This window comes from Solanum verrucosum, unplaced genomic scaffold (genome assembly GCF_900185275.1).
Source record: "Solanum verrucosum unplaced genomic scaffold, falcon-dt-bn FXZP01000093.1, whole genome shotgun sequence".
Classification (NCBI taxonomy): Eukaryota; Viridiplantae; Streptophyta; class Magnoliopsida; order Solanales; family Solanaceae; genus Solanum; species Solanum verrucosum.
In genome coordinates, this window is record NW_026020065.1 from 2,760,683 (window position 1) to 2,904,861 (window position 144,179).

At 32.2% G+C, this 144,179-nt stretch overlaps 8 protein-coding genes, 2 non-coding genes and 1 pseudogene across 11 annotated transcripts; 8 read left to right on the forward strand and 3 right to left on the reverse strand.

Annotated features, from left to right (window-relative positions):
- Positions 1 to 7,501: 7,501 nt before the first annotated feature.
- LOC125823626 (protein phosphatase 2C 70) lies at positions 7,502 to 21,130 on the forward strand. Its single transcript, XM_049502970.1, has 13 exons — positions 7,502 to 7,900; positions 11,810 to 11,999; positions 12,073 to 12,270; positions 12,374 to 12,549; positions 12,679 to 12,837; positions 16,178 to 16,318; positions 16,396 to 16,457; positions 16,843 to 16,978; positions 17,296 to 17,390; positions 19,547 to 19,662; positions 19,747 to 19,876; positions 20,600 to 20,654; positions 20,734 to 21,130. Exons 1-13 carry the CDS (start codon positions 7,670 to 7,672, stop codon positions 20,893 to 20,895), a joined length of 1,851 nt encoding a protein of 616 aa, XP_049358927.1. The 5' UTR covers positions 7,502 to 7,669; the 3' UTR covers positions 20,896 to 21,130.
- Positions 21,131 to 23,506: 2,376 nt separating this feature from the next.
- Positions 23,507 to 31,135, forward strand: LOC125823697 (uncharacterized). The gene is made up of 11 exons (XM_049503065.1): positions 23,507 to 23,823; positions 24,470 to 24,517; positions 24,737 to 24,913; positions 25,334 to 25,400; positions 26,746 to 26,810; positions 28,065 to 28,143; positions 28,658 to 28,776; positions 28,856 to 28,935; positions 30,053 to 30,122; positions 30,493 to 30,570; positions 30,695 to 31,135. The coding sequence occupies exons 1-11, from the start codon at positions 23,590 to 23,592 to the stop codon at positions 30,758 to 30,760; spliced, it is 1,083 nt and encodes a 360-aa protein (XP_049359022.1). The 5' UTR covers positions 23,507 to 23,589; the 3' UTR covers positions 30,761 to 31,135.
- Positions 26,065 to 26,125, forward strand: LOC125823788 (small nucleolar RNA snoR101). Its single transcript, XR_007442728.1, has one exon. It is a non-coding gene; the product is annotated as a small nucleolar RNA snoR101 (small nucleolar RNA).
- LOC125823787 (small nucleolar RNA snoR101) lies at positions 26,358 to 26,419 on the forward strand. Its single transcript, XR_007442727.1, has one exon. It is a non-coding gene; the product is annotated as a small nucleolar RNA snoR101 (small nucleolar RNA).
- Positions 31,136 to 34,215: 3,080 nt separating the features above from the next.
- On the forward strand, positions 34,216 to 35,736 carry LOC125823625 (peroxisome biogenesis protein 7-like). The gene is made up of 2 exons (XM_049502969.1): positions 34,216 to 34,812; positions 35,137 to 35,736. The coding sequence occupies exons 1-2, from the start codon at positions 34,275 to 34,277 to the stop codon at positions 35,541 to 35,543; spliced, it is 945 nt and encodes a 314-aa protein (XP_049358926.1). The 5' UTR covers positions 34,216 to 34,274; the 3' UTR covers positions 35,544 to 35,736.
- Positions 35,737 to 40,699: 4,963 nt separating this feature from the next.
- On the forward strand, positions 40,700 to 55,492 carry LOC125823622 (probable ATP-dependent DNA helicase CHR12). The gene is made up of 12 exons (XM_049502965.1): positions 40,700 to 41,143; positions 41,990 to 42,146; positions 48,297 to 48,361; positions 49,665 to 49,853; positions 50,197 to 50,346; positions 50,542 to 50,931; positions 51,861 to 52,120; positions 52,231 to 52,449; positions 52,781 to 52,988; positions 53,107 to 53,260; positions 53,585 to 54,187; positions 54,558 to 55,492. The coding sequence occupies exons 1-12, from the start codon at positions 40,865 to 40,867 to the stop codon at positions 55,202 to 55,204; spliced, it is 3,321 nt and encodes a 1,106-aa protein (XP_049358922.1). The 5' UTR covers positions 40,700 to 40,864; the 3' UTR covers positions 55,205 to 55,492.
- Positions 55,493 to 56,055: 563 nt separating this feature from the next.
- Positions 56,056 to 59,069, reverse strand: LOC125823564 (RAN GTPase-activating protein 2). The gene is made up of 2 exons (XM_049502922.1): positions 58,952 to 59,069; positions 56,056 to 58,032 (listed from the first exon to the last, which is right to left on the reverse strand). Exon 2 carries the CDS (start codon positions 58,019 to 58,021, stop codon positions 56,360 to 56,362), a length of 1,662 nt encoding a protein of 553 aa, XP_049358879.1. The 5' UTR covers positions 58,022 to 58,032; positions 58,952 to 59,069; the 3' UTR covers positions 56,056 to 56,359.
- A 3,723-nt stretch (positions 59,070 to 62,792) lies between these two features.
- On the reverse strand, positions 62,793 to 63,908 carry LOC125823616 (uncharacterized; annotated as a pseudogene).
- A 5,175-nt stretch (positions 63,909 to 69,083) lies between these two features.
- Positions 69,084 to 69,614, forward strand: LOC125823630 (uncharacterized). Its single transcript, XM_049502975.1, has one exon. The coding sequence runs from the start codon at positions 69,084 to 69,086 to the stop codon at positions 69,612 to 69,614; it is 531 nt and encodes a 176-aa protein (XP_049358932.1).
- Positions 69,615 to 77,749: 8,135 nt separating this feature from the next.
- On the forward strand, positions 77,750 to 78,624 carry LOC125823629 (uncharacterized). The gene has a single exon (XM_049502974.1). It carries the CDS (start codon positions 77,861 to 77,863, stop codon positions 78,422 to 78,424), a length of 564 nt encoding a protein of 187 aa, XP_049358931.1. The 5' UTR covers positions 77,750 to 77,860; the 3' UTR covers positions 78,425 to 78,624.
- A 187-nt stretch (positions 78,625 to 78,811) lies between these two features.
- On the reverse strand, positions 78,812 to 88,740 carry LOC125823628 (uncharacterized). Of its 2 annotated transcripts, XM_049502972.1 has the most exons (23): positions 88,478 to 88,740; positions 86,673 to 86,752; positions 85,770 to 85,856; positions 85,598 to 85,648; positions 85,371 to 85,488; positions 85,180 to 85,236; positions 84,984 to 85,048; positions 84,801 to 84,884; positions 84,002 to 84,052; positions 83,847 to 83,909; positions 83,720 to 83,766; positions 83,368 to 83,437; positions 83,227 to 83,289; positions 82,793 to 82,882; positions 82,675 to 82,713; positions 81,878 to 82,027; positions 81,715 to 81,792; positions 81,523 to 81,608; positions 80,770 to 80,818; positions 80,597 to 80,677; positions 80,309 to 80,402; positions 79,388 to 79,500; positions 78,812 to 79,184 (listed from the first exon to the last, which is right to left on the reverse strand). In XM_049502972.1, exons 1-22 carry the CDS (start codon positions 88,593 to 88,595, stop codon positions 79,433 to 79,435), a joined length of 1,689 nt encoding a protein of 562 aa, XP_049358929.1. In that variant the 5' UTR covers positions 88,596 to 88,740; the 3' UTR covers positions 78,812 to 79,184; positions 79,388 to 79,432. The 2 variants fall into 2 exon arrangements, with proteins under 2 accessions (XP_049358929.1, XP_049358930.1); XM_049502973.1 differs by lacking the exons at positions 86,673 to 86,752; positions 88,478 to 88,740 and adding an exon at positions 86,340 to 86,610.
- Between the last annotated feature and the right edge of the window lie 55,439 nt (positions 88,741 to 144,179).

A 144,179-nucleotide genomic window follows, 5' to 3' on the forward strand; every position in this document is an offset into this window, starting at 1 on the left:
TGGATTACTTTTTCATTTTTTTTTAATCTCAATTTTTTTTAAATTTTTTTTAACTTCTATTATTTTAATTTCTTTTATTTTTATTTTTATTATTCTAAAATTTTGTAAAAGTCTATTTTTTATTTTATATTATTATATTTCATTTTATTCTTGTTCTCAAATTCTATGTAATTTTCTCGTATTATCTATTTCTTTATGCCATGTTTATTTTCTTATTAGCATAATTTTATTAGTATCTAATTTTTAAATTAAAATAGAATTTATTGTTAAGTAAGGTTATAGACTTACGTTTTCTTTATTATAAAGAAATAAAAATAAATCATATTTATTGTTATGTTGAAATTTGTTATAAGAGTATTATGTTAAATTTTTTTGTTTTGAATTTATTACTTATGTTATATTTTCAGTTTCATTTGTTTTAGTAATATTGAATTTACATTGCACGTCATTTTTTAATTAGACTTGATAGATTATATTTTTGTCAAACATTTAATAATTTATGATATTTTATTTATATATTACTATTCTTTTTATCAAACATGCATTTCACAATGTTCGTTGAAACTTCATACTTTTAGTTGTTACGATCAATTCAATTGAAATATATTAATTTGAAAAAATATAAATCAATTATTTTTCATAATATTAGTTACAGTAAATATGTTTATTAATTAGTATATTTTCAAAAAAGAATATATATCTTAAATATTTAATTTAATGTCATTTATAAAATTTCTTATTTGTCTAGTATAAATTTTAAATGATTAATTTTTATTTTTAAAATTTATTATAATTTTATGATTGCAATTGTGCATCCAAACAGAACATGTGTAATTACACTGTGTCATCCAAACAGGACATGTGTAATTACACTGTGGCAATCAAACAGGTCAGTGTAATTACTAGACTGTGTAATAACTAGGCTGGTAATTACTACCTTAGTAATTACACCAATTACAATTACCTGGTGGCTTTCCAAACAGACTCTTAGTGTAATTATCAATTACTACCATCGAAAGATTTCTTAACCTACACACGACATCCTCTTCTACCCAATTTTCTCTTCCAACATTTTTTTTTTGGTTTCCCACCCAGTGTCTGGAGCCCACATTAGAGCTCCGACTAAATTCGGATCGCGCTCTGCAGGGCCCATTTGGGGGTGGCACTCCCAACAAGATTTTCTCCATACCCAGGGCTCGAACTCAAGACCTCTGGTTAAGGGTGAAACACTCCCACCAGTGCACCACAACCCATGTTGGTTCCAACAATTTTCTCTTTCTCTTTCCCCATTGTTCTTCAACATCATACAACAATTTTCTCTTTCTGTTTATTATCTCAATTCGTTATTTTCCCGAGGGAGTAGAGAGAAGAGCGAGATTGGGAGAGAGAAGAGAAAGACGAGTGAGAGGGCAAAAAGTGGAGAGAAGCGAATTGTAAATGTATATCTATCAAATTGTATATGTATATCCGTCAAATAATTGTATATATATAACTGGTATACATATGTATTTGTATATCTGGCGAGCGAGATTGGAGAGTGGGGGAGAGAGGCGAGTGAGAGAGGGAAGAGAGTGGAGAGAGACGAATTGTATATGTATATCTAACAAATAATTATTTATATGTCATTGGTATATATATGTATTTGTATATCTAGCGAGTGATAATGAGAGAGGGAGGAGAGTTGCGAGCGAGAGAGGGCAGAGAGTGGAGAGAGACTAATTGTATTTGTATATCTGTCATATAATTGTATATGTATATATATAATTTGTATATGTATTAAAGAGGCGGGAGAGAGGAAGAGAGGAGAGGGGAGACGTAATTACAATTAAAATTAAATTGCGAACCATTATTAATTTAAACTATAACTATGTTAGCTAATTAACTACTATATATTTGCTTATCCGCGTAATTTTTCCTTAAAAAATAGTAGATAACACTGTAATATTAACTCTTAAATAAAAAAATATAACTTACATAAATCTCATAGTGTAAAAAGTAAATTACATATATCCCTACTCTTTTTCTAATTACAACAATCCCTTAAAATTTGTACCTTTCGGATACATAAGTCACCATCCGGATACATTAATTCACCATCGGGATACATTAATTCTGATACAAGAAGAATCCTTTTGTTGTGCTAAAAAAGGGAACAAAATATTTTCTATTGCGCTTAAAAAAAAAGAAACGTAAAATTAAATATCTAATCCATAAATCATGCAATTATGTTGTTGTCATTGCTAATCAATCTCTCCCAAAAGCATAAAAGCTTCAAAAAATTCGAATTTCAAATTTCTTCTCCCAAATTGTCAAAAATCTTTTCAATTTCGATTCAAAATCATTGAAAAATTGAGTTGATACATCGTGAATATCTCTATTTTGTTGAGACATTCAAGAATCTGAGAAAGTGAGGTGAGTTATGAACGATACAGAATATAGTATGTATTGGAGTGTTATTCATGGAATATCTCGATTTTTATTCAAAGTTGTCAAAAAAATGAGATTCAAAATTCTTCTCTCAATTCATCGAAGATCCTTTCAAATTTGATTCAAAATTATCGAAACTTTTGAGAAGATACATCATGAATATCTTTAGTACTTTGTACTTGGAGGTGAAGAAATATGAGCCGGAATTTGCAATGTGTCTACTATGCATTGATACAACACACAAAAAAATGAAGAAATGTTGTGTAGTTGATTTATGATCTTGAGATGTATATATTACTCATGATACATTGCTATTTTTAAAATATTTAGTAAATTGTTAAGTATTATAATCCTACATGATACATTAAAATAGTAAAGATTTTTCATAAGGTGTTTGGTTTTAGACCGATACATTACCGTGTGATAGTCATTACGTATTAGATACATGTAATGTTAATTTGTATGAATGTACCATGACCAAAGTTTTATTAGTTTTTTTTTCGAGATAGATATATTACTCATGATACATTATTATTCCTAAAATATTTAGTAAATTGCTAAGTATTGCAATCCTATAGATACACTAGAGAAGTAAATATTACTTGTAAAGTGTTTGATCTTATATCAACAACATAAATGCATGATAGATATTAAGTATCAGATACATGTAGTGTTAGTTTGTATGAATGTACATTGCAAAAGAATGATTATTTAGCAGTAATTTGTATAAATGTATCACGGCCATTAATGTGTATCAGATACATGTGAATGAAAAATTGCACATCTTGTACAACCAAATTGTATATCTTGTACGAAGGAAAACAAATTGAAAACCACTTGATGGGATTGGAAAATATTACCGATACATTATAGAGCTTGATATATGGCAAATGATATATATATATATATATATTATGCATTACTTACGTATCAAGAACGTTTGAATTGAACATGAAACCCACTAGTCGAATTATCAGCAACATTAGGTTATGTATCAGTATAACAAATATAAATATGATACATTACATAAAAATCACAAGTCGAATTATTAGCAACATTAGGTTATGTATCAGTATAATAAATATAAACATGATACATTGCATAAAACTCACTAGTCGAAGTATGAACAACATTAGGTTATATATAAGTATAATCAGTATAAACATGATACATTGCATATACATAGTCACTGTATGAGAAAGCTAAATTATGAAACAAAATAAAATAGATACATTGAGACTATGCACATTTGGTAACGATGAGCGTTATAATCAAGATCCAATATTATTTTCTTTTTTTGGACCTTTTTTCCACAATTGATTTAGAGGCCTAAGATACATCCTTCTTCGACTTTGACTTCTCTAATCTATGATTTTTTCATGAATAATGGATTGTTTGATACATAAACAACTTTTGCTTTTAAGAATCAAAATAAACGAGATACATTGAAAACTTGTGCCGTTGATAGAGACGGACGTGATGAGACAGATCCGACTTTCCCCCCTTTTTTTAGTGTTTTTTCACAATAGATTTAGAAGTCAAAATCCTTCTTCGATTTTGACTTCTCAAACTTCAGATTCTTCATGAATAATCAATCTTTTATTTATTTAGATCTATTTTCAACAAAATCTTCATCATCACAAATAAAAAATACAACATACATTATCTTGAGTAGTTGAAACTAATTGGGTAATCCCAATACTAAAAGGTGGAGCATCATCTATATGAATCCAAATTTTGTAGATGATAAAGCAAATTATTTTTTTTAAAAAAAAAACGACGATGATGATGAACTGGAAAGAAAAAAATGAACTAAGAAGAAAATCTCTTGATTAATTTGAAATTAATTAACTGGAAAGAGAAAAAATATTTGAAATTCAAAAATAGAGTGATAAAGGTAATTGGTTAAGTGGAGTGATTATAGGCGTGAAAAAAAAGAAGAAAATCGTCGAATTGGAAGATTGGAAGTAATGTATCTGGAAATGAGAGAATTTGAGAAAAAAAATGGATTTTTATAATTTTTTGAAATAGTAGAAAATAAGGAAAAAAAATGATGTGTAGTTAGATAATTTTCCCAATAAAAAATAGAGTAACTTTCACATATTACAAACATAAAAATCATATTTGTATGTTATAACTATAGTTTGCATAATTGCGCTCCATAGCAAATTTTATGTTTGCTATGGAGCTTTTGACTTGTATAATTTGCTCGATATATCAAATTTTATACAAATTGTTCAGTTTTGTATAAATTCATTTATACATTGTAATTTGTATAATAAAATCTGTATTTATATAATTATAAGTGTATAGGACGAAAATATATGTATTTGTATTTGTATATATACTTTTCTCTCACTTTATACAAGCACAAACACATTTTATACATTTTATACCGAAATGTATAAAATGACTAATTGTATACCGAATCAGATGGCAAAAAAATGGGATGTTTGGTGCGAATTACAAATAAAATAAATTATGGCTATAACATTTAATTTGAATTAATGGTTTGTTATTTCATACCATTTTCCCTAAAAAATATGGGGTGATTCTTTTCTTAATTTTTTTTTTTCATTTTGAAGCCCAAAAGAGACACTTATGTATGTGATGATGTCCAACCTAATTTCAGGTGAACCCAAACCAAATGGCTATGGGTTTCTCATTTTGTATGGGCTTGATTATTTCCAGCATAAGGAAAAAGGATAATTACTTTTTGAGGGGTTTTTAATAAAATATTTACTATTTTTAAATATACTTTTGTTTATTACCTTGATATATCATATTTAAAAAATATTTACCTTCTATAGTTATTGTGTTATGTATTAAAAGTGAATAATATATATATATATTATAAATGTATTAAAAGTTTAGACTTGTTTTGATTTAAAAAATGGAGAAACTTCATAAATGGGACATAAAATACAAAATAGTTACATGTTCATACTTTAATCCAAAGTAATTCAAGAAATACTCATTCTCTGGAAAAAAAATTTACAGCACATACCCCCAATTCTTTTTTATCATTTGTTCTTTTTGACCTATCCTTAATTTCTTTTGTTCTTTCACATTTATTATTTTTATTTTCTCTTTTATTCTTTTCTTATTTATTATTTTTATTTTCTCTTTTATTCGTTTCTTGTTTATTATTTTTATTTCTCTTTTATTCTTTTATTATTTATTATTTTATTTTCTCTTTTATTCTTTTCTTATTTATTATTTTTATTTTCTCTTTTATTCTTTTATTTTATTTTATCCTTTATTAGAGAAACCATTTGGTAATAATTTTTTATTTCTACTTTTTTTGTTAGTTTATCTTCTTTTTATTTATTTTTCCTCTCTTTCTATATTTTCACATTTTTGAGAAAATAAAATAAATTACCTTGTTCTTTCTCATTAATTATTTTTATTTTCTCTTTTGTTCTTTTATCTTTTTTCTTTTCTTCATATTATCATTTATTAGAGATACCATTTGGTAATGATACCACACGCGCGCACGCACGCACACACACACACTCTTATAGTATCATTGACTAATGAGTAATTTCTAAGCAAGAAATCTTAATGATACCACAAAAGTATACATAATGGGTAATTTCTGAACAAGAAACCTTAAATATATATATATATATATATACTGATTTAGTATCAGTTCAACAAAATTAGTTAGAAGTATATAGTGTAATTATTTTACTTTTATAGGGTATTTGCTTAGTTTCCCCAAATAAGGCACTATGTATAAAAAAAAGAATTAAGCATATAATATATATGTATTACATTACATTACATTACACTGTATATAAAAGTGAGTTTTACATGCAATATAAATATATTATAAGTGTCTTAAAATGTATTAAACTCGTTTTAGTAAAAAAATCAGCGCTATATTTTAAAAGTAAATTATACATGTGCTAAAATTATATATAGCTATAAATGATAAATTTTATAATTATGGTATATTTAGGTAAGCTTCCCAAAGGAAAATTCACCCCCTATATCTCATTGTCAAAGAAAACCAACAAACTGCATCAATTGATAATTCAAACAATTATATTGATAACTTTTATGAAATTCATGAGTACAAATACTCTTTTTTTTTTGTGTGATTGACACATTGAAGATTTAAATTTTAGAATTAAAATCCCTATTACATATTATAATCATTAAAAGGCATCATTTAAGCCGATTTGTATCCTTTTTTGTTGATTTAAACTATCACAAATATCAAATATCACATTTGTTTTTGGATCACTTAACTTGTATATAACCCTAGCTCTTAATAACATATACCTACTATACACTTATTATTTACTGATTCATTATGTCAATATTTAATGAAATTGGAATTAGGTAAAAGAACATTTATTGCGTAAATAAGGATCAATTGATCATTGACAAAAATACTCTAATTTTATGATTAAGATAAAAAGTGAGATAATTAAGTAATAGGATATAATTTAGGCAAATCCCATCTACCAAGTAAGGTCCATTATCACTTATCAGATTTAGATCGTTGACAATTGACAGTTCCATGTGTATAACCCCAAATCACTCTCACTTCTACTATAAGCTATAATAAAATAATATACGTCTCTGTAATTGTTTATTTATTTTCTATTCTATAATAGACACCAATATTAAAATCTAATTAATTTAAATTCACATCATAACAACTTACTCAAAGAAAAATGTTTTCTACCAAATATTTTTTATCGATATTTTTAAAAGTATATTGCATAAATATGCTCTTTTACTTGACTTTAACTTATCTCTAATTTTAAATATGCATAAGTAGACACTAAAATTATACAAATAGACACACGCGTTATACATGGCAATTTGTTAAATATATACTCGAACTGATTGTTTTATGTCAAGTAGAATGTATAAGTTTAAGTCTCATCCAATGAAAGATAAAAACATAAATATTAGTTAAAGCAAAATAAAACTTCGAATTAAAAAAGAAAGAACTCATCTAATACGAATACATATCATGAAATGTCTGATAATCATTAATTTTTTTTCAATAGTTAGAAGAACTCAAACCAGTTTTCCTACACAAATAGGGGGTGGGGGGGAAAACAAAGGGGAGAGAAAAAAAAAATAGTAAATGCGACCATTTCAAAGCGAGAACCTCGCTTGGCCGAGAGAGAAAGGGTTGGTTGGATTTTGATAGAAATAGAGTGAGATTAGATTGTTGAATTGTCTTCTCTCTCATCATCATACATCACACGGTTCACCGATGGTGAAGGCGATGCCAGGTGCTGATGATGATAGCAGCAGTATCACCATGACCACTCTAACCACCAGCAACAACATTCTCTTATCCAAAGAGGCCATCTTTATTATTATTGTTATGCTCCTTTTGATCATTTTTTTAATCTTAATCGCCTGCAAGTATAAGCCATGGCGTTTCTTTTACTCTCATCCTGTCTCCTCCAACTCTGTCTTTCGCAATAAGAACACAATCAAGGTCAGACCTTTTTTTCATTTTATGCAATTGGGTTACTTGGGGTTTTGCTTATTGTGTGATTATAACATGAAATGGCATTTGTGTAATTTGCTTATAGGGTTTTGATTCTTGCATAATATGGTGAGATGTAAAAAAAGATTGCTACTTTTCTTGCTTTGGATTAAATTTTCTAGGGTTTATAGTTCCGTGGATCGACCCATCTTTGTTTGGAATTGAGGTGTAGTTGGTTGGTTGATTGATTATAGTTCTAATGAGATGGGAGATTTCATTGATAGATCATGATGTTTGGTTCTGCGCAGTTGTATTTGGGGATGCAAATTTTGAAACTTTCTTGGTTTCGGAAGCTGGTATTGTTGCCTAGTTTAGTGAATTTTCTTAATTGAATGTGGATAGCTCAGTCTGGTTCCTATATTTAGGGATACTATGTTTTTCACGTGGTGTAGGAGAGTAAGCTTGGACAGAGGAGAAACTCTGAGACTTGGAAAAGTTTATTTTCTCCTATTAGGAACTGAATGTCAATGTGATCCCATAATGATCAAGCAATTAAAGTTCCAGTTGGTGGAAATTCTTTGGTTTTCATGAAGAGGTATCTACATCATGTGGTTTTTTACTTGGGAGGTTCTAAGAGGCGATTTTCGCTTACCTCCCATGAGATGTTGCTAGGTATGTAGTCCAGTACTTACAGTTCAAAATTCTGTTTTATGGTCCCTATAATGTGGTATTTGACATGGTTTGTATCTGTTGAGGCTTTTGGAGGACCATATGAATTTCTTAAGTTAATACAAATAGCTATGTCCTACGTCATCAGTCGTTGCATATAAGGAAAATAACAGGTCTGGGTAGCAGGGGCGCATAATATATTTAACTAGTCATCTAGGTATCTACTACTCTACTTCCTCGGTTTCATTCTATAGAAGTAGTATTTGACAGGGTGCGGAGTTTAAGGTAGAAAGACAATTTTTGGCACACACCAAAGTCCAAAAGTACCACTAGAACCTGTGGTTGTAGACATGCCATGATATTTCTCTGTCTATAGGCGCATTGTTCATTAGGGTGAAATGAGAAGTTTACATTTAAAGAGTTTTCAAATATAGAATAGTGCCATTCTTTTTAAAAGGAAAAGTATGTCATTCTTTTTGGAATAGATTAAAAAGTAACACATCGAGTATATTTTTTTCATGAGTAAGACCCAAAAAGAGCAGATGATATCTGCTATCTAGATGACAACCTAGATATCATCTACTGATTGTATTATCTTTAGCAATATTGATTTATTATTAATCAAGCCTCAGCTCCAGTTTAGTTGGGGTCACCTGAATGAAGCCTCTATAGCCATTTCACTTTTTCATGTCAATTTCATCTACTAAATATTTTGTCCTTCTAAGACAAATTTGGAGTTCTCTAAACCTCAGGCTCATATTTCCACAGACATGATTGTCTCTAACCAGAATAAAAACTTCTATATGACACGGGCCTAATTAGGGGTGGGCGTCCGGTAGGTTCAGTTTGAATAGTTTGGTTCAGTTTTCAGTTTGTAAATTGTGAATGGAAATTGATCTAAAATTAATTCGGTTTGGTTTGATTTTCTGAAATTCTGTCCGGTTACCTCATTTTGAACATTTCCAGTTGTGCCTTTTCAAAATAAAATAAGAAAACCTTGAAACAGATAAAACCCTTATATGTTTCTAGTCTTGCTCTTTGCCCAAGTCCAACTTGATTGGAATTAAATTTATAGTCCCTCCGTATCAATTTGTTTGACCTATTTTGACTTGGGACGGAGTTTAAGAAAATAAAGGAGATTTTTAAATCTTGTGGTTGTAAATTAAAGACATGTCAAATGTACCAAAATACTTTTTAATCTTGTGGTTATAAACATGCCTTGTGGAAAGTTGGAATTAAAGAGTTGCTTAAAAGGGAACGAGTCATTCTTTTTGATTGGAATTTGGACTAAAAAGGAAAGTAGGTGAAACAAATTGAAACGGAGGGAGTAATGCTTTGGTGGGGAGTTTTATCAAACAAGTTGTGAGCTGAGATGAGGTGAATTCTTTTAGCGTAAAATGGATCGTGTGGTGGATGAAGCGTGAAGATCTTTGGTTCTTTCGATGGTACGCTTCTGACTGATAGTGCTCTAATGGAGGCTAATTGAATGGACTAACAAATGCGGATTTAAAATTTAGGCTTAAGTCATCAACAACCCCTTAATGTTGTTTGCATAATTCACTTAGACACCTCAACTATGACTAGTACTTATCGAACACCTAAATTATTCAACAGGTGTACCTATCAAACACAAAATTCTGATGTGGCAAAAACGTGTTTCTCACTTTTGTTGGGCGCGTGAAAGAATCTCAAATAATGTTTATTTTTCATTGAAAAAGCTTGCATTTTTTTGTTCTTTTATTGATACTTGGCACTAAGTAAATAACTAAAAACAAATTTTCATTCATTTTTAGAAAATAATGATTTCTTAATTAAAAAGAAAAAGCAACCCCCACCCCCCTCAGGTCATTGTCTTCTTCACCCCCATGTTTACCTTCCAAAATTCTCTCTAAATTTTTTCTCCTGGGAATTTTTTTTTGCTATTTTATTGAGTTTCATTCCTTGCAAAAGAAAAAGATTCATGAATCAACTTTCTTCTTCTCCTTCCATCACCGGACCACCTGATCACCGCCAACTCCATCCATGTGATCTGGTACTAAAAGAAACATTATTTTGTGTTCACGATTTCTATTTAACACTTGAATCTGAATGAAAGATTATTTTTTATGATTTATTCTTACAAGAAAAAACATGTGAGCTCCAAATAGGAATGTGGGGGACGATGATGAGGGGATGAAGAAAAAAAGGGGGAAAAGGGTTAGGTGGTTTAGTTGGGGAGGGTGTCGGCAGGAGTTAGAAAATGAGTTTTTTCTTTTTTTTGACTGATAATTCTTTTGGTTAACGGCTAACATTATTTTATTTATTAAACTAAAAAATCATTTTATTATTATTTTGAGCCTTTATGACATATATCATTGCTCTATTTGTTGGTTTATCATAACATCAAACACTCGTTACATTCTGTAGACTGATTCACATTTTGTGTTTAATGGGTATAAATTTCTTAAGATTGGAGTGTTTGATAGGTACTAGTCCTAGTTGAAGTGTCTAAGTGAAATATGCAGATAACTTAAAGGGGCTGGTTGATGACTTAAGCCTAAAATTTAAGGAACAGCTCACAAATAACTTGGGGTTTCCGGTTAACTGAACTTTTCTACTCTTTAAACCGAAAAATGAAACCGGAAACTTTGGTTCTGTCGGCTTTTTCAATTTAACCTAATAGTGCCCACTCCTAGGCCTAATACAAATAAACAACTATAACTAAGCCCACCTCTTCCAAGTTCTTTTCTTGTTTTTAACATATATCCATTGTTCTTTTTGTCTATGAAGTTGTTAAAATTCTAGTTGGCCAGCCAAACTTCTAAGTACTTGCCCCGTTCCAGTGTCATGGCTTGCTAGAATGTGAAAGGTGTCAACATATAAACGCGCATAGATGAATTTTTTAACCATCTCATGCCTTGGTCTTTTTAGGCACTTCATATCTCGGTAAAAGTGCTTTGAGTCCTTACAAAAGATTTGGCTGTACTTACTAAACTGCTAACCCCCCAAAACAAACAAACAAAAAGACCATCAATGTAGGTTGTGGACTATCTTGTTCCTATGCAAGAGTATGTTACTTTTGACTCTCTGTCTGATATGAAATAGCTTTCAAAGGATGCTACTGGAGCTACTACGTATTCTGTGGTTACGTTAATATCTTCCTAGTTGTTGTTTCATCATTCATGTTTGTAAAGTATAAGTTTGACTCTTCCTTCCCCACCCCTTTATGGTTCATTCTCTTGAAATTGCTATTTTTCATATTTTATGTAGGGTGAAGATATAGAGAGGCCTCTTATTTCAGATGATTTGCATCTAGTTGAAAGCCAGAGTCATGAATATTCTAGAGGTTATGCTCATGATGCAGGCGGTCACCAGAATCAAGGGGCTTATGGTTCACCCTGGACACAAGGACTTGTTCATAAACAAAGGCTGACCTCCATAAATCCTCAATTAACACATAGTATATAACACCTTCCTTTCTTGTTCATTGGCTTTTTATTCCGTATAGTTCATAACTTCAATGCTTTTTCCAGCCGACAGTTTTGTTCTGGATGTTTGTGATTCTTCAGAAGATATTTCTGTTGGCCAGACGCTTAAGCGCCCACTTGTGTTTAATCAGTTAGCAGAAGAACAGAAACACATCAGACCAGAGGATGTAAAGTACAGACCGAATTTGGCAATACAGAACGAGAAGTTCGGAGATTTTGCTCCAAAAGATACAAAAGATCAAAGTAATTTCTTCTATCACTGTGACAAGTGCTTGATGTTCTTTACACTCTTTTGATTTGAAGTGTGTGTAAATAGTGTCATCATATTTTCCTTTTAGAAGTGCAGGAAGCATCCTCATGCTGGAGGTTATCTCAGGACCCTGTCAAGGTCTTCAACATTCCATGCAGTCAACAGATACATCTAGGCTTCCACTTACTCTTGGAAGAGTGACACCTAGTGATATCTTGGTGATGGATTCAGAGGTTTCTGGCAAGCATGCTATGATAAACTGGAATATAAATGTATGTCCATTGAAAATTAGGGATTCTTATGGATCTTGGCAGATGTTATTAACATGTTGTATTGTTTCTTAGTTATTAATTTGCAAAAGAAAATAAAATAGAAGACACATTTCACTTCTATTGTTTCAGAAATTGAGGTGGGAGCTGGTTGACATGGGTAGCTTGAATGGCACACTAGTAAATTCCAATGCTGTGCATAATCCTCATTCTGGGAGCAGACAGTGGGGCGATCCAATTGAGCTTGCAAATGGAGACATAATAACACTTGGCACAACTTCAAGAATATTTGTAAGTGAATGGGCTTTGTGCTGCTGTCACTATGTTAAGGTTCTTCATTTGATGATGGACTCATCCCTCTCCCACAAAATAAATGAATAAATAGACAAACAATTCCTTGGTGATCCTCCCCACTAAATAAAGGGCATCAACTTTAACAGAGTATCTTTGCTTTCTAATACTTCCATGTATAACTATATTCAAGGCTGGCTATTTGAAAAGTTATTAGAATTTATTTGTTGCAAAATTGATGACCAAGGAGTTGCTATGAAAACAAAGTATACCTACAGTCAAAGAGCACCAGCAAGAAGTGAAACTCAATGACACTAATGAACACCCTGGCTCGAGCATCCTCCCTGTCACCCCCATAAAGAAAACAACATCTTGGGCACAACTGTATTCCCCTCTTCATAAGATTCTCTTGTGTAAGTATAGCCTCTTTCACCACCAACCAAGTAAAAACTACCACTTTATATGGTATTTTAACCTTCCATATAAGCTTCCAAGGCAGAATTGCCAGATATATAACCTCCTTGAAACACCATTTTTGTGCTCTCACCATGGCTTCCCTCATTGATGTTATCTGTCCAGCATTTCTATCATGCTCTGTCCCTCCATCTCCTTGCTCTAAATCTACCCCTTGCAAGTTAGTGGTGATCTGAGCAGCTTTTGTATTGGGTTGAGAAGTTCGTTTTCAGGGGGTGCTGGTAAACTTGTATGATGTAGGGTGCGGGGTTCCCAAAGAGCAACTAAAAAAGGAATGGAGGGTGATAGAAGTTGATGAAGCCTTTAAGTTCTTTTCCAAAACTATATTTCACATGAAGAAACCAAATTGGTTCTTTTCATTTGAACAGAATGTTGAATGTTCTAACTGCTATAGGTATTAAAATAAGGATTGAGCTACAGATCGATCATGGAAATTACAGTTTGCTCTTTATTCTACTGAAACATAGATAATTTGATCTCTCCTGATTAAATGAGAGTTGAAACCAATCATGACAAGGTGAATAAGAAAGTAGGATTTCAGAAGGGATTGAAGTAATTTTTTTTATTTTTTTTTGATAAGGTAAAGGTTAGGATTGAAGTAATCTTTTAGCATGATACAAATGCAAGGTATGAGTCCTAGCATGGGTTTTCAATATAAAAAAGTTGATCTAATACAAGGACTTCCCCTCAATCCCTAGCTAGATGCAGTCGGCGGTGTGAATGATATCATAAATGTTCTGTTTGGGTCCAAAATATATCATGCTAAGTACTTAAAGATTATGCAACACTGGAGTTCTCTAATATACTCTAGTTAGTGCTCATATCTTTAAAATACTTGGGGTGTGTTTGGTATGAAGGAAAATGTTTTCCACGGAAATTGATTTCCTAGAAACTCTTTTCTTGGAAAATAAGTGTTTTTTTTTTTTCATATTATCTAGTGTTTGGTAAGTCAGCAAGAAATTATTTTCCAAGAGTTCTTTATGTTATCTATCAAAACATTATGGAGGTGGGTAGGGATGGGGAGTGGGGGTTCAGGGGTGGCAGGAGGGGGGTATGATCAAGGGGTGAGGGTTAGGGGGATTGGGTGGGTGGAGAGGAGACAATAAACTTGGAATGCACTTACACGATTGTTTTCCTTACTTCCATTTGGGAAGTCATTTTCCTCATTTTAAGGAACTTGTTTGCCTAGAGAAAATGTTTGGAACCATACTTAGGAAAATTGGAAAGCATTTGCTAGAAAATGTTCCCTCTGTACCAAACACACCGTAAGAGTCTTCTCATAAGCAGTAGTCTTCTTTTTGTTATCACATATACCGATTTCAACTTCCATTGTTTTCTAGATTTTGCGATCTGCCTGTATTTAGAGAAAACCTAAATATATTGAGATAATTCTTTCCATGTGATTTTAGGTCTAACTCTTCCTCTTTTTACACCTTCAATCATCTTTTCACATGTAAGAACCCGTGTGCATCTAGAGGCCTACGTAACATGTGGCTGAACCAGCTCAAGAATTTTCCCATTTATATGTGTTGGCACCTTATATGGATGTGATCATTCATGATCTTATCTAATCTTGTATGACCGCATATCCATCTGAGTATTCGCATCTCTGCAACACTCATCTTGTGGATATAATGAGCTTAAGAGCCGCAACATTCACTCTTCCTATCACCTAATACTTCTGAGACACATATCAAGCATCCTACTTTAATCTTATGTGTAACATCTTTATCTATCGTTCCATTCTTTAGGAACATTGAACCTAGAAAACTAATATATCTACATTTAGCTACCTCAATATTTGTCTCACCTCAACTTCACTCTTATCTCGCTGGCTAAACTTGTAGTGTCTGTGTCTGTCTTACTCTTACTTATCCTAGTGGTCAAAAAGGTGCAGTCACAGCCTTGGAACCAAGGTTTTATCCCAGCAGAGGCGACACTATTTGAATTTTTTTGCATTTGCTCAAGTCTTGGTTCACATAGTTATCATTGCTGAGAGGTAGCAGATATCCATTGAGTTACTCGAGGTGTGTGCAAATGCTGACGTGGATATAACTGTTTATCCAAAAAATGTTTTGTAATATGTATATGTTCTTTGTTAAAAAGCAATATCTGGTATTTCCAGAAAGTTGATTGTACTGTATGGCCTATAGAGGAATAAAAGCCCGACTAAATGAAACAAATGAGTTAAGGATAGAGCGAGAAGGAGTGATTCCTAACAAGTTTAACCAACTTCCTTGCAGGAAGATTCACCTACTGACATTTTGGAGAGTGAACCCATCCTCTTTTGACTTCAGTTGATATTTTAAGATTCTAGCTTCTTTTTTTGGATGTCTTTTTACACAGCTCAAAATTTACTTGTTTTATTATCAAAAATGTAAATTGTTCAATACCAATTATAAAAAAGAAATCATTCAATACCTAAATCTAGACCAAAGTTAGTCGGGTTTGCCCTTGTAACCCATTTTAGTTCTTTTGGATAGGGAGGAAGTAGTAGGAAGATGAATAATATTCTGGTATAGTATGTGTTTACAATTGTATAGACTTAAGAGTGTCAATGAGCAACCGTGATTCTTCAAGCCACCTACTGTTAATATTTGGGTGGAAAACCTAGTGTATTGGAGTTACCTGTTCAAAAAAAAAACCTAGTATATTGGAGTGAATTAATCATGAAATGCTTAATTTAAGTCATTAAACTGTTTAAATGGGTGGCATTTCAGAAAAGTTTACATGTCTCCCAGAAAAACCAAAATAGAAAATTGGTGATAAGTACCTTAAAAAAAGGGTAACAAATGTGACAAATAATTAGTGTTTGATTGCAGGCGTGTATGTAGGTGCTAATTGTCATGTGATTTTTTGATTCCAGGTACATATTAGATCCCAAAATGATCAGGTCCCATTTGGGATTGGTATAGCATCAGATGCCATGGCCGTACGTCGAGGAGGAAAGAAGCTGCCTATGGAAGATGTTTGCTATTACCATTGGCCTCTTCCGGGAACGGATAAGGTTTTACAATTGGAAGGTTTATATTGTTTTCTGGCAAAAATATAATGACCAAAAGATTTGTATATTTGACATTGTAGTTTGGATTGTTTGGGATATGCGACGGACACGGAGGAGCAGATGCTGCGGCATCTGTCAGCAAGTGAGTTATAATCGCTATGTTATGTAATATTTATATAAAAAAGGCAGTACGTTAGGCAGCTCCACCACTAAAATTAAAAGGTAATCTTGACACAGATCATGCATGATATTTTCATCATTTACCAGTCACAAAGCAATTTTGATTTTCTGCCAATGATATAAGCTGTAATTTTCTTGGATTATGGAGAAAATGTGTTGCGAAATATTCTATATTCTGGATGATAGCACATCTTCTTTAGTCATTGAAAATAAGGAATGAACTTTAAAAATTAAATCTTTAGTTGAATTTCCTGAATGCATTGCTATTTGGTCTTTGCTAGTTCGTAAATTCTTCATCACTCCTGTGTGCTAATTTTATCTTTGTGGTTTTTGTTGTCCTTATACAGAATAATGCCTCAGATGGTTGCTAGCATCCTGTCAGATTCATATAGAAGGGAGAGGGTATTATCACAATCTGATGCTTCAGATGTTCTTAGAGAGGCATTCTCTCAAACAGAAGCAAGTATAGACCACCACTATGAGGTTTTTACCTAGACTTAATTTGTAAATCTTATATGCATTATTCACCTGATTAAAGCTTTATCTCTTGGTGTGTTGCAACTTGCAAGTATGTAAGTTGTGTCTCTGTGTGTATCAAGTTATTGATATGCATTATCCATGTGCTGGTGCAGATTTCCCTTGTTCTCATGTTTCTTGTCTTAATTATTTGATTATTAAGTTCATGCTGCACATCAGTGTTAGACTTACATGCTCTTACTTTGGAGGAGCGAAAGCTGTTATAGGTTTTAGTTTGTTAGATTTAACTAACATTTTCCTTATTGCTTCAACAAATCTGTCAGGGATGTACTGCAACAGTGCTTCTGGTTTGGGCTGATGGTGATGGGAATTTTTATGCGCAATGTGCAAACGTTGGAGATTCAGCTTGTGTTGTAAAGTGCGTCAATCACACTTCCATCAGTAATTTCATTTGTTAACTATTAAATACATGGCTGCATTTCAATATGGCATTTGGCTGCTTTTGATGTTCTTCATTCTTGTCTTGTATTTAATAATGATCTTATTTTCTTTGCATGGTCTGTTGCCAGCCTTTTTGTTTAAATACCCCTTCTGTTGGAAAACTCCTCAGATTTATCCATCTGTAGTGTAATGTTCTTTGAATGGTTAGTATAATTATTTATTAATACTCTAATCCAATGCTAAGATATATTGGTTGGTTTGTCTTGGGATGGGGTGGGGAGACTGAATCTGAGTGGTTGAGACATAGGAATAACAACCTGGAGATTGCATATTTGAATCCCAGCTACAACATTCAATGTGAGTGTCAGCTCATCTGCTCCATGGCCCCCATCTTTCGTGTGCAGATTTACTATTTGGCTGCCCCACAATTAGTTGAAGGTGGATGTAATTGAACACTGTCACTAAAAATAAAGATACACTGGTCCGCAGATAAAGTAGTTGTGCAAATACTGTCTTAGGTCTGGATTGTCCGTGTATGTTCTACTTACTTGCTAAGGAAGTCATTTGTACTATTTTCTATAGTTATCATAGTTTTATCTCCTCAATTGCTCTGTTCAGACGACTAGAACTTCAAACTACTATATCCAATTTTTGAGATTTATGCCTTGAATTGGTATGATGTAACTTTTTTTCATCAAGAAAATAACTAATATCTATAGGTGGTGAAGTTCGCTCCCAGCTTTAATAGTTTGCAATGTTACGAGAACATAAACCAATTTTCTGTTAATATGTTGTAGTTCTAACTTGGCCTTATGATTGGAATATGTGGTTTGGAAAATTTCTTCATAAATTGTTGCGAGACCAAAATATAAGTGTAGATATTGGGCCTGTATAGCCCAACATATTCATCAAATGATTGTCGTAAAAATGCGGATGTGAAAATGGGCGTACAATCATACAAGATTAGATGATCTCATCTGACAAAAGGTGTATACAACATGCATAGAGGATTAAATAGGAATAGTATGGGTAAATGGTTTCACCATACCCTATATGAACGTTAAAGCGCAAGAAAACTACACAATTTGAACAAAGAATCTACACATACAGTACCAGCTAATTAGGGTTAAGATTTAATGGTTGTTTCTTGCATGGAATCCACTTTTCTCATGAGAATTTTTACTGTTATGACACTTTTATGTTAACTTAGTGTTAAATTAGGTCTTAGGCTTAATTCACACCCCAATAGCTAGCTCAAAGGGAGGAGGATTGCCCAAGCCTTATAAGGAGTCCACCCATCTCATTAACCACCAATGTGAGACTTTTGTCATTCTTTGACACCCCACCTCACGCCCAATGCTTAGCATTTGGCGCGTAGGCAATTTTGATTTTTGGGGCTCCAACATTGAGTGAGATGGGCCTTACTTTGATACCATGTTAAATTAGGTCTTAGGCCTAACTCACATCCCAAAAGTTAGCTCCAAGGGAGAAGGATTGCCCAAGCCTTAAAAGGAGTCCACCTATCTCATGAACCACCAATGTGAGACTTTTGTCATTCTTTGACACTTGGTGTGGTCTAGCGATCAATAAAGCTGGAAGGAAGAGTATGGGAGATCAGAGTTTGAGTCCCAACAAAGGAAATATTAATTAAACTACCTTTTTAATTATTTTTTTATAAAACTAGTTGATTTTCCCCCCATCTGCCTATGTTTTGTTGGGTATATTTACCTGATATCTGTATTGGTATAAGTAGACGTGTAAATAAATTGGCGCAAGCAACATTGTTATCGAAGACATTGTTAGTTTAGAGATAGTGTGCAATTTAGAGAACCTCTACCTTTAGAGCATCACTCTTTACCTTATAAAACAGATTTTTAGTATTAGAATAAATAGGTCCAAATAAACCGCACGGATGACTAGAAATTATATGGCTGATCTAACTAGTTTAGGATTAGTATTTGATTGATTGATAGTACATATTTGTAGGTACTAGGCCGTAGTGATATGTTATATGTGCTACAAGTTTTCTTGATGCCATACCTTGTCAACTCATTCCACGGAAGGTGGGGGAATTTAGAGACATATGTAATATAACTTGGCTTAAACTCTTTGTTCTGTTTTTGTTTGAGTCAGTATTGACGGGAAGCAGACAAAAATGACTGAAGATCACAGAATAACTAGTCACTCTGAAAGGCTGCGTATCCAAGCAACAGGGGAGCCTTTAAAAGATGGGGAAACGAGACTATGTGGTGAGTAGAATCTTTTGTTTCTGTTGTGCTTGTATCCCCTGTATATTAATTCAACCAGCAATTGATTTGCTTGCTCTTAACTAGGTTTAAACCTTGCTCGTATGCTCGGAGACAAATTTCTTAAACAGCAAGATGTTCGCTTCAGTTCAGAACCTTATATTAGTCAAGTTGTGTACATACATCAAGCTAGCAAAGGATTCGCACTGTTAGCTAGGTAATTTGATGTCATCTCATGTATTGCTACAGAGCTGTTTCTTTCTCCCTTTTATCCTGATTTTCCTTCTCATTTCCCCATCCACCCTCTACTGAAATTAAAGAAAAAAAATAAACTGTCCAGTAGGTTTTCCTTCATCATGTTATCTATTTTATATGGTTTGCCTTAACATGCTTGTGTCTAATGGGATAGGACATCGATAAGTAAATTTCTTCCAGATTCCTCAAAACATGCTAAAGATTAGTAAAAGGAACTGCACCTACCTATATCAGATACTCACATCCTTATTTTGATACCTACAGCATAATCCAAGTAGTTGTCTTGCATTTACCATAGATACTGATATTGTATTTGGTTTCCATTTTATCCAGTATGGCCCAATATTAGGTATACCCAGTGTTAGAAACCACAGCAGAGTTGCACCCAAGGTGACAGCTAAGAACCATGAAGTCTTAGGTTCAAATCCTAGCGATAACAAATAAACACTAGGTGAGTTCTACCCATCTGTCCTAGCTTTGGTAGACAGAGTTACCTGTTGCTGGTGGGAGGTGATAGGTATCCCATGGAATTAGTCGAGGTGCGTGTAAGCTGACGCGGGCACCGCGGTTATCTCAATAAAAAAAAATAAAAAATAGCGGAGTATATGTTACTTTCTTGTCATTTGCTGTTCTGCTATGCTTGACGTCGTTTGGCTTAAAACTTGCTTTAACTTTGTTCTTCCAGTGATGGCTTCTGGGATGTTGTTAATGTTAAGAAGGCAATTCAACTAGTCCAACAGGTATATAAAACATTTTGGTGGTTCATGCATATAATATTCTTATCAAATTTATAGCTTAACCAATGTTCAAAAATTGCAGGCAAAGGAGAGAATCTCAACAGAGGAAGAAATTTCTGCAGAGAAAATAGCAAATTCTTTGTTGAGCGAGGCCAAAACATTGCGTACAAAAGACAACACTTCAATAATTTTCTTAGATTTCGACAACGCCCATAGAATTCTTTCTTGTAAACTTGATTCATAGGATTTACTTCATATCTCTAGTATTTTACAGTGATAAATATATGGTTGATTATCTTTTTTAAAAAATGAAAAAAAAATATTGAAGATTAGTTCTCTGATTTTTTTTTTCTTTTCGATCTAACCTTATGTTAATATTTATGTAATTCTCAGCTCTGTAGTCTGTACATTCTCAAACTTCAACAATGGTGACCCTTATTTATTTCGATCAGATAGAAAGATGAATATGAATATTTTTGGATCCAAATGCCAGTTTGCAGATTCTGTATAACTTGAAAGAGTAGTTTCAGGGTCAAATGTATAAGTGTGAAAAGCAAACATTTAACAATTTTCAAATATCATTTTCACTCTGAAAACAAAAAAAAAAACAACTTTTTAAGATTCTCACAATGAAACATGATTAGATGTCCAGCGTTTTAAAATTTATTGGACTACTTTTTAATGTAGAAGAAATAGAACTCATAGGGGTTGTTTGGTACGTAGGATGAGATAAGCAATGCGAGATTATTTCTATTCCCCTTCTATATGTGACATTTTCCCCAAGGTGATATTATTTCTATTCCCCTTCTATATGTGATGACATTTTCCCCATTGTTTTAGTACAAAGAGTGGGATGAAATAATTTCGGGATTAGCTAATACCTCAAACCAAATATGGGATAAAGTTAATTCAAATTTTTTATGAGATTAGTATCCTTATCTTATGTACCAAACAACTCCGCGATGTTAACAATTTTGATTGGAAAATGAATATTTTGGTCATTGGGTTATGACGTTACTTATCGAGCCAAAGTGTCTTTCGTAAACAACCTCTTTATCTCCACCAGACAGGGTGAGGTCTGGGTATACTCTACCCTCCTCAGACTCTACTCATGGGATTTCATTGGGTACGTATTATTGAGTTATGACGTTTTGGTCGATATTTTTCTCTATTATGTATATTTAGCCTTTAATTAACTTAAATGTGTCATTTTGGTCTTTAAACCTATTAAACTTAACGGAGGTTAAATGTACACATTCAGATTAATTGAAGGTAAAATAAACTGAATAATACAGGATCAAAATTGAAATCATGAGATGGAGTTGAAGTTTTGTTTGGACATGCGATATGAAATTTTTGTGTTGTATATTTTCTCATAAACATAAGAATCTCATAAGTTGTAAAACTATTAAAATAGTCTCAATTATTTATTCAATCTTACCAAATAAACAAAAACTTATAAAATCGCATAATAAATTATTACAAATCATTGTGGTTAGTTTTGTTCACTCAATATAGATGGAAAATAATGTTTTATTAAACATTAACGGTGTGTTTGGTATGAAGGAAAATGTTTTCCTGGAAAACAAGTACATTTTGGACTTATTTTCTCATGTTTGGTTGGTGAGTAGAAAATATTTTTCGGAAAAATTTTTTAGTGTTTGATTTATGAATAAAATTTTTTTTTGAGAAAATATCTTTTATTTTTACTAGAGAGTAGAAAATAATTTTTGAATTGATTTTTTTTAAAAAATAAACTTAATTTTTTTTGGGGTGGGGTGGGGCTGGCAGGGGGGGAGGGGTGAGATGGGTTGTAAAAATAATAAAAATTTGAATTTTTTTTTTTTAAAAACAAACTAATATTTTTTTTTGGGGGTGGGGGGGGGGGGTGGGGGTGAAAAACAAAAATTGAAAGTATTTTTTAAAAATAAACTTTAAATTTATTATTTTTTGGGTCGGAGGGGTGGGGTGGGGGCGAAAAATTTGAATTTGAAAGTATTTTTTTAAAAACAGACTTTAAATTTATTATTTTGGGGGGGGGGGGTGTTGGGGTTGGGGTGAAAATAAAAATTGAAAATTGAAAATATTTTTTAAAAACAAACTTTAATTTATTTTTATTTTTTTGGGGGGGGGGGGGGGGGGAGGGAGTGGTAGGGGCTGGCGGGAAGGGGTGGAGGTCGGGGTGAAGGTGGGGTAAAAAAATAAAAAAATTGAAGTTGATAAATATTTTTTAAAAATAAGCTTTTAATTTACTTTTTTTAAACAAAAAAAATTGATTTTTTTCTAAAAAGAATTGTAATTGAAGTTGGAGGAAAGTTTTAGAAAATATTTTCCTTAATTTTTGAAGAAAATACATTTTCCTTAAATTTGAGGAAAATGAGTTGATTTGGAAAACATTTTACCAAACCAAACATGAGAAAATTGAAAAATGTTTTCTTTCATACCAAACACACCCTAAAGTAGTAGTGGTAAATTTGGTTGATAAATAAATTTGATATAAAATAATGAATTTGATGAATATAAATGATTAAGTAAGAATTGATTTAAAATAATAGTAAATTTTATGTTGATGAGAATAATAAATTTTAAGAAGTAATGATATGATTATAAATTTTACTTACTTATGAAATAAATGGCTAGTAGATACAAATGTAAAGTTATTTTAACAAAATATAAACTTGTAGGTTAAGTTTTGTTTTTGAAATCTCAAATCATGATATGAAATTCCTAAATTATAATTTTTGGAGAATATAAAATTCCATTTAATAATAAAATGAAATTAAAATTGCAAATCCAAATACTATTTTTATATTGTGATATGATATCGCATTCACCAAACCACCTACTAAAAAAACAAGTTGTAGTAATTTAGTTTTTTTGGTGGTAACATAAATTGCAGCCGTTCAACTAAAACCCTAAACCCTCTCTTCGTGCAGAAATGGGGAAGAAGAAGAAGAGAGCCGAACGAGAAGCAGAATCGGAACTCCTGAATACAGAGACCATCAATGAGCAAAATGATCTCCATATTGCGAATGGGGATTCTAAGAAGATAAAGAAGAAGAAAACCAAAGAGGTGAAGGAAGAAAGTGTGTTAAAGGAAAAACCCACAGTTTCCGTAGCACTCGCCGGATCTATCATTGACAACACTCAGTCACTCGAACTCGCAACACGGGTAACTTTCTTTATACTACTCTTTCTCATTGGATTTCTTTAAAATATTTAATGCTCACAATAACTGTGCTTCCATCCCAGACTAGTTCTCATACGTTATATGAATCATACTTATCCATTCCACTGCTGTTTCACAACTTGTCACAACTCACAATTTATCTTAATTTGTAGCTATCCCACTCTATTTGGACCTGTCCAGATGATCACATCCCTATTAATTGAATTCCAGCCATTTTACTAGTTCTAGTGCTGCATACCACCTCCTTTATCTGGGTTTGAGGATGACCAATGCCAAGTCACTGCAAGTTTGAACTGATAAACGCATAGATTACTTTTTTTTAGATGACCTGTGGTGTCTGCGCTAGCTTGCATGCGGACCAATTATATAGGATATCTGCCACCTCCCGCTAGTAACTTTAGCTATGTCCACCAAGGTCAGGACGGATGGAAATAAATCATCTAAGGCTTTTGTCTCTGCTTGGAGTTGAACCTGAGACCTCATAGTTCTCGACCCTCTTTAGTGACCACCCTTGGGTCATAGAATACTTATTATTTGTGCAAGTTATGGGTGTTTATTATTCAGGTCATTTTTTATTGTTTTACTCATCGTCTTATTACTTATTATCTTTCTTTTCTTATTTGGGCAGTTGGCTGGCCAGATTGCTCGTGCTTCCACCATTTTTCGGATAGATGAGGTGCTCATATTTACAAGCTATTCATTTGATCATGTGTTGATTTTTTTGGGTGAACCTTTAGTATGAGATTGGTGTTGCTTTCAGTATGTGGACATTATACTTATGTGTTTGAACACATGCATACAATGCAAACTCTCCAACAGCTTCAGTTGTCAAAAGAGATAAATTAATTGCTATTTTGAGTGCAGAAATGAGTTGGAAGGTTTTTTTCTTGGACAGGTTGTTGTATTTGACAACATAGGTAGTTCAGTGGACTGTTCAGATCCGACGATGGAGGATGGGTCACATGATGATGAAAGTGGTGCTGCATTTCTTTTCAGGATTTTGAAGTATATGGAGACACCTCAATACCTTCGGAAGAGTCTTTTCCCCATGCACAACAACTTAAGATATGTGGTGAGGATAGCTGTTTGAAATTATGATGAAATGTCAATTCCTAAGAGTTTGATTGGGTTGGATATAAAAAATCTAGTTCCATTTCTTTTCTAGTGATTTGCTCACTTGTACATATTCTGGTACATTCTTAGTGCTGCATAACATATTTACCTTTCTAAAAAAAGATTGGCTATGGTGTAGGTGGATTTATTTAATTCAGTACCAGTCGGGTGCTCAGTTATTAGCTCAGAGACTTGGCTATTTGATTTATTTTCGTACAGTAAACCAACAACAGTTTTGATTAACACTATTTTACTGATAAAAAGACAACACTGTTTTGACGAGGTTTACTAATTCAGTTCAGCAAAGTTATCCAAACTAAACAGGCTTAAATTTAATAAATTTCGTGATTTCTGATCTCAAATGTACTGTTGTCTTCAGGGTTCGTTGCCACCACTTGATGCTCCACATCATTTGCGGAAGCATGAATGGGCTCCCTATCGAGAAGGTAGCATCCTAAAGAATACCCTTATCATTTGCATGCCAGGCAAACTCTAGCTCATTCCGAAAAAGAACTAAAAGGATCTTGCACTCAATCACTTCTATCGTTTTTACTAAAATTTCCTATAATGAACACGTGTCACTATTATCTTTATAAGCTCATCCTCAATTTTCCTTGAACTGCTACAACTTCAAACTTTTGATTTCTACAAGAGAATTGCAAAATAAAACTTATATTCAATGTTTCTCTCCTTTTAAAAGCTCAGAATATCAATATCTTGATTTCCATTTCCCAGCATCCTCCGTGGGGGAGGTCTGGCACACATAAGTTTTACCATTGGTTTAGCAAGGGTGCGATTCAGATGGTATTGATACAAGTATGCTAATATTTTTTTGTGCTTCTTAATTTAGTTGTTTTTTGCAAGAGTATGATCATACATAAAAGTGATGGCCTGTCCTTTGACCTATAATCCTCTATGTAAATAATGATGCTTACATGGCTGTGTGCATGTACTTGTCTCTGTCTATTGCAATAGCGTTTGATAGAGTTATTGGTGGATTTGGATTCTTTCCACTTAAACATCCTTCTATGGCTTTGGTTCATACTTCAAAAATATCTATATTTATTACATACAATAAATAGTGATGGTGCAAAGTTTGTTGCATATGATGGCTTACACTTGATCTCTGAACTTCAGGTAGGTCCTGTTGAAAATTTACTGAACTGATGCTATAACTTTGCACCTATATACTGTATTAGTTAATGTATTTTGACCAAAAAATAGTTATCTAGTTTGGGGTTGAGGTTGTAGTGGTAATTGTTTTGTATAGTTACCTAAATATAAGATTTGAAATCCAAAAATTCTAGAAGACTATCAAAATCTTACAAAACCAAACATTTTTCTGATTTGTTTTAAAAAATATATGGTTTATGGATTATGGTGCAAAGTTTGCTGCATATGATGGCTTACACTTGATCGCTGAACTTCAGGTAAGTTCTGTTGAAAAATTCATGTTACTGATGCTCTAACTTTGCACGTATCCTTACCTGATCTAAAAAAAGTTTGCACCTATCTGTTAAATGGACACAAAGATCTAGATGGCTAGTTAAATGTAATGGCTGTTTGACAATTCGAATCTCACATTACATGTTCAAATATGTCTGATTTTCTTCTGTCAATTAAATTATCCTTCTTGTTCTTTTGTAGCCATTTTCTATTCCAAAATTGCTCAAATGCTTTTGTTATCTTGTTATATCCTCTTTGTTGATCATGTTGTGTGATGATCTAAATATCAACTTGACATTCTTGATGGATGGGTGATGCCTTGAGACATCTTTTTTCTGTTTCTAGGTGTCACACTAAAGGATCGAAATTTAACATCTGGGGGAACACTTGTTGACGTTGGGCTTAGTAAGGTATTTCATTCTCATTGTCAACATGCTGTCTTACTTTGTATAACGCTCATGTGGCTGCTACTTTTTTCCTTGTAGTATAGCTGTTGTTACCATGACTCGTTTAATTTCTCCTGTCAAGAATTGCCTTATTCACATTGCATGTTAAGAAGCATATGTATGCAAATGAAATAAGAATATCTCTTTTGCAGACTTTGCAACAGTAATACAATTGGAGCTACTCTTGTATTTTTCTGTTTCATGTTCTCGAGATTGGGTGTTATAAAAATAATCTGTAACTGGCAAAGACTCTAATTAAAACAAAGAAACAAAAATAATGAAAGTCAAATACTCTTCTTCAAATTCTACATTACATACTATTTCTGCAAGATGCTAGGAATCTCTTGTACAACATAGTAACTGGGCAGTTAGTTACCCAAAAAAAAAATAGTATGTGGATTTTTTCCCAGGACGCGATTGGTTTGTCGGGGAATTTATAATGCTCCCTCTGTAATCATTGTGTTAATGAAATATTGATAAGATGGGCTTTAGATATGAAGGAGAACAACTTGACCTGGAATGGAGTTTGAAGATACTGGTAAAATGGTATTGAGATATGGATTATGAAAAAGAAAATAGAGAGAACCTGTGAGGTATTGTTATTATTTTTCCATTTATTGATTTTCATTTGCTTTCAAAAAGTAGAACTTTACCATTCCCAAGCTCTTTTTCTTTTCAAAATAGTAAGTTTGCTAGAAAAGTGGGATCATGGACCGCCAATGTGGTTTGATCACCTGCTTAATGTGAAACTAAGTGTAGATTTTTTGATCACTTTTTAATGAATGTGAAGCTCAGTATAGATTCTTTATCACTCTTTAAGGAACACATGGTCAGGTGTTCAATCATGAAGTTGAAACACTGTATGATCAGATTGGGGCCTCTGCATGCAGTGTTCATTGCTCTTTCCTTTGCCCTTTGTTTTTCAAAGGCTGTTGCTGCCCCTCTATTTTCGTACTCGCTGATGAGATGGATTCTCACTTGAAAACCAAATGTTCTATTTGTCATTAATAACATGTTGGGATTTTATTTTCTCTTCGAGTAAACTACTACTGCTGCATCCCAAAAGCATTTTGCTGATGTCGGTAGTCTTGATAAACAAGAGTTGATCTTGTATAAAAAAAAAGATAAAACAAGAAATTGAAATATTGCTGGTATATTTTATTATAATTATAAGTTTGGGTGAGTTGGCCAACAGTTCACATTGCTAGTACTTTGCAGCCTGTTGCAGTTGATCAAGTCATTGCCCCAGGAATAAGGGTGACAGTATCCATGGGAGCAGAGAGAAATTTGGATGCAGGTTTTTATCAGAATTATACAACGTTTATAGCTGTATATCTTGCTTTCCTCTCAGCAGTAGTTATTACTTTAATTTCCAATTTTAACCCTATTTTGACTACCTAGGGCTAGGAAGTATTGATGAAGTTATCTGATTGAATGAAATCTGTTTTTGCGTTGTTGATTTTTTGGTACATACCTGTTCTCTTCTCACTCTCTTTTATTTGTACATTTTTTTCTCTCATTTTCTCCGACACGGATATATGATGTTTGAAAGGGCACCTTCTCAATGTTTGTAGACTTCAATATAGTTTATAGTTAAACCCCAACACAATGTGCTGTAATGTAACAAAATCCTTGAGTTCTCATACTTATTGAAGTCGCTTACATGATACTTTATTTACCAACCAAGAATGCAAATAGTAATATTTCCAGAGAACCGTCTCATACCCAAAAGACTGCCACATGAACTGTTTTTATTTACTTAACATGACTGTTAGTTATTTAAGTTTACAATTCCACATTTCAATTCTCAGGCATACCACATCAGGTTGTCTCTTCTTCAACACCTATGGAGGATGCAGGGATGTATTGGGGATATAAAGTACGATATGCTCCAAATATCAGTTCTGTATTCAAGAATTGCCCATACAAGGTATTTGGGTTTTGTGTTCAACCCCTTTTTGAGAAGTAATGCATAAATAGTTACTGTGTAACATCTCTTGTTTGATTAGGGAGGGTATGATCACTTGATTGGTACCTCCGAGCATGGTCTTGTAATGAAGTCCTCAGATTTGACTCTCCCATCATTCAGGTATGTTTCAATAGTCGTTTGTGATATTTGTGTGTGCAAATAGTCACCCCCCTTTTGTTACAGTACTAATTTTCAATTAGTAGTCACCCTCCTGTTGTTCTGCAATGGATAATCAGTATGTTCCTAGACCCCAAGATGATTTTTGGAAAGCACTTCCATCTCACTTTTTATTGGATAATGCTAATTTAAATGCATTTTGACCATGTGGAAACCCAAGCCATTTCACAGCAACAACTTCCAGGAAAAGAAAGTGAGAACCTATAACTCCACTTTATGGACTTGTAGCAGAGAAAATGTCTTAAAATGCCATTTGTGTTATGCGGAATTTTCACTGCAGGACATTTACTACTTCTGTATGTTTGTTTTGGGCTCTTTTGCAACTCAAATAGGTCTGCCATATTGACCTTTTAAATTAAGTCATAACCCGAATCTTTTCTATTAAAATTTATCCTCTTCTATTTCTCTATTTATATGTTCCCTTTTTTTGAGGGGGGATGGGTGGGTGTGTTACCAATTCACAACTTAAAACTTATCGAGCTCTGCAACCAGGATCCTTTTCTTCAATCCTGGTAACTGTTCTTGTTAGAGTGTCCAAGATCGTGTGACGGTTATAGGTTGTCTCCTCTCACCTCATGAGCTAGCTTTTGGAGTTGAGATAGGTTCAAGGTCTATATTTTTAACAAGGTATTGGGGTCAGATTCATCCCTATTCTTGGTTTACCCAATGTATGTTGGGATCTTATGTAACGTGGTCCATATTCCAGATGGTCCTGCCATGGGCGTGCGGCTTTTGTGTGTTAGAGTGTCCAATATTGCTTGAGGGTTTGGGTTGTTGTTGTCTCCTTATATGCATTGGGAAATCTTCACCTCATGGGGTAGCTTCACAAATTGAGTTAGGCGCAATATTCATTTCTTAACTGTTCATAGATATCTTTGAGTTATAAACTGTGTTCATATCTTTAACATTCATATTGATCTCTTGTATATCAACACATCAAATAGAAATGCATAATTGCTCCATGTTTTTCTAAATCACCTTGATGTTATCATTGGTTTTATATTTTGTGTTTTATCTACTAATGCTGTTGGATTTTGTCTTGGTTTGTCTTAATCTTTAGGCACCTGCTAATTGCTTTTGGTGGACTGGCGGGGTTGGAGGAGTGTATAGAAGAAGACAATAACTTAAAGGTACTATTTATGCTAACTTCTTTAATGGGGACTTGCCAAGTCTCCAAGTGTTTGAATCTGTATGATGAAACCAAGTATATAGGTGTTATTTTGTTTAGATTTTTCTAAATAATATCCTTTTAACTTACTGAAAATAGAAACATTTTTTCTATGGCAAGTTGTAGTTTCTGTGACTGTCTCCTAATTTGCACTTCCTCTTATTTACTCTTGGATCAACTTGGAGCATGTATATAGAGTTAAGAGACCATATTTTATCATTCTGATATTCCATGACATGAACTGCTAGAGTTCTAGTAATAGAAATTACAAGTGTGTAGTGGGAGTAGATGAAGATGAGCTGCTGCTACTGACTTGATTTTCTACTGTTTAGGGGAAAAGTGCGAAGGAGGTATTTGATTTATATTTGAATACATGTCCACATCAAGGAAGCAGGACAATTCGAACAGAGGTACTTATTCCGGCCTTTTTGTATGTGTATGTTATCTCAAGTTTCTACATCAGAGCAACTCTTTTGCTACCAGTGGAGGTGTCGAGTGTCGACTAATTGTACTTCCAACCTTTAACACAAACAGGAAGCCATCTTGATTTCTCTGCAATACTTACAAGAGCCAGTCAACAGTGTTCTGCAGAAGATTTAGTACCTTGGACGTTACCAATCACCTCAAGAACCCTGGATACATGATAAGTCTTCTATATGGCCTGTTCAATGCTCAGATATTTCAAAGCGAGGAAATCACGAGTTGTTGCAGTTGGTGGTGGCTCCTCCTGGTTTTTAGGGAACTTGAGGTGCTTGCACTATGAGCTGAATTGACCAGACTCTATGTACTCTTCTGCCGGTGCTGCTGAATCAAAATTCTTCCCTCCAAATTTCCAACTTTTTGCGAACATCAAGTTGGACAGCCTTCAAGTTTTGTTACTTGTCCTGACCATAGTTCACATTTATCTGATAGTTTCTTCTTCTGTTTACCTTTTCTGTACTCCATTTTTGACATAAAAGTAACAAATGGTAGGTGGAACATGATTATGATTTGAACTTTGAACTTTGGAGTTTGGTAGGCTGGGTTTCAGTTGAACTGATTGACCTCTTTTTATTTTGTACCTCTAGTGTTATAAACCTCATGATGGGTTGAGTTCCACTCTATAGTTCTTGTAAAACATAGAATGATGGGAATTTTAATTCAACGGGAATTATCCAAGTGTTATAAATACTCCTTGTGTTAATTACCTAAATGGTCACCATTCAAATATCACTTCTATTTCATTTAGTATATAAATATTATTCAACTATCACTATTTTCCTTATAAAATATTAAACACTTCAAAAGTCTTCTTCTCTTCTAGTTGGCATGTCGTGTTATTTAAGCCTCGTTCTTTTTAATAATAGACTTATTTAATTCACTTAATCAAAATTATAATCATGTTAATTAGTTTTTACAAAATAATTAGCTTATTAAGAAGGAATTTGTATACTTTGTGAATCTCTTTTTGGTGCTTAAATTTTATATCATATTTTTTTTTATTATCACTCATGTTTTGAAAATTGTATATACATCCCATACTATTTATCTGACTGCTCCTCTTACCGTTGCTTCTTTCATAATGTCATCAAAGTATATATATACTCTAAATGTATCAAGGAGTAATTGAGTAGTGTTTTCACTGAAGCATTATTTCTTTCTTCTTTGACACCATCAGAGCATATATATACTTTAATGTTATCAAATAGTAAATGCGTATTAGTAGTTAAAACCCCTCTTTTGATACCATTAGAGTATATATATACTTTGATGGTATCAAACACTAAACGTGAAAATAGTCGTTAAAAAAGGGTATGAGGGTAACTGTTTGTAAATAGTTCCCTTTTTTGGGTACACGTGTTTGTTCCAATATATATTCGAAATTACGTGAGAATATATATGGATATTATACAACAATAAATTGCAAATAATCTAATTTCCTGCCGATATTTCTACTCTACAAACAAAATTCAATGAAAAAATCTTGTTGGTAATTATTACCTATGATTTTTATATACCTAAGTAACTTTTTTTTGGTTAATGTATCCCTAAGTAAATTATTTAAGAAGATTATGTAAGGTTGACATAGAGAAAATTGAAAATAAAAACATTTTATAACTTTAACTTTTAATTTAATTCTTTTTTGTGACTATTATATTATATTATCTTAGGTTTTATCTTATCATACAATTAAACACCGATATATATTTTTATTTTATCTCAACTTTACGAAATTTAAGTATTAATTAGTTAAGTTACCTATTTTAATTCAATAACACACATAGTATACGAGATTAATATGTTCATTAATAAAGTTTAAAATTTTATTTTCTTTAATCGTTGTGGTATGATAAAAACTTTTCCGGCTTTTATGATCCATTAAATAAATATATAAATATTATTTACTTTCTATTTTTTTTTATAAGAAAGATATTGTAAGTATGAATTTCAAAGTAGCTTAAGCTAAAAGTTAAAAATTATAAGTTGAGAATATTCATTTTTTGATCAATTTTTGTATTTTCATTTTTTTCAACCTAAAAGAGGGTGCTTAAGAATAATGTCAAAAGTTATTTAAAATAAGTCACTTCTATCACTCATTAAACTGGTCAGTGTCAAATTATAGTAACCCAATTATGTAGGTTGGGATCGAATACCACAAAAAGTGTGGAGACGAAACTTTATAATTTGTGAATGAAATTCAAACTAATGACTACTATTTTAATTTAAGATTATAAAAAAAAACTTATTAACTAAATTATACTATAGTATCCGTAACTAAGAATAAAAAACGAACTAGAGTTATAATTCTTATATATCGAAATTCAAACAAATACTTTACTATCAACTCATTCATGTATGTTTATTGTGCAAAACTAAGAAATCTATTAGACTCCTAAAACTTCTAGGCCCAATTAAGAGTATATCATCTAAGTCCTCGCCTCTTAGATTTCGAATTAATTTGTTCATCATTATATGCCTCAAGTTAGTTATCCTATCTCTAGCTCAAGCTATTAGATATGAGTTGATAGTCTCAAATCCATGTTAATGGTCTTTTTTCTAGTGTTCACTTTTTTTTGTCAAGTAAATCAAAATACAAATGAATTCTTTATGTTTGCAAAATATTTTTGAAAGAATCTTAATATAATGTTCACCCTTCATGAGAAAATTTTATTGTTAAGAATCCATTATCCTTATCCTTACTCTAAATTCCGTAACCCTAGTTATGATATTTAGCTACTCATAACTAGATGGGAATAATGATAATAACAACAATAAAAGTAAATATAATAACTAAAAATATTAAGATGAAAGAGGATAAATTAAACCTTTGATTAAGTCGGGTGATATTTTAGTTGGTAAATTAACACCCCAAGTCGTGAAAGATTCTTCATATGCCCCGAAAGATAGATTGTTACGAGCTATACTTGGTATTCACATATCTATTTCAAAAGAAACTGATCTAAAATTACCTTTAAGTGACAGGGGTCGGATTATTGGTGTGAGGTGGATCCAGAAAAAGGGTGGTTCTAATTATAATTTCGAAATGATTCATATATATATTTTACTAAAATGTAAAATCAAAGTAGGTGATTAAGTAGCCGAAAGACACGAAAATAAAGGTATCATTTACAAAAGTTTACCTAGACAAGATACCTTTTGCAGGAATTCTATTCTAATGATAATATACCTTATTAATTGTATCATTTATAAATTTTTGCTTAGACAAAATATCTCTTGCGGTAATTCTATTCTAATGATAGTACCTAAAATAAAGATATCATTACCAAATTTCGCCCAACAGAAATTCTATTCTGATGATAGTACCTAACTTTCAATGATAATGCATAATTCAAAAAATTTCCTCCTCCTAAAAATATCGTCCTCATAACTTATTTATAACAATAGAATCAAAATATTCATAACCTATTTATAATAGTAAAATCGAAATATTCATACTTAAAAGGGTCAAAAATGTTCAATTGATATTAAAAGACTATTTTGAACTAATTTATTTATTTATATCACAAATAAAGGAGGAGTTTTTAAATATAATTTCCTATTCCAAATCAGAAAAAGTTACACCAAGGTTATAATCCCCAATAACCAAATTGCCGGCAACCACCGTCCAACGCCGATGTTCAAAACTCCGTTTAACGGTTACTCCGTAAAATTTAGCCCCTTTTACGAAAATCAACTCGCCGTCGCCACTGCGCAGAATTTCGGCATCCTTGGTAACGGCAGAGTTCACATACTTCAGCTCAGTCCAAACGGACCCATATCGGAACTTGCTGCATTTGACACAGCTGATGGAGTTTACGACGTTTGTTGGTCGGAAGCTCACGATTCCCTTGTAATCGCAGCAAGCGGAGATGGTTCTGTGAAACTCTATGACATTTCTTTGCCTCCCACCAATAACCCGATTCGTTCCTTTCAAGAGCATACACGGGAAGTTCACTCTGTAGACTATAATACGGTGAGAAAAGATTCCTTTTTATCAGCATCTTGGGATGATACTGTGAAGCTATGGACAGTTGATAGAAATGCTAGTGTAAGGACTTTTAAAGAACATGCTTATTGTGTGTATTCCGCTGCTTGGAATCCAAGACATGCTGATATCTTTGCATCTGCTTCTGGGGATTGTACTACTCGCATCTGGGATGTCCGGGAGCCAGGTTAGCTTCATTGATCTTTTTGTTCATATAGAGATGTATTTGGGTGATCATACCTAAGAAAAATGATTAATTTGACTAGTTTTTGATTCAAATGATTGATTTGTTATTTGTTAAGAATCTTACTACTTGAGTGCTGAAGTTTGTATTAGTTGAGTTATTGCAAGATCATAATTTGAGTGTTGAAGTTTGTATAGAAGTTGATGGAAGTACACATTTTAATCATCCAAGGAAAAAGGTCTAGCCACACTCAATTGTGTTTCTGTGTGGATGAGTATTCATTTAAATCATTGTAATTTCAACTCATATGATTCGTGATTTGTGAAGGTTCTACCATGATTCTGCCTGCACACGAGTTTGAAATCCTCACATGTGATTGGAATAAGTATGATGATTGTATCATTGCAACTGCGTCAGTTGATAAGTCAATCAAGGTTTGGGATATTAGGAATTATAGAGTGCCAATAGCAGTGCTTAATGGGCATGGATATGCAGTGAGGAAAGTGAGGTTTTCACCACATAGAGCGAGTGCAATGGTTTCTTGTTCATATGACATGACAGTTTGCATGTGGGATTACATGGTGGAAGATGCACTTATTGGGAGGTATGATCATCACACAGAGTTTGCTGTAGGAGTTGATATGAGCGTTCTCGTTGAAGGTCTATTGGCTAGTACAGGATGGGATGAACTTGTTTATGTTTGGCAACATGGAATGGACCCTAGAGCTCCTTGATAAAGGGAAAGTCAAACTTTTTCTTCTTTTACTTTTATGTACTTTATGCTAAGAGAGGAATTGATAAACTGTTTATGTTTGGCAACATGGAATGAACACTAGAGATCCTTGACAAAGGGAATGTCAACTTTTTCTTCAGTTACTTTTGTACTTTATTTTAAGAGAGGAAGTTATAAACAATTCTTTTTTAGTCTCTTGTGATGTCTTCTGTTGAAGTTGTAAAATTATCTGAAGTTTCATTGTATTTTAGGTTTTGGTAACTTGATAAATTAGATTTACACCAAACAACTTCAATGTTTCAGAAAATATGCACTACATTCAGTCCCGTTGGGTTCTGTATTGCTTTTTGGAATGTCAGTTCACTGAATTTCTTTAATGTTATTCAGAATTTTATGAGGGGCAGTGGGTCGGGTAAAGGCAATATACTTCATTCTCAGTTTTCAACATGGTATCTTACTTTGTAAACGCTCATGTGGTTCTACTTTTTACCTTGTAGTGTAGCTGTTGTAATCATGACTCGTGTAATTTCTTCTGTCAATAATCGCCTGATTCACATTGCATTTTAATAAGGATATGTATGCAAATGAAATAAGAATCTCTTTTGCAGACTTTACAACAATAATACAATTGGAGCTACTCTCATATTTTTCTGTTTCATATGCTCGAGATTGGGTGTTACAGAAATAATCTGGAACTGGCAATGACTATAATTTTAAAAAAAGAAACAAAAATAATGAAAGTCAAATACTCTTCTTCAAATTCTACATTACATACTATTTCCAAGATGCTGGGAATCCTTTGTACAACATAGTATGTGGCCTTTGGTTACCAAAAACAAAAACAAAAACGTAATATGTGGATTTTTCCTGGAACGCGATTGGTTTGTCGGAAATTTATGATGCTCCCTCTGTCATCATTGTGTTAATGAAATATTAGTAAGATGGGCTTAGATATGAAGGAGAACAACTTGACCTGGAAAGGAGTTTAAAGATACTGGTAAAAGGGTTAAGATGAGTTATGAGAAAGAAAACAGATAGAACCTGTGATAAAATTAGGTGTTATAATTATTGTTCCATTTATTGATTTTCATTTGCTTTAAAAAGGTAGAACTTTACCATTCCCAAGCTCTTTTTCTTTTCATAATATAAAGTTAGCTAGAAAAGTAGGATCATGGATTGCCAATGTGGTTTGGTCACCTGCTTAATATGAAGCTAAGTGTAGATTGTTTATCACTTTTTAAGGAATGTGAAGCTCAGTATAGATTCTTTATCACTCTTAAAGGAACACCTGGCCAGATGTTCAATCATGAGGTTGGAACACTGTAGGATCGAATTGGGGACTCTGCATGCGGTGTTTATTGCTCTTTCCTTTGGCCTTTGCTTTCTCAAAGGCTGTTGGTGCCTCTCTATTTGCACACTCTCTGACAAGATGGTGTCTCACTTCGGAACTAAATGTTCTATTTGTCATTAATAACATGTTGGAATTTTATTTCCTCTTCGAGTAAACTACTAGTGCTGCATCCCAAAAGCATTTTGCTGATGTCAGTAGTCTTGATAAACAAGAGTTGATCTTGTATATATAAAAAAAAGATAAAACAAGAAATTGAAATACTGTTGGTATAATTATAAGTTTGTTTGAGTTAGCCTTCAGTTCACATTGCTAGTACTGTGCAGCCTGTTGCAGTTGATCAGTCATTGACCCAGGAATAAGGGTGACAGTATCCATGGGAGCAGAGAAAAACTTGGATGCAGGTTTTTACCCGAATTATATGACTTTATAGTGTGCAGTGGGGATAGAAGCAGATGAGCTGCTGCTACATGCGAAGGAAGTATTTGATTTATATTTGAATACATGTTCACATCAAGGAGCAGGACAATTCAAACAGAGGTACTTATACCGGGTTTTTTTTTTGTGTATGTTGTCTCAACTTTCTACATCGGAGCAATTCTTTTGCCACCAGTGAATTGTCCACTAATTGTACTTCATGCCTTTTCTACAAACAGGAAGCCATCTTCATTTCTCTGCAGTATTTACATGAGCCAGTTAACGGTATTCTGCAGAAGATTTAGTACCCTAGAAGTTACCAACCACCTCAAGAACCCAGGATACATGATAAGTCCTCTGTATGACCTCTTCTATGCTCAGATATTTCAAAGCGAGGAAATCACGAGTTATTGCAGTTGGTGGTGGCTCCTCTTCTGCGATTCTGCCTGTGCTGCTACAAGTATTCTGAATGTGGCAACTGAATCAAAGTTATTCCCTACCAAACTTCCAACCTTTTTGCGAACATCAAGTTGGACAGTCTTCAAGTCCTGTTACTTGTCCTGACCATATTTCACATTTAGCTGATAGTTTCTTCTTCTGCTTCCCTTTTCTGTACTCCATTTTTACATAAAAGTAACAAATGGCTGGTACAACATGATTTGAATTTTGAATCTTTGGAGTTTGGTTGGTTGGGTGTCAGTTGAACTGATTGGCGGCCTATTTTTATTTTATCATAAACCTCATAATGACTTCCATTCTGTAGTTCTTGTAATTTATAAAATGATGGGAGTTTTGATTGAATGGAAATCATCAAGTGTCATAAATATTCCCTTTCGTCTCAAGTCTCAACGTGTATTACTTTTTTTTTGGTTCGTCTCAAATAGAGTCTTTCTATATTAAGTTTTCCAATTCTACATAGTTAGTTGAGATCACAAGATTCGAAAGTCTTATCATTATTTTTTAAATTTCATGTTTAGTCAAACTAAGACACTTAATGGAGACGGACGGAGTAATATTTTTGTGGCACTTTGACACATCATCAATAACAAATACATCTCTAGCCCTTGTCAAAGTGGGGATTATGATGTGATGATCAAATAAAGATGGGATTATGTAATGGATGCACTTTCTAACCTAGTATCTATCATATACAACATAGTTTATAGATGTCTGGTTCATCTTTTCAAGAAAAACATAACTTAATTTTCTATAATATCTACGTGATATATGTAATATATAATACATAATACATTGACATGGTATCATGAATGATTGACCTATATGATATACTATATATCGACATGATATTATAGATGATTAGTTCATTCTTGCAAAAAGAACCTAGACATATATGTAACACATGATATATATTAAATATTGAAAAGGTGTCATAAAGATTAACTCACTGATTTAAAAAGTACTTTTCAATCTTATATGATATTCATGGTATAAATAATATATACGAATAGAATATCATAAAAGATTACTATATTCTTTTGAGAAAAACACAACTCATTTTTTTATGATACACGTGCATAAACTAATAAGATATCATGGGTGATTGACCCACATGAAATATCATATACTGACTAGATATCATAGATAATTGATTCATTTTTCTTTTCAAAATAGAGCTCAGTCATCTAAGATACTCACATGGTATATATCATAAACTAACTTGTAATCATAAAGAGTGGTTAATTTCTTAAAAATAGAACACACTTCAATCTTCTATGAAATCCATTTGATATATATATATATATATATATATATATATATATATATATATATATATATATAATAACATGGTATCATGAATGACAAATCCACGTGATATATCACATATTAATAAGATATCATAGAACACTAATTAATGCCTTCGAAATGAACTTAGTTATATATGATACTTACGTAGTATATATATATATATATATATATATAACAACAGAAAAACATAAATTAAACCTATTAACAAAACCTATCATGATTGATCAAATTCTTAGGAAAATTCCGGAAAAGAAAAGGAAAAAAATGAATTATGTTCATTTAGGAGGAATTCAAATATTAGTCAAATCGACTTTTAAAAAAGGAATCAATTGTCCAATAGTTATAAATTTATCAGACGAAAGATTTCTTAATGCAAGAGAGGGAAATCTTGGTATAGTAGAGGGAAACCTAGCCTATACATATATATATATATATATATATATATATATATATATATATATATATATATATATAATGTATACTATTAGGAGTATAATAGAGATTGATTCATCCCTTAGAAGGAATATTTTTCAGTCCTCTATGATACTCACATGACATATATCATATACTGACGGAATATGACAAATTCACATGACATATTATACAGTGAAAAGATATCATAAAACACTAATTCATTACTAAGAAAATACTATCCGATCCTATATGATATTCACATGATATATAACACATACAAATAAATTATCATGTAAGATTGATATATTTCTTCCAAAGAAATTATTAAAAAAACCACCAAAACCAGAGTTTAAACTTAATTTTGATACTTCAAATCTTTTATAAAATTTTTTGCAAGTTAATTTTAATAAAAAAAATTACAAAAAATAGAATCATAATTTAAATATAGGTTTTATTGCCATATGCAAAAGAAAAAAAGATATAAAATATATTTTCTATTAATGATTTTAATAAATAAGCTAATAAGTTTGATATTCTTTTTATTATTTCTTGTTTATTAAGATTAGACCGGTATAATATCTACTTTATATATTAATAGAATATTATAGAGGATCAATTCATAGTTGTGGTCACATTGATTCATGCTAGTGTTATTTAATTCATACCGATGTTATACATGAAAAAAATATATTGCCAGGTGTGAAAGTTACTTTGGACCGAGTGAATGCCCGCGAAATCAATCTATAGATAAACAATTTTGAGTAATAATATTTGTGATATTATTTTGATCACTTCAAATTTAAATTCATTTAATCTATGTCTCTACCATTAGACTGTTCATTAAAAATGACTTTGTCTATTGTTTGCTTTTAAATTTGAAATATGCTATATATCACTCCAAATTTGAATATTAACATCCATCTTAACTGAATATTAAATTAATTAATTGTTACTATTAGACAACCTAGTCAATACTTCATTTATTGTTTTATCACCTAACAAATGAAGTAAACTACTATATTCTATTTTCAACAAAGGAAAAGAAACCACTAGTAGAGTAAAAAAGGGGTTAATATAGTCATTACGTAACAAAGGAGGTCAGCGGCATTAGAGAATTTGGTGAGGGAGTTTTGAGTAAATTTACATATCTGATCGATTTATATAGAAATAAGAAAACCCAAACCGAGTCGAATAGAAAGGGTTTGGGGAGAAGAGAGAGAGATAAGAAGGAGAAAAAGAAAAGGGCTCGTTTATTAAGTTTTTGGTTTAATAGTTTTAACAAGTTTTTAACAAAAAATCAAATTCTCCAAAAAGAAACACAAAAACAGTCCTCTTCGCGCGCTGTTGTTAAGCCTAACAGCACCGGTGGAGGACTCATGGTGGCTCAGATAGAGACCAACGCCGCTGCTGACGGTGGTGGTGGTGGAGGAGGAGGAGGAATGGTTGGAGGTTCTTCCCCTGCCGTTGATGAATCGCAGGACCAGTTACAGAAGACTAAGACATTGATTTGTGCTCTCAATTTCCTCTCACGTAATCTTCCGATACCTCCTGACGTCTTCGATGCTGTCTCTTCAATTTACCATAGCGACGCCAACGATGTTGATGTCGGTGACGAAGATGCATCCCCTGCTGACGTGGACAATTTATCTGTGCAAGTGAGTTGTTTCTCCTCCTTGATTTCGTTAGAGAAATTCTCATTGAGAGTAATCTCTTTTTTTAAAAAAAATTTGAATCTTTCGAATTAGAGTAAATTGTGGAAGAATGTTGTTATAGTTCACTTACTTTTAGATGCTAGATGTAGATACATGGACACAGAGTATGATCTTGTCAGATTTAGAGAAGAAAAAAAATACTAGGGCTTGATACATTTTTGTTGTCCTTTTAGTAAAGGTCTCTTTGGTTAAAAGATAATACCCTTGTCCATTTTTACTTGTCTAGTATTGACTTGACACATCCTTAAAGAGCAATAAATAGAATGATAATTTTCTCTATCGCCCTTTCAATTTTAGTAAACTCAATGTATTGGAAAATGACTATAGTTAATAACAACGGTAAATTAGGAACTAAGTGATAGATTATCTCTTGGTTTTCCAAATTGGAAAAATAAAAGTGGACTGAGGGGAGTAACAAATTGAGTTGTGAAGTATAAAGTTATGCAGTTTGTTGATTGATATGTTTTTTTTTGATAAGATTATTTTTTTTTTTTGATAAGATGATTGATATGTTTTTTTTGTTTGTGTTAGCATGAAGAACTAGGTGTGTTGTTTATGAGGAACTTTTTTCCTCCTCCATCTAAAAAAAGGAGGAACTTTTTTTGAGTTTTTAATATTTGCATAATTTGAAGTGATGAAACATATCTGATTGTTCAAGATATATTTTGTTCATTCGTTTAATTTGGGATCTGAAGTATGATTGCTTTGCATCAAGAAAGAGGTCATTTTTAACTATTATGCCTTTTAAATAAGCTTTTAATGCTATCAATTTGTTTTTCATTTATGCAGAATGGTCCAGGAATGGGAAGTTATGGAGACCTGATGGCAGATTTTGAGGAGTCATTGTTGACGCAACAGTCAAGTTATACATCAGGTTCTGGTTTGTCAAAATTAAAGGAAGATCGTTTCCGAAGCCATATCCAGCATCGCCTAACTGAACTTGAAGGTAATCGTAGCTTAGACTGATGGCTCCCCTAGATTCCTTTGACAGGATTTTGTGTGTACTTAGGCTGATTTGAGCAAGATATGAAGATCTTTAGAAAGGTTTTTGCCTTTTATTTTGATATTAGAGAACTTGAGGTGCTGAACCTTTTGCTAGTGATATAATATTAGCTTTATTCAAATGCTTAGTAGTTAGTAAGTATCTTCCATTTAGTAGATATATTATTGTATAGATTTGATTTTGTCATAATATTCATCAGAGTCAATCTATTTAGATTATGAGAAAAAGGCACCTCTCTTTCTCTATATATAGGGTCTTGCTAATCAATATCGCAAGGAAGTGAATTAAGAAAGGAGAATTGAATGGGGGTGAAAGACAAAAAGGAGAATGGAGCGACAGTGAAAGACAAAAAGGAGAATGGAGCGACAATGAAAGACAAAAAAGTCCTTTAATCATTATGTTCCTGTATGTCCTTTCATGGGCATTTAAGGAAAGTAAATTGTGGCAATAATATATATATATATATATATTATCGCAAGGAAGTGAATTAAGAAAGGAGAATGGAGCGATAATGAAAGACAAAAAGGAGAATGGAGCGACAATGAAAGACAAAAAATTCCTCTGATCAATATGTTCCTGTATGTTCTTTCAGGGGAATTCAAGGAAAGTAAATAGTGGCGATAATATATATATATATATATATATATATATATATATATATATATATATATATATATATATGTAATCGCAGAGAAGTGAATTAAGAAAGGAGAATTGAATGGTAGTGAAAGACAAAAAAGAGTATGGAGCGACAATGAAAGCCAAAAACTCTAATCAATATGTTCTTTCAGGGGCATTTAAGGAAAGTATATACATTCATATTTCCTATGCTAATCAATACAAACTTTTTAATCGATACAAATAATATTAAAATATACTTGCTACTAAATTTAAAGGGGAAAATACAAGCTCAAATTGATGAATGATGAGTTATTTGACCATAAGATGATTCGATATAGTTTAAATTACTAAATTTAGTTACTTAAATATGATTACAACAACAACACAACCAGTGTAATCCCACATGTGGGGTCTCAGAGGGTAGGATGTATGTAGATCTTATCCTACTTTTTGTATGGTGTAAAGGTTACTTTCGATAGACCCTCTGCTCATAAGAGAAGTACTCGACACATGATTGCTAGGAAGTATGACAACAAAATAGCAAGATACAGAACAAATGAACCGACGTTATTAATTCATAATAAAGAATACTAAATTATGCAATTACTAAATAATATTACTAAAAAAGAGAAGATGAGAGGAGGAGGCTAGCCCATGCCTCTCCCACACAAAGTGTGACAACACTCAGCTACTTACTGACCTTCTACCCTAGTCATGCCCTTAGTTAGCTGAAATTGTGCCATGTTCTGTGTAATTACCTTCCCCCAATTCTTTTTCGGCCTACCTCTCTTAATTCCTACTGCAACCAACTTCTCACACCTCCTTACTGGCACATTCTCACATCTTCTCTTTATATGCTCGAATCATCTCAGTCTTGCTCCCTTCACCTCGTCCGTCATGGAGGCCATTTCCACCTTGCCCCATATAACTTCGTTCCTAATCATATCTATCCTAGTATACATGCCCATACATCTATATAAACATCCTCATGTCTACTACCTTCATCCTCTGAAACGTGGACGTTTTTGGCTAGCCAACACTCTACCCCATACAACAATGTTGGTCTAATCACCACTTTATAGAACTTATCTTTACGCCTTGGTAGCACATTCCTATTGCACAGTACCTTAGAGGTGAGCCTTTATTGTACCCACCCTGCTCCAATACAATGTGCGACATCATCGTCAATCCCCTCGTCTTTTTGGATTGAGGATGAAAGATACTCGAAGCTTCCTCTTTTGGCTATGACTTGAGCATTGATCTTCAGTTCCACCCCTGCCTCATGCGTTGTGGCATTATATTTGCCCTATAGGTACTCTGCTATAGTCTTGCTTAATCTAAAACCTTTAGACTCTACAGCATGTCTCCAAATTTCCAATCTATTGTTAACTCCACCATGTGCCATTGTTTTAGTCCTACTTTAATATGATTGCCATACCAAATATTCAACTTCAATCCTCTTGCTTTTTAGTCAATTTGTACTCTTTAACACCAACTTTGAATCCAACACTTGTTCTAGTCTCTGTTTGTGGTGACATAAATCCCTCCCTACAACTCATGAATTAAGAATTTTGATGGAATTTCAACTTCTAGAAATCTTTTGCGAGGCAGATGTCTAGTTAGCCTCTTTAGTTGGTCCAAACTGACCCCTGTAAATAATTTAGAACTTTTCTTGGATTTTGTTAGCTCTATAGCTTAGAAAGAGGCTACAAATCCTTTTTTTTGTGAGCTTAATTGATCTATCCTTGTAAAGCTTGCATCTTCTTGATGCCTTGAAATGAATCTATTTACTTCATAAAAAAAAAGAATTTTTATGTTTCAACGACATATAATTTACCTGTGAATATGAGCAATGTCAACTATTAGTTGCAAATACTTCACGTGTAATTTTTTTTTGCTTTGTATTTAAGAAATTGTAGCCTTTTTCTCTTTCTAGTTGCATACATATCAAAGAGTTGTTGTCGTTTGAAAGTAATATTTATTTTGTAGTTGTACGTAAATTTGATTAGTATGTCGTCATTTGGATGGTTAGTATATCATTGTCAATTTCATGGTGAAAAGCTACAAAAAAAGTAGTACTCCCTCTGTCCCATTTTATGTGAGGTAGTTTAACTCGACACGGAGTTAAAAAAAGAAAGAAAGACTTTTAGAACTTGTGGTCCAAAATGAATGATAGAAATTTGTGTGGCTGTAAATCATTTCATTAAGGGTAAAATAGACATTTTATAGTTAAATTGTTACTTAATATAGAAATGTGTCATTCTTTTTGGGATTGACTAAAAAGGAAAGTAAGTCACATAAATTGGGATACATGGAGTAGTTATTTGTGATATTTTACTGCTACATCAAAAAGTTTTATTGATATTATAGTTGTATGTCTGAATCTTTTGCCCGGATCCAAAATTATGACTGTTTTCATTTGTAAATTTGGCAAAAGCATATTAACACTACGACTACTAGAATGGAGAACAAGTAATGGAAATAAAGGAAACAACATCTATAATACTATAGCAAAATAATATTATAATCAAACTACACGAAACAACATATAATAACAGAAGTTGAAGAACAAGAAACAAGTGTAATAGTACGACTACTAGAATGGGCGGTAAGTGATATACACTCCTACCAACTACCTTTCTGCACTAATTTGTGTCCTCCACACATTTCTATCTAAGGTCATATCCTCGGTGAGCTGCAACTGCGCCATGTTTTGTCTAATCACATCTCTCTAATACTTATTTGGTCTACCTCTACCCCTCTTTAATCCATCCATAGACAACCTCTCACACCTCAGCGTCGGGGTAACCGTGCATCTCCTCATCACATGCCTTAACCATCTCAGCCTCGTTTTCTGCATCTTTTCTTCCACCGAAGTCATTCCCACCTTGTCTCAAATATCCTTATCTTAATCCTATCTTTTCTAGTATACCCACACTCCATCGTAGTATCCTTATCTCTGCCACTTTCATTTTCTAAATGTGAGAGTTCTTGCTCAGCCAAAACTCTACCCATACAACAAAGTTGCTCTAACCACTACTTTGTACAACTTGTCTTTTAAGTTTAGTGCACCTTTTTATCACACAAAACTACGGATGCAAGCCTCTATTTCATCCACCTTGCACTAATATGGTGAGTGACATTCTCGTCATTCTCTCAATTTCCCTAGATAATAGACTTAAGATACTTGAAACTATCTCTCTTTTGGATGGCTTATGTATCAAGTCTTACTTCCATATTAGGTCAATGTACCACATCACTGAACTTGTATTTTGTCACTTGGTCTTGCTTAATCTGATACCTATAGACTCTTAAGGTTTGTCTCCAAACCTCCAACTTCGTTAACTTCGTCGCGAGTCTCATCAATCAAAATTATGTCATCCACAAATAGCATACACCATGGCACTTCATTTTGAATTTGCCGCGTCAATACATTCATTACCTAGGCAAATAAACACGAACTAAGGGTTGATCCCTGGTGCAACCCCATCAAATGGGAAAGTGCTCCGAGTCTCTACCCATTGTCCTTTCTCGGGTTTTGACTCCATTATACATGTCCTCAGTTGACCTAGTGTACGTCATAGGTACACCTCGAGCCTCCCAGGGGACTTTGTCAAGTCTTTTCTAGTGTCAATGAACACCATGTGTAAGTGCTTCTTCCTCTCCCTATATTGTTCCACCAATCTCCTTACTAGGTGAATGCTTCTGTAGTCGAGCGTCCTGGCATAAATCCAAACAGTTAAAGCTACATTTTTTTACTATTGCTTCTAAGGGTGATGACTATGCCTTTTACTGATTTGTAAATCCTATTATATAAGCTCAAAGTAACCAAATTTATTTGCTAATCTTGATCATTTTCTTCAGCGATAAGATAATTAATTAGTAGTTTACTTTGATAACGGATGATTTTTGAAACGATTGAATCACCAAAAGTTTAACAAACACATGTTCACTTTCGCCATAATTCAACATTTAATAGGATCCCAATTAAATGTCCAACTCCATATTCCAATTCACACACATGTTTAAGGGTATAGGTTATCATAAATATACTCCGTCCGCTTAAATTTGTTTGTCTTACTTTCCTTTTAAGTCCATTTGAAAAAGAATGTCTCTTTCCTTTTTTGACAACTCTTTTATTCTAACTTTTCACCAGGCATGTTGAAGACCATAAGATTAAAGGGCATTTTGGTACATTCTATCTATCTTTAGTTTAAGACCACAAGTTCCAAAGTTTTCCTTACTTTCTGAAACTTCGTGCCAAGTCAAAATCAGGCAAACAAATTGAAATAAAGGGAGTATTTATTTTCCAGTTCACTATAGCCTAGATTTACCATTTAATAATATCCAAATTAAATGGCTAACTTAATTTCTCAATTCACACGTTCACACAATAGTAGTTCAAATAAACATCTAACAACGAGGGCAAATTAGTCAATCAATTTTTGAAGAATATTTTGGTATATCAACTTTTAACTTAATGTGTTCTACTCTTAGGATAACATTAAATTTTTTATTATGAATAACGTAAGATTTTCACTATAAATATGTATACACAACAATTTATTTTCGTTTCTTATCTCTAGGACTTTGATGATTAAGGTCAGAAGTATTGTTATTTATAATTAGTTATCTCTTCTATCATTGGCGAAGCCAAAATCTCACTAAGAGAAATAAATATGAAGAAGTAAACACACAGTGAAATCAAAAGGATTCAACGTATAGGCAATATACTTCATTTTTTTTACAGATTTACACTCAACTTTTGGTGGAAGGGGTGTCAATTAAGTCCCCTTAAACATAGTCTACTATCAAAATATTGCTATTTCAAGTGAAAAAATGAAAGAAATAAAATAAAAATAAAACTTAAACCTTGTTGTGGGACGACACGAAGTGGATAGAAAATAGAGAAAGCGAGACAGATAACTTAAATTATTGTGGATCATAAGACCTCGCTCTTCCATATCTCGCCCTGTTTTGCTCCATTTATAATATCTATGCAAAGAGTTGGTATGCATCTTAAATCTCCTTAATGTAAGTTAGAATGAACCAATACCGCTTGTCCATAAAAAAAATCTGTTCAAGTTGCTCTTTCTACCAACATTATTTAAGCTGAGGGTCTATCGGAAGAACCCTCTCTTACCCCATAAAGTTAGGGGTAAGGTCTCCGTACATCCTAGCCTTCCCAGACCCCACTTTTGGGATTACATTGGTATGTTGTTGTTGTGTTGGTTTATTTTAAGTTATAAGTACCCCCCCCCCCCCCCCCCCACACACACACACACACACACACACACACACACACCCCTCTAGTGTTATTTGCACAAAATTTGAATAATAGGATTATCTTGCTCTCTATAGAGGTAATCACTCAACAGGTTGTGATATATTTATATTCAGTAATGCTGTATGTCTCTTATGCCAGCATTTCTTATACTTGTGGAAATAGCTTACACTTTCATCTTTGACCAGACTTGCCAACCAGCAGAGGCGAGGACTTGCAATCGAAGTGCTTGCTTGAACTTTATGAATTAAAGGTAAAGGTACATGTGGAGTAGTGTTGTTAATTAGACATATGACTGCTTATCATGATCTGTCAATTGCAATGATGTATAGGAGTTTTGCTTTAGTGATTTATATGTTCATCTAAGTTGTTTTTAACCACACCAGTCATCTTGCAAATCAATTTCAAGATGTCCTTGCCGCTTCAAAGGAGTACTTATCTATGAAATAAACAGGAGTATTCTGAATTTCTTTGTTAAATTTTAAAAGGAAAGGTGTGCTTCTAACTGTTATTTACTGGAAATATCTCCGCAATCAAACAATAGTATTACATTTTGCTGCAGTATATGAAGCTCTCATCTACGGATATTATACTTTGTATGACTTGTGAGTACTATATGAAGAATTTTGATAATTATGGGGATATGATACACAAATTCGGGGGCAATATTGTCTCCACTAAGATTGTTTATCATGCATTTGCAATCTAATGAATTTTTCTGAAAGTTTTGACGTCTATACAAAACCTAAGAAACAAATATATGCATTCCATCAACTCTTCAAAATTTAATATTACATACTCAAATCTATCAATATCCCTATAAACTGTTGCTGAAAATATCAAACACTAGCAATTCACCGAAACACCAAACTTAACTAACAGAGTTTTATTAATCTGAAGAACAATCCCATATCTTTCGTTTATAATTGCATATGTCCTAGATTATCCAATTAAACCTGAAGTTTGGGATATCCTATAATAAAAATAACTTGTTTTCCCAAAATTAATACACAACCATTTTTTGGCCTTGTGATTGAATGTTTACATGATCAAAGGAAAATATAACATTTTTTCTTGGATACAAAACTGGTACCATTTCCCACCTGTACGTACTTGCCCAATTCAGAATTTAGCTCATGTGCTTCATTGCCCTAATCCCCAATAGTACCTGCCATGCTCCCAATGAGTTTTTCTTATCTTTTGAGATCCATCCTACAATATGGGGTAAAAAAGGACTCTAAATAAAGAAAGCATGTTCTAAAGGGCTCGCGTTTGATTAGCTAGTTGGTGAGGCTATAGTTTACAAAGGTGATGATCAATAGCTGGTTCGAGAGGATCAAATCATCGTAGCTTAACGAGTTGACTAAAGATACCATCTATTAGGAAACCATTCCATCTCCATTGTAGTTAACTTGAGAGTATTTATATATCTTGTGCATCATCTGCACCTTGCATAGTCTAACCACCACCTATTTGAGCTTCTAATTTTTGGTTGTAGAAGTGGTGTAGGTGGTTTGGCTATGGATTGTCTTCTCATCATTATTTCTATTTTGCAGTTAGCAGATTTACAACACAAAGTTCGGTCTGAAGTGAGTTCTGAATATTGGCTTCGCCTGCATTGCGCTAACCCTGACAAGCAATTGTTTGACTGGGGGATGACACGATTGCGACGCCCTTTATATGGTATAGGAGATGCCTTTGCTGTTGAATCTGATGATCCATTGAGGAAGAAGCGTGATGCCCAGGTAAAGTGATAGATGCCTCGAAGCCTTTGTCAATTGTGCCATATATATATTATATCTACCGTCGTCAAGTTAATGTTTTTAACCACAACTGGTTCAGATGCTTTCTTTCTCCTCCCAAATTCAGAATCGAAATTTCATCTTGATGTAGTTAAGTAAAAATAGTCTTAGTCATGTCTGCTGTCTATTGGTTAAGTTGAGAAGAGAGCTATGCTGAGAATTTAGTATTTTAAGAATCAGGCCACTGCCTTTCATTCTTTTGATTCCTTGATAGGAAACTTTTGAATGCAAATTTTACAGAATTTGATGTCAGAAGCCTGTTGGTAATAACAACAAAATTTTGCAGAGGTTGTCAAGAATAGAAGAAGAGGAAAGAAACCGTGTGGAAACTACAAAAAGAAAGTTCTTTGCGGATGTACTCAATGCAGCACGTGAACTCCAATTACAAGTACAGGCTGTTCAGAAGCGGCGGAAACAGAGGAATGACGGTGTTCAGGTATGACATTATTTACTTTCTGCTGTTTGTTCTGCTGTGCATTCATTTGTTCAACACTCTGTGCATAATTGACAAATACCATGAGCCAATAATGAGTTGTGACCTAGAGAGTGCATGCAGTCTTCACCTCTTATACTCTTAAGACATATACCGGATTTTATCTTGGCTAAAATGAAGTCAATCTCTATTTTGTAGGCTTGGCATGGAAGGCAGAGGCAACGGGCTACTCGTGCTGAGAAACTGAGGTTACAAGCACTGAAAGCTGATGATCAAGAAGCTTACATGAAGATGGTGGAGGAAAGCAAGAACGAGAGGTTGACAATGCTTCTAGGGAAAACAAATGACCTCCTGGGTCGTCTGGGAGCTGCTGTTCAACGGCAAAAAGATGCTGATCATGATGGCCTTGAATCTTTGGAAGGTTCAGATGCTGAAATGACTGCTACTAAGACTGATACTCCTGGGCAGTCACTTCCTGAGGAAGAAGAGGATGTACTTGATGATGAGTCCACTCATGATGTGAAGACTAATGACTTACTTGAAGGTCAGAGGAAGTACAATTCAGCTGTACATTCGATCCAGGAGAAGGTAAAGAGGCACACCTCTTCTCTGTTATCTTTTACTTTTAATTCCCAGGGATTATTATTGAAGAGTTGTGTCCAAGTTTTAGATATTGAATGGATGTTTAGTTGCAAAAATTGGACCTTCCAGCGGTTTTCAGATTTGGATTCTCATCCTTTCTCCTAGGTATTTGGTCAATGTGCTTGAGTTTCCTATTGATTGTGACAGAGTGCCTTCTCATTTTAAAGCAGTGTTTCCATATTTTGGGACATGGTGTTGATTATTTCAGATGACCTCATCAGCGTTTTATTACTCATTACAGATGTTTGGTTATTACAAAGAAAATCCATCTTTAATGTAATCATGAATTGTTATTAAGTGTAATAAATTAGATTCTGCAGCTCTATCGTGTAATGAGAATACACTGTTCCCTTGAGTTTCTGTTCTTACTTCCTTTGTTTGATGGAAAGATAAGACCTTAGCATGATGCCAAAATTATCTGAATTGAATGGCTATCAGGTATGTTGTGACATTCTTTTTACATTTCACCACTTTATGTCGTGAAGCTGAGCTAACTAAAATATAGAATGTGTTACCTCTTTTTGTTGGTGGCATCTTCCCATTTTGCCTCCATCCCAGATCCACCATTCGGGTTTATGATGGCTTTTCTTTAAATTATTAAGAAGCAAGGAATCTGTACTAGTTTCATACCACTGTACATTCAATTTTGATTTCGATTCTCCAGTCCCAAAATATGTTCGTATGCCCATTATTTGTTTCTAATCTCAGCTGAATGGCTTAACGCTGATGTACAAGTATTTGTATCTGATATGATCTCCACTAACTAACTCCATGGAAATTGCAATATACTAGCTGTTTTCCCTTTCCTACAACTGAAATTAAGTATTTGCATCTGTTTTATGTTATTGATGCTGCAAATCTAATGATATTTGTAGGTTACGGAGCAACCAGCTATGCTTCAGGGTGGAGAACTAAGATCTTACCAGATAGAAGGACTTCAATGGATGTTGTCTTTGTTTAATAACAACTTAAATGGAATTTTAGCAGATGAAATGGGACTTGGGAAAACGATCCAGACAATTGCTTTAATTGCATACCTCTTGGAAAACAAGGGTGTAAGTGGTCCCCACTTGATTGTGGCTCCAAAAGCTGTACTACCTAATTGGATTACTGAATTCTCAACATGGGCTCCTAGGTATGCACCAGTCTCTCTCTCTCTCTTTCATGCAGGGAGCACAAACACACATTGATTTTGTCTAGGTGCACTGTGCATCACATCTCATGGGACTTTTTTCCTTTTTGCAGCATTGTTGCTATTCTTTATGATGGTCGTTTGGAGGAAAGGAAGGCACTGAGGGAGGAGTTGACAGGAGAGGGGAGGTTCAGTGTGTTGATCACACATTATGATCTTATTATGAGAGACAAAGCATTTCTGAAGAAAATTCATTGGCACTATCTTATAATTGACGAAGGGCACAGATTGAAAAATCACGAATGTGCTCTTGCACGGACACTTGTGTCAGGGTATGTGAGATGTAATTTTTTGTCTGTCAAGTTGCTAATGTATAGGAATGTTAATCAAAAGGGGGAGGAATAATAACCTATGATGTAGATCTACTTATTTATGAGGTTTAGATTTGCTCCTCTCTGCTTATTTTTAGCACTCACCTTTGCTGATGAAGGTATAATCTGACACACTGGCAAATAATCGAATGAGTAATTTGTTTTATTTTCAAAAAAAATAATTGTGGAATATGCCAAAATCTGGAAATCATTATTCTTGGCAGTTCATTTTTCAAGAATAAAAAATCAGATGCTAGAAGCATTCTCTAATTGAGGTGTGTAATATTTGCAGCTATAGGATTCGACGAAGACTCCTATTGACAGGTACCCCAATCCAAAACAGCTTACAGGAGTTGTGGTCTCTTCTCAATTTTCTTCTTCCAAACATCTTTAATTCAGTGGAGAATTTTGAGGAGTGGTTTAATGCCCCCTTTGCGGATAAGTGTGATGTCTCTCTAACTGATGAAGAGGAACTATTGATTATTCGCCGGTTGCACCACGTAGGTCTTGGTTTTAGTAATCACTAATATACACTTCTGTCATTCCTGTTTAGTATTTGTTGCACCTTTACAAATGCACTTTCTACTTTCCTTATCTTATGTTTTTGACTACTTTTAGGTGATAAGGCCATTTATATTGAGGAGGAAGAAGGATGAAGTGGAGAAATTTCTTCCTGGGAAAACACAAGTTGTTCTTAAATGTGATATGTCTGCATGGCAGAAAGTATACTACCAGCAGGTCACAGATGTCGGGAGGGTTGGATTGGATTCTGGTGAGTAGCAGGTGCCCTCAAGAAAGTATTGCCTTCAATTCATTCCTTTTATGCATGGTTGACTTTAAGAGCCATTTTTTGGGTGTGTGTGGAGGGGTTATGGACTTTTTATAGAGAGGGGGATAAACAACTGTGCTTTAACTGTATAATACTCTTTCTTTCTCACCCCTCCCCCCCTCCTCCTCTTGGGCCTCTAGGGATCCATTGCTCTAAAATCTACATCCTCAATGATTCCTTATATAACTCTTGTGCTCTTTTTCCGTCCCCCTCCCCCTCCCCCAAGTCTTTTGGCAATCATTATTTGCTGACTACGTGACTTCGCAGGAACTGGGAGGTCTAAGAGTCTGCAGAATCTCTCCATGCAACTAAGGAAATGTTGTAATCACCCTTACCTATTTGTGGCCGAGTATAATATTTATCGAAAGGAGGAGATAGTGAGAGCATCTGGAAAATTTGAGCTTCTTGATCGTTTACTACCCAAACTTCGCAGAGCTGGGCACAGGGTCCTTCTCTTCTCACAAATGACCCGCCTCATGGACATTCTTGAAGTCTATCTGCAGGTTCATGACTTCAAGTATCTTAGACTTGATGGCTCAACCAAAACAGAGGAGCGGGGGACTTTGCTAAAGCAATTTAATGCTCCTGACTCTCCTTACTTTATGTTTCTTTTGAGTACTCGTGCCGGAGGACTCGGTCTGAATCTGCAAACAGCAGATACTGTGATAATTTTTGATAGTGACTGGAACCCTCAAATGGACCAGCAGGCAGAAGATAGGGCACATCGAATTGGGCAAAAAAAAGAAGTTAGGGTTTTTGTGTTGGTCAGTGTTGGATCAATTGAAGAGGTCATATTGGAGCGTGCAAAACAGAAGATGGGTATTGATGCTAAGGTCATCCAGGCTGGCTTGTTCAATACAACATCTACAGGTTTGTCATGTACACATGTGGTTTTAGAGAACTCTCCACACCTCCAGGCCCAAGCCTTCTTTAATTTTCTTAAGGGAAAAGAAACAAATTACGTAATAGTTATGTACAAGTTCTTTATTTGCTTTAAAGGTCGACAAGAAAAATCAGGTTGGATTATAAGAAAAAATTGCATTTACCATGTTTTACCTGTGTACTTTCTACTTGTTAGTACTAATACCTTTTGTTGACATGCATCAAGCGCTTTACCAAGTTCCACCTGTGTACTTTCAACATGTTAGTATTGTGAATGCCGACTGATGTTTCTATCCATGGTCTTGATTTTCGATCCTCTTCATAATGAAATCTAACTTGACATTATTTGTTCATGCAGCTCAAGAAAGGAGGGATATGTTGGAAGAGATCATGCGTAAAGGTACAAGCACCCTTGGAACAGATGTGCCAAGCGAAAGAGAGATTAATCGTCTTGCAGCCCGCTCCGATGAGGAATTTTGGCTGTTTGAGAAAATGGATGAGGAGAGAAGACAAAAAGAGCGTTACAGATCTCGTCTCATGGAAGATCATGAGGTCCCAGATTGGGCTTATGCTACACCTGACTCTAAGGAAAAGGGAAAAGGATTTTTATACGAAAGTGCTAATCTCACTGGAAAGCGACGAAGAAAAGAAGTGGTTTATGCCGATTCTTTAAGTGATGTACAGTGGATGAAGGCTGTGGAGAATGGAGATGATTTCTTTACACAATCAAGTAAAGGTAGGAACAGGGACCATCAGTCAGTCTCAAATGGTGAGTTGCCTAGTGGCAATGCTGATTCTGAGAGGACTGGACAGGACTTGAAGCCCGACACTGTGTCTGTGGCGAGCGAGGCAACAAGTGAAGATACCTATGGAAGAACTCCCAAAAGGTTCAAATCCGAGAGTGCAAGTTCCATGAGAAATGATTATCACGATTTGACTGGCCATAGTGCAGACGGGTTATCGTGGAAGGCCCACAGGAGGAGGAGATCAAGCTTAGTATCCTGAGGTTGCCCTTGTAGAACCTAGGAATTATTTTGGCCAGTGAAGCCATTAGTGGACATAGGGGACACTTTGAAAGGAAACGGCTTTGGCTATGAGCATTTAAGATCTAACTATGGTTCTAGTCGTCTGTTTGGCTCAGTGTCTTACATGTATATTAGCATCTCATAGTTTTAGGTTTTGCATTTGCTACTAGTTAACTGTGCAGTAGTGGGAAAATTGGAGATATCAACTGGTGTACCATTAGCTTTTTGCTACAATTCTTAATTATTCTAATTTGGAGTCGATGATAAATTAAGTTTCAGTAGCTTGTCTGCCATGTCCAGTTAATTGTCAAGTTGATGTTACGAGCTAGTTTATTTTGACGGTTGTACTTGTTGTCCAGTGTTTAACAGACCCAGAATGTGGCATTGTATTGCCTACCAATTGTGCTTTTAAAATCAAACTCCCCTTCAACTTTGAACAATAAGCAACTCCCTCTTTTATCCTAATTAAATCTTTAAAATGCCTATTATATTCTTTCATTATCAACTTTATTTTTTACTTTTTAAAAAAATTATGATATTTTCATTTTATTATCAACAATAAGCAATTCATATGCCTTGCTATATGAATTGAAAACACACATATGCATTAGAGTGCACAAGAATGTAAAGTTGTTTCAGTATGTTGCGCGGTTGTAATAGTGGTGAGTTTTTTCCGTGTAGAATAGTATAGGCTATGTTATGAATGCACTGAGATGAGTAATCAGGTTTGCGCTGATCTGGTTTTGTAATGTTTGCACTGGTGATTAATAAAATGATGTTAATTATCCAAAAAAAATAATACTGGCACACGTATTTCGTTCACCAATAAAATAAAACAAGTCAAATGCATCATGGAAATATGAAAAAAGGAAAAAGAAAAAAAAGAGGAGATTATCAAGTCTACATAACAAAAGAAGGTTCAACATAAATAACAGTTCTCTCTCTCGTACCCTACATAATTCAGCCAGAGACCTAACTTGACCAATTAAGGCAACAGTTCAATTCCACCAAATTTAAATTACTGATGGAACTATATGTTAGAGCACTTGCTGGAGGAACATAATATGGCCAGCTTAGCATAAAGAAATTGGTAAAACTAAAACTGCAACATGCAGAAGTCGTCAAATACTGGATTCTAATTGCTATCTGGTGTGTCAAGACTTGCCTCTTGCTTGACGTCCAGGTTTTTGAGTTTTGATTCTAGTTCATCCTCAACGTCTTTGCCCTCATCTCCAGATTCTCTCTCCTCATCCTCCCCATCATCCTCGTCTTCTCCTTCCGGGTCATTATCTTCCAGGGATGCAAGCATTTCAGGAGATTTCTTGAAGATCTCTTTCAACTCGTCAACGCCTTCTTCTGAGATGAAATTCCCATTAACATTTAGTAATTTAAACTCATCTTTGTGCAGCACAGTTTGAGCCAGCACTCTAGCCCCAGCCCTCCTTAGTGCATTGCTGCTCATATCAATTTCAATCAGATGGCTGTGTCCTTCCAGTGCCTTAGCAATCTGAATTGCACCTTCATCCTTGAGTTCATTCTCACCCAAGCTTAACTTGGCAAGAAGCTGCTTTGCAGCTATACAAGAAGCTATTGCTGAAGCAGCTTCAACAGTTATATCATTACCTGCCATCTCCAAGACAGCAAGTGAAGGGGCTGCATCTTTAAGAGCGTTAGCTATTGCAATTGCTCCTTCATCCTCTAAATTAAGGTAGCTCAGGTAAATTTCCGTAAGATTTTCATGTTTGCTAAGTGCCTTACACAACACAAGACCAACTTCTGGACCAAACATATTGTCTCGCAAATCAAGCTTCTTCAAATGGGAGCACATCCCAAGTGCTTCACACAAGACACTCCCTCCTTCAGAGCCTACCCTGGTAGAAGAGCACCTGAAATCTTCCAATAAAGGAGAACGCTTCACAATTTCTGCAATCGCAACAGCCCCTTCATCACCTGTCATATTATTATGAAAATGAAGAACCTTAAGCTTCTCGGTGGAAGGAACTAGCTCGCTAACAGCATTTGCAGCTTCCTGTGAAATCCCATCATTCATCAAAAATAGTTCTTCCAAGTTGGTTTGAGACTGAAGGAGCTTTCCAAATGCCCTAACTCCCTTCTCACCCAGAGCATTATCAGAGAGATTCAGAAACTTCAAGTTAGAACCTTCCAGAGCTTCTGAGAATATATTCATGACATCAAGTGCTTCTGCCTCATTTCTTCCGGCAACAAAATCTGATAAATCAACTTCCTTCAATTGATCCTTCAAGGCTGCCAAGATAGGGCCTGCAATACGTGCTGCATCTATACCGAAGCTTCTATTGCTGAAACAAATTTTGCTGTAAGAATTTCCAGGCTCTTTTAATGGCTTTAAAAGTTCTTGAGCCTCTTCCACTTCGATAAAAGCCCTTTTACCTTTTGAGATATCAAAAAAGGTCTCCTGAACAGTAGGAACCACTTCAGAAATTGAAATTTCCTTGTCCTCTGATTTGGGTATCTTCTTTAGAATTTCCAGGATAAGCTTGCTGCATTCCCTGGCATAAAGTTGCACAGCAGAACTTCCATCACCATCAGGCTCCTTCTCATAATGTTGATTAGCAATGGTAAAAGCTGCATCTTCAATTTCTTCAGCATTTTTGGCAGCCTCTTCCTTGGATAGACTGCGGTACTTGCGGGTGAAAATGGTTGGACTAGAAAGATTATTCGTCATTCTTTCCACCAGCATTTTTCTTGTGTTCTCACTTGGAGGCCACAGTTTAATTGAAAATGGTCTGCGCTGAGAGTTAGCTGTTGTGGCATCCATTGGAAGAAAACCTAGAATCAAAGGAATATAGTGAATCATGTCTCAGTTTCTATAAAAGTGTTTATCTTTCAAGAAATATAACCACTACAAGACTCATCTCTGGCAGTTAAGAACATAACAACCAAAAACAAAGTACCAGGCAAGAACGAGTTCATGCACACCTACTCCATGTAAGAAAAACTAACATATATCGAAACCAAATTTCAAGAGCTCAAATTCTTCCTCATATAGAAATCAGATATAATTGCCTGACAACTCAATAGTTTCACCACAAAACACCAAGCAGGTGTCCAAAGAATGGCAAAGTTTCTACAATCATCCATCATTGAAAACGAGATTGAATTTCTATTCTTTTATAAACCACCTTGCAATGCACCATATTCATTTCCAACAATGTAAAAAACACTCAAAACCAAAAATGGTACACTCAACAGATGTATTCCATTTCACCACACTATAACACATAAAAACTTTCTTGGATACAAAAAAAATACCCCACAATACATTACAAAAAGAATAATATGAGCAGAGCAGAGCAGCATATATACAATTTACAGAGCCGCTAAAAACATCAGAAACTTGTAATACAAAACAAAATCCTTCTTTTATCCCTACAAACAAACAAACCTCACGAGAAAAATAAAAACTTTATACCTAACAGTGAAGTTTGTAGTCCTCCTCCCAGTAATTGCAACCTACTCTACCAAACCCCAAAATAATAAACATAAAAAAAACGACCTAAAACCACAAACGAAAGCACATTAAACAAGAAAAATTACTAAAATCCAGCACAGATCTGTGAAATCACATGACCAAAAAAGTAGACTCGTACAGAGCATAAGCGCAAAAACCCTAGAAATCAAGAGAAAAGAAAAAACCTTTTTGGGATTTTTCTGATTATCGTTGGAGTGAGTGTCTGTTGTAACTCACCGGAAAACAACAAGGGAGAATGTGTGAGTTCGACGCGCCGCCGGAGAGAGTGCAAGTGAAGAAGAAAATCTCAACTGAAGAAAGTGAAGTAAACAATGTGTGTTGTGTGGGAACAGTGTTTTTATATTCGACTGTCTTGTTACTCGAGGGATAACCTAATGTAAAATATTTTGAATAATTGTGAATTCTTAGAGACTTTTTTCCATTAGTTTAAAATAAGCAAATTATTCGAAATCAAAAGAATTTTTGGATCTTTTCTATTTAATGAGATTAGTTTGAAAATAATATAAAAAGATAATCATGGAAAATAATATTGAATTGTTGTAAAATTAAGTTCAGATTAATATAACTATAAAAAGAAGAAGACAAGATATGTAGACGAAGGGAATAACTTTTTTTCTATTAAAAATTTCTTGGAGACTTACCCGCATGATTTGGCCCATTTTTCTTTCCTCCATGAGAAAACACTCAGTGAGACAATATAGTCAAGTCAATAGCAGCCGGTGCAAAAGATTGATATATAATGAGAGTTCGCCTTCTTGTGCCAACATTTCCATACTAAATAGATTTGAAAATTCTACTGCAAGTGGTTGAAGAGCGGTGTGGGAGCGATTTGGGTGTATCCAAACCACTCTTCTCGGGCAATGTATAGCTTAAGTTGAACTCGCACCAAACAAAAAAGGAATAAGTTTCTAATTTTCGAAATCGTCTTAGTTAATTAAACCTATAGAATTTCACTTTTTTTTTTTCATTTTTTCTTGCAATTTATAATGCATTAACAGGACAAAGACCAGAAATTCTTCGTTGAATGTGGGTCATAATCGGTACCGGTGCAGTGAGGTATTTCCGTTGAGATTCCCGAACTTTGATGATTATCTCGTCGTTCTAAACCAGTGAGACATCAAAATTTGACCAATGTATCTTACAATGATGAAATATCTCTATTTATAGGTCCGAAAAATTACTCCAAAAATCATTATGTTAAATGCCCAAATTAGTAAATACAATATTATCCTAACTATTTCATATCTGAGAATGGACATACATGACTGTGAGTGGTTGATGAATAAACAAAATAGACAATTCACTAGTTTAATAAATTTATAACATACTTTATGTTTTTTTAAGGGGTGTATCATATATATCCTATAATGCACTTAATATGAACTAGAAAGAGTATTATCATAGTAATATTTAAGACTTTAAAATTAATAAAATTATAGCTATTAAATCTTTACATATATTTGTAGTAGGTAAGAGCTCATAATATTTATTTTAAAATGGGAAAAGGGTTAAAAATATTCCTTAACTTTGGTTTATAGTTTGACTTTACCCTTACCGTTAAAATAAAGTTAATTTTACCCCTCCCGTTACTAATTTCACCATATTTATCCCTCATTTGACGAAAAGCTCAAAATTGATCAAAATTACCCAAGTTTAAAAAAAAATCATTTCCTATTTTTAACCCAAAACCCCGACCCTTTAGACTTTAGAGGATAACCCGGTTAACCCATTCCCCTTTTACCCATTCTCTCAAATTTTCCAGATATTCATTTTCATTTTAACCTAATTTATTCACCGTCTCCATATTTTCTATTGTTCATCTTCATCGACATCAAATCCCCATTGAAGCTTCAAATCAAACACAAACACAATCTTCTTTTTCGTCTTTTCCGCAACTCCCATCCCGGGCATCATCATTGTCATTACAAACATCTCTTCAATACCCCACTCTCTTCCTTAGAACCTCCCCCAAGATCGGATACTTCCAGCAACGTTAGACGCGGAATCTCATTAACAATCGTTGATACTCTCCCTGATAAAGCCGACTTTGATTTGTGAGCTGATCTTGTGAAATTTGAACTAATTAACGATTTAGTGAAGCTGTAGAAATGGGTTTCAGAAATTTTTTGTATCTTGAACTGTGGAATTTATGAATGCACATAAGGTGTTTGATATGTGGAAATGGTTCTGAAACGGTGATACAAAGACTGAGAGATAAATCAATTGAAGCACCTTATGCTTACGGCATGCTTAAGAGCTTCTGACCGAATTGCTTGGGCTTTGTAATGGTGTCGGAACAGTAATTACAGCAGGGATGAATTTAAGCGTCCGGGAGAAGTAGGAAAGTTGGGGAGGTTGAGATTTTAGGCCTACTTGTATAGACTTAATCTCCTTAGGTTATGAAAATGTTAGTCATGTCTTTAAAATGTATTTTCCTCCATTGTTTTTTGTTTTTATGTGTATATCCAAAAAGATGAAGATGAATATAGGTGGGTTATATGATGGGTCAGATCGGGTTAAAATGGGTAAAGGGGAATGGGTTATATGAAAAATTTGAGAGAATGGGTTAATCGGGTTATCCTCTAGAGGGGTCGGGGCATTGGGTTAAAAATAAGGAATGAGTTTTCTTTTTAAAATTCGGGTAATTTGGATCAATTTTGGGTTTTCCGTCAAATAAGGGGTAAATATGGTGAAATCACTAACAGGGGACTCATTTTAACAGCAATGGTAAAGTCAAACTATAAACCAAAGTTGAGGGATATTTTTGACCCTTTTCCCTTTTAAAATTGAATAAAGTTGTACTTCTTAAATCTTTCATTATTTGAACTATACGAAAAATCTTAACATTTAACACTTCAAAACTAAATTTTTTATCTTATATAAATTTTACTTAAATTATGATAATGAAATAAATTAATTAATTAAAGAAAAAGTTTTATGTGAAGACATATATAAAAAAAATTTAAAAAAAGTTACACTAAACTAATATTTTTAGGGAAAATTGTATGAAATAGCAAACTATTAATTCAAATGAAATGTTATAGTCATATTTTCTTTTATTTGTAATTCGCAGCAAACATTTCATGTTTTTTGCCATCCCATTTGTATACCGAAATATACAAATGCAGGACCCATTTGTGTACCGAAATATACAAATAGACCCAAATACATATTTTTTATGTATATGTATACCGAAATATATAGATTAATAGCCATAACAAACATAAAGTTTGCTATGAAGCGCAATTATACAAACACTACTAAAAAAACTGTAAAAAGAGACTTAAAAAAGAGACCTCATGAGGTCTCTTTTCTGAAAAAAGAGACCTAAAAAGAGACCTCAACGGTAGGTCGATATAATGTAGGTGACTTTTTTGTAGAGACCTCATGAGGTCACCAAACAGAGACCTCACGACGTCACTAATAAATTTTCCAATTTTTTAAAAAAGAGACCTCATTAGGTCGCAATTTCATAATTTACATTTGTTTTATTTTTAATAAAGGTGGCCTCATGAGGTCACTATTATATTATTTATTTTTATTTTATATTTAAAAAGAGAGACCTCACAAGGCCGCTTTATCTCATAGCCTAAAAAATGAAATTGCCAAAAAGAGACCTCGTGAAGTCTCTTTACTGCATTTCTAAAAAATAAACTGCAGAAAAGAGACCTCCTGAGGTCTCTCTATTTCTAAAAAATAAAATGCAAAAAAGAGACCTCATGAGATCTCTTTTATGAAATTTCTGGAAAATAAAATGCAAAGAAGAGACCTCTTTTTCTGGAAAAAAGCTAACAGCTTGTAACTGTTTTTGCAGCTGCTCATCACCGTCATATTAATTCAATACCTTTTTAATTAGCTAAATCAAGCTCAAAGAGTTTCCAACAATCAACTAATACAACACATTTACTAAATATTCTCTTATCAACTCAATATGCAACTCACCTTCAACGTAATCCGAAATTGAACGAAAAATCATAAAATCCATAAGTTATATAATAGGATTTCAATGTTATCATGCATTCACAAAAAAAATAAGTCCCATAAAAAAGTCATAAAGTAAAGAACTTAGATTATCTATTACAACTCTAAACTTCACTAATGTGGTAGTGTGTTTGCCACATGATCCTCATCTTCTTCATCACTACTAGACTCATCTGTCATATTTCTTTGTTGACCATAGACTGGATATCGAGTAGGTTGAGACCGAGAGGGTTGAGGAGGGAAAATGACGTCATTGGAACAAGGGGGAATCCCTCTTGAAGCAAGTAATGCATCTAATTGAGCCTTAAGACCCTCATACTCTATGTCCCTGCGCCTTTCCCTAGCCCACGAGTCTTGGACTTGGCTAGATAGCTCAGCTATCTTTTGCTCCATAGCTAAATTTTTCTTCATCGATTCATCATCATAGGAACTACTTAGGCCTTCAAACTCAGAATGATATTCACAAAAGGTTTGTCGTGGCATGCCATAGGCATACTCATATCTACTCGGCCCACCAATCAAGTCTAGCCACACTCTCTCAGCCTGTTTTTGGGTAAGTGTCATACCTCGATTTCTTCTGGCTAAGTTTGTCGTAAATCCTCCAAAACTTGAAGATATCGATTTTAAATTGAATGGTATTATTATTAGAATATAAATTTAGAAAGCAAGTAACTATTAGTTTAAATTAGAGGCTTACATAGGTCAATTCAGCTCGCGGCTCAACCCACACGTCTGGATCTTCGAGATTTTTCTTCTTTCTTATGTGTGTTGCCCTGAATGCCTCAGTCTAAGTTACCAATCTTCCTAGTTCCTTTTCCTACATATTGAACTAATTAAGTTATAATCAAGAGTAATTAAATATTAATACCTAAAATATATAAAAACTTACAGAAAAATGATACATACCAATTTCCTCCTCATACTTCCTTGACTTTGAGCCCCACTTGTGTGTAGAGAACCACCCTTAGTAGATGGTCTAGCCTTCTTACCGATCTCACTCATTTGCTTAAATCTTGGATCCTTCGCCCTTAACAATATCTGGTTTTTCATAATTCAAACATTGACATTTATTACAAGGACACTTAAGCACACCATTACGTTGAAAAAGTTCTAGTGTCTTTGCATACTCCACAAAACCAGTGACACCTTCTACAAATTCAGGTCTTAGCCCCATTCGACCAAAATTAGTCATTTTATACATCCAACTACGATTCATCTACATAAAGATCACAAAAAATTGAATTTGTTAAACACTAATTTATGTAATAATTTACTGAAAATCAAATTGTAACAATCCTAGTAGGGACTGCTTAATGAGGCCTTGTGCAAATGAATAAATGTATCTTTGGTGACTACAAAAGCATACTTCTCTCAACAGTTTGTCCCAAATAATGTCCACTTCCCTAAATAAATCAAAATAGAATACATCATTAAAAAAATAGTAGTAAGGTGGCACTATTACAGAAGGGTCAAGGACCTTTCTGGGCACAATGATTTCTTAACTTTCCTCTCTTCATTACTGCACAATGGTTTATATCTATAGACTATAGTATATATATAACTTTCCTCTTCTCATTACTACAACCAATAAAATAATAGGTAGATCCATATGTCATCTTAATTACTCATAAACAAAGAACAAGTCATCTTAATTGTCAATTATCAGCAAAAACATCTAATCCATACATTTTTCAGTTTAAAAACAACTAAAATACATACAACGACATAAACCAAAACAATATTAGTTCTAAGTTTGCATCAGAATTTACAACGTGATTATTTTAGATTGAGATATAAGATATAATAATCTCAAAATACAATACAAATCTTCATAACAGGTTTTATTTCTTTATTCTTAGATATTACTACCCATGTATCTTTAGGCCTTAGCCCCTCTTGACCAAAATTATTCCTATTATACATCAAACTACGATCCATCTACACACAAAATTTGAATTTTTCAAGCAAGAAATTAAGTCATCTTCCCAGTTAGTAGTATTAAGGGGATTCTTGCATTTGAGGCAGCAGCTTCAACTAGCATAATGATGATGATGATGCAGCCAATAGGCACTATTAAGGGTCAAGGACCTTTCTCGGTACAATGGTTTCTTAACTTGTCTCTCCTCATTATTGCACGATGGTTTATATCTATAGACTATAGTGTGTGTGTGTATATATATATAACTTTTCTCTCCTCAGTTAAAAAACAACCAAAATACATACAGAGACATGAATCAAAATGATATTAGTTCTAAATTTAAATCAGAATTCAACACATGATTATTAGGAGTTATTTAGAGTGAGATATAAGGTAAAATAATCTCAAAATATAATAGAAAATCTTCATAACCGAGTTTATTTCTTTATTCTTAGACATTACTACCCATGTATCTTCTTCTAAATTATATGATACAAAACTTGCTAGCATTCATGTTAATCATCATGAGAAGTCAAAACAGGACATTAAAACAGAACAAGAGTAAAACCCAAAGTTAATTATATGTTCATGAAGTGAAAAGAGAATCACAAATTCTACTAATGCTTGCAGTAAATTGAAAGAGAGAGTCTACATTGATGGATGCTTGCAATAAATAAACAATATAGTTACAACTTGGTTTAAAGATTGAAAGATTCACCTTTATTTGCAGAGAAAGAAATCGACACCGAGAATTTGAATCGATGACGAAAGCTTTGGCTTCAAACCGAGTGAGTTCCGAAGGTGAAAACTAAAAAACTTCACACTGATGAGAGGCTTGACGACAACCGGAGGCTACACATCTGTAAAACTATGGGGAAGAGACAAGTTAGGGCTTTTTTTAGCTTTTAGGTGAAGAGCAGGAAAGGAAATGAACTAAATTAAAAATGCCCTCTTATTTTAATTTAATAAAAATAAGAGACCTCATGAGGTCTCTTATTTTAAAATATTATTTTACAAATTTGACTAATAAAATGAGATCTCACAAGATATATAAACCTAAATTAGTATTTTTTACTTTAACAAATAGTGACCTCGTGAGGTCGCATATTTTATACAAAGACATACTATAAACTAAAAAAATTAAAATAAGTCACTTATATTATTAATTAGGAAGATTTTTTTATAAAATTGACCTCACGAGGTCTCTCCTGTTAAAAAAAAAATAAAAAAAGTTATTGATGCAAATAGCGACCTCATGAGGTCTCTTTTTAGCGACCTATTTTTGAGGTCTCTTTTTTTAGGTCTCCTTTTGCAATTTTTTTAGTAGTGAAACTATAGCTATAACATACAAATATGATTTTTATGTTTGGTAAACCTAAAATTTACTCTTATTTTTATATATCGAAATACTTATCCGTTCATTTTTATTTCTTTTGTTTTTGTTTTCATGGAAGAAGAAATTTAATTGGCCTTTTAATTTGTGACTTCTTCACTACAACAATGTTCCTAAAAAAAAGATTACATAGTTCTCTTTAAGGGGTTCTACAGCTTCTTCTTTTTTGCACAAGTAATTTAAAAAAAAAACTTGTTGAATTGTAAAAAGAGTTATTACGTCTTTGAAAAAAATAGAAGGATTAATTATACAAAGTGTTTTCATCAATAGCTAATTCGAATAATTTCTTAAAAAAACCTCAATTTATTTCTTCTTTGAGGTTTCAATTTCGAAATTTATGTAAAGTAAGAATTTGATTTATCTTTTTATTAGTTTATATTTCCGTTCTACTTATTGTTTTGTAAATATGTTAAGTAGGTTCAAAAGTCACCTTATTAAATAAACGATGCAACAACATTGGTTTTTCTAAAAAATTATATGTTATATACTACAACAATATAGATTTGCTTATATACATTGAGTTGAAGGACAGACGGAATTTGTGTGTATTTATTGTGTATATTAGTGAAGGAGAATAATATACATGCTATTGATTCAACTTTGAATTATAAATATTCATCTGAACGTAAGCATTATTGATGTACATAATATGCATGACAATGATACAATCCAGTTATATGTTTGATATACAATTCAAGACTATTTAGATGAAATTTGAGTTAGTCAAAACTGAAGAAAATATATGCATATGTAAAAATATTGTACAAACAACAAAAATAGGTGTATATACATCTCTGTTACATAGTTATACATCATATATACATGATACAATATCGATACATTACATATAATACGACCATTTTGTTGAATTATTTTTGTCACCTATACAATAACGTAAGAAGCCCTAAATATATAATGAGTTGCTATTTATTTATTCTTAATTTTTTTGTTTTCTTAAAAGAAAATATTAAGGGTAAAAAAAAAAAAGGTATTACAAGGGAGCGACCTCCCGCTAATAGTTAAAAGTTTTTAACTTACTACCGACTCAACTATTAAGATTTTTCTATTTATTTATACTTAATTACTTAATCAATGCAACAGAAATTTGGAAGAGAATATCTGTCGTGCAACAACTGTTAAGAGTGTAATTGGGGCTACCTTAATGATTTATTGATGTATTCATATTTAATTACTAAGATTTAGCTGGCACCAATATAATTGGCTTCATAACCAAACATAACGGCCTGAAATAATCTCATCTAATATAAACACAAATTAAAACAGCTGGTTCTATGCCTGTCATTTCAAAAATTCCGCTGAGATAGAAAATGCAGGAGCCTAAGTTTTGAAAATACTTACACTTTATTTGTTTTTGAATCACGTATGAAACTGAATACACATCTAAATATTAAAATTTTGTATCTATATTTCAACAACCCAAATCGGTTAAATAAATCACGCAGCGTACTCAGGGGCGTATCTAGAAGGGGTGTTGTGGGTTAACGTGAACCCATATTCCCCTCTCTAGATCATATATAGTAGTGTTATATTTTTAAGAAAATATTTAAATATAGATGTGCCACGTTCAAACTATCATATAATAATACAATGATGATTGAATATATGCAACTCTCTAGTTGAGGATAGAAATTTAAATCTTAGGGTGCGTTTGGTATGAAGGAAAACATTTTCCAATTTTCTCATGTTTGATTGGGTTAAAAGTTTTGGAAAAGTTTTTCCAAATCAACTCATTTTCCTCAAAATTAAGGAAAATGACTTCCATTCAAAAATTAAGGAAAACATTTTCCAAAACTTTCCTCCAACTTCAAATTACATTTTTTTTGTTGAAAAAATAAATTTAAAACTTATTTTAAAAATATTTCCAATTTCAAATTTTTATTTTTTCACCCCATCCTGCCCCTACCCACGACCCCCCACCCCCTCCAAAAAAATTAAGTTGTTTTTAAAAAATATTTCCAATTTCAAATTTTTATTTTTTAACCCCCCTCCCACCCCTACCCGCTACACCCCCCCCTCCAAAAAAAAATTGAGTTTGTTTTTAAAAAATATTTTCAACTTCAAAATTTCATTTTTTTCACCCTCCTCCCCCCCCCCCCCCCCCCCACCTCCCAAAAAAAAAATTTAAGTTTATTTTTAAAAAATATTTTCAATTTCAAATTTTTATTTTTTTCACCCCTACCCCCCTACCATTCCCCCCTCCCCCCAAAAAAAAATATAAGTTTGTTTTTTAAAAAATATTTTCAATTTCAAAAATTATTTTCTACTCTAGTAAAAATAAAATATATTTCTCAAAAACATTTTTCATTCATAAATCAAACACCAAAAATCTTTTCTAGAAAAATATTTTCTACTGACCAACCAAACATGAGAAAATAAGTCAAAAATTTACTTGTTTTCGAGGAAAACATTTTCCTTCATACCAAACACACCCGTATATCTATCTTGTCTTTTTAATAACATCTCCCCAAGTGGTTATCGGCTACACTTTTGGCATTTCAACTAAATTTTCTTTTGTTTTTCTTCTTTAATCTTTCAAAATTTTCAAGTGTGTTACATAAATTTTTTTTTTAGCATGGTAAGAATTTAATATAATTAAATTAAATCTGTATATTAAAATATAAAACTAGTGGTACTATATATTTTTGACTTATAATTTTTAAAATTTAATGATTTATATTAAGAACCTAAAAATTAAACCAATAAAATTTATATTTAAGATACATTTTTTTCGTAACCGTGCCCATTTGAGCGTAGTGGGCGTGTTTTCCACGAGTAAACTAGCCTTTGGAGTTTTAGAATGTGGGTCCCCCTGCACCTTCCTTCGCTACTACTCGTTACAATTTCTTATACTATATAGTATTTAATTTCGCTCAAACCGCGTAAGTTATTTGTTTAAGTGAGTTAGCTGTGCATTTTATTATATGTATATATATAGCTTTCTGCTTCTCCTCCTGCAACTCATACACACAACACAAAGAAGCAAAAAAACAACAACTTCCAAAAGCATAATTACTTTCTCTTTTTCAATATTTGACATGCAAGAGAAGTCGAGAATGCAGAGGAAGAGATCGGTTATGGCTCGTAGAGCTTGGAACGTTCTCCGTTTAGCCTTGTTATGGGCGAGAAAAGGTGGCATTTTCAAGAACAAGCACCTTGTGGATCTCCGTTTGCTTCCAAAATATATTAAAAGTCTCTGTCATACCAATGATCACTATGGGGCACTATATTATGGTGAGCGTGAGTTTTCGTTTGATGATACCCCTATTATTCATGTTAAGATGCATCGCCCTGCTTCCTTGCGTTTCAAGTTACCAAACATCCCCTGCATCAAACCTCAAGTTGATTTTGACTTTGACTTTGAGCGCGATGATGAAATGAACAATGATGATAATACTCCTAGGAAGAGCTTCTTGAATACTGAGGATGAGAATGTGAGGTGCGAGGAGATCAATTGTGATGAAGCTATTGATATGAAGGCAGAAGAGTTTATTGCAAAGTTCTATGAGCAAATAAAACTTCAAAGACAAATATCATATATACAATATCATGAGACGCTCTCTAATTAAATTAATACTACTTGCAAACCTTCTTTTTCATATTCTCTTGCGGCATTTTTGTACATAGAAGAGGTACTCCTCCATCTATCCATTCCACATTACTGATAAAATTAGAGTTCTTGGTATATTTCATATATCTTTAATTTAATTCAAAATAACAAAATTTTAAAAAAATAATTACTTTTTTAAAATATTAGATCTAATCAGAACAAACAAATTGAAACGAAGGAAGCAGATGTAGCCCCAGCTTCTGCTAGCCAATAGGATGCTACATTCAAAGAACCTCATAAAACCATATGAATCAATTGCATAAGTAATGCTATAAGAAAGAGAGAAAACACGAGCAATTAGAGAATGAATATATCAATAGAGAATGTAGACGTAAATTAAGAATATTCACACAATGTAAAATATAGCTAGAAAAAGGCTTCATACTCTGTCACCAATAACGAAAATATGCCTAACATGAGGAGTCTGGCTAAGTACTTCCTCCGTCCATTTTTAATTGTCATATTACGTTTTTCGAAAGTCAATTTGACTGATTTTCAGAGTTAAATTAGATTACATTAATTTGGTATTTTAAACAAAAAAAATTAGATATTCAAAAAATATAGAAAAGTACAATAAATTGCAAGTTTTTGCATATCAATATATGATGAAAAAATACACCGTAAAATATTAGTCAATTTTTTTATAATTTGACTCTAAAAAAAATCATAACAATCAAAAGTAGATGGAGGAAGTACTATGTTAGAAAACTCGTGACAAACTAGACAATGAATATCTCAATTCACTAATAAAAATATTAGAAAATTCATCAAAATTTATACACACGAAAAATAAAAAAATTCACAGAACATAATATTCAACAATTAGTGTAAACCCTTATAACCTAAAAACAAAAATATTCACAGTAATGTGAATATACATATCTCTAATACATATACATACAACTCCCATCAATAATAAACCAAAATAAAAGACCATCATATCCTTTTCTTTTCCTGAAAACAAGTATTTCCGTGTGTTACTGAGCTGGTATATCAGTGTGTTTGTTACTGCAATATTCTCCCCTTTACAATTTGTTTTCCTTACTATTTGGATAATTTAAAAAGATCTCAAATATTTTCTAAATATTTTAAATTATTAGTAATTATTTATGTGACATAAAATACTTTTATGTATTTTCTAAATATGTAGATTTTATTTTAATTTTTTTATTTGAAAATTCTATATTCAAATGCACACCAACAATTAATTAATGTAATCGTCGTACTCTGACTTAAGCCAAATAAATTAAAACAATGAAAGTATTGGATTTAGTCTAGGAGTATCAATTGGCTTCCGTAATTCATAAAAAAATACACTGTTTTGCTAAATTAAAAACTATTAATTTTATTTATATAAATATATGTTGCCTCTCTTTATTTTTCTATGTATATCTACTTTCTTATATTTTGATATTTCTCAATAAATTTTATGTTTCTAACTTAACATCTAGGAAGTTTCAATTTGAGCCTTTTGAATTTGCTTTTAAATCAATCGCCGCAAGAATTCCTATTAATCATTCTACGTACTAACTAGAGGACAAGAATGCCAGCATATTATATTTCATGAAAAAACTAAGCAGCTTGTTCTGTAAACATTATATTAAAAAACACATACACTATATTGTTGTGACTTTCGAGCACAAGAATAAATAAAATAATTAATTAGCAACGTAACGATACGTTTTCTAAGAGGGGCCGAGGACTTTGCTTGCTGTTATAAGAACAAAAAAGTCTATGGTGAAAGCAAAGTTTTCAACAAAACCAAACCTAACAAATTAAATGTTTTAATTCAAAGTCACATCAATACTCGATTGGTCCCTAAGTTAATCATTGGTTTTGCTCTACAATTCCCAAAATGACCACTCCAAAGCTAAGCTAAGTGGTTGCATCATAAACATGTTACGTTGAATGTTGAAATTAAAAAGTTATCAAAATAAGAAAAATATATTTTTTGTTTAGACAAATTGAAAAAAGTATAATACAAACAATTTTTTTAATCACGCCTCCCTAAGAGCTTCTATGCATGCACATTTTTGCTACTACTGACATGAATTCAAAATCTTAGAATTGAAAGTGGAGGGTGCTATCCGAATAACTCACTCTTGTCTAATACTAACAAATTAAAAAGAAAAAAAGTATAATTTTTTTATCATCAATAAAGCAAATGTGCGTGCCAATGTCCACACCGCATATCGGTATGAATATATATTGATTAGAATATGTTTGAATTCACCTCTGTCATGTCTATGATGATTAATAATGTATATAATACAACTTGTAGAAGCTAGCATGCATGAACTCGGTGAATTACAAGTTCCAATATCGACAAACAATATGTATACTATATATGTATCAGTCTAATTTAATTGAAATCGGCTATAAGGATTTTCAAAATATATTAAAATTCAAATAAAGCTAAGCACGCTTAAGATCGGAGAGTATGTTATTAGACTATAAATATTTAATGACACTATTAATATTTTACTCATATTGATGTTGGATTTCATTTATTCGGCAAATTAAAGAGTAGACAAAAGGTGCACTCTTCTATATAAAAATTTCTTTATTTTAAGATTCGCTTTGAAACATTGCTAAAACTTTCCATAAATATTTGAGACAAAGGGAGTAGTAGTATATCAATACACATATATGACCAAATTAAAATTTGCATTAGCTATTAAGTAATGTTAATGTACTCTTATATCTTATTTATGAGTATTATAATATATTATATTAACACTATGTTATAAAAGTGTCACGATCCAAAATCTCATTAGACGTAAGGGCACCTAAGCCACATGAATCAACTGCATGCTTTCCCTCCAACAACCAAAAATCATTCATATGGAGTAATTGTTTTCTCAATTATATAAAGTATTGGTTTCTTTATGTACTTTTTAATTAGTGTTGTTATTTTTATTATATTTATGTTGGTATTAATTCCTACCAAGTACGTACGAAGCTTCATTTGACCTCTATTATTTTGTTCAATCAATTCTAGGTGAACCAGCAAAAAAATAAATATATATATATACTAATAATGGCATAATGATTTGCAATCATATGTTTTCATCCTAATTTCATATCACAAGATAAAATTACATGTCAAGATATTTACTAATAGTTGTGTTTTTCAAACAAAACATTTATGAAAGTACGTAATATTTTCTTTATACGTAGATTAAAAAAACTTACAGAGGGGGAGATACTATTTCACTAATTGAGTCACAAATACCTAACATATTCATACCTAAGGATTTTCCACAAAATGGTGACATTTAAAATCACAAGTTTAAAAAAAAAAAATTAAATTGTGTGCTTAGTTAAACACTAAACTTTATTAGTCAACAATTCTGAAATTAGGTCTTAGGTCCTAACTCACATCTCAAAAGTTAGCTCAAAGGAAAGAGGATTGTCCAAACCTTATGAAGAGTCCACCTATTTCATTAACCACCAATGTGAGACTTTTTTATTCTTTAATAACAATAACCACGAATTGATCGACAAAACCAAATAATTGACTCAAAATTTCTAATTGTTTTATTTTTATTTAAAAAATAAATAAATTATACCTGCATAGATAATTTATTAAAAACAAAAATAATTATGATGGAGAACTCTTAGATTTGCTCAGTATCACATCATTTTATAATTATTATAATTATTATAATTATTATTATTATTATTATGTTGGAAACTATGGGTGGATATGATGTCCCGCAAAAACATGTAAACGTTATGGAAGAGTCCACAACAAAACTAAAAGAATGATATAAATTGGCCCAAACATATATAGCGGTGGGCAGGAAACAGGGGCAAGTGGGGGACTACATGTATAATTAGGTACGAAGTTAGTAGAGTAAATTGAGGAGGAGGTAGGGCTGGGCATTCGGTATTTTGGTTCGGTTTCGATTTTCTTTTTTGGTTTTCGGTTCTTGTACAACGTGTACCGAACATCAAATTGAAATAATTCAGTTCAATTCGGTTTTTATTAATTCGGTTTTTTGTTATGGCCTGCTTAGTGGGCTTTTTAAAATTTTGTAATTTTTTTATTTATTTTATTTATATTTATTTCTTTTTGCTTATTTTACTCTGTTTTTCAAATTATTGTATGATTCAAAATAATAAATTGTCGTTAACATTGAAATTTAGCCTTGTTATAACATTGAAATTTACCGATTGTTGTTGTGTTGCGGCTGCCTGTTGGTCGATTGGTGGCTGTTGCGTGCTGCTGGTCGCCGGAACGGTCGACGCTGCTATAGTCTGTAGATGACTAGACGTGGGAAGTGGGAATGGTAATTTTTGCCTTTTGGGAAGTGGGTCCGTAAAGTTTGAAAAGACAACAAACTTTTGTTTTTAATTTTAAATTATAATATTTATTTTTTAATATTAATAATTAATAATTAATATAATATTAATATATATTATAATATAATATATTTCGGTAAACCGAAATACCAAATTACACAAAAATTACATACCAAAAACCGAATCGAAATACCGAAAAATACAAAACCATATATCGAATACCGAATCGAAAACCGAAATACCGAAACCGAATTACCAAAATAATTCGGTTCGGTTCGGTTTTTCGGTGTTTATGCCCACCCCTAGGAGGAGGTGACAAAAAAATGTTGAAATTAAAATTGGTGACAAAAAAGATTGATCAAGTCAAATCTTTTTTTTAATTAGGGAATAAGATAATTGGGGTCTAAAATGTAATATTTAAAACTTCTAAACTTTTAAAAATATTCAAAATAAACCCAATTTCTAATTTCAAAATGTTTGAAAAGTTTTCCCTCTCTTCTTAAATTTCAAAATTTAAAATCTCTTTCAAGATTTCTTTCTCCCTCTTCTTCCTTCTTTCTTTCTCCTTCCAGATTTCTTCTTCTTCTTCATTTCTTTTTCTCTTCTTCCATTTACTTGTTCTTTGTTGTTGCTATCATTATCGTTGTCGTTCATTATTTTTTGTCACGTTTTTTTTTCTCTTGTTGGTCCTATTTCACAAACTAATTTGCTTTAATTTTAAAAATTTTGAAGTTGAAGTCATTGTTTTTTTTTTTTTTGTAGAAAATCAAGCAACAACTGAAGTTATCGCAATAACTGTTGAAGTTATTATAGCTACTGTTAAAGTTTTTTCAGCAACTGCTAAAGTTTGCTCAGCAACTGTTGAAGTTATTGTAGCAACTGTTGAAGTTTTTTCAGCAACTACTCAAGTTTGCTCAGCAACTGCTTAAAACTTGAGGGTTTTAAAATTAGTGTCATTAGCACTAATCTTAAAATTGTCACCTCTACTCAATAATTAGAACCTGCGTCACTTTTTCTTCATTTTGAAACTCTTTTGTCACCCTTAATTCATTAGCCCGAGTTAGTAAGGCTCTAGTTTGAATACTTTTTGGCAGAAAATTATACTATTTATTAGGGGTGTGCACTATTCGGATTAAACCAAATAACCAAACCGAATTTTTATTTGGATTGGTTTTTTGGTTTTTCGGATTGATTTTGAATTAATAAATTACTTTGTTTGATTTTTTGGTTTGGTTTGTTTTCGAATTTTAAAAAATAAAAACTAAAAAACCAAAAAAAAACCGAATTATATATATATATATATATATATATATATATATATATATATATAATGTTTAAGTTTAGAATTAAGTTGGAGTTAACCACTTTTGTCCCTTTTTGGTTATTGTCTTTCATGGTGATTATGTTTATATTTTATGTTTGAATTACATCTATAATAGGTGTATTATAAGTATTGTGTTTTAAGTTTTACGTATGATTTATATTAGAAAGAATATTTAAGGGATTAAATATCATTACTTTGGTTATATATGTTATTAATTATTGACCGAATAACCAAACCGAAAAAAGCCGAACCGAATAAAGGAAAACCAAATTAAATCAAATTTATTTTGGATCGGATTGGGTTACACTTTTACAAAACCAAAAATCGAAAATCCAAACCAAATAGTGTAAAACCAAACCGAATGCACACCCCTCCTGTTTATATATGGTTAAAATTATGTTTTATATATATAATAAAATGTTAAATTTCTTCAATATGATCAATTTTTTCATGTGTCTACTTTTTCATATTTTGAACAACTTAACGGAAATTCAGACCACGCTATTAGAACAATGAAGTGCATAATCTCCTTCCAACAAACCAGAATGATTCATATATATATACCACCTTCTTTTTTAATTTCAGGAGGGAATAGTTTCTTTTAATTAGTGTTGTTATTTGCATTATATATGTTGGTACTAATTGCTTCATTTGACGTTTCTTATTTTTGTTAAATCAATCCTAGGTGAGGCAATAGCCACACTACAAGACAATAAATCAACAATGCCAGCATTTAATTAGTAATTAGTTTGTCAATACGTACTTAATATACAAATGATAAACAAATACTCCTTCCTCCTTAATTAGAAGTCTCGGGTTCAAGTTCCCGCCTTTATTACGTACTTAATATACAATTGGAGAGAAATATGTATTCCTATATAATTGATGATTACCTAACGTTAGACAAATTTAAATTAAGTTGTAGCTGGCAACAATTAGCTTTCACATATGTATATACTTTTCTTGATCATAACCTATATCCCTATTTACTAGACTAACTACAAATTGAAATATATAATTTCAGGTTTATGAGACTAAAATTCTAACCATTTTAAAGTACTGAATTCTAAATTAATAATTTTATATTTATTAAATAATTTTTTTAAAGACATATCATTTTTGGACCAAAATTATACAGTTTGGCAAAATTTGTCGTCTCCAACAAATATAATACTCATAATTGATGAGTACGGAAACAATTAAAGTTTTGATAAATTTATAGAAAGTAGAAATCCAGAAATGAAGGATATTTTATATGTATTTGAATTGAAATAGGAAAGAAAATAGAGGGCTATGAGCTAGGTCCATTCCTTAGAAAATACTTATCGTTGCTACTTGCGTGCTGCCAACTCTCTCTCCAAGTACTTCTGGATCCTCGAAGTCATCGTGCTAATGAAAATAGACTGACTATTGAAGATATTTTACATTGTTTAGTCTACATTGATTTTTACACAAGTATGTGGGTTATATCAAATATTTATAATTTATAAACCACTTGAAATTAATAAATTAATATGAAAATATATATGAATTAACTATAATTAGGTCATAAAATTTTGTTTTTATTATCTTGTAGTGTGGTTGAGTGTTCATGGGTCGGTTTGGATCGGTTATTAGTTAAAATTGAATCAATTTAATCGGTTTTTAAATTGTTAAAATCAAACCAAACTAAATATAATATACATATATTTATCGGTTTGATTGTTATCAATTTCAGCTCGCTTGTTGGATATTAATCATACAACAAAAATAAAAACAACAGCTCACTCAAAAGAAAAAGAGAAAGAAACAACAATTCATTCAAAAGAAAATAAATTGTCTTTGTGTCGTAAAGAACTCCAATTATGTTTACTTCTGCTTATTTAATATACTAAACAACATAAACTTACGGAATAATGCGTAAGCTATCAATCGCACAAATAACACATCATATCTTATTCTTTTTCATTATAATGCTGCATTTTTCGCATAAAAAAATATTCATACAAATAATATATTATGCATATATAATTATAAAAAATATATGTATATAATTTGTCTGTACGATTCAGTTATTTTTTTATTTTTTTAAAATCAAATAAAAAACAATATATTGAATCAGTTGAATTTAATTTTTCAATCGAATCAATTTTTATCCTAACCGTGAACAATCGAACTGAGTAGTAAGTTTGTTTGTTGTTGTTTTTCCCTGATTGCGCAGCGTACAAGGCGTGTGTCCCACCAGTTTGCACCGACCACTGTACAATCAACATATGCCAGCCTTAGCCCTTAATTAGGAGTTGGACTTGGTCACTTTGGGCCCCCTTAATTCATTTCTTTACAATTTCTTATTTCCACTCAAACCGCGTTACTTTCAGTTCACTCTCATTTCTCTAACTTCTTTGCTGTGCATTATATGTATGTATATATAGCATTATACATTCTGCATCTCTCTCCACACAACCAGCTCTTTACCACTCATAAACATCACATTGAACAAAAAGCATAAGAGATTTTCCAACCAAAAAGTGCATACACTTTCTCTTTCTTTTTCCAGTTTGTTATCTTCTACTCTTAAAATACAAGCTGCAAACATGCAAGAAAAATCGAAAATGCAGAGGAAGAGATCATTGGTTGCTCGTAGAGCTTGGAATGTTCTCCGACTAGCCTTGTTATGGGCGAGAAAAGGTGGCATTTTCAAGAACAAGCATCTCGTGGATCTTCGTTTGCTTCCTAAATATTTTAAAAGTCTCCGTCATACCAATGATCACTATGGGGCACTACATTATGGGGAACGTGAGTTTTCATTTGATGACACCCCTATCTTTCATGTTAAGATGCATCGCCCTGCTTCCTTGCGTTTCAAGATGCCAAACATTCCCTGCATTAAACCTCAAGTCGACTTTGACTTTGACAATGATTATGAGCACGAGGATGAAATGTACAATGATAATAATAATAATAATAATGATGACGCTCCTAGGAAGAGCTTCTTGAAGACTGAATGTCAAGAGGATGAGTCTGAGGAGATCATTGCTAGTGGCGATGATGAAGCTATTGATATGAAGGCAGAGGAGTTCATTGCAAAGTTCTATGAGCAAATAAAGCTGCAAAAACAACTGTCATATCTACAATACCATGAAACGCTCGCTAATTAATGGAGGAGAGACCTGCAGACGCTTCTCAGTAACGAATTCATTATTTCATGTATCCAAATCCTGCATTAGTATTCTTTCTGTATAGGACATTTTTGTAGATAGATGAGCTATTCCATTCAAAAAATGCAAAATAAAAGTATCAAAGTTCTCTTTTCCAGAACGAGCTGATATTTATTTGGAGTATTTTTCTTGGTTTCTGATTCAATTTTGAAGTTTGTTAAGTGAACATTGTATTTCTTATAAGAAGGTTCAAACTATAGAATCCATGCTGCAAGGGCTTTTACACTCCATCATGTTTTCATGTTCCAAAGTTTCTGGCTGTAATACAATCAGTTTACCAACACTTTGATCACTCATTGAATCATAAATAAAACCAAAATGACATAATTTCACAACATAATCGCGTTTCCATTGAGTCTGATCTGAATGAGCAGTAAATGTATAAAGCACTGCCAACCTCGAAACAATTCTTAATTTTGAAGGAAAAAAAAGAAAAGGAAAATGAGGTGACATCCCAAATGCAGTAGAGAACTAAAGCACTCAAACTAAATCTTCAAAATTATCTGTCGTCAACAAGGTTGGCGAATAACAAGAAGATGGGTATCAGCTAAATCACTTCCAAATGATTTGACAGCCATAGCACAGAGCTTCATACTCGAGGGGACTTTGTGTCGACAGGCAGAGCAGTAAATGTACATCCACATGAATCTCACGACAAGCTTAAGAGAACTGGGAGGATCACACCACAAAATCAGATTTCCTGCAATCAAAATCATTTGGCAGATTAAATTATTGGAAAGAAACTAAGCATTTGACAGAAATCAACCAGGAAACCATTGCTTGGACACAGGAGACCCACTAGATCACTAATTTCGAAATTTATTTTCCCATTTTTTCCACCAATATACAGTGAAAAAAATTGTTCAATTTGTATAGGGGAATACGTTCCGAGACTTCGTGTACCTTGTGAGCAAAAAGTTATCCAACTAGTTAGTGCTGATGTTTTGCTTATATGCTTCCATTCTGCTGAGTCTTGTCGTGAGCTTCTAACTGTCCTGTTGCTGCCATGATAAGACCTACAGTACAATAAGAATTATAAGTTATTTCTTCTACTGCTGGTAATGGTCTCACAGCATAAAATCAAAATAAACAAGTTGCGAAATCTGTAGAATCCTGTTCTGGGACTGCAATGACGCAGTTTCATCATATAATTTCTAAAGATTAAAAGAATCATGATATAAGTGATTATGCTATTGCCTTAGCTAAAAACAATGTAGCTTTTCTGTACTACCAGTCTTAGAGCCACATACAGAAATCAACCAAGAAACCCCAAAAGAGAAAAAAAAAGAAGATATCCCAATCTCTAACAGCTACTACGCCTCAATCCCAAATAAAAATTAAGTAAAAATAAGTTAAACACACATAAATAATAGTAGCAATAACAATAATATTAGAAGTTCTATAACAAGACTTAATCCTACTCTCCACTAGTAGATATCACCTATATGAATCTTTTTCTTACACTGTTTTCTGCATTGATCACAAGAAATTGTATGTCTGTCACGACAATTTCCCTCCAAGTGATTTAGGTTTATCTCACACCTTTTAACACCTTCACATACATTACACTGATGGGCACTACATTATATCACGAACAATGATAAAAAGGAATACTGCAAAAACAATATGGGCAACTGCTAAAATGATGACTTTGCCATCTTAATTAAACTACTACATTTTGACTTTGCTGCATTTACACAATCCATTCACAGAAAATGATTCCAGAAACACTAAAAAGCAACACCATATGTATGATATATTGCATCAAGTTTGCAGGTCAATATTAGTTTGTATCAAAACCAAAGTCAACCAACTAATTCCTACCTAGAAAAGGAGCTGAAGGCCTCCCTGGCCTTGACTTGTATTCAGGATGAAATTGCACACCAACATAAAATGGGTGACCAGGAAGCTCCAATATCTGCATAAAGAATAAGAGGATGAGAAACGGGAGAAAAGTTTACAAGCAATAACAACAAGAATAAAGCAATGAACTTAAAGTGAACCAATAATCACTTGAAAATAAAACTTGTAACAGAGTATCAAACTAAAGGATTGTAAACAATAGTTTTCACCAAGTCAACAGCAATTAAAGCCTGTAGTCCAAAATCAAACCTCCATTCGTTTTCCAGTTTCATCCCTTCCCACAAATCTCAGGCCAGCTTCTTCTAAAGTGCTTACAACTTCAGGATTGACCTGCAATATACACCACCATTTTATTCCATGACGATGACAGCATAATTAATGCAACATGCATTACAATGCAACAAGTATAGGCTTATGCTAACCTCATATCTATGGCGATGTCGTTCATCCACATGTTTAGAATTGTTATACCTTCAAAAGAAAAGATGTTAAGCGTGCATAAGGAAAAACACAATGGGAATTTACAAGAAAAAATTTATGTTCTTTGACGGGTAATAATATATTAGAAAAGCATCGATTGGACATGCAACCAATAAATAGAGAGCAAAACAAAAACAAGCCAGTAGAGATCCACAAAAAAACCCATCTTAAATCTTGTATCTAAATTACTCTTAGATAGGTGAACGAGAACAAGCTAGTATTTCAATGAGAGCAGATGGGTGAACTATATGATAGGCAATCCACAAACGAGCCCGCCATAAAATCATATCATATGCTATTGATACAGAGAAGATGCGTAGAAATTGGCTATCCTAGACTTAGAGCATGTTTGGATCGACTTAAAAGTTGGCCAAATCTACTTGTAAGTCATTTTTAGCTTTTGGGAGTGTTTGGCAAAGTTAAAAATAACTTAAAATAAGTTTAAAATGACTTTAAGAAAAATTAAAAAAACTAAAAGTAGGACTCCCCCTACTTTTATTTTTTGACATAAAATCATTTAAGTTTGACTTTTTGTTTTTTGAATTAAAAGTAACTTTTTTAAGCCAATCCAAACGGGCTCTTACTTCAAATCCTTAACTCCATAGAAATCTAATTGACCAAATCTGGTCAAGACACTGTTATGATGAATAAATGGCATTTGATAAAGTAGAAGTGTGTGAACATATATCTCTTACAGCTTTGACATGATACAATCAGGAGTCTGGAACAATGTTTTCCTAGATCCAAGCCTCATAGTGCTTCCCATATGTGTCTTTGACCCCTGCAATTTTTTTAAGCCCATGATATCAGAAAAGCATCAACAGAGAAATATATAAATGAGACAAATACGGTTTCATTTCTTTGAAATATTACAAAGAGCACACTACCTCAGGCATGAAAATTACAACAAGGTCCGGCGTCTGAGGGTCGAACTCTTCACTGTTTGCTTTCTCCAAACGCAAAACCTGCAAAATTCAAAAGAGATACTGCCACATCAAAGAGATGGTTAACACAAAATATTCCAATTTGACATCGAAAGAATCAACTTACAGATCTGGCAAACTCGATTACAGAAATCTGCATCCCTAAACAGATTCCAAGATATGGTACGTTATTCTCCCTAGCATACTTTGCAGCCAATATCATCCCCTTGACCCCACGATCACCAAACCCACCAGGAACCAAGACACATGCTGCACCCTGTAAAAGTTGGTTTCATCTCAATAGCTTGTAAAATGAGTTATAGAGTACTTTATCAAGAAATGAGTTATACAGTAATAGCTGAGCGCCTCGAATGAAATCACCAGAAATGGTAAGTAGCAGCGAAGACGCGCTCAAACATTTCTGTGATCTTAATAATCATAACGAAAAAAACATAATTGGGGGATAGAACGGTTAGCTAGACTGCCAAACGCCTTACTGTAGTGGCATATTCACATGCATTTTTTAAAGAAAATAAACATTGGGAATTACTTAACCCTAAAAGCTATAGATGAGGATTGTCCAAGACTATTTAAGGAGACAACGGTCCATTCCCTCAACCAATGTGGCATACTTAACACATCTCAAGCGAGCAATCATGCAGACACACCATAGGAAAAGCATAACCACCACGCTAGAAATGATGCACCATAAAAAGAAAAAAGAAATAAGAAATACTGCATTGACAGATTATTCATCTCTCAAAATGCGCATATTAAGAGGCCATCATCGAAATTAATAAACTTCCCCTTCAACATAAAAGGGTGGTCTTCATAATTCATGTCTAAGAGGGAACTGACACTAAAGAAGCAAACAAGAATGATGAATGACATAATTATTCCTACTAAGCACAGATCAAATTTTACCCTTAGAGTCTTCCAGGCTGTTGCATAAGCTTCTGGGGCCTGATAGAAAAAAGATAAGATAATTACGATCAGAAACGTATAACAGCACCTAACCAAAAGTAGAGAGAAATCTAAGTACCGATTGAGCACTATCATCTTCAAGATCTGATGCTGCAATCCAGTCAATGGATGGCTTAAATGAACATGCAGTACATGCATGCAGAAGGGCCTAAAATTTATGAAGAAAAATTACAAAACAGACAAGTCAATATCACACAACATAACTGAACATTGGATAAATGCATCCAGGAGGGCCCATATATATGGAAAGAAGCAAGCGAAGATAAAGAACAAACAGCTAATCACTTATAACCATGTTTATTCTATTTCGAAACTAGAAAGCAGGACAATTAGCACAGTGCCATGGGAAAACCTGCTTTCAAAGAAAAGCCAAAGCTATACACAAATGATAAACTCTATCATGATCAAATGAAAAGACACATCCCAAACACAATATATCATCTTAAATAAAGATAAAGATGGTGCATGTTCTTTGTAGTCTCATATTGTTACCTTCACTACAGATAAGTAAGAATCTGTTAATCCAACATACTTCCCAACCATTGCAATTCTAACCTGCAGAAAAAAAAGTAGTTATTCAATTACAATGTACATATTTGTTAAAAGTACCTATATTCTTTAGATCCTACTAACAGATTTGGTGAGGTTGTCAAAGGTCTCAGCTCTTTTCGTCCACTCCCGTAAATTGACAGGTTTTGCGACGCTGACACAGAAAAAAATAATCAGAGGAGACATTGTGCACCTTATGTCTTTCATGAAAATCTAACTTGCTCATTGTAGACCATATCAGTAACAGCCACTAGAACTAAGAGAGCAAAATAGTGCTGGAAAATCATAAATAAGAGAACTGCATAAAATTTATCCAAGTTTAAAAACTATTTTTCTCATTTCAGTAGAACAGTAACGAACTATGAGATACGAAGAGGACAATCAGGTTCTAAATCTAAATTACTGCTAAAAGGGTACCGGAGAGGTAGTCTGTTACCTCATTAAATCCATTTGCTTTAGAATGGCATCATGAGCATTTTGGTTCTGTTACAAATAGGTAACTTTAGGAGCAATATTCATATCATATACGGCAATGGACAAAGTGTAGCAGTTGGTAGACCTACCTGAAGCAAGAGAGGAATATGCCAAATGTTTGGAACATCATGGATATTCAGGATGTTGGCAACCTATAGGGAAGCAGATCAAAACAGGAGAAAGGAAAAATGACTTCAAATTTTATATGCAAAATCACAGAAGGCCTCACTTAAGTTAAACTTACAGGAACATGACAAAACTGTGAAAGCTTCTGTTTTGTGTTCTCTAGTAAGGGCTGCAACAGAGTAAATATCTCAATAATATCAGCAAAATGTAGTAGTAGAGAAGCGAAAAATCCTAAAATTAAGGTTTAAACTAGTTTTCCAAAATCTTCTAGTCTCTAAGAAACATCTTTTCACGTCTCTAGGTAAATCTAATTTACTACATAGTACAGACAGGGAGATAACCTAGTTAATATACTAGTATGAAGTTCACATCTCATTATTTGACAACTGTGAGGAACAAGCCGAAAGAAGGGGAAGGAAAAGGACCCGCAATTGAGAGTAAATATCTCAAAATATCAGCAAAATGTAGTAGTAGAGAAGCGAAAAATCCTAAAATTAAGGTTTAAACTAGTTTTCCAAAATCTTCTAGTCTCTAAGAAACATCTTTTCACGTCTCTAGGTAAATCTAATTTACTACATAGTACAGACAGGGAGATAACCTAGTTAATATACTAGTATGAAGTTCACATCTCATTATTTGACAACTGTGAGGAACAAGCCGAAAGAAGGGGAAGGAAAAGGACCCGCACAGAGGGGCTACTGTGAGATCTATACATCTTCTGTGCTCACGCTAGGAGAACAGGCTATTTTTTTTAATGACAAGGGAAACCCACAGCTGCTACCCTTTGGGTGCGCATAGGGTATAAGAGAATAGGCTATTACGCAACTATAATGAAAGTCCAAGTGTAAATAAACCTACTCATATCTTCTAGAAAATATAAAATACAGGAATTTATAGCATAGGAGAAAATACCATACCTGAGCAGACCGGCATGCTAAAAAGTGGGGAGTCAACCCTAATGCTCTCAGTTCTCGCACACTATGTTGTGTAGGTTTTGTTTTCTGCAGAAACATGGAGAACACAATCAGGGGTCTATGGAAAGAAAGAACATGTATAAAACATTCACATGGTTCAGGCATAGATGTTTCATAGACTATTACTTGCTCACCGACAACACCTAGTACAGGTATAAGACTGACATGAATGAGGCAAAAGTTGTCTTGCCCTGATGACCAAAAAAAAAGTTAAAAGGAGGGTGAAATGTGAATAAGAAGATATAAATACATATCATAAGAGGGCATTCCTTGTAGGAATAATATGGTAGATATTTCTATCATAAAGCAAAATCCTACTTACCAACTGTGAAATACAATTGTCGTAAAGCCTCAATGAAGGGCATCGATTCAATATCACCTAAAAGCAATAATGTAAGAAGATAATTGAGAAGAGATGCTATAATACATATATATATATATCAACAAAAGAGATGGGGAAGAGGACCAGAGCTTTTAGTAGATTAGATGCATCTGCCTTCTAGACACACTTACCTACAGTCCCCCCCAATTCAATGACACAAACATCTGCAGCTCCCTCCTTCCCATCCACAGGAATCAGAGATACCGACTCAATCCAATCCTTAATAGCATCAGTGATGTGGGGAACCACCTAGAGAGAGATGAGAGAGAAAGAGAGAGAGAGAGAGAGCAATCCCTTTGAGTAATAGGTTTCTTTGCAGTGATGCACCATTTATGATATCAAATGAAAGTAAAATCACCTGAACAGTTTTTCCAAGATAATCACCTTTCCTTTCCTTCTCCAAAACAGACTGGTAACCCACCCAAAAAGGAAAAGAAAAAACTGTCAAACAAATCTCATGCCTGAACAGACGATAGGCATAGATCCATGTGAGACACATAGTCTACATGTATATGATTATTTATAAGAACCTGATATATCTTTCCAGTGGTAATATTGTTGTCCCTTGTCAATGTCACATCCAGAAAGCGTTCATAATTTCCCAAATCTAGATCAACCTGTTGAAGCACATCAGTATTGCAATGAATAAGAGTACACATCTTTGATGCTTCAGAGGAAGACCAGAATCTATTGTATGTAAATACAGTACCAATTTTCTGGTAGGAGACAGTTTTATCACATAAACAAAAGATATTAAAAGAGAATAGGTAACAACATTAGATATCTATCATAACCTAATTTGGAACCATAGAACAGTCTAAACCTAAGATTGTGAGCTCTATCTTGTGAATAAGGGACATAACCAAAGCTTAAGTTCTTCTATAAAAGCAAAGTGTGCATCAGTATGAAACATTGTTTTTATTTCGATATGGTAGACTCCACCCTCAACCCCCACACCCCAGGAGCCCGGTGGCCCTTTCCCACTTCATTCGGTTGGTCATTTGAACCTCAACCTTACGGTTGAAGGTGAAGGATCTCTATAAGCTATTTCTCCCTTATTATTTGAAGTTTATCGTTACATGTGCGCAGCTTATACTTACCACTTCCAGAGAAGTATATCCTAAAAATATCAGCAATCCTTGGTGTACTGGAAACAATTTACTAATATGTGGAACAAGTTGGTTCCTATGAGTTCCAATTGTACGAGGACTCATCAAATTAGAGAATGTTAACCATCAAGTACTGGCTCTCCTGTATGATGCAGGCCATATAAGGTAAAACATATCAAAAAAGTAAAGAATGCAATAGGAATATTCAACAAAACTAATTTTCAGTATGCTAATTAATTGTATGAAGATCATCACATCAGAGTCAAATTTAAGAAGCGCAATTAAAATAGTTGTCAGTGTAAACGGGGTGAAGGAAAGGAAGACCTCTCCACCATCATCAAGCACAAAAACCTCCCCATGCTCAAACGGGGACATAGTGCCAGCATCAGTGTTCAAATATGGATCTGCAAAGATGAAAAAGTCTCAGTGTACTTCAGGGATAAACAACAGTAATCAATTCAAGATCTATCAGTAGAACATCAGAACTAAGGAAATGCATGAATAATCATCCTGGCATTCAAGCGGGAAATACATGTAATAGCCCAGCACGAGGCAGGAATCTCTTTTAATTTGTCTCTGTGATTGGTCTTCCCTGCCTAAATACTTTGATTTCCTATATTCCGCTTAGAGGCATCACACACCAAATGAAGGTAAAGACGAATGATAAACAAGATAAGAAGTTAATACAACCTTCCAATAGACTAATATACGCTTCTGGATGTGCAGGATGCAATACACTTGAAACTTTTTTTCTTTTGTAAAATTTTAGAGCTAAATACATATGAACAGAACGTGAATATCGAGTACTGACAACATAAAGAGTTCACTCCATAACAAGAGCTAATTCTTCACCATGGCCAAAGATCAAATCAGCTAAGCAGGAAGTAAAAATGGGAAAATAAAGGGGTTTTGGTCTGATGAAGAATATTTTCAGAGAACGTACTTTCCTTGATGAAATTAGTTCCCTTACGTTCAGTTACCCTGAACTGCGGAAAATATAAGAGAGAAACACTTCTTTCAAATTCTTTTCCAAATGTCCCATTTTCTATGCCATATCAGTTGCTTCAATCATCATCCAAACGTGTATATGGTATGACAAACTATTTTCAAGGAAAATAATTTCCTTGATAGAACATTTTCCAGTCTTAGGATACCCTTGAATTCTGAAAAATATTTAATCCAACAAAAATATTTTCCACGAAAAAGGAGCAAAATGGCTTTCCTCTTTATGGACAGCCATTTTTCCTATACTATTAGTCTATTACTTCATATCATTTTAATCAACACATAGTCAAAATACTCTCATCCAAGTTTATCCAGTATCAAAATACTCTCCTCCTAGTTTATCCTATATCTTGTATGACAGTCCTCTTCTTGTTCTTGTTTGGATCAATTTATCTTGTACGATTATCATGTCACCAACTTCTCTCCTTTTTCTATAAATCACATCACCAAATTCAATATACAACCAAACAAGGGAAATGATACAGAAATTTTCCGGCACACCAAAGACACTGTTATCAACCTTTTAATAATGAGATATCACTAAAGCATAATCCTCCTACCTTAACCTACACCATAGAGAATTATCATATACTTCTACACCAAATCAAACACTTGGAAAATGATCCATAAGAAACATTTTCCACAGAAACACTTCCCATGAAAACATTCTCCTTCACACAAAACACACTCGAAAAGCAAAGGGGTGCTGAATAAAATCTCTTCTCTCAGAAGTAGAGTAACCTTGAAGCGGTGGAAGTCATCAATTCAAGCCTGATCATCCTAAAGCCCATGTGAGTTTTTCTTTTGGCTAAATTTTTTGAAAAAAAAAAAAAAGTTCCTACCATCCTTTTAGATTCCTTCCTTATTTTGATTAATATATCGGAATTGATAAAATTAATCCCATAAATGTATTCAGTAAAAATACCATGCTCCATAGCAAACCTCTTTACGAAGAGAAAAAAATAATGAATTGAAATTTAAGTTGTACTATTTCTTATGCCTAATTATCAATTAGAAGATTTAGCCTATACGAATATTATTCAGTTGATAAACAGAAGTCCACAAAACCATAACTCCACAAGAGATGAAAATGAAGTGCTAAAAAGTGAAAAAAAAAAACGAACCAATTTTGATAGAGGTAACACGAAGACCACATGCTTTGAGAACAACGCCGATGCTACTTGCTGTAACACCTTTGCCAAGACCACTGACTACACCGCCAGTTACCAAAACGTACTTCATTCTTGTTTGCCTTCTTCTACTGTCTCGTTACTAGGGTTCCGGCGGAGGTGTTGTTAGTCGGAAAACGGAGGGCGTTAACAACAGAGAGGAAACTGTACGCCAAGTGTTTGTGAAAATGCCTGACAGAGAAGACTAGTATTAAAAAGGCATAGTGTATCTCCAAGATATCGACTCTTTTATAGAAGGAGAGAATGGAACCTGAAATTTGTAGTCAAGTCATTTTCTTCGTTCTTTTCTTATATATAACGGATCAGTCGTCTCTCCATTTCAGGGCTTCAGTTTCTCTATTTTTTATTTATTTATTTAACTTCTTAAAAGGGGTTTTTAACTTTAGTGGATTCTTTGATTTATAATTAGGATTATTATAATCTTGGATAAATCATTTTAGGGACACAAAATTATTATAATTGTTATTAATTTAATTTTTATTAATATATTAAAAATCACTTAATAATTTAATTTCAATTTTTAAATCAAATTAACTTATCATAAAAGTTTAATCATTATATCGGAAAGCATCGTCTTTTTCTTTTTTTTTTTCAAATTTTTGTATTTTAAAGAAACAAATCTTCTACTTTGTCGAGTATATATCGTTGTATTGATATATGATTTTTTAAAATTTTAGTGTAAAATTACTCACTACAATCATCACATAGCTAGTAAAATTCATCCAAAAGCATTTTATTTTATATAAAATCTATAAATATCCAAAATTTCAATTATATTAGAAGACAATCTGTAGTATTTTAGAATCAAATACTTATGATAATGTCAAGTGAATTCTTAACTGAACATTATCATGATATCCAAATTTAGACGTTTTCAAATTTCTAATTGATTTTATAGCATCATGATTGTTTTTAATAATGAATAAAAATGTGATAATTTTATTAATATGATTCCATTTTTGTACATGCATGCGGAATTATATATCTTTACGTGAAAGATACTATATTTATACATTTTTAGAAGCCACAAAATCTCTATATCGCAATCTAATTTCTCATAAATTGTTCGTATCTTTTTCTTTATTATTCTTGCCTCGTTTTTTATATCTACCATAATTGACTTCATGAGTTGTCACAAAATTTTGATTTATTTTTTATTTTTGAATATCAATCCAGGTGTCAAGAGTGGATATAGCACACATGTCTTTAAGTTGAACTTAGAAAAAATCATACCATCGCAAATTGTAATGAGAATCGCTTTATAGTTTTTAAACTTGACATAATCAAAATTTTCATATGGTATCAGAGCCATGCACATCCTAATTTGTTCACCGATGATGAGATGGTTACACACTTCAACATGGTATCAGAGTCATACACATCCTAATTTGTTCACCGATGATGGGCCCCCATTTAGAATTGTTCACGCTCCAGTTGAGGTTTGGGCGTGCGAGGGAGTGTTAAGATGTCCCACATCATTAGAGGGATGGAAATTTGGTCTCCTTATATGGACTTGGACAAACCTCCCCTCATAAGCTAGCTTTTGAGGTTGAGTTAAGTCCAAGATCCATCTTTACATAGTATCAGAGCAGATAGAGGTCCTGATATCGAATCTCACCGCCACCCAAAAATGAAAAAGAATTTCCACGTGCTTGGCCCATGAAAAAAAAATCAGGCCCGCATGTGAGGAGGCGTGTTGAGAATATAATTAAATAATAAAAGTGTGCTCTCTCTAAAATCAAGAGTCTTCTTTATCGTGTCAAGTTAACACATGAATTTGATAATAAATACAAAGAACAATGAAATATAAAAAATAATCATGAGTTGAAATCATGAAACAAAAAACTTGTAAATTTATATTGACAAAAATGGAGAAATAATAAAATAATACTACAAAGAACAATGAAATATAAAAAATAATCATGAGTTGAAATCATGAAACAAAAAACTTGTAAATTTATATTGACAAAAATGGAGAAATATCATACAGTATCTTAAATTTTATAATTTAATAATTGGGGGTTATGAATATGAAAACTTAAAAGTCGTGAAATTAATTATATTATTAAGAATAGAAGTTTAATAGATATAAGTTATGGAGGTGAAACTTTCAAAGTAAATAAAGAAGGAAAAACATAAATAAAAAATATAAATGAAAGACCTTTATACTAAATAAAGATATATATTTCTTGAATTGAATAAATAAATAAAAAGAATAAAGAAAGGAAGAGAAGTGACTTAAGGAAATGTTATAAATGTCATAAATGATGATATTTGGGTAACAAAATCGTAATTTTTTTTCTTAAAAAAAACTTTATATTATATAGAAATATAAGTTTCTTAAATTGAATAAATTTTATTTTTAAAAAAAGTAAAAAGGAATTAAAAAGGGGAAAAAGTGATTTAAAGAAATGATATAAATATCATTAGGGAAGAATTTAAAATAGGAAAAAGAAGAAAATGAGAAATATTAAGGAAAAATAATAATAGCATTAATGCTAAAATAAATTAAATATGACTATTGATAAAGAAAGAATTAAATGTGACTATCTTTAATATTTAGGTGAATTTTTTGTATTTTAAAATTTGAAAAATAGCCAAAAACCACCAAAAAAAAGAAAGATAAATAGTTTTCTAGCCCTTAGAAGCATGTCACATTAGTATGTCTAACATTCTCTTATATATATAGATATGATTATCTCATTTTTATTAACTAGACATTGAAATTCGTACTCCAATATATGTAATTTTTGTGGCACAATTAAAATTTGAGAGTCATTCAAAGACTTTTATGATATTTTAATATTTGAAGTAAACATCAATGTGATTCATAGTATTATACATGATTTTCAAATAATAACTTACGTGGCATAGATAGAATTTCAAAGGTCAACCGGGTTGTTTTTGTATATCCTTAAGATATTTCAAGTGCTTAACTATATTATTTTTAGGTAATTTTCAAATAATATATGTTACCTCTTCTTTCGCAATTCATGTTGCACCGATAGAATTTTAAGAGTCATTCAATTTTCTTATTTTTATTAAATATATTTAAGTTGTTAATTATTCGTGATGTATAGTATTCCTTATACGTTATTTTCAAATGTACAATAAACTAAAGAAAATAAGTTAAAATACATCAAAATAGAGAAAGTATAAAAATTACATAAATACCCTCGTCTAGAAAAAGGTACATTGATTAAGAGATGTTTGCTTCTAGAGTCTTCTATATTGTGATGATTAATAATTCATCATGTTATCTAGTGGGATAAGAGTCTGAAAAATATCCAACTTTGATCGGATTTGTTGTTGCGATACTAAACTTTCATAAGAACCTATTACCTCCCTAGACTATTTAATACCGTATTTTAAACATATATATTTGCCCACGTGGACATAAAAAATAATGCAAAATTATAAATAGTAATGTGTTCACGTGGGCACATATATACCTTTAAAATACACTATTAAATAGTTTAGGGGGTAAAAAATACGGTATTAAATAGTCTAGGGAGGTAATAGGTCCTTATGAAAGTTTAGTATCGTAACAACAAATCCAACCAAAGTTGGGGTATTTTTCAGACCCTTATCCCTTATCTAGTTATACTGATTTTATTTTCTTAAACTTTGTGTCAAATCAAAATCACAAACAAGTAAAATTATTGTATATATTTTTTTTTAATTAGAAATGAAACTTTTTCAATATTAGTTTTTAAAGGGTAAATTTTAGGAATCACATAGTTTTAATATGAAATTACAATATATCCCTCTTTAGTTTGTAATTACATTAATCCCTTAAAAAGTAACACAAACCGGATACACAATATGTAGCTCGGATACATTAAAGAGTATCTCGGATACATTATAACATAAACCGGACATATAATATGTAGCTCGGATACATTAAAAACTAGCTCGGATACATAATATGTAACTCGTATACATTAAAAACTAGCTCGAATACATTATAAAATAAACCGGATACATAGCTCGGATACATTAAATACTGGCTCGGATACATTAAAGAAATAAGGGGTTTTAGAGGTTTTTAGAAATAAAAGGGGATATTGAAAATAAGGGAAACATAAGACGTGTATTTGAGTAATTTTTCTTTTTTTAAATGGAATGAAAGTTATAATGCATGAGTTGCAGTGACAGCTAAGCCCTTTAGGTTGTGACACGTAGGATATGATTTGAAAAAAGTGTAAAATATTTCATGTAAGATGACAAAAATATCCCTCAATTAAGATTTAATTCCTACATATGCACATGTTAACGAACACATGTGTGCTTGTAGAGTCTTCTATATTGTAATTAGTAATAAAGTAATTAGTAATTACTATGTACGTTATCCAAGGATAACTGATTATCTTTCTATTCCTCTCGTTCCTTTTTATTTGGTTATATTTTAAGAGTCAAAATGACTAAGTTTCAAATCTATATTAGATTATATTAATTTCATATTTTTAAATAAAAATTAGATATTCAAAAACTATATGAAAAAACTACAAATTATATTTTTTTTCATATCAATATGATGAAATAAATATCTTAAACATGTTAGTCAAAATTCATATCATTAAAGAGTGTTATAAGCAACAAAATGATTGAATTGAAGGCTATTATAGTAAATTAAAAAAAAAACGAAACGGAGTAGTTATTTTTATTTGTAGTTGTTGACATTTCCTTCTCAACATAAATTATAATTAAATCGAAGACTATTTTAAGCAACGATATGATGCGTTGTCAATTGTCATGTTTATAAATAGCACACATTTCCTTGATTGTGTGGTGCTCCACAAAACAAGTAGTGTCTATTATATATATATATATATATATATATATATATATATATATAAACAATTAAGATACTTGATTAAGCAATGCCTAGTCAAAGTCAGAAGCATCAATAATTCAATTTTCAATGTTCTTTATAGTTTTTTTTTTTTTTCATTTTAGGAAGAAAAATAAAAAGTGCAAGAATAAAGACGTTAACTTTTTTGATAAAATAAAAAATTGTCTCTTGATTTATGTCAAGGTTATTATTCTCTATTTATTTATTTTTCCCTCTCAATTTTTATTCTTTTATTTCCATTCGAATTTCGATAGCAAGTTGACATATTTTAAATATTATATGCTAATTATTATTTGAAAAATATCAAGTAGTTCTTTGGTTATTCTTAGTTTTTGGATGAAATTTTCAGTTTTGAAGGTTTTGAGAAGTTTGACCAAAGTCAACATTCTAGCTTATGGTCGTTCTGAGTTTTCTGCATGTTTTCTTCTTTTTTATTGATCCTTCTCGTAATTTCTATATATCATTTGTAAATAGCGGGAATGAGTGATATGATTTCACGTGTGGTCAAATGAATATTGGATGAACTTTTCAGTTTTGAAGGTTTTGAGAAGTTTGACTAAAGTCAACATTCTAGCTTAACAAATCCCATTTGAGTTTTGATAGATTTGTTAGGTTCGTAAGGTAATTTTTTGACGATTCTATTAGGTTTGGAAGATGATTTTTAACTTCGTTAAGTGGTTGACGAGAATCTCAAGGCGTTCAGGAGTGGTTGGAGTCATTGATTGAATTCTAGAATTTTAAGAAAATTAAAGTTGACTACGATCAACTTTTTAGCAAGACAACCTTAGTTTGGTAATTTGATAATTCCAATATGTGTGTAACGTGTTTTAAAGTCAATCTGCGTATTTAGTTTATTTTCATGGGTTTTAAATGATTTTCGAGGGTCTATTTCGTGACTTGATTGAATTCAAGCACTACAGAATTGTTGTCATATAGGTTGGTGTATTCTTCGTGTTCGTTAGACCCTCGTTGCGTTTGCGAAGGGCAATTGAGATTGAGCATTGCAATCAATGTGGGTCCAATCACAATTGCGTAGAAGGGGTTTAATCAGGTTGGGGTTGGATTGATGTTAATACATCGCATTCGCAGGGTTTGAGTTTGGGTCAACATCATGATCGTGAAAGGACCATCGCGTTTGCGATGAAGAAAAACACATGAACATATTTAAACTTTTAATTTTGAACTTAGATTTCATAACTCGAATTTGGAAGATTGAAATCTTGGTCTTGGATGATTGCAACAAGGTTCCGCTCGATTTCTTTGTGGGGTAAAACTTTAACCTCTTAATATGTTCTTCTTACTAATTCATTATTTAATTAGTGATTTAGGAAAAAAATTTACTATGAAAGAGGCATACCAACTCATACTTGTGCGAAAGCATTCTTTTATTGACAAGTGAATTCTAATGGATCCCACTTTTCAAGCAAATTAAAATTTGTCCAATTCTTCGATCATATTAAATTACTTTTAACTTTTTATCTTTTTTCCCTTCATATTTAAAATTTCATAAGGAGTCGAAGAAAGTTTCCCATAGTAATCTTTCTTTGACTCCTTGTGAGATTTTAGTGTATTGATTTGCTAAATTAAGGGGTAATGGGTAATTGAGGAATGCATATGTGGGTATCAATTAGGCTGTTCAAAATCTAACAAAAAATGATAATTCGGATAGAAAAAGTTATTAATTTATCGGTAATGGGTTATTGATTTAGCGGTTTCGATAATGAATTTTAATTTAAATATTATCGTGTTATCGATTCTTAATGGGAGTGCGCTCTAGCTAGTTGGACTTAGGATTTAGTTTCATACTTTTATTTTTGGTTATCTTAAACTCTCGGTTATTCTACAATGTCTCAGTATTTATTTTTGAGCAAGATGCAATCTATCAACTCACGGTTCATTTGGTTTGTACATTGTTTCTAAGTGATTTTCAATGATATTTTGTGTATCAAATCTTAAAAATTAAACCGATAACCACCGATAATAACTGATAAGTCAATATTTTAATGGTTCTATAACGATTTAACATATATACAAATCGATAACCGATAAACTTCAAAATTGAACCGAACCGACACGTAACCCTAGTACCGATCGCATAATATAGGCAAGTTAATAATTTTTAAGTAAGGACCAAATTAGTTTCCCCTATAAATAAAGTAATTTTCCTTCTTTGTAAAAAATACTTATGAAAAATAAGAAGTTTTATCTCTTTCTCCGTGTATCATATTCTTCTTATCATTTTATAATTTCCTAACCGAACATATTTCTTGACAATTTTGGAATAATTTTTCTAGGCAAATATATTTTTCCTTCTGATTTAACACATGGTTCTAAAACAATTTTATGCTTTTCCTTGTTAAACAATTTTATGATCATCCAAGAGAATCCCATAGTTGGGTCTCATCTAACTTATATATAATTCCTTCTTTCTTAAGCCTTAAATCTAAAGACTTTCGTAAATAATATGTAATAAAGATGATACTAAAGAATTTCCTTTTACTAAAGTTTATATTCTTCTACATAATAGACGTTGATTAAAATTCCTGGTCAACTATATCATCATTCAATAAAAATTATATTTTAGATATTAATTAAATTAAATAAAACTAACTTGATTCCTATCACTTTCAGAAGTGCAAATCCATTAAAATGGAATCAAATAAAAATCTCCAGAGAAAAGATATTTTATTAGATTTATAGTTTGGTCACTTTTGACCATTTGGGAACAAGATCTCCTTTCTTCGATTGATGCCTCTCAACAGAATATGTATGCCACATTATATACTTCCTCCGTCTCAAAATATATGTCATCTTAGTAAAAGAAATTATTTATTTCAAATTAAGTGTTACTTTAAGAACTCAAGATAAAAGTTAGTGTAATTTCTTAATGAACATTATATTTTCAATGATAATTTAATTACAGTTACACTTACTTTAAAATGACGGGAGTACTTAACTTCCAATATATTGAAATGGAAAAAAGGTTTTATCTTTTCCAAGAAAAATACAAATGTCCTATGATCCAAATTCTTTGCAATAATAATTGATATTTCACATGCTTATATGGCCCGACAATGCCATTTGCTTCAACAAAATGCATGTTTGCTTTAAGGGGACAATTTTTCAGTACACATCCCTTTTTTTTTTTTGAATGATTTCAAAGTTTTAATACATTGAAATTTGACCCTTTCACGTAATTTTTTGATCCGATAATAGTTGTCCAATATACTATTTTGATATATTCAATAATAATTGTCCACTTTATGAAATCAATAAATAATTTTACATCTAGTTCCTAATTCATTCTTATTATTATTTCTCTATTACATTTTTCAAAACATTAATAAATTTTAGAATGTTCTCGAGTGTTGACAAGGAAAGCTATCATATATCAAAAAAAAAATTAATAGGTAAAACTAGACTTTTTATGGCTTTTTCAATTTGAGGGAAAAAAGAAAAAGATAAGAAGAAGAATCAAGTTCGATTGATCGATTGTTATAAGCTGTAACTATTAAATTCAAAAAGTGTATTCAATCCTTCTATTATTAATAAAAACTTTTTTTTCAGAAGTGATATAACTCCTAAAAGTTAATTAAAGTATTTATGCATATAATAAGTGAGATAAAACCTAAAACAGTCCACTAATTTCAAAGTTAAGCTTAATACAATCCTATTTCTTTTAACTAGTGCATTAATTGTCCATATTCTTAGATAATAATAATACGCATTTCTATTTCTTTTGCAAAAATGGACTAGCAAAGGAATTCATTTCATGGTCATTACTCTTTTGTCATCACCTATCGATTTGTAGTTTCACAGTTACTCTTTTATGTATATATATAAATTATAATAGATGATGTTACTCGCATTTTATAGGAATAATTACTTGGGTGAATCCATTTTAAAACATAATTACTTACTTTAAATATACTCTTTATTTATTACCATTTATAACAATATATAATAATACTATGTATTTTATTAGATTTCTGTTTTTTGTCTCGCCTCTTTCTCCTTTTTATCTGTCCCCTCTTTCTCTCTTTTTTTGCCTCCATGTGCAAGGTGTCAATTTTTTAATTTTATAATTGAAAGATCCACAATCTTCAGCCATACATTCAGTTTGTTATGCCTCTAAAAGGGAGAATAAATTCTTGAGTTCATTCTTTCTCTATTTGTCCATGGAAATTAAGTTGTCAATCACTATAATTTCTGAGCTTATGTTCTTAATGAATAAAATATGTATTATACATGTCTTATAAATTGAAGTAAATCAATATGGTCAAATTAATCTTTTTTTTTGTTCCGAAGCATCACCAATAAACTACAAAATGAATTAAACTTGAATTAAAAATGTATTATACACATATTAAAATTGAATTAGAAGAGAAATAAACACGAATACAAAATGTAGCAAATGAATGAACAGTCAATGATTCATAAACTGAATAAAACTTGTATCAATAAATAATTAGACAAGTAATTTAATCGTAACAAATGAAGAAACATAATAAACTGTCAAATGAATTAAACTTGAATCAAAATGTATTACACACATATTAAAGTTAAATTAAACATGAATGGAAAATGTAGCAAACGAAAGAGCATTCTGTGATATGTAAACTGAATAAAACTTGTATCAATAGTGAATTAAACAAGTAATTCAATCCTAACAAATCAACCAATAAACTGCAAAATGAATTAACTTGTATTTAAAAGTGTATTACACAAATATTAAAGTTGAATTAGAAGAGAGAATTAAGCATGAATATAAAAAGTAACTAATGAAAGACTAGCCAATGATATATATAGTGAATTAAACTTGTATCAATAATGAATTAAACAAGTAATCTAATAGTAACATATAATAAACTTCAAAATGAATTAAATTTTCATTAAAGTGTATTACACAATATTAAAATTGTAGAAGCGAGAATTAAGAATAAATGAAAAACGTAACTAACGAAAGACAAGACAATAATCTATAAACTGAATTAAACTTGTGTTATTCATGAATAAAACATGTATTTTATGTTTCTTATAAATTATTTTGGTTTGTGTCATTAAGAACATGAGTGATGTTTGCAATATGTATTAAAAATATAGTGTGCACGTATTATAAATGTATAATAAGTGTGTTACCTAAATCATTTGGTTGGTATCACTAAGAATAGAGTAAAGTTTGCAATATGTATTAAAATGTATTGTTCACGAATAAAATTTATATTATATGTGTCTTATAAATTATTTTGATTTGTATCACTAAAAAAATGAGTGACGGTTGCAATATATATGTATTATAAATGTATTTCTCATGAATAAAACTTATATTATATGTGTCTTATAAATTATTTTGATCACTAAGAAAATGAGTGACGGTAACAATATATATTAAAAATGTATTGTGCATGTCTTATAAATGTATTATTAGTGTGTTACCTAAATTATTCTTGTTGGTATCACTAAGAAAGAAGTGAAGTGTGCAATATGTATTACTTATAAATGTATTATTCATGAATAAAACATGTATTCTATATATCTTATAAATTATTTTGATTTGTATCACTAAGAAAAAAAAAGCGATGTTTGCAATATGAATTACAAATGTATCGTGCCTATATTATATTATAAATGTATTATGTTACATAACTATTTTGGTTGATATCACTAAAAAGGGTGTGAAGTTTGCAATATGTATTATAAATGTATTGTTCATGATTTTAATACAATTTTAATACAATTATAAAACATATCTAATACAACTTTAATACAATTGCGATACAGTTCTATAAACTTTACCTTTTCGAGCTTCAATCTAATATTTCTCCTAAAATCAATGATAAACCAAAGTTTTCTTGAAATTGAGTTATAAACTCCAAACGTCGTTTTCAATTATTTGTAGGAACAATCTATCCAAATTAATTACTAATTCGTAAAATTCAAATAATTAATTCAAAATTTGAAGCTTTATAATGACCATCAATGGTGAATTCTTGTTGCTGTAATTTTAGAGATTTGAAATTTCTGCTTGAAAACATGATTTTGTACAAATTTTTGATATTTTTGTTCCTCTTCTCGTCGTGTTTTTGGGTAAAAATCGTGAAATATAGGTAAAAACTTATTTGAAGATATTTCTTTAAATGAAAAATTCAAAGAAAAAGAAGAATAAAAAGAAGAAGAAAGGAGGAAGAGAAAGAATGGCAAAGAAAAAGACGAGCAGAAGAAGAATAAAAAGAAGAAAAGAGGAGGAAGAGAAAAAAGGCAGAGAAAGAAGCGAACATAAACTGTACAATTTTGTTAATTCAAAAAAATTGTTATATTTAGTTAGAAAAATTATATTGCCATAGATAGTAAATATTTTCTTAATGTAGCATATTTATGTGATTTACCCCATTTTATATCGTAAAAAAAATTAACACAAGGCACAAAAACAACATATATCGCCTAATAATTACACAAACACAAATGTTTCCACCCGAGCCCACCAAATGTGACAACCCGGAAGTATCTAAGGCCTCATCAGATGGGCTATGGTAAGTCAACCCATAGTTTCTTCCCAACAGAGAATACAAAGAGTGTTGAATTAATATTGAAGTGATTGAAAAAAAAAAAAGGGAAACAAAAGAAGTCAACTAATGTTGGGAAAAAAAGAGGGTTTATCAGTGAACTTAGTTTATAGATTTGATTTATATATTCTACGGCTATCGAATTGGGGGTTGAGAGTTCAAGAAATAAGGGTTAAAGAAATAGAGGAATTTATAAATTCTTATGAACCGAGTGAGTACATTAAATGATTGAGTTGTAAACTTTGATATTCGATTTGATCTTGATTTTAGGATACCAATTCTTTGATTTAATTGAAAGTTTATTACATAAGTTTGAAAAGTAAAAGTACCCCCAAAAAGTTCATGTCCACTTACGTGGGTCGTGACCCAAGTCCAAGCCCATCCTTTTTTTCCAATAGTATACATTGTTTGATGAGTTGTTAGAAGTAAGAGATGCTTCGGCCGGCAACCCTAAAAGTTAAAGGTATTAAACTCAAATAATTAATAGTTATAGTGTGTTTTCATAAATAGACGATGAATTATGATAGTTAAGTAGGAAACTAGCACACCTAGTAGATCACCTAATAGATCATGTATGAAACTCAAAGAATCGATTATTCCTCGAGTGACTCCAGAGACACTAGAGCTTGAACCTCTTGATAGGAATGACAATCAGATGCATCGATGCTCAGATGAAACAACCCATACGAAGCAGAATATTCCTGGAGTTACTCCTGAGAAAATAGAGCTTGAACCTCTCTCTAAGGACGAGAATGAAGTCAATCGAATTCACCAATGCTTAGATGAGACAACCCCTACAATGAGAAATATTCCTGGAGTGATTCCCAAGATATAGAGCTTGAACCTCTGGGTGAAGATGAGTGGGATGGCAATAAGATGCATCAATGCGCATATGAGACAACTCCTACAAAGAAAAACATTCTTGAAGTGATTCCGAAAGAAATAGATGATCCTATTACTGAAGATGAGAGGAATGGAAATAAGATGCATCAATGTGCAAATGAGACAATTCCCTCTATAAAGGAAAATATTCTTAAAGTGATTCCCGAAGAAGTAGAGCTTGAATGTCTGGCTAAGGACGAGAATGATGTCAATCAGATACACTAATGCTTAGATGAGACAATCCCTACAAAGAAAGTAAATATTCTTGGGGTGATTCCTGAAAAAGTAGAACTTGAACATCTGGCTGAAAATGAGGATGAGAAGCTTTCTTCGGACAATGAAGATTTCAGTGATGGAGGACCTCAGAAGAAAAGGGCTGAAAATAAGACATGCATTTACTTTCAGACACCAACATTGTAGTTCATGTACATGTTTTCTTTTAAGCCCTTTTCTTTTGTGGCCCTCCATCATTGAAATCACCATTGTCCGAAGAAAGCCCCTCATCCTCATTTTCAGCCAGAAGTTCAAGTTCTACTTTTTCGGGAACCACCCCAAGAATATTTTTCTATGTAAAAGTTGTCTCATCTAAGCATTGGTGTATCTGATTGATATCATTCTCGTCCTTTGCTAGACATTCAAGCTCTACTTCTTCGGGAATCACTTTAAGAATATTTTCCTTTGTAGGGGGGATTGTCTCATTTGCGCATTGATGCATTTTATTTCCATTCCTCTCATCTTCAGCCATAGGGTCAAGCTCTACTTCTTTCGGAATCACTCCAAGAATGTTTTTTTTTGTAGGATTTGTCTCATATGCGCATTGATGCATCTTATTGCCATCCCGCTCATCTTCACCCAGAGGTTTAAGCTCTACTTCTTTGGGAGTCACTCCATGAATATTTCTCGTTGTAGGGGCTGTCTCATCTAAGCATTGGTGAATCTGATTGACTTCCTTCTCGTCCTTAGAGAGAGGTTCAAGCTCTATTTTCTCAGGAGTAACTCCAGGAATATTCTGCTTCGTAAGGGTTGTTTCATTTGAGCATCGATGAATCTGATTGTTATTCCTATCAAGAGATTCAAGCTCTATTGTCTCTGGAGTCACTCGAGGAATATTCGAAAAGTAAAACTCAAATGATACTTTAGATGTGGTTTTCTCCCTTCACTCCCCATTATATTTAATTCATGCTTCAGTCATTTTTGAATGTAGGAAGATATATGTTTCCAACCCATTTTGAATTAAACTTTGGTATAAAAAACATAAAATAATTTATTGTTTATTAAAACAGTAGCCCATTTTACCAGAAGAAAATAGTTCATTAATCAAGGCTTAGGCTCAAAAAGAAAAAATGAATCAGAGTTGTTTAATTTTCGAAATATATTAAGAGAAACTCAAAAATCAAATTGAAGTTTTTAAAAAATGAACCGAACATATACCTTAGATTAATCACACATCTCCAGTTGATGCTACCACCTTTTTTATAGCCTTGGATATTGATAGTCTCACATTTATCTTCTTCACTAGAGAGTCGCTCCAAAGTACCATCACCTTTATCACATGATTTTGAAGTGATTCATGTCTGCACCCCTTGAAATTTCCATGTCTGAATTCTTTGGCTATTAGGACCATTTGATGAATAAAATGCAAGATCTCATTAAATTTTATATCAAGTAAAGGAAAAGTCATAACATGTCTAAAACAAAAATTTCATCTGATGAAGCCTCTGATTCTTTGGGGCGAGTCTCTGGTAAAAACAGAAAGGTTAGACTACAGATGTTCAGGGATAGAGGGAAGACATATGAATCTGTCGAAATGAATTATTTGTTACTTAATGAGATATACTAGTAAGAAAAACATTCTTGCTGTTTTTTTTATACTTTTTTTGCTAATAATAATAAATGTTGCTTGATCCAGTATATCCAGCATCTGAATGATATTTATAGAATAGTTAGAGTGAAATATTAATGCACCTGGACGAGATATTGATGAAAGTGAAAAAGTCGTAACAGATGAAAAGACAATTTACACTCTGCACGAGAGTTTCGTGCAAAATCATGAAAATATACTTTTTTTTATTTGTATATTTCAAAGAACGATCCTCGTGATCCTTGCACAGAATTCTCGTGCAAATAAGGAGTGTTACTCTCGTGATCCCTGCACAGAACTCTCGTGAGATTGAGGAGTGTCACTTGTATGTGCACGCCATTTTCTTTGTTCTATCTATATATATCGATCATCTGTTGGATTTGCTGGATCAAGTAACATTTTATATTCCTTCACTAATAACTCATTTTCAGTGATTTCATTTATATTAACTTCTCATTTCTTGGTATAACTATAGTACCATTGCTTGTGATGGTGTTCCAGAAAGTTCCCCAATATGTTTTTATTGATATAAAAAATTATCTTACTTTTATTTTAGTTAAATGCATTGAGTGAGTGATTTTATTGAAGTTAAATTGACTGTTGTAGTTGAACCGAAGAGAGGGGACGTGCTACTATATATCTATTAAGTAGATCAATATGGGCATCTCAAAATACGTAACATAATTGGAGGTTCATCACATAGTGTGAGGAGCTATTATAAAGTTTCTCAGCGGCTTCAAAGGATATCAAGCCACAAATAATTCAAATATAGCAGTGCAATGATGACACAAATTACTGATGAATGTGTTGATACTTTGGGGCGAGCCCCTGGTGAGGAAGATAAATATGAGACGATATTCAAGGCTACGAAGGAGAAATGATGAAAAGGAAAAAATATGTGAGCCAGAATTGGATTTGTCTCTTAAAACTCCACTTGAAGATGATCCAATTAATAAGATTCCAACCATGGAAGAAATACTCTTCGTTTTTCTACTTTAGAACTAGAGCAAACACACACAAAAAAATATATATAGAAAAGAGAAAAAGATTTTAACTTTTCCTTCTTTTTTTCTTAGAATGTATTATTTCATTTTGACATGAGATCAAATTGTTGATATGAAAGTCAACATTGAAATTGCTAATATTGTCTTGAATCAAAGTTGAAATTATATATACTCCTTGTAATAAGTGTCTTACTTATATCTATCCATTTCTTTGAAATTGTACCACAATAAAAGTTTCCAATTGTGACCTTTAGTAGTTTTATAAAGTAACATAAAAATGGGGGCAATTCAAAAAAGAGTTGAAAACACAAGGGTAGTCCAATTAAGATATTTTATGCTATTAGATATCAAAGGCCCGTGAATTTCTCTGCCTTTTGTGCTCTCTTATTGTTTAAGCAAACAAAAATAAGAGTACTCTCTCAAATTGTATTCAAGTGCTTTAATATTAAGTAAAATTTTACATTTAATTTGTAAGATTTGTTGATAATTTTCCTCATCTGGATTATAGACAATTTAGGGGCGTGCAAAAATTGAACAAAAAAATGCTATTGGTTTTCCTATCAGGTTATTGGATTAACATGTTTTATTAAACAAATTATCGAATTATCGATTCAATTTTGATTTTTTATATTGGATTATTGGGTAAATTGATATCCATTGTAGTAATTTACTGCTGTACCCCTATATAAATACTAAATATTAATCTCGATAACTTACTGGTTACTGCATTTGCCCTATAGTCTTTAATGCACATGACTTCACAATGACTTTTAGTTAACAACTTCACATTATACAAAACGTCAAAATATAAAGTAAACTTTATTCCTCTTAATTTGCACCTTTGTAGTTCTTTTCATGTTGTTTATAATTGTTTTTATTTTATGAGTGCTTTCTAAAGTTTTATCATTGTCTTGTCACGTCAAATTATTGGAGAAGTCATATATTTGTTTTGTAAGCATTTCCTTATAAGTTAAACCGAAATCAAACTGTTAAGGACCAAAATCGATAAATCAAAAACTGATAGTTGTGCATATCTTTCATATCAAAACTAGAGACGGACACTTCTATCGTGGTTAGAATTAAATACAAGTTTCGACAAACTCAATAATTTTTTACTCAATTTTTATATTTATATAATTTTTTAAAATTAAATATGCATAAATATTTAGTACAAATACAATAACTAAGACGGGTTGTAAGTGCGGTGATAAATTCAAAATTCATAAACTTTAAATTTTAACTAGTTAAACAATTTTGAAGGAATAGTAACATATGAGTAAGACTTCACTACCTATGTACTATATTTACTCTTATTTAGAAATGACAGTGTGGGTGTACTAACACCGCACTCTAGAATTGTACAAGACACTTTGTTAGTTGTACTAAATTGAAAATTCTCTATTTTACCCTTGTTTTTTTTTATATTGATAGTCTGTATTGATTTTTTGGTCCTTCTCCTTTGAACACGTGTACTTTAAAGTGTTCTTTCTTTATCATTCTCAAATCCTTTGTTCCTTGGAATTTCAGAATATATTCGTTTGACATAGTTGAAAATTGAGGAAATAAAATTTCTAAATTTACCTTGGTTTAATTCTTCTTGGAGACCATCATTTACACAGTTCAATCATCATGGAATAATCTCTGAAGTTGTCTTTAACTTTCTATTTATTTCATTTTATTTTAGTATTTAGGGAGAATAATTGTTCATATTTGATTTTCCTCTTCATGTTTTATTAATGGAATCTATGTGCTTTTCGTGTTGTTGTTGAATCTGAAGGAAGAACTTCTTACACTACTAAAGTGTTTGGTGAAATGTCCAAAACAATTAAGCAGTTTTCTGTTTTAAATGTTAAGATCTTACTTTTGGATAACTAATCTTGCACATGATTTGCGCACCTACGTACGTCGTAAAAATTATGTAAACAAGCCTTACCAGGAATATATCATCAAATATATAATTTATATGCTATTTATTGAGTAGGCGTTAGTGTTAAGAGGGTGTTTGAATTGACTTAAAAGTTGGCAAACATATATTTAAATCAGTTTTTAACTACTAAAGGTGTTTGACAAATATTATAAAGAAAAACCTAAAATAAGTCAAAATGACTTTAAAAAGTTGGGAGGTATTTGACAAGGACAAAAATGACTTAAAATAAGTCAAAAAATCAAAAGTAGGTCTTTTCTTACTTTTTATTTTTAACTTAAAAGTCATTTGAGTTTGACTTTTTATTATTGATTTAAAAGCTACTTTTTTAAGTCAATCCAAACGGGCTCTAAGTCATTCAAATGAAGACGCTGAAAATATTTGATGATGCTAATACTATTAAATAAATTTCTTTCATATTTAAATTTTGCCTTGATTAATTTTTAGCAGAGGAAAAAAATGGGAACCGCATCAGATAATTGTTCTAAGATTGCAGGTAGTAGAAGTGTATTTTGGACTAATGGACATTGGCATAAATTTTAAAAAATAGACATGCTTTTCCGCTACCAAATATTAATGATAACAGAAGTCTAGACATTCATCAAACAATGACATGCTTAGATTTCTATATTATAGCAGTGTGAACCTAATTCTATCAACTAAAAGAAGGGGCATTGTGAAACTTACCTCCAGCATTTTCCCCCTAGGCCTGGCTTTGTGGTGCTCAGGAAGTAGAAGAATTTCATCAGTTACGTTGATACATTCAGCAACATTTTCAGGCGAGATGAAGTGCAAAACAACATTGATGCATGACCTGCCGCGGACAGTGAATAGAATCTTTTGTTAGTTGTTATGAACTAAAAGAAATAAAGTCCCTGTTATATCTGAGACTAGAATCGCTTCAGTATATAATATGCACAAATGTTAGGTTGGTTTAAGGTTTCTTAAGACATAGAAGAGCTAATGAAACTATGGAACAGTTCACAGCATGTGAAATCAGAACACGAAAATATGGATAACAGAACTGAAAATTATGATAAAGTAATATATGACGGGAGGGAGTTGCTCGGATGGTAAGCATCTCTCACTTCCAGCTTGAAAGTTGTGAGTTCAAGTCACTAAGGGAGAAAAAAAGGAAGAAAGCAATTAGGGAGGAGTAAAAAAAAAGATATAGTAGTAAATATATTTAAGTCAGTTTTTAACTACTAAAAGTGTTTGACAAATATTATTAAAAAAAACCTAAAATAAGTCAAAATGACTTTAAAAAGTTGGGAGGTATTTGACAAGGACAAAAATGACTTAAAATAATTCAAAAAATCAAAAGTAGGTCTCCTCTTAATTAATGACAAAAATGACATGCTTAGATTTCTATATTATAGCAGTGTGAACCTAATTCTAGCAACTAAAAGAAGGGGCATTGTGAAACTTACCTCCAGCATTTTCCCCCTAGGCCTGGCTTTGTGGTGCTCAGGAAGTAGACGAATTTCATCAGTTACGTTGATACATTCAGCAACATTTTCAGGCGAGATGAAGTGCAAAACAACGTTGATGCATGACCTGCCGCGGACAGTGAATAGAATCAGAACACGAAAATATGGATAACAGAACTGAAAATTATGATAAAGTAAAATAGATATAGTAATATATGACGGGAAGGAGTTGCTCGGATGGTAAGCATCTCTCACTTCCAGCTTGAAAGTTGTGAGTTCAAGTCACTAAGGGAGAAAAAAAGGAAGGAAGCAATTAGGGAGGAGTAAAAAAAAAAGATATAGTAGTAAATATATTGTAAAATCAAGTGCAAAACCATCGTTTTATGATTCAGATGCAAAGTTGCAATTATTAATTAATATGTATGCCTCTAACATTGAACATTAATCGAAAGACAATTACATATAGCTATATGAATGCATAACAATTTATTGAACAAGATACGTTTATTTATATGTGCATAAACAATAAAAGAAAAATAATAATAAATACTGATACAAGAATAACAAATATTTGTATGTTGTGTAAATAGCCCTTTTTGTACCAATACACCAAAAATAAATCAAGTTGATTACTAAAATAGATCTAGATTGTTAATAAGAAGTGGTCTTACCTTCTGTAACACAGAAACGTCAGGTCTCTATGAGGAAATTGAAATTCAACTTTTGTCAGTGAGAACACAGATGAACTTTGCACATTCACGTACGACACTTTCTGATAACACGAAAATATCAGGTCTCTATGAGGAAATTGAGATTCAACTTTTGTCAATGAGAACACAAATGGACTTGGGTGACTCCACGTACAACACCTTCCGATAACACGGAAATGTCAAATCTCTATGAAGAAATTGAGTATCAACTTTTGTCAATTAGAACATAGATGGGCTGCGGCGCCTCCATGACCTATTTACAGGGTCGACTCTAGGGTTAGAAAATGAGGTATCTATCTTAGGTCCCGAAATTTGACGTGCCGCATTTTAAAGCAATAAATAGAATTATTATAGGTTTTCTTTAGAAAAATTATTTTGTATTGTCTCATTTCAATTTGTTTGTCTTATTTATTCTTTTTAGTCTGTTTTAAAAAGAAAAAAAAAGAACAATTTTTTTTTGGCTAACTCTTTAATTTTAACTTTCCATATTGAATGTTTTAAACCACATGATTAAATGACATTTTAGTATATTTTACATATCTTTAGTTTAAGACTACAAAATTCAAAACATATTCTTTACTTTCTTAATAATCAATGATAATTAATTCATATAATTAAATCTAAATCTAGGAGAGAAGGAGGCTTTTGAAGTGTTAAGTATATTTTGAAGAAAATAGTGATATTTTGGTCCTAAATGAAACAAAAGTGATATTTGAACACAATTTTCAATACTTGAGTGACCATTTATGGAACTAACTCCTATTAATAATATACAAAGTTAATATATACTCCCTCCATCCCATTTTATGTGAGATAGTTTGACTTGATACGAAATTTAAGAAAGAAAGGAAGACTTTTAAAACTTGTGGTCCAAAATGAATGATATAAATTTGTGTGGCTATAAATCACTTCAAGAAGAGTAAAATATATATTTTATAGTTAAATTGTTATTTAATATAGAAATGTTTCACTCTTTTTGGAACTGACTAAAAAAGAAAGTAAGTCACATAAACTGGGATGGAGGCAGTATATATTAACTTTGTATATTATCCTATTTTTTATTTGTTTTAAACGGTTTTCTAATCAATATTATCCTATTTTTTATTTGTATAATGTATATTATCGTTTTTCGATTGCAGGTACCACATGAAGAAAACTAACAAGTCCAGATTTTAGTTTACTGTGTATAATTCGTGAAATGGTTCAGCCATGTTTGTTGCCAGGAGCAACAAGATCAAGCAGGTAAGAATTAATACTTTAGTTCTATTTCTATTGTTGATGATCATAGTAGCCCTTTTACCATTTTGTATAAATGAGTTGTTCTATTTGTACAGATAGGGTGGAGGGGAACATTTAATTCTTTTTATCTATTAGTTTTCAGTTCTTATCTTTGGCATGTGGGGAGAGCAATCTGATAGCCCGCAAGGCTCATAACCTTAGTAAATATGTTATCAAATTCTGTAACATCCTAAATCAATGGATTGCAAGTGCCGCTGAAAGAAACAAAAGGAAAATGACCTCTTAAACTACGATTGATAAGAAAGGAAAGTAGCAGTGACAAAATATGCAACTTTAGGCAAGATGCTGAAACTAGGATCACGACACAACTTGGTTACCCAAATTTCTGTTTACAAAGCTTGCTTTTCATGTGTGTTCTTCCCACAATATCCATAATAACCTTTAATGCAGTCATATCCTTAGCTATTCTTTGTTTAAGAGATCTATTGATACCTCTACCTTCTATATTAACCACTCCTAGTGGCTGCTTGGTATCAATCATTGTTGAGTAATTACTCCTGTATATATCATCTCTTAAACTAATTTTGTCCACTCTAAACAAATAACTTATTTATCAAAATTCAGTGATCTCTTAGTTATCAATCTCACAAAGAAGCCTGTGCTAGCTCATATCATTAAATGTTAGTCAAAATTCATATCATTAAAGAGGGTTATAAGCAACCATATGATTGAATTGAAGGCTATTATGGTAAAATAAAAATTTTGACAATTAAAAAAAGAACGAAAATGAGTAATTATTTTTAGGGAAAAGGATCAAAAATACCCTCAAACTATTACAAATAGAGCAAATATACCCTCCGTTTGAATTTGGGTGCAAAACTACCCCCACCGTTACTCAATAGGCTCAAAAATGCCCTTGGCTAACCGAAAAGTAAAAACAAGGAATTTAAAAAACTTTTAAAATAAGAAAAAGTCAACTTTTTCTTTTCACCTGCCCCTTCCAATTTTCTCCCGCTGCCACTCTTCTTCCTCTTTGTTCCTTCCTTACCTCTTAAATCAGATCGAACCAAAACCCAAACAAAAAAAACTTAAATCCCTCTTTTGTCACTCAAAACTGAACGCATTTTGACTAATCTACACTCAAGTTTCACCCACGACCGTGGCTTGCATTCGATGATGAAATTTTATGATGTCAAGTAAACAAATTTGTATATAAGCACCACATAAAAAATATCTTTAGTGACAATTAATCAACAACAACAACTTAATTACAGTTATATATATATATAAATATATGTGTGTATTTTGAACAACAATTAACACTCTTCGTAAATGTGTCTAAACTCTATAGCGATATTTGATCCAATAATAATTAACTAATGTGGTAAAGACCTCTTTATTAATACGTATATTTATTGTCGTTAAAAATTATTTTTATCGTACTGAAGTCATTTCTGATTAATATTGCAAAACAAACTAACTTCAAGTATTATTCTTCAACAAGTGGCAACATATATTGCAATCAAGATAAATTGCAACCTTTTAATATTTCTCTTGTATGCATATAAGTTACTTAAAAGTAAACATGAACTAATTGCATATTATAGGATATTGAACGGAGAAAACTAGCATGTAGGAATGATACAAAGAGCAAAATTTTTCTACTAGAACAATTAGTGCCAGTGTATATGTTGAATTGTTCAGTTTAATATGCGTACACTGAAATTTTAACTCAATTTTGTGCAGTATTAATGATAGAAAATGAGTAATAGATTTAGACTTTTTGACAAGAGTACTCAAAATTTCTACATATCCTTTGCTTGATATATATTTGCTCTACTTGGCAATGAGATGGCATAACTTGAATTTAGCAATTTAGCCCGTATATGGAAAAATCATGCAAGTTCTTGATAAATATGCCTTGAGAAAAAAGAACTTTTTTTTTATAAAACAAGCTGGTGGATGGAACTTGGGGGCAGCGAGCAGAATGAGAGAGGAGGCAACAAACGAAAAAGTCAACCTTTTCTTATTTTAAAAGTTTTTTAAATTCCTTTTTTTTACTTTTCCGTTAGCCAAGGGCATTTTTGAGCCTATTGAGTAACGGTGGGGGTAGTTTTGCACCCAAATTCAAACGGAGGGTATATTTGCTCTATTTGTAATAGTTTAAGGGTATTTTTGATCCTTTTTCCTTATTTTTATTTGTAGTTGTTGACATTTCCTTCTCAACATAAATTATAATTAAATTGAAGACAATTATAAGCAACAATATGATGCGTTGTCATGCTTATAAATAGCACACATTTCCTTGATTGTGTGGTGCACCACAAAACAAGTATATATTATATATTTATATATTTATATATATATTAGATAATGTTGCCCGTGCTATGCACGGATCCAATAATATAAATGGTATATTCTTGGGCTAATAATCAAGTTTTTGAGGCGATTGTTTGCGTGGATAAAGGAATACGTTTTTTTATTACAAACCTGTACTTTCTTTGACGCTATTTAAGGCATAATAAGACTATCCACATACAATATTTTTGAAGTATTTTACGTTGTCAATTATCATGATTTATAGTATTTTTACGACAGATTCACTTCAAGAATCAGTGGAATTTTTTGTATTTTTTTTCAAAACATATTTTATGTTGTCAATTATAATGATTTATAGTATTTTTACGCAATTTTTAAATATAAAAAAAATAAGACAAATAAATTAAAATGGACCCAAAATATGTTATTTTGTTGTCTCAATTTATGTGACAGAAATGAAATTTGGAGAGTCATCCAAATTTTCATATTTGTTTTTAAAATGTTTGAAGTTATTAATTATTGTGATTTATAATATTTTTATGTAACTTTGAAATAATGTACATTACTGGTCACTTTGTCATAATTTATGTGATATGGATAAAATTACAAAATTAACTCTTTTAAAATGTCTTTTAGATATTTTAAGTTGTTAATTATTATTATTTATAATACTTTTTTGGTAATATTAAAATGATATGTGTTATTTTTTTTGTTTCAATATATGTGAGCCTGATAGAATTCTGAGAGTCAACCTATGTTATTATATAACTTTTAAATATTTTAAATTGGTAATTATTGTAATTTTTAATGCTTTTTAAGTCATTTGTAAATGATATATGTTGCTTCCTTGATTGAGACTTTTCCATTTGTGAGATATATATATATTGTGCTATGCACGGGCATGGATAAAATTACAAAATTAACCCTTTTAAATTGTCTTTTAGATATTTCAAGTTGTTACTTATTATTATTTATAATATTTTTTTGGTAATATTAAAATGATATGTGTTATTTTTTCTGTCCCAATATATGTGAGCCTGATAGAATTCTGAGAGTCAACCTATTTTATTATATAGCTTTTAAATATTTTAAAGCTTTTTAAGTCATTTGTAAATGATATATGTTGCTTCCTTGATTGAGACTTTTCCATTTGTGAGATATATATATATACACACACATATTCTATATTATTTTAAAGGGAAAAGGGTCAAAAATACCCTTAAGGTATTGGAAATGGTTCAAAAATCCCCTTCTTCCATCTATTGGATCAAAAATGCCCTCCATCCACCTATTTGGATCAAAAATACCCTTAGAGTTAAATTTAAGCCTAATATTACTCTTACCTTTAACAGAAGCTGATGTGGCAAATATATATTTTTTAATTAAATATGTGAAATTATTTTATTGGTCCACATATAATTAGACCCACTTTCATTCACAATCATTCATACCCATTAACCCAAACCCATTTCTCCCACTTTCTTCATCTTTCTTCTACAAAATTATTTGGAGGATTAATAAAATAATATCAAAACAATCAGTAAAAGAATATGATGTTCCAAGCATTTCTCAGAAATTTTCGAAGTCTTTCATGAGCTAATTGGAGATTGAACTCCTCCTCTACTGTTAGAGGCTCCAGTTTTCTTGAAATGTAATAAATATGGCTCGATTCGATGAAAAGTAGAATCGTGTCTTGCTTCCATGGGAGATTGAATGAAGGATTTTTTTGTTCCCATCTCAGTAAATCATTTATTCTTTTGATACGTTTTGATGTACAAATTAAATTGCACTTATCTTCACTACCACAAATTAGTAGGTAAATTAATTTTTTTTCCAAAGAATGATGATATGTAGAAATTTTTATAACCTTTTTTCAAAGATCCAAGAATACCAAAAGAATTTGATAGTATTTTATTAATCCTCCAAATAATTTTATAGAAGGAAGATGAAGATGAAGATGAACAAGAAGATGAAGGTAGAAAGAGTTGGGTCTTCTAGAAATGGGTTTGGATTGATGGGTATGATTGGGAATGAAAGTGGGTCTAATTATATGTGGACCAATAAAATAATTCCACATATTTAATTAAAAAATATATGTTTGCCACATCAGCTTTTGTTAAAGGTAAGGGTAATTTTAGGTTTAAATTTAACTCTAAGGGCATTTTTGATCCAAATAGGTGGATGGAAGGGCATTTTTGATCCAATAGATGGAAGAAGGGTATTTTTGAGCCATTTCCAATACCTTAAGGGCATTTTTGACCCTTTTCCCTATTTTAAAAGGGAGTTTATGCCCAAGTTCTACTATATAATAAATATAATATATAATATTCAAGAAAGTCTCAATCTTGACAAGTATAATATATAATATTCAAGATTGGGAAAAGTCCCAATCTTGAGTATTATATATTATACTTGGGCCTAAACTCTATTATATATTATAAATACTTGGGTATAAAATAGAATTTTAAAAGTCCCACAAGTATAATATATAATATTCAAGATTGGGAAAAGTCCCAATCTTGAATAATATATATTATACTTGGGCCTAAACTCTCTTTTATAATATAGTAGAAAATAAAAAATACTTGGGTATAAAATAGAATTTTAAAAGTCTCATAAGTATAATATATAATATTCAAGATTGGAAAAAGTCCCAATCTTGAATATTATACATTATACTTGGGCCTAAACTCTCTTTAATAATATAGTAGAAAATACTTGGGTATAAAATAGAATTTTAAAAGTCCCACAAGCATAATATATAATATTCAAGATTAGGAAAAGTCTCAATCTTGAATATTATATATTATACTTGGGCCTAAACTCTATTATATATTATAAAAAAAATACCTGGGTATAAAATAGAATTTTAAAATTCCCACAAGTATAATATATAATATTCAAGATTGGGAAAAAATCAAGTATCTTAATTGTTTTTTTTTTCTATATATATAATTTTTTTTCTACTATATTATAAAAGAGAGTTTAGACCCAAGTATAATATATAATATTCAAGATTGGGAAAAGTCCCAATCTTAAATATTATATATTATACTTGGGCCTAAACTCTCTTTTATAATATAGTAGAAAAAAATATATATGTATAGAAAAAAAAAACAATTAAGATACTTGATTACGCAATGCCTAGTCAAAGTCGGAAGCATCAATAATTCAATTTTCAATGTTCTTTATAGTTTTTTTTTTTTTTCATTTTATGAAGAAAAATAAAAAGTGCAAGAATAAAGACGTTAACTTTTTTGATAAAATAAAAAATTGTTCTCTTGGTTTATGTCAAGGTTATTATTCTCTATCTATTTATTTATTTATTTATTTATTTTTCCCTCTCAATTTTAATGCTTTTATTTCCATTCGAATTTCGATAGCAAGTTGACATATTTTTAATATTATATGCTAATTATTGTTTGAAAAATACCAAGTAGTTCTTTGGTTATTTTTACTTTATTTACTATTTTAAAAATAAATTTCATTATTATTTGTCAATTTTAACATATCAAAAAAATATAATTAAAAAACCATATTTTGTTCTTACTATTAATTATTTATTTTTCAATACCTAATGTTAAACATCAATTCATTAGTAAAATAGTAATGTCAATTATTATTTTCCAAATAAATGTGCTAAATTTAAATGTGACAAGAAAAAGTAAATGAAAGAATTATTAAAGAGAAAGCCACAATTGAGAAATGTGAACTTTTTTGACTTTTCGCTAGCATTTGATCATATATTTCTAAACATCTTTGACAAGTCATTTTTGGGTGAAGTTTCATATATTAAATATAAGTTTCTAAAAAAGTAAAAGTAATAATTTTGTTAAAGCAAAATGCACTGAAAATGTGGTGCAATAGAAAGATCGAGTTTTTAACCTCTTAATATACAATAAAACAACACAAATAAGGGATGATTTTGAGTTTATGTAAAATCTAGTTCGTGACCAAATCACCGATATAAGTTATGGTGTAGTGATAGAATTGTTCTAAACCAATTATTAGGTTTGAACGCTAGATATAAAGAAAATTTCATTGTAAACGTCACTTCCAAATGAATTCTACAGTGAACAATACTAAAAAGAATAATTTTTTTCAGAACCTACTTGACTAAGCTATCAAAAATTGTCTATTTAAAAAATATATTATTTTTATCAAAATAATTATAAAAAGTACTTTTGAACTATAATACTTAGTTTATGTTTGATTAATTCATTTCAAATGTCACTTTATAATATTCGATAAAAGAAATGCTAGGACAATTTTTACATCAAGTGCTTCTCAGTATTGGTTTACAAGAAAAAAAAATTGCATCAAGGTTCAGTTTACAATTAGAAATGATTAAAATAAAGGAATAAATTTAAATACATCATGAAATATTTTATTTGATTTTTATTTTAATTAAAATGTAAATTCAAAACATATATATAAATTTTTGATCAGTATAAAATATAACAATACAAATATCATGTATTTGGTAAACTACAAAAGAAATAAAAATCATACCTTGTAAATATAATGACTCTCATGGTCGTTCTGAGTTTTCTGCATGTTTTCTTCTTTTTTATTGATCCTTTTCGTAATTTCTATATATCATTTGTAAATAGCGGGAATGAGTGATATGATTTCACGTGTGGACAAATGAATATTGGACGAAATTTTCAGTTTTGAAGGTTTTGAGAAGTTTGACCAAAGTCAACATTCTAGCTTAACAAACTCCATTTGAGTTTTGACAGTTTTGATAGGTTCGTAAGGAAATTTTTGATGATTCCAATAAGTCTGGAAGATAATTTTTAACTTGGTTAAGTGGTTGACGAAAATCTCAAGGCGTTCAGGAGTGGTTGGAGTCATTGATTGAATTCTAGAATCTTAAGAAAATTAAAGTTGACTACAATCAACTTTTTAGCAAGACAACCTTAATTTGGTAATTTGATGATTACAACATGTGTGTAACGTGTTTTAAAGTCAATATGCATATTTAGTTTATTTTGAAGGATTTTAAATGATTTCTGAGGGTCTATTTCGTGACTTGATTGAATTAAAGCACTACATAATTGTTGTCATGTGATGTAGGTTGGTGTATTCTTCGTGTTCGTTAGACCCCCGTTGTGTTTGCGAAGGACATTGAGATTGATCAATGCAATTGATATGTGTCCAATCACAATCACGTAGAAGGGGTTTAATCAGGTTGGGGTTGAATCGATGTTAATTCATCGTATTTGCAGGGTTTGAGTTTGGGTCAACATCATGCTCGTGAACGGACCATCGTGTTTGCGATGAAGAAAAACACATGAACATATTTTAACTTTAATTTTGAACTTCTATTTCATAACTCGAATTTGGAAGATTGAAATCTTGGTCTTGGATGATTGCAACAAGGTTCCGCTCGATTTTTTTTGTGTGGGTAAAACTCTAATCTCTTAATATGTTTTTCTTAACAAACTCATCATTTAATTTGTGATGTAGGAAAAATTTACTACGAGAGAGGCGTACCAACTCATACTTGTGCAAGAGCATTATTTTATTGACAAGTGAATTCTAACGGGTCTCACTTTTCAAGCAAATTAAAATTTGTCCTTTCTTCGATCGTACTTAGTTACTTTTAGCTTTTTATCTTTTTTCCCTTCATATTTAAAATTAGAAAGTCTCCCATAGTAATCTGTCTTTGACTCCTTATGAAATTTTAGTGTATTGATTTGCTAAATTAAGGGGTAATGGGTAATTGGGGGAATGTATATGTGGGTACCAATTAGGCTGTTCAAAATCGAACAAAAATTGATAATTCAAATAGAAAAAAGTTATCAATTTATCGATAATTAATGGGTTATTGGTTAAGCGGTTTGATAACGAATTTTAATTATTTATTATCGTGTTATCGGTTCTTAATGGGGGTGCGCTCTAGCTAGTTGAACTTAGAATTTAATTTCATACTTTTATTTCTAGTTGTCTTAAACTCTCGGTTATCCATCAATGTGTCAGTATTTATTTTTGATCAAGTTGCAATCCATCAACTCATGTGCATGGTTCATTTGGTTTGTACATTGTTTCTAAGTGATTTTCAATGATTTTTTATGTGTCAAATCTTGACGGTTAAACCGATAACTGAACCGATAATAACTGATAAATTGATAACTGATACGTCAGTATGTTAATGGTTCGATAATGATTTGACATATATACAAATCAATAATCGATAACCGATAACCGATAAACTTCAAAATTGAACCGAACTAACCAACATGCAACCATAGCACCGATCGCATGATATAGGTAAGTTAATAATTTTTAAGTAAGGACCAAATTAGTTCCCCTATATATAGATAAAGTAATTTTCCTTCTTTATAAAAAAATACTTATGAAAAATAAGAAGTTTTATCTCTTTCTCCATGTATCATATTCTTCTTATCATTTTATAATTTCCTAACCGAACAATATTTCTTGACAATTTTGGAATAATTTTTCCAGGCAAATATATTTTTCCTTCTGATTTAACACGTGGTTCTTAAACAATTTTATGCTTTTCCTTGTTAAACAATTTTATGATCATCCAAGAGAATCCCATAGTTGGGTCTCATCTAACTTATATATAATTCCTTCTTTCTTAAGCCTTAAATCTAAAGACTTTCGTAAATAATATGTAATAAAGATGATACTAAAGAATTTCCTTTTACTAAAGTTTATATTCTTCTACATAATAGACGTTGATTAAAATTCCAAGTCAACTATATCATCATTCAATAAAAATTATATTTTAGATATTAATTAAATTAAATAAAACTAACTTGATTCCTATCACTTTCAGAAGGGCAAATCCATTAAAATGGAATCAAATAAAAATCTCCAGAGAAAAGATATTTTATTAGATTTATAGTTTGGTCACTTTTGACCATTTGGGAACAAGCTCTCCTTTCTTCGATTGATGCCTCTCAACAGAATATGTATGCCACATTATATACTTCCTCCGTCTCAAAATATATGTCATCTTAGTAAAAGAAATTATTTGTTTCAAATTTAGTATTACTTTAAGAATTCAAGATAAAAGTTAGCGTAATTTCTTAATGAACATTGTATTTTCAATGATAATTTGGTTACAATTACCTTATTTTAAAAAGACGGGAGTACTTAACTTCCAATAGACTGAAATGGAAAAAAGGTTTTATCTTTTCCAAGAAAAATACAAAGGTCCTATGATCCAAATTCTTTGCAATAATAATTGATATTTCACATGCTTATATGGCCTGACAATGCCATTTGCTTCAACAAAATGCATGTTTGCTTTAAGGGGACAATTTTTCAGTACACATTCCTTTTTTTGAATGATTTCAAACCTTTAATACATTGAAATTTGACCCTTTCACGTAATCTTTCGGTCCGATAATAGTTGTTCACTATACTATTTTGATATGTTCAATAATCATTGTCCACTTTATGAAATCAATAAATAATTTTACATTTAGTTCCTAATTCATTCTTATTATTATTTCTCTATTACATTTTTTTAAAATTAATAAGTTTTAGAATGTTCTCAAGTGTTGACAAGGGAAGCTGTCGTATATCAAACAAATCTTTAATAGGTAAATCTAGACTTTTTATGTCTTTTTCAATTTGAGGGAAAACAGAAAAAGATAAGAAGAAGAATCAGGTTCGATTGATCGATTGTTATAAGCTATAACTATTAAATTCAAAAAGTGTATTCAATCCTTCTATTATTAACAATAATACTTTTTTTTCAGAAGTGATATAACTCCTAAAAGTTAATTAAACTATTTATGCATATAATAAGTGAGATAAAACCTAAAACAGTCCACTAATTTCAAAGTTAAGCTTAATACAATCCTATTTCTTTTACCTAGTGCATTAATTGTCCATATTCTAAGATAATAATAATACACATTTCTATTTCTTTTGCAAAAATGGACTAGCAAAGGAATTCATTTCATGGTCATTACTTTTTTGTCATCACCTATCGATTTGTAGTTTCACAGTTACTCTTTTATGTATATATATAAATTATAATAGATGATGTTACTCGCATTTTATATCGTAAAAAAATAATTAACACAAGGCACAAAAACAACATATATCGCCTAATAATTACACAAACACAAACGTTTCCAACCTAAATTTCGACACGAGCCCACCAAATGTGACGATCCGAAAGTATCTAAGGCCTCATCAGATGGCCTATGGTAAGTCAACCCAGAGTTTCTTCCCAACAGAGAATACAAAGAGTGTTGAATTAATATTGAAGTGATTGAAAAAAAAAAAAAAAAATGAGAAACAAAAGAAGTTAACTAATGTTGGGAAAAAAAGAGGGTTTATCTGTGAACTTAGTTTATAGATGTGATTTATATATTCTATGGCTATCGAATTGGGGTTGAGAGTTCAAGAAATAGAGGAATTTATAAATTCTTATGAACTGAGTGAGTACATTAAATGATTGAGTTGTAAAGTTTAATATTCGATTTGATCTTGATTTTAGGATACCAATTCTTCGATTTAATCAAAATTTCATTACATAAGTTCGAAAAGTAAAAGTACCCCCAAAAAGTGTAACGACCTGCTAGGTCGTTTTGAGAACTAGGACTATTTTGACTCTTTCCGTAAAATTTAAATGAAAATTTTAAACTATTCAAGAGTTACGAGTATTTAGCAAATAATTAATAGTTGATAGTTAATGGGCCAAGTACATAATTTGTTTAAGGACAAATTACTTAACTACACTCTTTTACTTACCTTAATATCCATTTATCCCTACTTATTTCAAAAATTTTAAAAATCCCTTATTTACCTATGTATCATGCATGTATCCAGTGCACAACGCTATACATCCCGCTATGTGGAATGTATCAAACGCTATGTATCCCGTGCACAACGCTATGTATCCCGCTATGTGGAATGTATCAAACCTAATGTATCCCGTGCACAACGCTATGTATCCCGCAAACATCATTTTTAAGGGATTTTTGGTAAATAGAAAACTAGAAGGGATAGGATGTTATTTAGTACTTATAATATGTGGTTCCTATAATTTATACTTTGTTTAATACCTTTTTACCACTTGGCCCATGTATTGATTTAAGTTATATGGGTGATTAGCATAACACCAGTAACAGAGTTAGGCAAAACGTGTGTGGGAAGAAGAGAAACCGCAGACTCCAGGTAAAACAATTTTCCTTTCAGGCAAGTTGTGAATTGTATAATGCATATGTTATTGTTACAATGAGTGATAATTATTAGGTAATGATTGGGGAGTTATTAAATGGAAATTAAAGAACGTTGGGGATTGGGTTTAAATTGATGATTTAAGTGCAGGTTATAGTTGAGTGAAAATTGTGGATTTCTTGTCACTGTTTTGGGGTTTTATACTAGCTTTAGACTACAATTGCAACTCCTTGATCGGTGGTATACAACAAATCACAATATGGAATTTAATTACTCCATTTTGATTTTGTTTGCAACTTAAACTGTTAGCGTAGGTAATTTGCTTATGACTGAAATCAATGTTGATGCACTGTCACATGATAAATGCTTTTGTTCCGCAACCGGTGACACTACAAAAGGAACCCCAATTACCAACAAAAAAATTCGTTGGTAAATTGATCAAATTGGTTGGCAAATTGAGTTACCAACCAAATGCCAACTGATATTAATCCGTTGCTAAAAGGCTCGTCGGTAAATATTACCAACCGATTTTAATTTGTTGATAAACTTACCAACCAAAAATCAGTTGGTAAACACCCAAAGATATTGTTACAAAATTTTGAAACATGGCCCTGAAATTTCCGTTGGTAAATGCACCAACTAATTTTTGGTTAGTATATCGTTAGTACCTTTACTAATGAATTGAAAAGGAGTTAGTAAATTTTTTTTCTTCATTATTCGATTCCGTTGGTAATACGTTGGTAATTATAGTAATAAATGTATGATAGTAAACTTTTCCAGATACATTGGTAAGGTTGGCAATTTTAGTAACCGAAAATTTATGTTGGTAATTTACCAATAAATTTTAAATACTTTTTTTTTGGTTTCCCATCCAGTGTCCGGTAACCACATTGGAACCCGACTAAATCTGGATTCACGCCGGGAAGTCCCACATTGGGGAGTAAAGCGCTCCCTAACAAAGGCGACTCCGTACCCAAGGGGAATCAAACCTGAGACCTCTTGGTTAAGGATGAAGGAGTACTTACCACACCACCACAACCCTTGTTGGTAATAAATTTTAAATACATTAGTATGATTATTTGTTTTCTAATAAATTTACTAATTGATTGTTAGTTTGTTGGTAATATATCATTCAAGGCGACTCCATACCCAAGGGGAATCGAACTTGAGACCTCTTGGTTAAGGATGAAGGAATACTTACTACTCCACCACAACCCCTGTTGGTAATAAATTTTAAATATGTTAGTATGATTATTTGTTTTTCTAATAAATTTACTTATTGATTGTTAGTTTGTTGGTAGTATATCATTCAAGTTCAATGTTAGGTTAGTAATTGATTGAAAATATGTTCAAAATATTATTAACTGAATGAATATCCAATAGTAAAATATTTATTAATTTATTGCATTTAAAAATCTAAGAGCACGAATATAAATCCAAAAATACTAATATCAATTTTATAAATCATATTTGAATGAAACAATGCAAAATCTATGATAACAAGTTAAATTAATCACAATATGACACATATCATTATATCAAAAAGTTTAATTTGAGCACGTTTACAAAAAATATTGACCAAATCTAAATTTTGGTCAAAACTTAAAAGTTAAAACGCCTAACAGCACAAACTGAAAATGGAAGCCTCAAAACCTGATCAACCAACCATCCTATTAGATATAAAAATGACCTTCCGAAGCTAATCGCGCTGATGAAATTCTCATCAGATCATGTTTACAAAAAATTTAAGCACAGTCAAATTTTGGCCAAAAGTTATAAGTTAAAACGCCTAACGGTACAAACTGAATATGAAACCTCAAAATCGAAACCAACCATCCTATAAGACAAAAAATGACCTTCCAGAGCTAATCGCGTTGACGAAATTCAAATTTGAGCATGTTTCCCAAAAAAATTGACCTAGTTCAAATTTTAGCCAAAAGTTTAAAGTTAAAACGCTTAACGACACAAACTGAAAATAAAAGTCTCAAAACCCAAACCAGCCATCCTATGAGACCAAAACTGAACTTATATGGCTAACCGCGGTGATAAAATTTCAATTTGAGCACGATTACCAAAAATATTGACTAAAGTGAAATTTTGGCCAAAACTTAAAAGTTAAAATGCGTAACGGCACAAACTAAAAATGGAACCCTCAAAACCCGAACCCTCTATCTTATTACATAGAAAATGACCTTCCGCATCTAACTGCACTGATGAAATTCTCATCTGAGCACGTTTATCAAATATATTGACCGAAGTTAAATTTTGGCCAAAATTTATAATTTAAAACACCTAACGGCACACACTAAAAATGAAAGCTTCAAAACCCGAACCAACCATTCTATCAGATAAAAAATGACCTTTGGAGTTAATTACGTTGATGGAATTCTCATCTGAGCACGTTCACAAAAATATTGACCAAAGTCAAATTTTGGCCAAAACATAAGATTTAAAACACCTAACGGAACAAACAAAAAAAGGGAAGCCTCAAAGCTTGAACCAACCTTCCTGTTAGATAAAAAAATGACCTCTCGAAGCTAATGACACTGACAAAGTTCTAATCTAAGCATGTTTACCAAAAATATCGACCAAAGTCAAGTTTTGGCTAAAATTCAAAAGTTAAAATGCCTAACGACACAAACTGAATATGAAAGCTTCAACACTAGACTCTAATTTACCAAAAAGTTTAACTTCAATTGATAAATTTACCAACTATTCAAATATAAGTTAGTAATTAATAATTTACCAATAAATATTTTCACAGTTGGTAATAGTAACTATTCAACTAAACATTCATATGTAACATTACCAACTAATAATTAATATGTTGGTAAATTTTACGAATGGATTAATGATCGGTTGGTATATTACCAACTATTTTAATGATGTTAGTAATTTACTAACTACAATCTTTATTCGTCGGCAAAATTTTCAACTAAGTGGATATTGGTTGGCAAGTTTACCAACAAATTACATTTCGTTACTAATTTACCAACACATTTATATTTGGTTGGTAATTTAGCAACACAATCTTGTCGTTGGTAAATGCTTGGTTAGTAATTCATTGGTAATATGTTAATAAATTATATAAATAATTTTTTGTCATATTTACCAACCGATATATACTTCGTTGGTAATATTACCAACAAAAGGTGTGCGTTAGTAATATTTCAGTTGGTAATCCATTGATAGAATGTTGCTAAATTTGGCACCACTTTTTCCCGCCGTATTTACCAACTAAAATACTTAGTAAGATTTTGATTGGTAATTTGTTAGAATTTCGTTGTTAAGTTTTAAAATATAATTCAGTTAGAAATATGTAGGTTATTTGTTAGTAGAATACTAACCAACTTAAGTTGTTAGTAAAATCTGTTGGCAATTTGGGGTTTTATTGTAGTGTGATTCTTGGTTAGATAAGTTGTAATGCTGGTTAAGTCTGAATTCACATACAATAGTAAGAAGTAGTTCCTTGGATACATGTCTGACGTACTTTTAGGAAGCCAAACAATTTAAGAATTTGTCAATCATGAGTCAAGTTTGCGTTTATTGAGATATGTAATTAAATATTAGGTGTATTAGATCTTGTGAATGTCACTAGAATTATGTTATTTGACGGACTTAAGACTTAACCCTAGGCTTGAATTATAGGAAATATAAGATGTGACATATTAGTTGGCACCAAATTTAGGAGCTTGATTGTAGCATTTTGATTAGTTTTTGTTCTAGGTTAGACGTGTAATAATATGAGTGTCTATGAACTCGCTTACTTACGAATATTGCATAATTGGTAGATTGGGAACGTTCTGAAGCTTTGCGAAAAGGGAAAGAAAAATCTTGAGGATTTATGGCATGAGTTCGGCATTCAAGGTATGTTAAGACTTTTAGACTTCGTTGGAGGACGTTTTCCTAATTTAAAGATTAAAAAATGGAATAGACAATGGGTAAGGGCGAAAGATTGGGGTCTCGTACCAATGATGTGACGGGCATTGGTACGAGTACCGGTGTTATAAAGGGAAAATTTATTACTTTAGAATGCGGATTTTAATCCAAGAATGTCAAAGCATATAGGCATTAGCCGATATATTATTGACTGATTATTTTGTGTGATTGTGTTCTTATTTGAACACGTATACTTGTGATGGTTGAGGTGGTTGTGTATTATGCTGATATTTGATTGATTGAGATGCATCATCATCCCCTTTATTTGAGATTATATTGTGCACATGCATTGACATGAGATTGAGTATAAGTTGGGCACGTGAAGATCGTCCGTGTTGGGGATGGTGAGATGTTAAAATTATATTTTGGGCATGTGGAGACCGTCTGTGCGTAAATTGTTTGATTTTATGATAGGGCGTTGAGATTGTCCGCACAGACACGTGGAGATCATCCTTGTCGGTATATGGACCTCGCGAGTCCCCCATGGGTCATGAACTCTCGATGTATTTCCGAGGAGTATCATGTATATACGGTTGAGAGAGTACTTGGCATTCTGAGACATATCATTTCATGGTGTCACATTGTACTGCATCTCATTACATCATTTATTATTGTTGATTACGTGCTTTATTGGTGGTTGTACATTATGTGAAGTTTGATTATCCTTATTTTGATGAAACTCGACTGGTAAGCGTACTATAGACTTGTATAAGTAAAAGACTTATTTTTATTATTTAAACTTCTGTCACTACTTCTTCGTTGTCGGTCTATGAGATATAATGGGTACATGTGGTTTCGTACTCATACTACACTTGTTGCACTCTTTTGTGGTGCAGATTCAATTCAGAGTACAAGCACATCTCGTGGAGCTTTTTGAGTCCGAACTTGGAGTATCTTGGAGTTGTGGTGAGCTGTTTGACTGTTCGGTGGCCCACACCTCCCTCTACCTTTTATTTATTCTGTTATTTTAGTATTTAGACAGAATATTTCTTATGTTTGGATTTGTCATTTAGTTTCAGACTTGCATCATATTTAGAGTCTCTTGTACTTATGACACCAATTCTTGGGTGGTATTCTAGTTTTTCGCATGTCGTATTTATTAAGAACTTAGTGTCGGAGATTTTTACTCGTTGTTTACCTTTCTACCTTATTAGTTAGTTAAGATTGGTAAAATATGTTGGGTTGGCTTACTTATTGGTTGGGAACATAGGTGCCATCACGACTTGTGAATTTGGGTTGTGACAAAACGTTCATGTCCACTTTCATGGGTCATGACCAAGTCCAAGCCCATCCTTTTTTTCCAATAGTATACATTGTTTGATGAGTAGTTAGAAGTAAGAGATGCTTCGGTCGGCAACCCTAAAAGTTAAAGGTATTAAACTAAAATAATTAATAGTTATAGTGTGTTTTCATAAATAAACGATGAATTATGATAGTTAAGTAGGAAACTAGCATGCCTAGTAGATCACCTAGTAGATCATGTATGAAACACAAAGAATCGATTATTCCTCGAGTTACTCCAGAGACAATAGAGCTTGAATCTCTTGATAGGAACGACAATCAGATGCATCGATGTTCAGATGAAACAACCCCTACGAAGCAGTATATTCCTGGAGTTACTCCTGAGAAAATAGAGCTTGAACCTCTTTCTAAGGACGAGAATGAAGTCAATCAGATTCACCAATGCTTAGATGAGACAACCCCTACAACGATAAATATTCTTGAAGTGATTCCCAAAGAAGTAGAGCTTGAACCTCTGGGTGAAGATGAGTGGAATGGCAATAAGTTGCATCAATGCGCAGATGAGACAACTCCTACAAAGAAAAACATTCTTGGAGTGATTCCAGAAGAAATAGAGCTTGATCATATGGAAGATGAGAGGAATGGAAATAAGATGCATTAATGCGCAAATGAGACAATTCCTCATACAAAGGAAAATATTCTTGGAGTAATTCTCAAAGAAGTAGAGCTTGAATGTCTGACTAAGGACGAGAATGATGTCAATAAGATACACCAATGCTTAGATAAGACAATCCCTACAAAGAAAAATATTCTTGGGGTGATTCCGGAAAAAGTAGAACTTGAACCTCTGGCTGAAAATGAGGATGAGAAGCTTTCTTCGGACAATGAAGATTTCAATGATGGAGGGCCTCAGAAGAAAAGGGCTTAAAAGAAGACATGTATTTACTTTCAGACACCAACATTGTAGTTGTACATGTTTTCTTTTCAGCCTTTTTTCTTCTGAGGCCCTCCATAATTGAAATCTCCATTGTCCGAAGAAAGCTACTCATCCTCATTTTCAGCCAGAAGTTCAAGTTCTACTTTTTCAGGAATCACCCCAAGAATATTTTTCTTTGTAGGGGTTGTCTCATCTAAGCATTGGTGTATCTAATTGACATCCTTCTCATCCTTAGCCATACATTTAAGCTCTACTTCTTCGGGAATCACTCCAAGAATATTTTCCTTTAAAGGAAGGATTGTCTCATTTGCGCATTAATGCATCTTATTTCCATTCCTCTCATCTTCAGCCATAGGGTCAAGCTCTACCTTTTCCGGAATCACTCCAAGATGTTTTTTTTGTAGGATTTGTCTCATATGCGCATTGATGCATCTTATTGGCATCCCACTCATCTTCACCCAGAGGTTCAAGCTCTACTTCTTTGGGAGTCACTCCAGGAATATTTCTCGTTGTAGGGGCTATCTCATCTAAGCATTGGTGAATCTGATTGACTTCCTTCTCGTCCTTAGAGAGAGGTTCAAGATCTATTTTCTCAGTAGTAACTCCAGGAATATTCTGCTTCGTAAGGGTTGTTTCATTTGAGCATCGATGCATCTGATTGTCATTCCTATCAATAGATTCAAGCTCTGTTGTCTCTGGAGTCACTCGATAAATATTCAAAAAGTAAAACTCAAAGGATACTTTAGATATGGTTTTCTCCCTTCATTCTCCATTATACTTAAGTTATGCTTCAGTCTTTTTCGAATGTAGATAGATATATGTTTCCACCCCATTTTGAATTAAACTTTGGTATAAAAAACATAAAATAATTTATTTCTTATTAAAATAGTAGCCCATTTTACAAGAATAAAAATAGATCATTAATCAAGGCTCAGGCTCAAACAGAAAAAATGAATCAGATTTGTTTCATTTTTGGAATACATTAAGAGAAACTCAAAAACCAAACGGAAGTTTTTTAAAAATGAACCGAGCATATACCTTAGATTAATCACACATCTCCAGTTGATGCTACCACCTTTATAACCTTGGATATCGATAGTCTCACATTTATCTCCTTCACTAGAGAGTCGCTCCAAAGTACTATCACCTTTATCACATGATTTTGATGTGATTCATGTCTGCACCCCTTGAAATTTCCATGTCTGAATTATTTGGATATTAGGACCATTTGATGAATAAAATGTAAGATCTCATTAAATTTTATATCAAGTAAAGGAAAAGTCATAGCACGTCTTAAACAAAAATTTCATCTGATGAAGCCTCTGATTCTTTGGGGCGAGTCTCTGGTAAAAACAGAAAGGTTAGACTACAGATGTTCAAGGATAGAGGGAAGACATATGAATCTGTCGAAATGAATTATTTGTTACTTAATGAGATATACTATTAAGAAAAACATTCTTGATGTTTTTTTTTTAAATTTTTTTTGCTAATAATAATAAATGTTGCTTGATCCAGTATATCCAGCATCTGAATGATATTTATAGAATAGTGAGAGTGAAACATTAATGCATCTGGACGAGATATTGGTGAAAGTGAAAAAGTCGTAACAGATGAAAAGGCAAGTTACACTCTGCACGAGAGTTTCGTGCAAAATCACAAAAAATATGCTTTTTTTGTTTGTATATTTCGAAACACGATCCTCGTGATCCTCGCACAGAAATCTCGTGCAAATAAGGAGTGTTACTCTCGTGATCCCTGCACAGAACTCTCGTGAGATTGAGGTGTGTCACTTGTATGTGCACGCCATTTTCTTTGTTCTATATATATCGATCATGTGTTGGATATGCTAGATCAAGTAACATTTTATATTCCTTCACTAATAACTCACTTTCAGTGATTTCATTTATATCAACTTCTCTTTACTTGGTATAACTCTAGTACCATTGCTTGTGATGGTGTTCCAGAAAGTTCCCCAATATGTTTTTATTGATATAAAAAATTACCTTACTTTTATTTTTGTTAAATGCATTGAGTGAGTGATTTTATTGAAGTTAAATTGACCGTTGCAGTTGAACCGAAGAGAGGGGCGGTGCTACTATATATTTATTATGTAGATCGATATGGGCATCTCAAAATACGTAACATAGTTGGAGGTTCATCACATAGTGTGAGGAGCTATTATAAAGTTTCTCAGCGGCTTCAAAGGATATCAAGCCGCAAATAATTCAAATATAGCAGTGCAATGATGACACAAATTACTGATGAATGTGTTGATACTTTGGGCGAGCCTCTAGTGAGGAAGATAATTATGAGACGATATTCAAGGCTATGAAGGAGAAATGATGAAAAGGAAAAAATATGTGGGCCTGAATTGGATTTGTCTCTTAAAACTCCACTTGAAGATAATCCAATTAATAAATTTCCAACCATGGAAGAAACAATTGATTTTAGAAGGAACCTTAAGGGAAGGGTTTCGATTCAAGTAAGGGATACAATGTTCTTGAGTCTCTTTTTGCTCTTCTTTTTTCTACTTTAGAACTAGAGCAAACACACACAAAAAAACTATAGAAAAGAGAAAGATTTAACTTTTCCTTCTTTTTTTCTTAGAATGTATTATTTCATTTTGACATGAGATCAAATTGTTGATATGAAAGTAAACATTGAAATTGCTAATATTGTCTTGAATCAAAGTTGAAATTATATGTACTCCTTGTAATAAGTGTCTTACTTATATCTATTCATTTCTTTGAAATTGTACCACAGTAAAAGTTTCCAATTGTGACCTTTAGTAGTTTTGTAAAGTAACATAAAAATGGGGGCAATTCAAAAAAGAGTTGAAAACACAAGGGTAGTCCAATTAAGATATTTTATGCTATTAGATATCAAAGGCCCGTGAATTTCCCTGCCTTTTGTACTCTCTTATTGTTTAAGCAAACAAAAATAAGAGTACTCTCTCAAATTGTATTTAAGTGCTTTAATATTAAGTAAAATTTTACATTTAATTTGTAAGATTTGTTGATAATTTTGCACATCTGGATTATAGACAATTTAGGGGTGTGTAAAAATTGAACAAAAAAATGCTATTGGTTTTGCTATCGGATTATTGGATTAACATGTTTTATTAAAAAAATTATCGATTCGGTTTTGATTTTTTAATATTGGGTTATTGGGTAAATTGATATCCACTGTAGTAATTTACTGCTTTATCCCTATATAAATACTAAATATTAATCTTAGTAACTTACTGGTTATTGCATTTGCCCTATAGTCTTTAATTCACATGACTTCACAATGACTTTTAGTTAATAACTTCACATTATACAAAACGTCAAAATATAAAGTAAGAACTTTATTCCTCTTAATTTACACCTTTGTAGTTCTTTTCATGTTGTTTATTATTGTTTTTATTTTATGAGTGTTTTCTAAAGTTTTATCATTGTCTTGTCACGTCAAATTATTGGAGAAGTCATATATTTGTTTTGTAAGCATTTCTTTATTAGTTAAACCGAAATCAAACTGTTAAGGACCAAAATCGATTAATCAAAAAATGATAGTTGTGCATATCTTTCATATCAAAACCAGAGACGAACACTTCTATCGTGGTTAGATTTAAATACAAGTTTCGATAAACTTGATAATTTTTTACTCAAATTTTATATTTATATAATTTTTTAAAATTAAATATGCATAAATATTTAGTACAAATACAATAACTAAGACGGATTGTAAGTGCGGTGATAAATTCAAAATTCATAAACTTTAAATTTCAACTAGTTAAACAATTTTGATGGAATAGTAACATATGAGAAAGACTTCACTACCTATGTACTATATTTACTCTTTTTTAGAAATGAGAGTGTGGGTGTACTAACACTGCACTCTAGAATTGTACAAGACGCTTTGTTAGTTGTACTAAATTGAAAATTCTCAATTTTACCCTCTTTTTTTTCTCTATATTGATGGTCTGTATTGATTTTTTTGGTCCTTCTCCTTTGAACACGTGTACTTTACAGTGTTATTTCTTTATCATTCTCAAATCCTTTGTTACTTGGAATTTCAGAATATATTCGTTTGACATAGTTGAAAATTGAGGAAATAAAATTTCTAAATTTACCTTGGTTTAATTCTTCTTGGAGACCATCATTTACACAGTTCAATCATCATGGAATAACCTCTGAAGTTGTCTTTAGCTTTCTATTTATTTCATTTTAGTTTAGTATTTAGGGATAATAATTGTTCATATTTGATTTTCCTCTTCATGTTTTATTAATGGAATCTATGTGCTTTTCGTGTTGTTATTGAATCTGAAGGAAGAACTTCTTACACTACTAAAGTGTTTGATGAAATGTCCAAAACAATTAAGCAGCTTTCTGTTTTAAATGTTAAGATCTTACTTTTGGATAACTAATCTTTGCACATGATTTGCGCACCTACGTACGTCTTAAAAATTATGTAAACAAGCCTTACCAGGAATATATCATCAATTATATAATTTATATGCTATTTATTGAGTAGGCGTTAGTGTTAAGAGGGTGTTTGAATTGACTTAAAAGTTGGCAAACATATATTTAAGTCAGTTTTTAACTACTAAAAGTGTTTGACAAATATTATTAAAAAAAACCTAAAATAAGTCAAAATGACTTTAAAAAGTTGGGAGGTATTTGACAAGGACAAAAATGACTTAAAATAATTCAAAAAATCAAAAGTAGGTCTCCTCTTAATTAATGACAAAAATGACATGCTTAGATTTCTATATTATAGCAGTGTGAACCTAATTCTAGCAACTAAAAGAAGGGGCATTGTGAAACTTACCTCCAGCATTTTCCCCCTAGGCCTGGCTTTGTGGTGCTCAGGAAGTAGAAGAATTTCATCAGTTACGTTGATACATTCAGCAACATTTTCAGGCGAGATGAAGTGCAAAACAACATTGATGCATGACCTGCCGCGGACAGTGAATAGAATCTTTTGTTAGTTGTTATGAACTAAAAGAAATAAAGTCCCTGTTATATCTGAGACTAGAATCGCTTCAGTATATAATATGCACAAATGTTAGGTTGGTTTAAGGTTTCTTAAGACATAGAAGAGCTAATGAAACTATGGAACAGTTCACAGCATGTGAAATCAGAACACGAAAATATGGATAACAGAACTGAAAATTATGATAAAGTAATATATGACGGGAGGGAGTTGCTCAGATGGTAAGCATCTCTCACTTCCAGCTTGAAAGCTGTGAGTTCAAGTCACCAAGGGAGAAAAAAAGGAAGGAAGCAATTAGGGAGGGGTAAAAAAAAACAGATATAGTAGTAAATATATTGTAAAATCAAGTGCAAAACCATAATTTTATGATTCAGATGCAAAGTTGCAATTATTAATTAATATGTATGCCTCTAACATTGAACATCAATCGAAAGACAATTACATATAGCTATATGAATGCATAACAATTTATTGAACAAGATACGTTTATTTATATGTGCATAAACAATAAAAGAAAAATAATAGTGATACAAGAATAACAAATATTTGTATGTTGTGTAAATAGCCCTTTTTGTACCAATTCACCAAAAATAAATCAAGTTGATTACTAAAATAGATCTAGATTGTTAATAAGATGTGGTATTACCTTCTATAACACAGAAACGTCAGGTCTCTATGAGGAAATTGAAATTCAACTTTTCTCAGTGAGGATACATATGAACTTTGCACATTCACGTATGACACTTTCTGATAACACGAAAATATCAGGTCTCTATCAGAAAATTGAGATTCAACTTTTGTCAATGAGAACACAGATGGACTTGGGCGACTCCACGTACAACACCTTCCGATAACATGGAAATGTCAAATCTTTATGAAGAAATTGAGTATCAACTTTTGTCAATTAGAACATAGATGGGTTGCGGCACCTCCATAACCTATTTACAGGGTCGACTCTAGGGTTAGAAAATGAGGTATCTATCTTAGGTCCCGAAATTTGACGTGCTGCGTTTTAAAGCAATAAATAGAATTATTATAGGTTTTCTTTAGAAAAATTATTTTGTATTGTCTCATTTCAATTTGTTTGTCTTATTTATTCTTTTTAGTCTGTTTTAAAAAGAAAAAAAAAGAACAGTTTTTTTTTTTGCTAACTCTTTAATTTTAACTTTCCATATTAAATGTTTTAAACCACATGATTAAGTGACATTTTAGTATATTTTACATATCTTTAGTTTAAGACTACAAAATTCAAAACATATTCTTTACTTTCTTAATAATCAATGATAATTCATATAATTAAATCTAAAGCTAGGAGAGAAGGAGGCTTTTGAAGTGTTAAGTATATTTTGAAGAAAATAGTGATATTTTGGTCCTAAATGAAACAAAAGTGACATTTGAACACAATTTTCAATACTTTAGTGACCATTTATGGAACTAACTCCGTTAATATATACTCCCTCCATCCCATTTTATGTGAGATAGTTTGACTTGACACGAAATTTAAGAAAGAAAGGAAGACTTTTAATACTTGTGGTCCAAAATGAATGATAGAAATTTGTGTGGCTATAAATCATTTCAAGAAGAGTAAAATAGACATTTTATAGTTAAATTGTTATTTAATATAGAAATGTGTCACTCTTTTTGGAACGAACTAGAAAGGAAAGTAAGTCACATAAATTGAGACAGAGGAAGTAATTATTTTTTCTAATACACTCTACCAAACAGCTAGAGAATATAAAAAAGGCTCATGTACCAAAAATAGCTCCGCCCTTTGCTTCATAATTTTACGTAAATGGGATGTGGGTAAAATTCGGTCCCTCGGAGTTTCCGTCCGAGGTGAAATCACACCAAGTTCTCTGCTACACCTTCTCTCCCCAGAGAATATCAATCAAATATTGCAAACGACGGAAATTGTCTTTGAGTCCCCATCCTAAATCATTCTAATTTTGACCGATTCCATTTGAAGGTGGAAGTTAGTTTTTGAATCAAATATTGCTCATGTATCTTTATTCTTATTTTACTCAGAGATCACTAATTTAGACATCTTTATCTATATGGATTTGAGTCTCTTTTTTTCCCCAATAATATAGTGTCTTTCTTTTAGTATTTTTTTGATGGATGGTGCATAATTGTTCTTTGTCTTTATTCATGTTTCTTTGTTGATTATGTACATAAATTTGTTTGTTTGTTTGTTCAAACGCCTCTTATGAAATAAAAAGGCAGAAGAAAGAACTAAATAAATTTCCTAAACCTTTTTCTTGCATCTAAAATTTGTTTGTATGAATTTATATTGAAGATAACTAGAAAAATTAAAGGGTTTTCTAATCAATATTATCCTATTTTTTATTTGTTTTAAACGGTTTTATAATCAATATTATCCTATTTTTTATTTGTATAATGTATATTATCGTTTATCGATTGCAGGTACCACATGAAGAAAACTAACAAGTACATGAAGAAGCCTGTGCTAGCTCATATCATTAAATGTTAGTCAAAATTCATATCATTAAAGAGGGTTATAAGCAACTATATGATTGAATTGAAGGCTATTATGGTAAAATAAAAATTATGACAATTAAAAAAAGAACGAAAATGAGTAATTATTTTTATTTGTAGTTGTTGACATTTCCTTCTCAACATAAATTATAATTAAATTGAAGACTATTATAAGCAACAATATGATGCGTTGTCATGCTTATAAATAGCACACATTTCCTTGATTGTGTGGTGCACCACAAAACAAGTATATATTATATATTTATATATATACTAGATAATGTTGCCCGTGCTATGCACGGGCCCAATAATATAAATGGTATATTCTGGCGCTAATAACCAAGTTTTTGAATTTATATTGAAGATAACTAGAAAAATTAAACGGTTTTCTAATCAATATTATCCTATTTTTTATTTGTTTTAAACGGTTTTCTAATCAATAGTTTCCTAATTATCTCCTTTGTCTCCTACTTTATGCTTGCCATCTGTAGGAAGCAACCCACTTTGCTTGGAATTTTTCACTACTGGAAAGAAAGCCCTCTTTAGTATATTCACTATTAGCTGGCTGTCACGATCCAAACCGTGTCATGATTGGCACCCATACTAACCCTTCGATGGGAGAACCACTACTACAACCCAAACCAACAACTAAATCAAAAACTAAGGCATTTAACAGTGTACTGGTAGGATCACGCGACTATCCACTAAGTGTAACATAAGCAAGTCAATACAACATTATAAACATGCAAAATACCGAACATATACATTATCGATTATCACATGCTCAACAATATACACAATTATGACAAGTCATTGGTCCTCTCATGGAACCAAAACCCAAACAATTAGCATACCAGAACGTGGTACCCGATCCAATGTTTATACCGGAACATGGCAATCGATCCCATAATTATGCCGGAACGTGGCAACCGATCCCAATTAGTTATGCCGGAGCGTGGCACCCGATCCATTCAACACACCACAATCACAATCACAAGTATCTTCTCAAGTTAATACAAATAAGTCATGATTCATGGCATTCATCATTCATATATCTCATTTACAACAAGTGTGATTAATGCAACATTCACATACATATAAGTATCATAATGAAACAAGAACAAACATACATCACACAATCATAAAATCACAACCATCACCTACCTTGAAACAAGCTTGAAACCCTAAAAAACTTGATCCTTCCCTTTCCGGATTTGTTCCGCTTGTTATTGGTCTACAAACAATCGTAATAACACGAAAATCAATAAACCATCACCAATTACCCGAAATACTATCAGTTCTAACAACCCTAGATCATACCCATAATCCCAAGTATTCAAATTAGGGTTGTTTTCACCATAAATTCTAGACCAAAACCCACTCCCATCGATAATGACCCATTCGATTACATTCTACGGATTCAAAAATGGATTCGGAGATTTAAAACCTTACATTTAGCGTCAAGAATGGTGAAAAATGGTCAAGACCTCATCTGGGGTCGTCTCCTAGCTCTCAAAGTCGAAAAGTGCAGAATAAAGACATTTTGGGGTTTATTTACGACCTTAAGTCGCGTCGAACCCGCCACAGCGGCCCTTACCCCGCTGCATCGGCCCCGCCCTGGCGGCAAAAATCCCGTCCCAGTGGCTTGCACGGAACCAATGAGCTATTTTAATAATTACAAGACCCCCATTTCACAACACACACTTAACCAACGATTCTCAGAAAATACCGTTCACGCTAAGATCGATTCTAGAAGTTCTACTCACCCGAATTTAGTTTGATAAAGTCATACGGATTCCTTAACGACTTATCTAACTACTCATGTAGTCAAAAATCATAATTAAATCACCCGATTGTTACCAGATTTCCATATACCTTAATGACTCCGATTTCGTCCAAATTTGGACTAGGTTAGGAAATTTCAAATTACTAAGAAAAAGTTTTCCAACCTAAAATTTTTCCCCATTGGATTTTCTATAACGACAGAACCCGGTCGTTACACTAACATTTGCTCTATTTTTTAGGATTCTTTATTTTTTTTCATTGGTTTTCGCTGGTTGAAGATGTGATATGTCTTTTTTGAGACTTCACATTGACTGATAAGCATAGCGGAAGCAATATTTTCTTATTTGGATGAGAGATGGAAGAGTGGTATAGTGAGAATGCCCCATTATTTGTTAAGGATTTGATGCACAACGACCCTGTAATGAAAAAGACACGTATAGTTCAAGATTAATTTTTGTTTGTTATTGGTCATTACACTTGTTGATTTTTAAAGTATTTTTTCAGTTTCATATTAACCGTTGTATGCGGCACTATCATGAAAGTGTATTTTGCACCGAAATATTATGGGGTCTGCTTTGTTAATTGACAAATATGGGATGCTTAAAATCTTTGATTCTAGGTTAGCAAATTACTCCAATCATGTAAAAGAGCATCCTCTGTCAAGTCAAGTTCTCACATTTTGGAAAAGAGCTTCAGAACTTCTACTAAATGCTCTAGATTATGAAATACATACTGATTTTTGAAGTGCATGTCGCCTTATGGCTGAAATGTTAGCAGGCAAGCCTATTCTGCCTGGTGGTACTAAAGCTTTGACATTTTCTTTCCATTTAGTGAACTTAATTTTATCCGCAATGATATATGCTCAAATCATTGACATTTAAAGTCCCTAATAATGTAAAATACCCATACATGAATTTGGCTTACATTGCAGAAAAAGCTAGATGGACCATGACTGGAGTTTCGGCTGCAATATAGGGAAAGACAATGAAAATATTCATTAATGAGAGGTACGTAATATGTATTCTTATATTCATTTTTTGTATAGGTTGTATCATATGTTTCAAGTATTGAGTTTTCTACTATGTTTAACACTTGTTGATTGTAAATAATAGCGCTCTCTACTTTTTATGTATTTGATGTGTCCAAACTCGATAGACAGAGTTAATATATATATATACCTTCACTGTGTCTTTCATTGTAGTTGTCCCTTTTCAATTCGGAGGAAAGATGAGAATGCTCTTAGTGAAGTTCAAGAAGTGCTTACCATGGACATCATAAGAATCTATATGATCAAGACCAAAGTGCTGCCGAAATGCTCCAACAGTGACATTCTGTGGACTGCTTCAATTGGATGGTTCCTCATCACAGTCCATACGTATTAGCGATTTTAGACAAATGATTGTTTTAGACTGAAAGAGACTTTGCATTAAACCATAGAGATATTTAGTTTCTACACTCAAGTTTGTATATGAAAAATTCCTTTTGTGTATGCTGTTGAAAATACATGTATAAAAATAATTATGGTCATGTCCATCTAATTATTATATTTATATTAGAAATGAGAGTTGGGTGTAATAACATAGCTATTAAAACTTGTACTATTTGCTACAGTGTAAGTACCTTTTGGTGCAATCTGATGATTCACTCTATTTAAGACACATGTACCAAGTATAACATGTGTCTTCCCTTTGATTACTCATACACTTGCTTAGCTCCACTTCCTCTGAATCCACTCTGCCTTAATTCCATCGCCATGGTTGTGGAGCTTTTTATTGGAGTTCACCGACGTCTCTTGTGCTTACCGTCTTCTTGGATCTCAATCGTGAGTTTTCAACTATTCTTTCTCTGTTAACAAACATTAGCTTTGCTGGATCTATTAGTTCTTCTACATTCACAAAGTTTATTTCTTTGTTTGATTTGTGGATGCATGTTTCGAATTTATACTCTCTATTTCCTTTTCTCCCTAAATTTGAACAATACATTGCTAACAAACTATTTGTGTTCAACTTTATTCTTCACACAACTTAAAATAAACTGTCTGTTGCCCAACCATAATTGAAGCTCTAAGATTGTAGGTATAGGGAAAGTAAGTAATATTTGTATGTGATGAGAGAAGGATTAATGACTTGCCAACATTTAACAACTCGATTACAAATCATTTAACTAGAATAATATGAATTGCACTCTTTTTAAATCTTATTGTTTGAGATGTTTGATGCATACCAAGTGTTTGTTGTTGTGCCAAAAACAACTACATGATATTTGGGGTTTTTAGGCGCCTTCTGACTGACGTTATTTTACAACATACTCATCTGTTATTCATGAATTTGACAAGTATGTTATTTACTTCTATAGGATAATATTGATAACGAATATATATGGGGCATGTGTATTTCTGTTAAAAGAATATTGCCTCTCTTTTTCACTTCTCGCACTTCTTCTTTTGAAAAATATGAAATTTATATTTATCTATACTTTTTTGGAGGGGAATTTCAATTGACGTTGGGTTCTCTTTTCAATGGGTGTAAGGTGTGAAGTATCATGCTCTTATTTAGAAATTTTCTTGACGAAACGCCAAGTTGTTTTGAATAATTGCAAGTAAAATATGACTTGTTCTATTGATTTATTATGTAGGACTCTTTTGATATCTTCTTCAGTGTAGCTATTGTTGACTGTCTTTACGGTTGTGCACGTGTTTTGTTCTTAACAACTATGTTGTTCGAACTCTTCAAAAATGTCGAGGGGTGCATGTCGGATTCGCCAAAAATAGTATATTTTTGGAGAATCTGACATGGATGCGACATCGAAAGTCAAGAGTCCGTGCAATTTAGCTTAACAATAACTAGATGCAGGTACAAAAGCATGTTACATTGGTCATGATCAATCATTAAAGAGTAAAAAGGATTGTTATGCTGATTTTGAGAGTTTTTGACCCTCAATTTGTTGGATTTATAGGTAAAGTAATCTGTCATCTTATTTTCAGTTGTTTTAGTAAAATAAGGGGTTATGCCTGAAGATGCACTTGACTCTTCTAATTCTTACAAAGTCTAATAAAGAAAATTTCATATTGTAATTTATCTCTTGATTCATATTATTAATAGGGTTATTGTAGTTAGTAAGAAAGTAGTTTTCATATCATCTTGCTTTTATGATTTTGTTTTATAAACCTTACATTTCGTCTTCATCTTAATATTTTGTGATGTTGATCCTAACTTCTGAGTCTGAAACAGTACTAAATCTATATTAGACACTAATGTGACTAATAATATATAGAGTTGAAGGATGGGTTAGAGCATGATTTCGTGACAATTAAAGGTAGTTGGTTGTACTATTGAACTTGGTAATTGGTTAGAATGTTGCTTAATCGTATTTGTCCAGTTATGAACTTGAATACGACAGTTTTAAGCTTTCTAACTTAAAATATTTTATATTAAAATTTTTTTAACTCTGATGAAATAGGACACATCTACATTTACAAGACTGCAATAATTATACGAGACTGTTCTCTTGAGGTCCTCACAGCTTAGTAATCAAAGAAGAGAGAGATTGGTTGACTTACCATGATTGAAGATGCTCATTTGTGTCTTTAAATTAATGGACTTATATGTAGACTTTTAAGCATTTCTTTGGTCATATATACCCTTAGTAGTCACTTGTAAAACACGAATTTTTTAAAAAGTGAAATAAATGCTAGACCTAGGATGTTCTTAGTTTATCAAAAAACAAATAAGAGATTGAGAGCATTGTTAGTTGGTTCCAAAGTTATTGAAGTTTAGGATATGTTATTTTTCTTGCAAAATGTATTGCATTCATAATCTACTTAAGAATTTCATATATTCCTATAATACAAATGTCATACAAGATTCCTATAATAACATCAATAGTACAGAGGACCTCTTACAAAGGCAATTAAGGAAGGATTTTGAATTTGGCAAAACTCAATCTGCATGTATAATATACTCTATATTTACATGTGAATCTTTTGGAATTTTAAATCGATCTCTCAACTTCTACTGACTTTTCAAGTAATCTTTTGTGCAAAGTCGTTCTTGGTGTGCTCTGATTACAATGACTTTCATCATTGCTCAGACTGAACTCTTTTTTTATCCTCCTTTATTTCTCATTGTAAGAGCTTGGACATTAACAAAAGAATAGATGCATCTGAGTTTAAGATACAATAAATTGGAGAGAACTCTAATTGTTATGGTTTTCCAACTCTTTTTGCCCATGTTATTGTCAACAACTCAACATATCTTTCATAAACACATGGACTAAGATTCAACATTGATGAACTAATAATAGATACTCTTGATTGGACTTGTAAAGTCTAAATCGCGGACATGAGTTGACAGCGAGAAAGCCCAGAGAAGAAAATGAATTCCAATGCTCATACCTACGAAATATCTATTTTGATTTGACCAAAATCATCTAAACGAAGTCCTTATTACTTGGATGATATCTTGTTTATGAACAAAATATTGATCCTAATCTATTAAGAAATGATCAGTCACTTTTATGATTTTGCAATACATGTTTTCTTTTTCTAATGATAATACGAACGTGTTGATCGTAACTATTAGAACATTATTTATTACTGGTTAATTCTTATAGTTACTGTTGTATAGGTAGATTATTTTACTGTATAGTTTCTACCATAGGAGGGACTCTATTAGTTTGCTTATGTATATAGTTCAGTTTATAATTGATTGAGAAAGGATCGTTCGATTCATGTTGCTCAAGTCATTATATGGTTTCAGAGCTCTAGTCTTAACTCTCGGGGTCCAGAATGCGGACTCCACACTAGCAGCAACTCTAACGTTGTTGTTCAGTTTAATCCTGTATCCCAACTGGCGATAAAGTTGTTGGCAGCCATAACTTTTCTACTTGGAAGGCCCAGATTTCCATGCTCATGCACGGGCACAATCTGTTTGGCCATCTTGATGGCTCTTCCCCAGCTCCTTCCACAACTATCACACAAATAGAGACGTCGCAAACTCAGCCTATAGCCTTTGGTTCCGTCAAGATCAATTAATCCAGAATGTCATTATGGCTTCTGTCGATCCGACAATTGCTCCAACTGTAGCAATTGCCTCTTCTGCTTGGGACTCTCTGCATCTTACTTATGCCAACAAGTCCCAAACACGAATATTTAGCTTTCGTGACCAGCTCGCGCGTCTATCAAAGGACTCCCGCCCAGTAGCCGATTATCTCCATCAAGTGCGCTCTCTCTACAACGAGCTCGCTACAGCTGGAGCTACAATCACCAACGAAGAACTGGTGGATAAAATTCTGAGTGGTCTTGGGTCCGATGCCATAACTGCTGCTATGGTAACTCACAACAAATCCATCAATTCCAATAACCGCGCTGCTCGTCGACCCAACAACACATCACAATGGCGTTCCAGCAATCGTAGAACTGCTCTTGCGCAAGGGTGTTACATCAATAACCTTGTTCGCTGTCAGTTATGGAATAAACAGGGTCATTCTGCTAATGTTTGTCGGTCACAGTCTCACAATCATTTAAAGGCAAAGGACAATTTTCTTTCAGGTAACCAAGTTGCAGAAAATTAATGGATTGTTGACTCCGGTTATTGACACCAAATTTTGGTCTGATATTTCTAAAGCTAATATTTTTTAAAGTATTTTTTTTAAAAAATAGTTCAAAATACATTTTTGTCATTTTAATGCAATTTATTGATAATTATTTTTATTCTCAAAGTATTAGGATTTTTATCGGTTATTTCTATTTATATTATGTTGTGATAACCGGTTGAATACGTTCAAATATTTGTTCATTTTTTATAAATCATTATTTCTGTTAAATTGCATTTTTTACATGTCATTGGTTACGTTCGTTACATTTTTCATATTATTTTTATCTGTTACATTTGTTAATATACATTTTTGATATGTTGCACATTCCAGAAATTCATTCGGATAAGAATAAGATTTCATACACAAATAGTTTATTAACCGGTGGTTTTGATTCACAGTTTTAAGATAGTGATATTGTACTATTGATGATTTTCAATTCACTATTTAAAGAATAGATTGTTCATTAAGTTAAGAGGTGATGGATAAGATTTTAGAGGTTAATTTTCAGATTTTTAGCCTTCAAAAAGTATTCTTTTATTGTTTATAAATTTTTCCGGCATGTCACCGGAACTTCGCCGAAATCCGGCAAGTCCACCACAAAACCCCCCCTCCCCCCATTTTGTTTCCCTTCTTCTCTTCCCTGCCTCACGCTACCAAACACCGGAAAACAAGAAACCAGTCACCTTATTCTATTCTTCTTCCTCACTGCCTTCAAACCACCAGATCTCCACCACATGCCACCAACCTAGCAGCTTCTCCCTCACTAAAACAACCCCACGCCGGAACCACCAAACGAAAACCCCAACTCCAGCAGCGAACAACAACTCAAAATCCCACCCCGTTTTAGTCGGGACCCACAATCGTGGATTTCGAAGGATGCCTAACACCTTCCCTTCGGAATAACTTGAACCCTTTACCTAGAATCTATTGGTTTCGTAGACATTTCTTTTAAGTTAATTTGTTAATTGGTTTCCTAGTTTTCCTAAAAATTAGGAGGTGACTCCATTTTACCATTTTCCCCTTTTTAAAATTCTTTTAATTCTTTAAAAACTGAATAACTATTTTTTGGTGAGTCACCGCGACGTTGCGCCCTCTCAAAGGATGTCAACACCGGTGCTACTCATCATGTCACAAAAGAGTCTACCAATCTGGATGAATATCATGGTTAAGAAGGCATAGCTATGGGCGACGGTAAAAGAATTTCAATTACTCATCATGATTCTACTGAATTAGTTGCATCAAATAATGCTTTTAGACTAACTGACACTTTGTGTGCACCTGCTATCAAACAAAACATTCTTTCGATATCAAAATTTTGTCAAGATAATTTGACATCCATTGAATTTTTCTCGTTTTTTTCTTTGTGAAGGACTTGAAAACGTGGGCGTCGCTTGTCTCCGATCGAAATAGGAATGGACTCTATGAGTGGCCCAATTTCACTGTTAATAAACCTATTGTTCAAGTTGCCACTACAACGGTTCCTCGTCAAGTCTGGCACCGTCGCCTTGGCCATCCCCATTCAAGAATCTTGAATTTTGTTTTGAATAAGTTTTCTCTTCTAGTTTCATCCTCGAACAAGTTTACTTTTTGTAATTCTTGTTGTTCAAATAAAGTTCACCGTTTTCCATTCAATTGCTTATCTCTAATTAGTACTGCTCCACTGCAACTCCTTTTTAGTTAAAAAGTTAATTGCGGATAACTCAATTGGGCCCGTGCTCAAGCACGGGCCATTGCCCTCTAGTCATTTATTACAAGAGTGCACTTCCAACTTTAGTCCAAGACAATATTATAAGAATGCACTTCAAGATAAATATTAAATGTTTTTATCATTTATTATTGGGTATAAATCAATACTTATTAAATTGAGTTATCCGCAATTAACTTTTTAACTAATCTGATGGCATAACTCCATAAAAAAAAAAACTAACAACATAATTTCTTGGCCTTCATATATTAAGAAGTCAATCACACTATAACCTAGTATATCACTTTCAAGGGCAGAGCTAGAGAGTCAAACAAAGTACATTTGAACCCTTTTCATTATAAAATTAAGTATATATAAATTTTTTTAATGTATAAATATAATAAATGATGTTATTCGCATTACATACCGTAAATAGAAATTAAACACGAGGCACAAAAACACTATGTAATAATTACATAAACACAAATGTATATTGTTTCCGACCCGATCCCATCAAAGGTGATGACCCGGAAGTATGAACGACCTCAGCAGATGGGCTAACGAAAGTAAGCCCACAGTTTCCTCTCAACAGAGAATACAGAGGGTATTGAATTAATATTTAAGTGATTGAAAGAAAAAGAAAAAAATGAAACAAAAGAAGTTAAATAATATTGGAAAAAAGAGGGTTATTCATGAGCTTAGTTTATAGATTTGATTTATATATTCTACGACTATTGAAATGGGGTTGATAGTTCAAGAAACAAGGGTTAAAGAAATAGAGGAATTTATAAATTCTTATGAACTGAGTGAGGACATTAAGGGTGTGTTTGGTATGATTCCAATTTTCTCATGCTTGGTTGGGTTAAATGTTTTGGAAAATGTTTTCCAAATCAACTCATTTTCCTCAAATTTAAGGAAAATGACTTCCCTTCAAAATTTAAGGAAAACATTTTCCAAAACTCTCTTCCAACTTCCAATTAAAAAGAAAATTGTTGAAAAAATCAATTTATTTGGTCCCTACCC

What these genes read in the sequence shown, in the direction of transcription:
- LOC125823626 (XM_049502970.1), top strand. Translation starts at nt 7,670, where the DNA reads ATGGTGAAGGCGATGCCAGGTGCTGATGATGATAGCAGCAGTATCACC. An exon ending in GCTGCGGCATCTGTCAGCAA is followed by an intron (nt 16,458 to 16,842) that starts GTGAGTTATAAT and finishes GTCCTTATACAG; the next exon opens with AATAATGCCTCAGATGGTTG. An exon ending in GATTCAGCTTGTGTTGTAAA is followed by an intron (nt 17,391 to 19,546) that starts GTGCGTCAATCA and finishes TGTTTGAGTCAG; the next exon opens with TATTGACGGGAAGCAGACAA.
- LOC125823697 (XM_049503065.1), top strand. Translation starts at nt 23,590, where the DNA reads ATGGGGAAGAAGAAGAAGAGAGCCGAACGAGAAGCAGAATCGGAACTC. An exon ending in CCATTTTTCGGATAGATGAG is followed by an intron (nt 24,518 to 24,736) that starts GTGCTCATATTT and finishes TTTCTTGGACAG; the next exon opens with GTTGTTGTATTTGACAACAT. An exon ending in TTGACGTTGGGCTTAGTAAG is followed by an intron (nt 26,811 to 28,064) that starts GTATTTCATTCT and finishes AGTACTTTGCAG; the next exon opens with CCTGTTGCAGTTGATCAAGT.
- LOC125823625 (XM_049502969.1), top strand. Translation starts at nt 34,275, where the DNA reads ATGTTCAAAACTCCGTTTAACGGTTACTCCGTAAAATTTAGCCCCTTT. An exon ending in CTGGGATGTCCGGGAGCCAG is followed by an intron (nt 34,813 to 35,136) that starts GTTAGCTTCATT and finishes TGATTTGTGAAG; the next exon opens with GTTCTACCATGATTCTGCCT.
- LOC125823622 (XM_049502965.1), top strand. Translation starts at nt 40,865, where the DNA reads ATGGTGGCTCAGATAGAGACCAACGCCGCTGCTGACGGTGGTGGTGGT. An exon ending in TACATTCGATCCAGGAGAAG is followed by an intron (nt 50,932 to 51,860) that starts GTAAAGAGGCAC and finishes TGATATTTGTAG; the next exon opens with GTTACGGAGCAACCAGCTAT. An exon ending in TTCTCAACATGGGCTCCTAG is followed by an intron (nt 52,121 to 52,230) that starts GTATGCACCAGT and finishes TCCTTTTTGCAG; the next exon opens with CATTGTTGCTATTCTTTATG.
- LOC125823564 (XM_049502922.1), bottom strand. Translation starts at nt 58,021, where the DNA reads ATGGATGCCACAACAGCTAACTCTCAGCGCAGACCATTTTCAATTAAA.
- LOC125823630 (XM_049502975.1), top strand. Translation starts at nt 69,084, where the DNA reads ATGCAAGAGAAGTCGAGAATGCAGAGGAAGAGATCGGTTATGGCTCGT.
- LOC125823629 (XM_049502974.1), top strand. Translation starts at nt 77,861, where the DNA reads ATGCAAGAAAAATCGAAAATGCAGAGGAAGAGATCATTGGTTGCTCGT.
- LOC125823628 (XM_049502972.1), bottom strand. Translation starts at nt 88,595, where the DNA reads ATGAAGTACGTTTTGGTAACTGGCGGTGTAGTCAGTGGTCTTGGCAAA. An exon ending in TTGTAATTTTCATGCCTGAG is followed by an intron (nt 81,609 to 81,714) that starts GTAGTGTGCTCT and finishes AAAAAATTGCAG; the next exon opens with GGGTCAAAGACACATATGGG. An exon ending in AAACTGGAAAACGAATGGAG is followed by an intron (nt 80,403 to 80,596) that starts GTTTGATTTTGG and finishes TTCTTTATGCAG; the next exon opens with ATATTGGAGCTTCCTGGTCA.